Below are 117,374 nucleotides of genomic sequence, written 5' to 3' on the forward strand. Positions count from 1 at the left end.
TCCATGGAGCCCCGCACACCTCAACCATTCGAGTTGTGCTGAAGCTACGCGGTTAGAGCCCCTGCTATGTAAACCACCATCGAACTCCACCCAAACAGATTCCAGTCTTGGGTCTAGAGACAGCACAAGAGTGGGAATGAACATCAGGCCCATGTAGCATTCAGCTTCCAGCCAGAAGCTCTGGCTACCCGATCCCAGCTTGGCCTCCCCACAGGGTTCTCCAGATTTTGGGGGGCTACTGAAGTGGGCATCAGGCCCTGCATTTGAAGGGGAAGTGTTTTAATTTCCCAGTTTTTATTAAATTACAAAAAGGCAGAAAAATCAGAAAAGACAAAAACAAAGGGCCGCAGGCTAAGGGAAGGCAGGGGATACCCACCATGTGGGAGTTAAGGAAGCTTTCCACTCCCTGCAGCAGTTAGGTAGTCTTCGCTGCTGAGACCCAGCTCTCTGCCCATCCCGCTCCCTCACTGCACAAAGGAAGTTGACGTGGCCACACTGAAGGGCTGGGGTTGGGAAGGAAGTGAAAGGTGGCACCATCCGTACTGGCCCCCTGCTGGATAGAGCCCTCTCCTGACCTTGCCAGCCCTTCAGCATGGGCCCCCCATGCGCCCCCTGTGAAAAATTCCTTAAAAGCTAAAATTTGGGTGGAAAAACATCTGTAAAACCTAAATAAATAGTGCGTTTTTCAAAAGCTGAGAGGGGGTTTTTTTTGGGGGGGGGGAGCGCACGGGAGACCAGGGGAAGAAATCAGTAAACACATAACAAAGGGCCTTGTTATAAAGGTGGGTGGAACTAGGGCCCTCCCCATCAGCCAAACGAGTCACTCCCTGCCTTGGTTACCTCAGTGGCACACCGAACACTAAGCAATTGGCAAGCGGAAGAGAGGGAAGACCAGCTAATGGTCCAGTAGCTGCTGCCGAGTAGCCCAGAGACCAGATCCTACATGAACAGATTCGTTGAGGTACAGGGAGAAGGGCATGGAATGGACTGAGAGATTAGCTGATGGATTCAAGAGTTATGCAGTAGGTGCCCACTTTATCCAGATATCATGCAAAAGCTTTACATACTAACGTCTCCGTATTTACTAAGCTCATGCAGGTAGGTCTGGGTAAACATCTGTTAACGTGTCTAGTTTTATCTTCAGAAGCGTAGATCCATGTGACATTTCAAATACCATTTGGCCAACAGATGACGACAATTGGGAGGGGGTGGGTGGGTCTAAAAACTGTTAATTAAATGTAAAACCTAATTAACTTTCAGTGCAATCTCTTTACTGAACACCTGAGTTTGTTTGCAGCACCTCTGAGAGAACTGACCATTCTCATGCAGAGATGGCAACTTATATTACACCTGGCACTGGCTGTATGAATTCTATGCCTCACCTACTGCCCCAATGCATTGTGGGTAAGTAACCGTGGCAGGATCAGGCATGTAACTGACTCAGTGACTTGCTTTAACCCACGACTGTAATGGAACAGTGTTTTACCAAGCCAGGTCAGCAACAATGGGCGGGGCTTTTGCCTCAATTGGGTTAGTTGAGGGACAGAAACGAGGTCCTTTTGCCAAAGAAATGGTATCAATGGAATTTACTGTGATCGTTAACAGTATTACTTATACTTATTCAATACTAATACTAATACTTATTCAAGGAGACCTCTAGGGAGCTACACGTCATGTGTAAGTTAAGCATGTGCACAAGACTTTGCAAGATCTGAGTTTAAGACTGATTTGACCAGTGGATCCTTTACTGTTCAGAACAGAGCTGATTCAAACACCATCATAACATTAACAGCCCCTTTCTCTTACAGAACACCTTTTATTTGGCATTTGGATGAAATGTCTCTCACAGCATCTTGAGAAAAAAATTTAGTGCCAACCCCAAAGAAAAGAAAACATAAAAACAAAAGGTCACATGGACAGAATTATTACAGTATCAAATTTCATTTCTACATGGTATTTCATGGAATATCAAAATCTTTTATACACTGCCATGGTTACATTCAGTCACAAATCAACTACACAGGAAGAGTCTGCAAATGCAGCCTTGGCTGAAAGTATTTGTCAAGAGAAGGTAAAAAGCTGGGTCTCATTCTCTCTCTCTCTCGCAGTCTCCCAGGCATACAAAAGTCTGGCATTCAGATTACAATACAGCATGGTGATGAAAGTGCAGCATGTCTCTTCTAGAACCACCTCCAACACATTCTGCTCTGCAAGGTGCACAGTACTGAGGGGGAGGAAATCTTACGTTGTACCTCAGCAGCTGGTTGATCCAGAATATTGGTAAGGGAAGCAGATCTTTGTTGTTGAATTCATCGATCCAATATTTTATCCAGAGTGGAATCAATGTCAGAATCCAAATGCATGGGGCTGCTACTGATTCACCTTCACTATCTTCGCAAGCTGTAATTTAAGGGTCTAGCCTCCAATCATGCATAAGGGCTTTAGAGGGAAATTTTATATAAAACAAAAAAAGTTGGACAACTTTTCTTTCCTCCACCTACTTAATGGGAAAGCAGATTTTCCAGAGGAAAGATAAGCTATGCTTTGTACAGAAAAAATTAGTGCTTTGAAACGGAGATCCACCACTAAAGGGAAGAACTCAGTGTGCGTGCAGAAATTCATCTATTTAATAAAAAAACCCCTTACAGCTTTGGGTGGGGAAGGAGAGCAGTTTAAAGTTCATGAAGCAGATTTTTCCAGATGAAGACTGACAAAATTCAAGAGTGCCATACTGCAATCCTTATGCAGGAAAGCTCCCCTAGAACTGGGACTTCAATGAGAAGACTGGCCCTTGCTCAGGAACATGATTAGGCCTTCAGAAATAATGTTCAGCTCATTTCACACTTCTGTTCCATCATGAGAGGACGAAAGTCTAATTTTGAACCTCAAACTAGTCCAAGACTGAACATTATGCAAACAAACTAACAACTCTTGCCACACCTACGTGGCCATAGTTTTAACCGCTGGTACAGAATTAAAACCATTGAGCTTTCTGAAATTAGAATCTGCTATTAACCCACCCAGTAGAACACTCAACGCTGCAGTGAGAATACGTGTGCATGCAGAGTTGATAACGTTGATACAAGTGGATATCTAAACAGTTCTTGGAGGAACAGCAAAAACCTTAACAATATGGCACCACATTTTGTTGTGGGGGAGGGAGATCTGAGGCAGAGTATTTTGTACGAAGCCAAAATGGAGCACGTTAGCCAGCCCTAAATGGGACAGTCTTGGAACCTTGCAAAACTAACTGCAATGAACAATATTCCAACTGGAGGGAAGTGCACATTTTTCACTCACTTGCACTGCCAGGAATGATGAAGTAACAGGAATCTTTTCAACCCGCTCCCTCATGCTTGGAGAAAGGTTAACGATACACCACTATTATTTAACAGCAGCAGCCAGAAGAGCGTGGTGATAAGGAACCAATGCATAACATAAATGTGAATTCCAAAGAAATCATCAATTCATTGACATTAAGAGGAAGGGTTTCCTAGGCTGAGCACCAGTGTCTTTTGAATGGGTGTTCATAACAGGAGCTTCACAGCAGCCATCTTTCCACTGGCTGGGAAGTTCTGATAAGGAGTCAACTGCTTTCATAGAAACTAACTCTTCCCCAGTTGGTCCTGAAGTCTTGGTAGAAATGACATTTTCAGCGTCAAAGGATCTTTCTCCAAGATGGAGTATTATATATGAAAAATGCTACAGTGATATACTAAAAGGGAAATATGACCATTTTATTGCCAAATTAGATGCTCATGGAGAGGTAAACAAGATCTGTACTGAGTGAGCTGCTCTGTCCATGGCAGAGTTTTCCCGTTTACTGTTAATCTTAACAAAAAAAGGGAAAAGCTATAGCCTTTACTCCACCACTGAAGTGGGAATAGATCAGAAGCTTTGAAAAATATTACACTCAGACACCTGCAGAAAAAAGTCTGTATTTGGAATAATTGCAACCATGAGCCATCACGAAATTGAGTTGCAACAAAGCTTATTTTCATATAAATTTACCACTGAGAAACACGTGAAAGTAAAAACTGACTGAGTCTTGTGAGACATGTGAGGTAAGGTATCTGTTCACCTCAGCCAGGAAACGATTGGAAGAGACAAAAACAAGCCTAAAGGCCTTTCATTATTGCGCTAGGAAGCGATGCAGAATGAATACTCTACCTGGCTTTAAAGGAACGATAAGAAAAAAGTTTGCCGTTGGCCAGTGCTAGCAAAATCCTTTCTGGAACAGTTCGGAGTAGAGACTTTGTATCCTAGCCACGTGAACTATGATACTCTGTCCTATCGCATAGTGTTGCCAGCTTTATAGAAGCATTAACTTTGCAGCCTGGGAGACAAACTCATATCCCAGAGCTTAGCTTCACCTAGTTTGATGCAGCACAAAGGGTACCATCTACAGCATGTATTTATTAATCGCCACCCAGAAACACGCACACACACTCGTACATATAAAACTAAAGAAAAATCAGTACATACATACAATGTATAAAACGTATGAATGTGCTCCAAAAGTGCACAAAACCCGCTTTATTTTCATACTTCAGAAATGCTTGATATAGTCATAAGCTGTATGCATGGCTCTGACTTCTGCTATACCCTCCATGTTACTGGACCAGGACTCTAATTCAGAGGAGGAACTGGCAATGAATCCACTGGGTGGAGAACTGTGCCACTCATTTTAAAACAGATTACAAGTTAGACAGTGAATGGTAACAGGCCATGTTTACAAGATTCCCCAAGTGGAGCGGCTTTTCTAACGGTGTTTCCTAATGCACTCACACCTGCATTAGCAGCGCACGTGAGAGCTGTTTTATACACTCCAAGGTGTTTAAGATGGTTAGCAAGTGCCTGAATTTCGAGACACACTAAATACAAACTGGGTGATGAAAATCAGGGTTTTTGTGCGAACAGGTTGAACTATCAAGCCACTCCAAGTATAGTAGGGCAAATAGCAAGATCCCAAATAGAAAGTAGCAGCATTTACAATGGGAGGAGGGGGAGAAGTCAGCTATGCTGGGAAAGCACATTGTTGAGTTAGATCCCATTAATCAATCCTGTACGATTTTTCTGTCACTACCAAAATTAACCAAAACAGCACAATACCATTCCCATTTCTTCCTGTCCCTCTAGGCTTGCTACCTTTCATAAGGCAACAGGACAACACTCAAGAGAAGTGTTCAGTACAAATTCCTTATATGACTAACTTGATCTGCTCTGATTATGGGGGCTGCTACAGTAAATCAGGGAGAATCAGATGCAAGAAAGATGGGGTAGAAGAGAAAGGAAATCCCGTGTACATTAAAATCCCACTTCATTTTGAGAACACAAACTAAAAAGTATTCAGTATTCATAAAATCCAAGCCAACAGAATCCATCTTCGCCTAACCTGAAAGTTAAGTTTAGTGGGTGATTGACAAGAGCCTCATTTTGTAGTACACAAGTTAGTTTTGCTAATTCAAATGAAGCTAGATTTAAAGGAAAGGGATGATTTAACACAACGGAACAAATCTCAAATGACTGAAGTATCAGTTAGGGAGTAAATCCCTTCCCCAAAGCACTACCGAACATATACTGTGCCTCTAGTAAAGAGATGCCAGTATTATAGACACGTCCTTGTTTATGAATCAGAAGTTTACCTCTCAGTACAAGATTTGCAGCTACAGATAAATAAATACGTTGTAACTGCAAATCCCAGGTTTTTTTCGCTCAGTACCCATTTCCATAAAGAGCAGACGAAATCAAACGTTATGCAGATCCTTTTCATCCTCCAGTTTTTCATGAGCACAGCACTGAGCAAAGAGACAACAGATTATAAGGTGACTGCCCCTTCTCCTCTTTTCTTGTCAGTGTCCACTTCCTGGATCCCACGGTACTCAAATTCAAACAAGCTTTTTTCTGATGTCTATTTTTTTCATTTCTGCTCCGTGATTAAAAAAGACAAAAAAGCTACCCACGCTTTTTCCTCTTTAGAAGAAGTCAAAGAAAATTCTCTGCACCTTCTTTCCCATAGCCAGTGGAAAAAAGTACAGGTTCCACAATCCATATTTACAGGACAAACCAATTCGTGAATGAATGACAGCCAAAAACAAGAGGCACAGTCCTATACTAGAACATTAAAAGCAGGGTGCTCAAAATCGAAGTGGACCTTCCTTCTGAAGTTCACCCCATGGAGTAGTGTTTGCCCGTTCAGCTGTGTGCAAAACAGTTGCTCGTATTATTTCTGCCAGCAGTAAGCATTTTATTCCTTTATACAATGGTATTAAGAGAACAGTGACTCTGGCGACTTCCTGCAAGAGTTTCTGCCGGTGTGCTTTCGCTGAGGGGCTTGTCAGGAGGTACAAGGAAGGTGCTACTATCTGCAGAGTCTTCCAGTCCCACTGAAGAAGGGCCAACTGAGGGAGGATGAGATTCCTCTGTAAGCTGTGGTGATAAATCACTGTTTCCTAGTGATGGTTGACTGCTCTGCACTGTCTGGGAAAGAACACCATCTGCAAGGGAGAAAGGCAAGAAGCATCAGAAATCTCTGGTCTGTCAGTGTGCACTCTAGATGGTTATTCTATGAAGTTGCATTTAAGTTTGATGGTCATATGAGATGCTCCTCACACCTAGCCCCAGAAAGGCCAAACAAGTAACTGGCACACATTGTAGGGCTTAAATCTAGCTAGTCAGTCCAAATAGACAATATTTGGTATAAGCAATAACATGACAGGATTAGTCAACACGTATACTTTGGGTGTGCAGCACTTCAGGAACGAGCACTTCTTAAAAAAAGAATACGGGATCAGTTGCTTAAGCCACTTTAGAAATATAAATACCATTACTGTATTACTAACATACCATGCTATTAAAAATGAGAACATTTCAGTCTAATTTACTCTGCTAATTTTTGCTAGTCATCCAAGGACATTTGAAACAGACAAGTCAGTTTCATGTTTCTAGTCAGTTTTACTTGCAACATTCTCAAGCACCAAAAGTGCTGTAATGCTTTGGTTAGGAATTATTAGAGAGAAATGTTTAAATTTACTAACAGCTTTCACTGAAATTATTTTTGTTTTGAAGTTTCATAAAAACTTTGACAAATTTAGGTTTTGCAGAAACTAACAATTTGAGGTCAGTATCTCTTAAAGTATGAACCCTGAACTCCACCTTGCTCTTCCTTGATGCCAAATACTGGCTTTTATAACTTCAATGGCTCAGAAGTCAGGGTACAGAGACTGTTGCTGCATTTGAGTCTCCCCTATTTAAATAGTTTTGTTTGGATGTGTTCCTCATTTGTCTCTCATTAACATATGCACACTTCAAGAATTCCAGGATAGCAAGAGTACACTCAAAAGTGATAGTAACTGCATGCATATGTACAGCTCTCAGAGCATATTACTGATTTACATTTTAGTTACCTTTATAAAAATTCAACACCAAAACAAAATTAAAAAAACACATTTCTCAAAAAAATTATATACTGAAGACTCTTGTCTTTTTTTTTTAAACTTCGAAATACTCTAAGGTGTCCATCATCAAGAGTACTGAAGTGTTAGTGACCTATGGTTTGTTTTATAAAAATTCATGCTTCATCTCAGCTTAGGATGTAATACAACAATTAAATATCAACTTTTAGTTGACCATCTACACAACTAAAGGACTAAACCTTCAAGTAAACAAAAAACACAACCTTCATCAGGCAAAGGCCTGTAATGAATAGGTGAGCTGTGCACAGAAGGTGTGCTCTGTAAGGCATGAAGGAAACAAATTCCATCATCAAGAACCCTCCTGTTGTGATTGCTCTGCCAGCATACACCAAATTTACCTATCAAGAGATTGTTCACTCTCCCGCCTCCAGCTGCTGTAGGTTAGGTTTCCTCCATCATATTTCAGTCATAAAAAACTTTGAAGAGGTGAAGTCTAAGAGCTAAAAACAAGTTTGCAGCACTCATACAAATACTGATTTAGAGGCCCAGAGAATTTTAGTATTAGGAAGAGTAAAAATTATTATAGGGCAAGACTTGTATTAAAACATTTGCCACAAAAAGTGAAAGATTAGATTCTGAAATATATCATTGCTCTTCTATCATAGAATCCCTAAAATAGCTGTATGTTCCAGTTTAGTTTAGATTATCTTCCCTCTAAGCAGAGCAAAAAAGGACTGGAGTGTTCCTCGTAAAGATATTTGTTACCAAGCTCGTAAAATTATCAAAACTCCTGCCCACGTACCTGGAGTAGAACAAAGGATACTGTCTGGATTGATGGAAGCCTCATAGGGAGGAGGCGGGTCATCAGGATGCTGAATATCAGGATATTTGTAAGCTGTATAGGGTGGTGGGGGGTCATGGAAATGAAAGGCCCCACCTTCCCCATCATCTGAAAGATGCAGCGGAGTAAGGCCTGTTCCGAAACCATCTGGACCATAATCAAAACCAGGCATCCTGCGGCCCAGGTTAAAATGGTGCACTGTTTAAACGAATAAAGTATGAGAAAATGTGTGGCTTTATCCCATTTCCTTTCCCTCCGGACTAAGGCCCACCTCTGCGCCTTCTTCCATTCTGCCCCTTATTCACAGAATCTCTCCCAAAACCTACATAATGAAGCCATACTTTTGCCTCATTCAAATTCACCCTAAAAACCATACTGTTAGTGCCAGGCCTAAATGTCAGCCATCCAGAAGCATATATAAATCTTAGCAAATCACCACGAAACCTCTATCTATCCTTTCTCCCCCCACACCCACTCGTTTGTCCTCATCCTCACCCACGTCATATCTAAATTCTAGCCTTTAAAGCAGGGATCTATTTGTCTATTTGTTCTACAAGGTGCCCAAGCACACCTTTGGGCATGGTACAAATGTTACCACCATTAATATTCCCTCAACGAATGGACAAAGAGAAGAATGTTGGAACACTTGATCAGGGTACCATGTCAAATGACTACTTTAGTATACTTGCTCACATGATAATCAGGCACATTAACTAATGTTCCTACCCAGAAGCCTCCCAATCAGAGAGTGAGAAACAAGACTGGTGTCAGTACAAGATCTTTAGAAAGATCAGGCGTGCCCCACAGAATTAATTTTTTTTCAAATCATGACAATTAGAGCCAGTATACAGAAGTTTTTCAGACACAGCCATTCAGCAGGTCAGCTCAGAGCCAGACTCCCATTTCCATTTGTTCTCTTTACATGGTATAGACTTATAATTCTATTACTAAGGGCTTGTCTACACAGGGAATTCACGGGGAAGTTATGTGCAATAGCTAGGCTGTGAATGTAAGGCGCAAAAGCTATTCCACACTATCATCCCATGTGGACACTCGGATTCCACACTAAAACAGCCTGTGTGCAGCTTAGGTTAATCCACTTTGGAAGCATGCTTATATAACTGAGCTAAAACTGCAAAGTGGGTGAGGCAATACCCAACTTCTGTGGGTGAGAGCCAAGCTTACACGGAGCTGCTCTTCCGCTGGGAAGCGTACTCAGTGTCACAGCTAAATACAAGGTGGAACAGATTGTTTAGTATAAGTAGTTAACACACAAGGGACCACTCCAGGTGAAGGGGACAGCTATAATTAGCGTCTCTATTCAGTCCATGATTTTTAGTACCTGGCAAAGTTATGGATTTAAGCTCCCAGGCTTGTCCATTGATGAGTGAACGGGGGAGGATCCCAGTGCCCAGGCTGCAGCCTGAGCGCCTACACTCATTTTACGGCCCTGAAGCCTGAGTCCCACAAGCCCACATCAGCTGACACAGGCCACCTGTGGGCGTTTAATTGCAGTGCAGACATACCCTTTGAGTACATTTCCCAGACCTGAAGGGCTCTGTGTTAGCTCGAAAGCTGGTCTCTCTCACCAACAGAAGCATGTCCAATAAAAGATATTACCTCTCCCACACCTTGGGACCAACACAGCTACAACACAACTGGCTAGAACTGCAGTTACAGAATACTTACAATTTACTCCAATCAGAGACTCAATGCGCTCTCTGCGTCTCTGGCGCAGCCGGTGGACCATGAAGAGCAGCAGAGATAAGATAAGAAAGGAGGAGATGCAGCTTACTATCAGCCGCATTCCACTTGCCATCGAGTCAAATAAACTGTTGCCATCTGTTAGGTGAATTAAATTAAAAACAAAAACAAAAAAAAAAAACACATTACTACTTTGACCAAAAGTTATTTTTCTTGACGTTTTCTTTCAATACTGGGGAAGTATGAACCTAGAGTGAAGATTAATGACTAGGTTTTAAATTCATCTATATTTCATACATGCAGAAAATTGTATATTAAAAAGTTATTAGGAAATCCATCCTTTGTAACGAATCTGGATTCCCTTAACATTTGTTATCCGGCACAGTGGAACCAAGTGCTTAAGACTACAGATGAAAGTCTTGCATGACATGGAAAGGGGAAAAGCAGAAGTTAAAGAGCATTTCAGATACTCATCTTTGTTTGCACCAGAAAAAGTCAATCGATCTGTGCTCCAAGAGCGCAGAGGTCAGTCTTAGGGTTAAGGCAAAGACCTGGGAATTAGGAAATCTGGGTTCTATTCCCAGCTCTACCAGAGCCTTCATGTCTGATCTTAGACATGTCACAACTTTTTTGTATTTCAATTTATCCATCTGTATGAATGGGAATGTTTTACATATCACCTAGGGGTGATAATTATCATCAAACTCTGCATTTAGATACTGGTAATGCTTTTCATGTGTAGCTATTCGTGTAGCTGAAGTTACTTAACTTAGGTCGACCCCCCACCCCCAGTGTAAACCAGGGCCAAGAGACAGGACTGTCTGCACTGGATGAAGAGGACACAACTGTATATTACCTGCATATTGCTGTTAAATAAAAGCAGTGATTACACTGATCTCTGCAAACTTCTGTGCATAAGCTGTTGGAAGGGTTGAAACTTTATCCTGAGTATTTTGCTTCTCAAATGAACTTCGCTACAAATCTCCAGCACTTATGTCATGCACCAAGTTATTTTTTAAAATGAGCACAATTCTATCATTGACTTTGAAAACAAATCGTTTGATCCAAAGACTACTAGAACAGCCAGAGAACATGGGAACATAAGCAACTGCGCTAAGGAATACCATTTTATGATTACTAACTGGGCACTGTCTTCAGTGCTGCTGGCTGTCCCTTGGAAGGGCTGCTCTTTTACATTCCCCAGCTTCTTATGTTGCATTTTATGGATCGCTCACAACAGATTAATACATCCACATACAAAATATTCTGACTTGTGCTAAGATTCTATTAGAGATTTACCACAAGGAATTTTTGTAAAAGGTCTTTTACACTTTACTGTTTGATTCTAAGATCGAACTGCTTAACTTTAGATACTAAAATTAACACACAACACATTTCCTCTGCATACTGTACTCCTATTTGTATTCTGAGTTGGTGCTACTCTAGTAATAAAACTGTCAGATGAGGTTATAGCTGTGAAATATTTCAAATGGGTTTATTTTCAATGTGTGTTCATGAGGTTATGAATCCTACCTCTAGTGTTAATAAATTATAGAAACAAGCAGTGTGTACAATCGCACAGCTAACACACAATCAATCTTATTTTTAATTCTTAATAGAAGCCCACCCCGCACCATAGACTTTCATCAATACGTTCCCCCTCACACATTAACCAAATGTCTCCCACCCAGCTGTCCAACGACCTCTGCGAATATCCACAATCTCAAACTGGGCTCTCAACTCCCAGTGACAATATCTGCCTCCCACTTCAGAACCTTATGCATCCCAAGCCACCATTCCCAGCTTGCACTGCTCTTTAGCTGCTGCCTGATGTTTGAAATGTAGTAAAATTTACCTTCAAATAGTTTAAGTGCCATTTTACAGAGAGAGAGAGAGAGAGAGAGAGAGAGAGAGAGAGAGAGAGAGAGAATGAGAATTTCCGGAAAGGCAGTGGAAGTGGGGATGTAGGATGAGGCTCTTCCAAGTCTTTTCCTTCATTTTCTGTCAAATTCAGCAAGTGAGATATATCCTTTAGAAAATCTTGTATTTTGATCAAATAGCTTTACCAACCCTCCTCACTCACCACTGTAACCCAGAACTATCTTGGTTCCCTAAGCTTAACCACAAGCAGCAACTAAGCAACCACCCAAATAATTATAAATCACATGCAGGGTTTGCAAATGACTTACATTTTCAGTATTTTAGCGAAATTTATCAACAATAAATCTGGATATAAAACCTACCTCACCTGCCATCTGATTTTCCTTTCTGCTATTCTCCTAGTTTTCTGTGTTTAACAATGTAAATGAAACAGCACTCTCTCTACTTTTGCTGTAAGAGAATAGCTTTAACAAGCTTCCTCAGCCTCCCTCTCCTATTTATCTTCCTCTCCAGCATCCCCTTCTTTAGCTCGTACTGCCTCCTCCTAATGGCACACAACTAAAAGTTAAGTGGATTTATCATATTCTCATTTTCACTTTTAACCTCATTTGCTCAGTGTGAACACATGAGCACAACAGCCTTCCTCTTTTCACTGGCAATTCTGAGTTTGTGGTCATCCCCAGCTCACCCCTGCCCACAGCACAATATACTGCCTGCTTCCACTTCCATGTATTCTCTTTACATCTATCACAGCTGGGGCAAGTCTCAGCCCATTTCTGGTCACAGCCCTCTTTCAAAGTGCTCCTTGTCATGGTCCTGAAAGGTTTGCCGAGAACTTCTGCCTGCCTGGCCTGGCAAGGGACTTGACCATAAACCAAATCCTAGATAAAAGGATACTTTTATCAAGGTACAGAACATAGGTCGCTAGTGTGACATTTTATTCCCAAATTGTATATTTCACCAAATGCTGGCAGCTGAGTGAACAGCTTCCCGGAATTGGAGACAGCAACAGTATCCTGTGACTATGCATCAATTTGCAGTCACTACAGAGACTTCTACACACTCAGCTCTCTAATTCATAGAAATATTAAAAGAAACAAAATACACTGAAAGATACGGGTGGATCTGTCTGAACAGATGTCAGACAAATAAGTAACTTTGTCACACCCACAGAGAGCAAATAGAACCACATACATACTTCCCCTCAGCTGTGGTATTGTAAATGCAAGGCACTAAAGTAATTCTTCCTTAACAAGTCAAAATGGATCAAGTATCTTCTGAAGTGTTGTAGATGTGACTGCTCAGCAAATTCCTAGCACTGAAGTGTTCCCTCCCTTCCCAATTCCTTTAAAAAATAGTCTTGTGCACTATTACAGTTGCTGTTTACCCACTCGGATAGTAAGCGCTTATAATCTGCCAACTCAGCAGCAAGATGTATTTCCCCATGGTCTCTCTTTGGAGGACTACTAATCAACAGTAGGTAAATTAAACAGTTTTCTTTCTCCTGAGATGGGGGTTTTGGGAGGATATCCAGAAATATCTGACAAAGACAAACCTGCACTGATTAAAGAAAGCAACTTACTAGTTTAGTCATCTAATATCTGTAAAACCCCAGAGGGAAAAATTGACATGCTTCATGTGAAAATGTCAGTGCTTACCACCACCAGAGGAGACTTCACTATGGACTACGTTTTACAGCTGCTTAATGAATCTCTTCCCCAATAATTAAGTTACTTAATAAAATAAAACTAGCTTCTGAGACAAAAATACAACGCTATTTTTAAGATGGCTTCAGTTTCACTAGAGAACGAAGGTCTTAAAACAGGGAATACAGAGACGTAAAGTATACTCTTCAAAAATAGCATTCATGAAATAGTTAAAATCCACAGCATAAACAAGGATTAAAGAACCTTGCTGCAGTGTTATCTCAGGTCATCTCAATTCTGTCTGGTGGCTGATGCTGCATTAAAATAGTTTAAGATAAGAATTTGGTACTAGGGTACAAGCAAATCTTACCACTGCCGATAATAGTGGGAGGAAAGCCGTCATTCCCCCCCACCCCTTCCTAGTGCAAGTTTAAGCTTAACTTTCATACTGCATGTGACGGATAAAGCTGGAGGAAGCTAGCAGCTTTTAATCATGAACATGACTTACAGATCAGTCTTATGATAAGCATGGCTTCCGGACAGATTTGCAGCTGATAAGCACTTGCTTGGTTTCTATTGCCACACACTCAATAGAAAGGTTTGGGGGTATTTGGGTTTTTTCCCTCTTTTGGGAAGGAGGGGAGTGGGGGGCGGGGGGGGAGGAAGAATCTCCACGCATTCCGTACTGTAGAGCTTTCTGAAACACGACCACATCTTTTGTAACCTGAAAATATAATTAGGTTATTTTATTATGCAGAAAAATGCCAATCTTAAAAACAAATTAATTGTTTTTTTGAATAAGCCCCTTTTAAACGGACACCAAGACTTGAATTCACATCCCAACTTACAAGTAGTACAGTGCAGAATGAACTTCGATTTGTACGGCCCAAGAACAAAAAAACCCAGCTTTCAAATACCTGTTCAACTGATCAGTAATCATTCAATACACATGCAACGTACTGAAGCTCTTCTGCACAATTTGTAACTACTTCTTGCATTATACCTGCATATAAGTAGCCAGTACTTGGAATACTAAGCCATAAACTTCCAATAACTCCCTTGAGAAAACAGAATCAATAGATGCTTAAACAAATGCAAGCAAGAAAGCTTAGATCAATTTCTCCTGGATCATCCTGTAAAATCATAACTCACAGAACACAGTATTTATACCGACACAAAGTCTGCTGTAGCTTAATACCAAGTGAACAGTAGTCCTTCCTCCCCCTAAGCAAAAAAACCTCAAAACATTCTGGTATGAGTGCTCTAAGGCAAAGGTTTCTCTTGTGCCAGTTAGGTAATGTAGCAGAGAAGATTAATCCCTACCCCACTGAAGTTTATCAGTGAGAGAAAGGCACCTGCATCCAAACAATTCTAGAGGAGCAGGTCCCAGGTACCCCGGGTATATATTTCCTGTCTCATGCTTTTAGATGGCCAAAGCCCCTTAAAATAATTGAGGCATAAGGAACTGGCCAAGCTGGGTTAAACTTTGTAGCTCCACAGAGACTGCACCTTCTCATTTTGGCTGTAACCCTGGTTATAGAGAGTTGTGGATCTTAGCCAATCTGTATACCTATTTGCATAGTAGTTAATGCATGAGAGGCCGTGGGCACTGAAGCTTCAGTTAGACACTGTGCAAAAGTGCAATACCAGTCTGAAATCAGGAAGAAACTTATAGAAAATCTTTCTAAATGACTTTAAAATAAACCTACATTGTCAGTCTGCCAAGTCTTTGAGAACTCCAAATACTCTCAGTTACCTAAGAGAACTATTCCACTTAACGAAGACGAAACAAGTGGGGAATCTGACCTGACAAGCACCTTACATAGCAGGGGATGTCAAATTGCATAGAGTTCTCTCTCTCCACTTGCTGGTTTGAATGAAGTATATCCAAATGACTGGGCTGGTACAGAAGAATGAAAATAGTGAGGACATTTGCTTTTTTAAACAACAATCTAATAAAATCAGATTATTTTCACCAAATTCTGTTCCGTGACAAACAGCGCCATCTACTGGCTAGCACATGCTAAAAGACAGATGAGTACTAGTCCACTTCAAAGCTGTCCTTCTGTTTGAATTTTGACAAACAGTAGCCTCATGCTATTCTCAACGAAAACCAGGGGAAACTCTGAAAAATAAACTCAGATGGTCTCTACTTAAGATTACTGAAAAACACAAAACCAAGCTCAAAAGCTTTTGTTCACTGTCTGAACCAAAGTATACTGGAATTGCCATACCAGATCATACTCGTGGTCTGTCTGGTCCAACGTTCAAGGTCTAGAAGTGGCTAGTATTTAGATGCTTCAGAGGAAAGTGCAAGAATTTCTGTAATGGACAATTATGAAAACCTGTCCATAGGAAAAGGGTTTTTTTTTCCCCCCCTAATCTGCAGCAGTTGCTGGCCTGCGTGAAGGAAGAGTTTCTCTCTTTATAGTTTAGCAATTCCCTTTTATCTACTAGATGATGACATGCTCAGAGTTCTGGGCTGGAGATTATTATTCTTTATAGAACCTCTGCTGATCTACCCCCTCTAGATCAGTAGCTCAACCTTTCCAGACTACTGTACCTCTTTCAGGAGTCTGATTTGTCTTGAGTATCTCAAGTTTCACCTCACTTAAAAGTTATTTGCTTACAAAATCAGACATAAAAATACAAGTGTCATAACACAGTATTACAAAAAATTGCTTACTTTCCTCATTTTTAGTGCATTATAAAATAAATCAATTGGAATATTAATATTGAACTTACATTTTAGCATATAGAACAGTATAAACAAGTCATTGTCCGTATGAAATTTTAGTTTGTACCGACTTCGCTAGGGCTTTTTATGTAGCCTGTTGTAAAACTAGGCAAATATCTAAATGAGCTGACGTACGTACCCCGGGCAGAGAACCACTGAGCTAGATTTCTTATTTCAGTACTGAGTGAATTGGTTGAAAATTTAGAATTCACTGGTTTATAACTCTCAGAATCCTTGCAACACTTATGGCAAAGTGCCCTTCCATTGCTAGGTATTCTAGGTCACCTATTTCTGCTTCTAAGCTTCTTGCGTTGGTATACAGGCACATACAGGTTTATTTATCAGGTTTAAATTTACCTCATAGCACACATCATGGGTATTTCGCCCCTGAACTGTATCACTCATTTCAACCTGTCCCCACATTTCAGTAGTAATTTCTGTCCTATCGTCCACTACCATATACAGATACTCCTTTATGTTTGTATGGAGTTCTCGGTGTTCCTTACATTCTCAGTAGATATTACTGGGACCTGAATGCTCCTCAGACCCCGTGGGTCAGTTCCCTATCTTCCAGTTTAAAAACATCTAACGCTTGCCAATTTTCTGTGCTGTTTTCACTTTGATTCAGGGGGAACACATCCCTCATTGTTAGCTTTCCTCTACCCCAAAAGTTCATCAGTGCCGTATAAACAACCCCTCTTTACATCACTTAACACTGAGATCTTGAATTTCCTCACCTAGCTGGTCCTGTGCAGGGAATCAAAAGCATTTGAACCTACAGACTTTCCTAATCTGAATTAAGGTGCTAGGACTTCTCTTCTATTCCCCCAAGTCAATGGTAGTAATATGTACCATGATAGGCCCCTGCCCACCACGCACTAAAACTTTGTCTACATGTTTTGAGAGACTGACCACATATACATATGGCAGGCAAGGCACCAAATGATTTTCATTGTCACCACCTTCCTGGGTATAAATATTTCTAATACCAAGGACTTTCCACCATATGGTAAGAATGACACACGCCACTGACACCCCTTTCTATCCAGGAACACCAATCACCACCAAAAAGCCCTTGAAACAAATCAACTTAAGAACAAAAACAACAGAAGTACATGAACAACATTATACACCCAGGCACCAGAGAAAAGGAGACATACCCAAGACTCCACCATAACATTAACTATAACAACTCTGAACAGTCGTGTTATCCATCTGTGTATCCAATCCCTTTTTTGAAGCTTGCTATGTTTTTATGCTCAGTGACATCCTGGAGCAATGAGTTCCACAGCCTAATTATATGTTGTGTCCAAACCTTACAAGTTTTGAAGCTGCTGCCTTTCGATATCACTGAATATCCCCAAACTCTGGAGAGCTGATGAAAATAGAAAGAAAAGGCTCCCTATGAACTCATCTCCAGACTGAAATAATTGTCTCTACTGAGCTCCTTGTCTCTCTAATACCCTGGAACCAACACAGCTACAACCCTGCAAATGCACTGAGCATGAACATTCACAGTTACAAATACAATTAAGATACATTAAAATACACTCTGGGGATTAGCCACAGCAGTTAATATAAAGAACAGGCTCAAAACTGCATGAATGTTTTGCCCTCATTTATCCACAGAGAGCCAGCAGATACCGCCCGACACTCAGGAGGGAGGGAGCAGACAGACAGACGGGCCCCTACTCAGTAACACCAGCAGCAGGCTTTTAGACACTGTTGGACAGTCTAAGTTTTTGGGTTACGCCTCCAGACTGAAGCTATTCCTGTGGGGTAGAGTGAGGAGAAAGAAGTGCACTCTGCATCAGCAATGTCAGAGCAGATCACCAGAGGCACCTGGAAAGTGGAGAGGGAGCACTGTGTACCACAAGTTTAATAAAAGGCTACTTTCTACCAATACAGATTCAGATGCTTTTATTAATCCATTCCTGGCAAGATCACCTTAACATTAATGCTTCCATCAAGGAAATACCAACCACCACCAAGATGAAGAGACATATCTTGGTTCTCCTCAGTTTTCTGCGTGCCACCCTCCCAAGGCCCCTGCAAGTCTCCTCATCCCTTCCTTCATGCCAGAGTCCCACGCTGTCACCCCTCATGCTAGGATCTGTGCTCTCCACCCATCTCCAGATGCCCTCCTCCCCACTTCAGGTCCCTGCTTCCAATCCTCCCAGCCCCCCTGCATTTCCTTGAGGGTTCCGGATTTGCTGCCCACCAGCCACCAAGTCCACCCCTTTCATATCCCTGCTTCCCCTGAAGATCCCCACCACTACCACCTCCCTACTTCCTCCCTCCACCACCTGTACTCCCCAGTCCACCCAACAAGTCAAGCTACTGCCTCTGACCTGTACGTAGCAGGGGGCCACAGGAGACATTCCTCTGCCTACAGCACCAGGCAGAGTGGGAGCCTGCTTTTCCTGTAAGTCAGGCTTTTCCAGTGTTCCAAATTTGCACCAAAATAAGGAGATGTGCCCACTGATACCTAGAACTTTCCCTGGAATGTGGTAATTGATGGGAAATAATAGCATTCCAAAGTTATCATGTTACGGAGAAAGATGCCATCAAGTTGAGCATTAGATCTCACTTCACTCAGCCGAAAACATGCAGTTTAACACACTTACCTGGGTCTAAACACGTAAATTTGCAACACTCCTTTGGGTCTTTGCGATACTGCTGACAACCCTGGGGCCGTTCACACAGGGCTGCTACACACATCTCTGGTTCCCCATTGTGACAGGTACAGCTCAAACAGGGGTCATCCCCTTTTGGGGTGAAATAGTAGCCTTCATCAACAATGTTGTCTTTGATATCAACACAGGTCTGGCCTGGAACAGAACAGAAATGTGTATCAATACCTCACCAGAAGAGATCATATGTGCAGCTCTTCCTGCCAGAGTAACAGGCACCCAACTCAATCTGTTATGTAAAAGTGCTTAAAAAAAAGCAAAAGCTGGAAATGAAAACACAAGTACAAACTGGATTGTTTACATTAAAAGAACTGTGAAAAGCAATCCTCAAGGGTCATGGTAATGCCATGGACTGGCATGACAAAGCTGAAAGATTCTAGACATGCAAGGTTTTTTTATTTTTTGTTTTTTTAATAACTGAAGTAATCAAAGTGTGTTTTATTTAGTCTGTATTAATAGGATGTAGCTGTCAATCTTTTAGACATTTCTTATCTGAGGGTCATGAAAGAAACAGTAGGGCAAGTGGACTTCTGCTCCTGCCATCTCCTTGGACCCATAAATGCCACTGTTGGGCCTTTGACTTGGCCTGATTAAGACATCTTTCAGAATCAGTACAACAGAGAGAGGAAACCAGACAGTATTATGACCACCAGCTCTGGCTAAATTCTGACCACCTAGGATGTAAGTGTTCAAATCCTGCTATCATTCCTTCCCTTACGTATTGTTTTTCTTCCCCAACTTATCTCTCTCTCTCTCTCTCCTCTTTTCTGTCTCTCTCTTCCTGCCTTCTGTCTATTAACAGTCTGCTTAGCTGGACAAGGCAACTCCAGCCATTGAAACACTGTGCTTAGAACTAGTGACCAGAAAGGCAAGCTAAAAACAATGCCTTAAAACAGTCAGATGTTAGAAGTTGAGCAGGTCTCAGGAGTAGCAATGAAGACCATGTGCTGTGCTTGCAATTTCTCAGCAACAGCAGAAAGCACCAGAGACAGAAGTTATTTTTCTCCTTCCTTGCTGTGAGAGTTAATCTTACTTTGTTACAAAGGAAGCAGGATCAGACTTCAACAACAGCTCAAGATGTTCTAACTTTTCTCCCAAAAAGGGCCACTGATACCATCCATCTTCAATGCCCTCTGAAAAGACTGAAGCAGGGGTGTCCCTCTAAAAAGACGACTTTACACCGCTTGAGAGAGGAAATAAGGGTTGCTGTTAGAATGAAAGCCTTACTTCTTTACATTCAAATGCTTTCATCGCTTTTTCTACAACTGGCAACCAATGATGTTAATCCTCCACTTAAACAAGCAATTAATTCAGAGAACTTTTGCGGCTGTTTGTTTTTCATTGATGCAGGACAAGAGGCACGAAGGACAAAACAGACATCTACTCAGAGCTCTGCATATTTATAAGTCATCTGCACTAACGTTTTTATTCGATTATCCGCATTGTATTACAACTTACTCCTTTTGCAGAGGAACGAAGACTTCTCATAGCAGTTTTCAGCGTACCAGCTGTGTAAACCATGGTGCCGAAGGGTGGGTAAATGGAAACACTGAAGCTGGGCACAAAGAACATTTTCATTTTCAGACATAGCCGTACCAAAGATAGGATCCGGAGGCAAGAATACTTCTGAGGAACCTAGGGTGAGAATTTATTATTGGTGTGATCAGCCTGCAGGTTTAGGAAGCTTCAGACACTCTAGAGAGCTTTTCATTTACTCCATGCACAGCCAACTTCTAGTACAAGGCAACTATCCTTTAATTTTAGCAATGCTCCTTGAGGTGGAAGGGAGTTGGGAGGAACAGGAAGACAAAATTGCTGTATCCCAAGATAAAACGTGTTTGTGAAGAGGAAAGGCTGCTGTAGCTACATGTTTAAGGTGCCAAAATGTCATTTTATAGACTCTTGTAATCTTATTCTGAAGATGGACAGATCCTGATCCCACTGCAGCTGCTTTGCTCCAGCCCATCCTGCAATGCTGGTTTGGTTATCTGAGGATTCCATTATCATGGAAGAATCCCAAGTGAGAGATCTGACAGCTCTTAAGCTGCCCAGAATGTAGCTAGGGAAATGGCACTATTGTGGTTTCTTGGCCATGTTTGGGCTGATCCCTCAGTGCTGTAATGGCCCTCTAGAGTCACTGACCAGCATCTTTATTTCTCCCACTCCCCACAACTGTAATGGGCTCCAAGCCAGGCCTGAGGATCTAACTTTATGTTTTTCATGCTAATGTTGTCACAAGGTAATCTCATTTTCCCACATTTGTGTATTTCTTTGGACATGAGGGGCAGTTGTGGATTAGTGGATTGAGCACTTGGAGTAAGCATTCCTGAACTATTTCTCAACGCCACTGACTGCAAGAGACATCATGCACATAATTCAAGGTCTTTGTGCCTCACCTACCCTACCTGTACAATGGGGATTATGCTTACCCATCTATACTAATCCCTTTCAAAAACTATGAAAAAATTGCTGTGGGTGCAAACAGTTTAAATATTATACTAATTAGGGCTGTCAATTAATCGCAGTTAACTCACACGATTAACTCCAAATAATTAATCATGATTAATTGCAGTTTTAATAGCACTATTAAACAATAGAATACCAATTGAAATTTATTAAATATTTCGGATGTTTTTCCCCCCATTTTCATATGTATTGTATTCTGAGTTGTAACTGAAATCAAAGTGTATATTATTTTTGATTACAAATACTTGCACTGTAAAAATGAAAGAAATAGTATTTTTCAATTCACCTGATTGATACAAGTACTATAGTGTAATCTGTCGTGAAAGTGCAACTTTAAAATGTAGATTTGTGTGTTACATAACTGCACTCAAAAACAAAACAATGTAAAACTTCAGAGCCTACAAGTCCACTCAGTCCTACTTCTTGTTCAGCCAATCGCTAAGACAAACAAGTTTGTTTACATTTACAGAAGATAATGCTGCCCACTTATTTACAATGTCGTCAGAAAGTGAGAACAGGCATTTGCATGGCATTTTTGTAGCCAGTATTGCAAGGTATTTACGTGCCAGATATGCTAAACATTCGTATGCCCCTTCACGCTTCGGCTACCATTCCAGAGGACATGCTTCCATGCTGATGACTCTTGTTAAAAAAATGCTTTAATTTAATTTTGACTAAACTCCTTGGGGAGAGAATTGTATGTCCTCTGCTCTGTTTTACTCGCATTCTGCCATATATTTCATGTTATAGCCGTCTCGGATGATGACCCAACACATGCTATTCATTTTAAGAACACTTTCACTGCAGATTTGACAAAACGCAAAGAAGGTACCAATGTGAAATTTCTAAAGATAGGTCACTACAGCACTTGACCTAAGGTTTAAGAATCTGAAGTGCCTTCCAAAAATCTGAGAGGGAAGAGGTGTGCAGCATGCTTTCAGAAGTCTGAAAAGAGCAACACTGATGCGGAAACTAGAAAACCTAAACCACCAAGAAAACCAACCTTCTGCTGGTGGCATCCAACTCAGATAATGAAAATGAACATGTATCAGCCCACACTTCTTTGGATTTTTATCGAGCAGAACCCGCCATCAGCATGGACGCATATCCCCTGGACTGGTGTTTGAAGCATGAAGGGACACGAATTTTTAGCACATCTGGCGACGCCAGCTACAACAGTGCCATGCGAATGCACGCTCTCACTTTCAGGTGACATTGTAAACAAGAAGCAGGCAGCATTATCTCCTGCAAACGTAAAATCTTGTTTGTCCGAGCAATTGGCTAAACAAGACGACAGACTGAGGGGGCTTGCAGGTGCTAAAATTTTACTTTGTTTTATTTTTGAATGCAGTTTGTTTTTTGGTTTTTTTTTTTTATATAATTCTACACTTGTGAAGTTCAACTTTCATGATAAAGAGATTGCGCTATACTACTTGTATTAGGGGAATTGAAAAATACTTTTTTTTTTTTACAGTGCAAATACTTGTAATCAAAATAAATATAAAGTGAGCACTGTAAACTTTGTATTCTGTGTTGTAACTGAAATAAATATGCACCGGACCCTCGCTAGAACGCGGGATTTGGGATCCAGGCGCGGTACCGCGTTATAGCGGGGACCGCGTTAAAATGAATTGCAATTAAAGTAATTAAATTTGGGATCCATGGCCGCGACCGCATTATATGTGAATTCACGCTATATAGATGCGCATTCTAGCAAGGGTCCGATGTATTTGAAAAATGTAGAAAATGTCCAAAAATATTTAAATAAATGGTATTCCATTATTAACATTGTAATTAATCATGATTAATATTTTTTAATCGCTTGACAGCCCTAATACTAATATAAATCACCTTTGTCTGTTAAACTCAGATTTGCTATGAGCAATACTACATCACTAATCTGCTTATCCCTGGAGAGATTCAGTATAACAAATATAGAACACACTGATTAAATACGATTCATGACAATTCAAACAACATGAATGTTCCATATTGGCACTTCTCTAATTTATAAATTCTAACGACAAGTGAAAGTGATACAGATAATGTAGCTGGAGATTAGAGGCACCAAGTGTGTGTTTTGTAATAGAGTCAACGATTTCAAACTTAGGTGCCTAAAGTTAAGGCGTCTAAATTAATATTTAGACAACCAAGCATAAGTGGCCTGATATTCAAAGTTGAGGGGCACTTGGACCCTTCCATTGACTTCCAGGGTCAGCAGCTGTGAAAAAAATTAGACCAGTGCATATGGATTTAAGAGCCCAACATTAGGTACCCAGGCTTGAAAGTGTTGGTCTTAATGCCCTGACTCCCATACACCATATGGTTAAATGATAAAATGATCCTCTGATACAACAGCCTGCTGAAGTAGCGTTTGACCTGATGGGAATGATTTCTTTTATGAAACTCCTAAGAAGAGAGTCCGTCCACCAAACTATACAGAATTGTCATTGAGCAAAATTTTCAAAAGTAGCTGAAGGAGGACTTTTGAAAATGGGACTTAGGCACTTTTGAAACTTTTCCCCATAGTCTACTTTTAATAGACTATCTTAAAGCAAGGTTCTATGGCATCAAGAAAACATGAATTGATGCCACCATCTGACAAATGAAAAGTCAGAACTGTAACATTATTTTTTCATAATGTGTACCATTTAATAGTTAAAGTTATAACTGCTCTAAATAGTTTCACCAGCAGATGGTAGTGCAGTCAGCTTCCCAGTAAAGAGCAATGACATTTCCCTTCAAGAGAAATAGAGATCTGTATTTTTCCTGGGTGTTATAGGTTAACTGATCATTTATGGTACTTTTTGTCCACCAAGAGCCATGAATTTAATATAAAGAGTTTGCAATTTCCCGTCCCCTCCCCCCCGAAGAAATACTGCAGTGCTGCTCTATTCTTCTAAAGCAACTGTGAAAGTGGCACCTCCTGGCTCAACAGAAGTGCTCTATGAAAAGTTCAGATTTGCTCCCTTTTGTGGCAAAAAAAAGTTTAAGTACCTTGATTCTTGATGGCACTGTAAAGCCAAAGTTACTATGGAACAGTTGAGCTGGATGTTACTTGGGCAGGCTATTCGCCTGGTTTTAAGCTGAACTGTCCTGATTTTGTATGGTTTGTCCCCTGCCCAGTTCTATCATAAAACTAACTGGGTGTGGTTCTATAGGGTATCATGCACAGAGGATGCCATTTTGCAGAACGCACCACCTTACTTTCAAAAGGTGTGACGTCAAATGCATGGTCACATCAGAGGAAGTGAGGTGGCAAATTCTGTAAAAAGGCATCCTCAGTGTAGCATGCCCTTGCATGCACTGTGCAAGGTCATGCTGGCAGGGGGAGGGATAACTGAGGGGATGTTCTGTATACTGGGGATGCGTCAGTGGCTACCCCATTGCTACGACTTCTTGCACATCAACTTAACTGATGACCAAGTGCTGTTTGGTCAAATTCTGCTCTAAGTTACATTTATGTACAATCGGTTCACACACAATGGAGTTACCCAGGTATGAGGGCAGAATTTACCCTGCACATCCTCTATTGCCAAAAGTGATGCCTGAGAAGGAAATAAGACAGATTGCAGCACTGCACATCAGAAAGCTCGTTTTTCCCCCATGTCAAGGCACCAGTCCAGCAGAGCATTTAAGCACGTGCTTAATTCTACACAAACGAGTAGGCTCATTGACTTTAATGGAACTACTCATGCTGAAATGCTTTGCTGTACTGGGGCAGTGGACATATTTGATCTGAACATTACTGCAACAAACATCCAGGGTAGTTTAAAAAACAGAACCAAAAAGTCCTACATTCACTTTTCAGAGTACAGCTGTTTTTGAAAGTGAATCAGCTTGGCAGTCTTGCACTGGCAAAGCATTTCGTTCAGTTGGATGAACTAAGGGAGACAAACTATTTATAATCTAGACCAGTGCTACTCAAAGTGGTGGTCTACAGACCGGTGCCAGTCCACGAGCCATTGGCTGCCAGTCTACACGCACATTGGAAAAAAAAAGCCGGTCATCCACACCAGATGTCTAGATCAATGCTTCTCAAGCTAACACTGTACATCAGCATTTCAGAAGAGTTTTCTTTTACATTTTAAAAAAAAGTTTTAAGGACATTTACAGCTATTAGAGCTGTAAATTGACCACCTTGCAGAATGAAGCTTTCTGTTTGGGTATAAATAGTATAATGTAGGTGTAAGCTTCCTCCTACCCATGAGTCAATGTGCTTTATCTTTGTTCTGGAGAAGGTATAAATGAAATCAATCATATTTCAATCTCCATTTCAAACAAACAATTTGAAAATTAAACTAGAAGAAGAAGAAACAGGTGATAACTCTCCAAAACTCAGCGAAAACTATTTCAACGAACTCTGTATCAGAGGAACCAAATGGTATCTGCCATATGGAAAATTCTGGCCTGTACAAACTAGACCCACTTCAAAATACCAATGTGAGACAATTTTGTCACTCACTCTGGCACAGACACCTATTTCAATACCTACCTATTTGTGATACCTGTTAGTTTCCCACACCTCCATAAAAATTAAGTTGTAGATTACTTTTATGTAGCATTCACTTTGGTTACACTGCAGATTTAAAACTGAGATTGCTCAAAGCTTAATTGTGGAATTTCCTGGGCTAATAAGCTATTCAGTTGTTTACTTCTTTTTGTTAACACTGTGCCTGCTGCGAACAGCTTCTGATTAACATCTGAGCAATAAAAGAGGTAGAGACACTTTCACAGGTGTCTGGAGAATTGAGTGGCTCTTCCAAAAATGTGGCCAGATTACAAAACGAGAGATAAGGCGACCTTCGCATTTCAGTGTTCTTTACTCTTTTTACACTGAAACTACAAACTTATCTCATCACAGCTAAACCTACTTATTCTACAAAGTGGTTTCCCACAGACTATAATTTTTTTATGCAGATTCTGTAAATAAGATTAACTGCCAGTACATGGAACTACAAAATTCAGCCAAATTTAGTGCCCATCTTTCTCAAAGGAAACCCCCACATAGGATAGAAATCTTCCATTCTATTATATTTTGCAGTCATTTTGTACCAGGAAATTTCTAAAGCCTAAACTAAAAAGGTAGTTACCATAGGCATTCCATCTGATGTTGTGAAGCAGTTCTTCCTTTGAATTACTGCAGCTTCTCTCCCCCTTGAAAGAAACTATCTTTATAGATTACATTCATGCTTGAGGATAGCGGTTTTGAGTGTATGTTTAACTAGCTTTATTTTTAAGCAAGCTGCATGGAAGTCAGAAACTTACCTTTATAAGCCACCTCCCAGTGACCTTCTAGAGAACGATTTCGGTTGGTTATGACATACTGATATCCAACCCAGAACCTAGATAGTTAAAAAAAATAGGCATTTTTAAACTATTCCAAAAAGCAAGAGGGGAACAATACTACCATAAAAAGGAGAACAAGTAATACAGAACCTTACTACTAAATTTCCTATTTTTCCACTTTTAAATTGAGCTAAATTAAATTAAATTGACCTAAAATACGCATGTTCTTTAAATTATCTGTCAAATGCATTTCTTGTCTGATGCTGAATTAGAACAGGAAGTAGCAATAGTAACAAAAGAGTAATAGTACCGGTGACAGGACAGCACAGCAGAGACCTGATGAAAGACCATAGATAAAATAATGGTAATTCTATGTTTTGGGGAGTAGTCCTCTCTCAGATAGAACATCCTCCCTGCAAACTAAACTAGAGCAGATGTTCAGAGACTTCTCTCAGAATGGCCCTTTCACTCCTATCTCACGATAGCAATGCTGTCAGTATTATTGGTCTTTTACTGCCAATAAACTTGAACATTCAGTTTAAATGTTTACAGAAAACTAGAACTCTCCCAGTACTCCACTGAAAAACTTCAGCATAATGCACACCGCACTAAAATATTTCATTCTTGCTACAGTTGTTGTTTTCTGTTCAGCGATGCAAAGACATTGCGACTGGAAAAAAACATTTATTTGACTGCAAGCAATCATACGAAGTTTGCAGTTTATTCATTAATGCTGGTTAAAACAGAAAACTGATGACAATTGGCAGTGGCTTAGCAGTCAAAGCCAACAGTTATTTAATTTAAATCCATTTTTATCATTAAATTCTACGCAAACCGAACTACCCAATTTGCACAACGTTAGCAGTTACTTGTTAATTCATGTAGAAATAATTTTCATGCAATATGGAATGGTTATTTTTCCTTCTGACTCACCTACGTTGGTCCTTTCTTCCAAAGGCTTTCTCTTCTAGGTCCCACTCCTGTGCCAGGATGAACCTGAGCTCCTGATCTGTGGTGAAAGTGGCCAGGGATCCATTTACCCTCTGACATGTCTGCACAGCATCCCAGTAGTTCTCCCCATTTAAATACACCCTGTAACAACTGGCTGTGCCCTCATAGTGATGCCATCCTGTTGGGCACTTTCCTAGGAAACATGGAGAATAGAAGGGAAAAGCATCCCCCCAAATTAGGATCTTAACTTGAGACAACACATACCTACTAATTAAATAAGTTAGTATATATTATAAATATTTTCAGAACACTAAATACACACACACACACACACACACACACACACACACACACACACTAAAATCCATCCCACAACTATGAGATGACGTGCATTAAAGAGTATGGTGACGTTTCCGGATGAAAAAGTTTCTTGACAAAACTTGTCTTTCTGGGATTTCAAACATGGATTTACTTTTCACTAGCACTGTGGTAGCACTCAAAGGCCCTGATCAGGTTATAGGCTCTACCATGCAAGACACCAAACATAAAAGACAAGATCACACACTCCGTCACTGCCCTGAAGATCTTACAGTCCAATTTGAAACAAGCAGCAAGAAGCGTAACAAAGAGTAGGAAGAAAAAAGTGGGGAGCAGGAGGAAGAGAATGATATGATCATGCAGTTACACAAGTTAGCAACATGCACAACTTGATGCTTCCAAAGGTTTTTCCTTCTTTTATTACAACAATGTTAAGTAAATAGTATCCATGTTCCCCTATTGTCACTAAACACAGCCATTAGTAACCAATTACATTTCTTGTAGACTTCACAGCAGAAGTGAGTTTTTACCAAGGATGTGAAGAAGGTCTTATGGATTAGTTCAGGGAGGGCAATTTATAAGTAAGGTGAAGTGCAGAAGAAAGCATGGAAATGTTTGTGGAAGAAATGGACCAAGGGCATTAAAGGCTGGCACTACTGGAATGGATGAGCATCCAGTGGAGAGACTTAGAGAGAGACAGCACAATCGGAGTTAACAAGAAGAAAGATTATCTTAGCTGTTGCATTTGGTACGGACTGGAAGCAAGGCAACATTAATTCTGCAGCACTTGCCAGGACACAGTAACCTCACTCGTTATTTAACTCTTGCTGGAGAATTTATCTGGTCTCTGTTCATAACCAAAAGGACCTCAGAACTTTCTTTGGAATCACAGTGATCTCTATCATAAAGCAGTGAAATAATACAACTAATTACCATACCCAAGTTCTTTCTACACTTGCTAAAACTCAACAAAGTGGAATATTCATTTTTCACATGCTAGAGAATTATTAAGGCTTTTACGGCTTTAAAGTCCTTTTGTGATCTTCCAACCAATGTTTTTAGAATTACTTAATATCTTAAACAAATAAAAACCTGACTAATCTGTAATAGTTCATATGCTTTGAACGAAATAATAAATACAAGTTGCATGCAATCTCATATGACTGACCCAAATATGAAAATGAAGTAACCAGGATTTGAGGAATCAAATTTAGGGGAGTTCATTGAAACAGACATAGGTAGTATAGCATAACTGAATCCATGACCTGATAAATCAGGTTTAAATCTTCAAATCTCAGTACCCCTCTTCTGCCTGATTTAATTTTAATGAGTGCTTTCAGGGAAGAGAGGAAAAGTTTTATCCAGTGGGTTAACATAGTTACCACTTACTTCTTGAACTACAGCTCTTGGGCCTTTTTATAAAATAAGGTTTCCTTGATTAATTATCTCTGAAATGTAACTGCAAATAAGTGCTACCACAGTGGTGTGAGTTGTGTAAGAACAGACAGAATGGTCAGCCAACACACTGGATTACATGGCATATTAAGTTATAGCCACCAGAACTACTTCCATACCAACTTGTTATAAAAGAACTAAATAATTTCAAAGATCAACAATTTACCAAAACTAGTTAAGTCTATCAGTCCATAACAAAATTTTATAAATATATTTTAAAAACCTGTTTGCTTTTCTTTAGTCTTAGTGAAATGTTAATTTTAATTTTGGCTTGTGTTAGCTGTCTGCCTCTGTGACACAGCTTCTGTTTATAGCAATACTATAAAAAAATAAAGACCAATCAGAACAATGAAAGAATGGTTGAAAAATTTCACCACCACTTTCAACCCATCCCCTTAACCATTTATCAATGAGATTCCTCATTCTACAGAAAATGCATTCTGTGTAAAGTCACCACCACACGCCTTACAGACTAGTTCTCCTGCTGGGATCTAGATCTTCAACTCTACTTAACTGCTAGCCAGAAATTGCATTAACCCCCCAGAAAGCAGCATTTAAGAAGTTTAACACTAGTCATTTCAGCATAGGATAGGAGAGTTCTCTACTCTAGTCAAAAGGGATTTTATTTTAAATAGCATATTAAATGGCAAAGCAATATTTTTCTGCATCTTGTTTCCAATAAAGGAAGTCTTAAGCCTTATTTATTTGGATGTTCAGCTCCTATGTATCTGCTTTTAGTTCAGTCTCTGTCACAATAAGAATGCTAGGGATTAAAGACCTAGGCTAAAACAACCATGCAAAAAGTTTTATACAGTATTCCCATTTACCAAGACTGGGTCATTTTCTGACTGGCAAGTACCTCAGCCTAGTTATCATCAAGGTTAAGTGAAGAGCACCTGTGCCAAGGTTGGCATATATTCACGACAGCTGAGCAAGGACAGGTTATCAGCAAGTTTAGGTAACTGACTTCTGAGGTTTTGTTGTTTTTTTTTCTTTAGAGGGATAAGAGATGGCAAATTTCCAAATGCTTTATTTCCTAAGAACATTTTTCCTTGAAGTCTAACACTCATACTATCAGACAAACTGCTATTATAGTTCAGAGTTTTCTTAAGTTAAATTATTTCCCTAGGAACTCACTGTTGAAAATTTAAAGAATCAAACTTGAATCACTTAGGTCTAATTTTTATCCTGCTATTTTTCTAGAGCAATGCTCAAATAAGCAAGGTTTTATTCCCCACTTATAAATGTGAGCACCTGAACTTACCTTTAATGAGCCAGTTGGACTACTCATGTTCTTTACTCAAAGCACATGCATAAGTAACACTTTGTAACACTGGGGCATTGGTTTAAAAAGAATGCTTCTGTGCTGAAACTAGTCTCTCAAGGGAAATAAGACCAGATTTTCACACCTGCTGAAGGCCCGTACTTCTAACTGACAATGCAGCCCAGAAAAATTAAAGCCCATAATTTAACACACTTTTTTTTCCCCCACAAACCCACTATTATGAAGTACTATTCTATATTAATATATTAGCAACAATAAAACACAAGGACAAAGATGTATTTTAGGGTTCCATTCTCAGTCAACCATGTCACTAGAATTGCTTTAAAACAATTCATGATTACCATGTTATATATGCCAGTGTTACAAACAAGCTTATCAAAAGGGGGGGTATACAACTATTAAGATCTCTGGAATGTGTGCTCTTCAGGGCACTTTAGTTCAAGAAAAGCATGCAATTTAATGACAACTTTAAAAAAAGTTAAGAGTCCTTGGACATTTTACGGTCTAATAGCTCTGGAACCACTACTTTAAATATTTTTTTAAAATCCTGCATACTGAAGTATTAAGTCTTTGCCTTGAGAGGAGATGACCTAGGTTTGTGAACTAACTTCTAGGAATTTGAACCAGGTTCCCCAGTCTGCAACTTACTGCTAAACCGAACAGGTTGTGCCACATTGACAGTGTGAAAGCGGGTTGTCTCTCCCCCTCTTCCTCGATTGTGCCTGGAGTCCACATTTTCTTTCCCATGATAAGATCGTTGGTCCCCTGTCAAGCCTAAAGAGAAAAGAAACATACATGCAAGGCAGTTTTTCATTTAGCCAAAGGCTAACTCTTTCATGAATGTCTCTCCAGGTTTGAACTCAAGACAGACAAAATAAAAAAAATGACAATAGTAATTATGTACTTCAGTTGTACTGTAGTTACCTGTAAGAAGACACAGAAACTATACAGAAAATGCCAATATGAAACACCTACAACTGAAAAGAGCCAAACTTTTACATGAGTCTTGCTGATTCAGCTAAATATTTGTGACAGGATTTCAACAAATGCAGTTCTGCACAGACCTTGACATGCAGAGTTTTTTATCTATTCTTCTTTGCATACAACAGTCCACGCTCCAGCTGCTCAGTTTGTCAGTTACATGAGCGTGGTTATTAGAGAGCTTCCTCTGTTGCATACATTTTCAAAAGCTTTTTCAAAACTACTAGACAAAATTAAGACGGCTGTTGAAGAAATCGCCAAACAGGCTAACACTTTTCCACTTACTCCCAAGGCAGATGAAGGTCTAATTTCTTGAGATAAATATCAGCTCATACATTCTGTAATGAAAATGTTTCATACTTTTACAAAGCAGCACACTGCTGTCTGCGTGTCACTGGGGCTCAGCACTTTAAGAATGGGCATACAGGGAGATGTAGTTCCCAGGAGGAGCCAGGTGACTATCAGGACTACATAAGGAGGGTATCGCTCAGTTAGGGAGTCCAGGAGGTAGAAGCAAGACCTGGAAAATGGCCACCAGTCAAGGGAGCCATTGAGGCCTTTACCCAAGAGGGGCTGGAAGGGAAGTCTACAGGGAACAGGAGATGCCCACAGCTTAAAGTCTGTTCAGAAGATTTAACTGAGTCAAAATAAGCCATTCTTACCACAAAACTAGAGAGTATATATACATAGCCTTTTGAACTGGTTTAACCATATCAGCTTAAAAGTCAATTCAAGTTACACCAGTAAAACGTTCTCCTTTAGACAAGCCAATAGAAGGGTAAAGCAAGAGGCCTGAGGCAGTATACACAATACCACTGGCATGGACTGAAGGCCCAACGTTGGAACCAATTAGTGAGAGGCTTCAGTTGGGGGCTTCCAGACAAAGTGAGGAAGTCCTCACTTTAACCCTGCATTCATCAGGGTAAGGACTCTGTTAACTCGGTATGGGAAAAAGGACCACTAAAGTAAACCTATGGAGAGTGAAAAAAACACTTTGCCCTTCCCAGGCTCAATATTGTTGAAGTGTGCCCTGCTTCAAACAGGATAAACAGACTGAGGGCTGGGGATAGGCCAGGAAGCTATCGAGCCTGGGACTGAACTGGCCCTGTATCAACACAGCAAGAGAACTGAGCCTGCGAAGACAGACACTTAATTGGGATATTTTGATTTTGGGGATCCCCAGAAGAGGAGGAGGGACTATAGCCTTTCGGTACATGTCAGGTATGAATTAAGGCAGTAGCACAAAAGCCTACAGGCCTCAAGTCTGTAAGACAACAGCCATGGTGAATTAACAGAGGCCAAAGGCCTAAAAGTCTCTGCATGAGGAACTAATCAGGAGTGACCCTATGTCACAAAATAGAATGGTGTAATAAGCAAGTAAGCCTAAACAAAATACCAGCCTATGCTACTTTGGGATATTTTAAGATGTTGAACTTCTGCTGATGTTCAACCACAAGAATGCCATGGTAATCAATTGACATTATATGCTAATTTAGTTGAGGTAAATTAGTAGGTAGAATATTAGGAAAGGATACTCCAACACTGTTAGGGTGAGGAAGTTTAAATATAAATATGGAAATCTGAACACCCTCATGAATATGCATAACAGCCTTGCATCCTGTATAAAAGGGACTAACCTAGGCCCAAAACTGATGGGATCTTCCTGGCATGCCAGAGATAGGTGATCGAGTGGTCCTATCTCAACAGTTTTAGGTCCCCACAACAGGATGGTGAGAGTATGCATATAATACTAGTCATCTCAGTCTATTTTGCTGGTATGTTGTGTTTGGTGATAAAAAATAGATTTTTATCACAGTTCTATATTGCAGAATATTTTTCTGCAAACAGATGCAAGTCTCTAGATAATACACATACACCAAAAACAAACACTTCCTATAATTTTTTGCAAGAAAGATGGTCTCAAGGTAGTAGTCTCAGGAAATCAGGGTTCAAAACCCACGACAGCCTGAATCACATCAGGGCAATCACTTTCTCCTCTGTCTCAGTTCCCTATCTCTGAAAAAATGGGGATACTACTTCCTTTCTCCAACTCTTGAACTGTTTTGTCTATTTAGGTAAACTCTTTGGGACAGGTACTGTCTCTTACCGTGTGCTTACACAATGTAATAATTACATAATGTAATACTGTCTCTTACCGTGTGCTTACACAATGATGTCCTAATCCAAACCTGTTCATGATCAAGGTGACCTGGTGCTTGGCTAACTGGATTTTTCCTCACATGCTCAAGGTCTAATTGATAAACGTACATGGGGTCAGGAAAGAGTCTCCCCACACCCCCAGGTCAGATTGGCAGTGACTTTATGGGATTTTCGCCTTCGTCTGCAGTACGGAATTAGGTTAATCTGGATACATCTCAATTTCCTGCCATTGCAGGGGCCTTGGGCATTGGTACACTTTGGTCCCTCCTGTTTTTTTGCCTGTGACACACAGTCTAGTCTCCTGAGAGCTGTAATACCTTGGTCTAATTTAATTTGTTGGGTTTAGTGTGCAGGTGGTGTTTGTAACTTGTGATATAAAAGAGATAAGACTAGGTCATCTAGTGGTTCCTTCTGGCCTTAAAGTCTAAGAGGAACGAAGTAAACACCAGAAGTAAATTGTTCTATTAACTCATGATCATCAATTGCTAAACAATAAATTGGAGACTTCCAGATATGGAGATACTACTGTCTGAACAGAATTTCCTGTCTCTGGCTGAAACAAAGTTGAGAGGGTACAAAGTCTTTTGAGTACCACCTCCCTGCAATGAGAAAGAGCTGTCAATCCCATGAATATGTACTAGTGACAATGGTGTCCCTGCTTTGACAACTTGTCTTTGTGCTGTACCAATACGCCACAGGAAGATTGTCTATACTTTTTGGTTATTGATTCCTTCATAAAAACGTTAATGATTTTTGAATGTGGAGAAAAAAAGTGAATGACATTAAGAACAATTCTTAATATACCCAACCAGTGCCAAAATGTCAAACTACTGTACCACAATCTAGCCACTTGAGGGCTTCAGCAGGAAACAAGGCATTAAGTAGTATTAAAGCCCATGAAAAGCCCTAGGAAAGGGCATACCATTGTTTCTGCTAAAGTATATCTGTGCCACTCACTAAGATTAGAATGGAAAGCAATATCAGCAGCGGCTTTAATAGACTGAGACAATCGAGATCTACATTCCTCCAATGACAGCTAATAAAGCCAACAAGCAGCACTAGCAGGTACTAAACGCTGTGCCGGTCATTCTAAAAAAAAAAAAGAGAGAGACAGGTTCAAACAAAGGTTCATGAAGTGAGATTTCATTTCGCCCGAGAAACTCATTGCTCCCCACAACGCTAACAGTCTCCAGTTCATTTACAGATGGATAAAAACCATGAACGAAACTGGATTAGCCACAGGAAAACACAAGAATATGAACAAGTATTCACTCTAGCTGTATTCTAGACCAACCTGCTAGTGCCTGCTTAAGTTAAGGCTGTCTAATGCTTCCCATTATGAGAGCCTGTTTTCAGCTGCTGACAACTTGACCAAACTTTAGCCGTTCAGGATGGACTTTACCAAGCCAGGTGTCTGTCTCAGGCTGAACTGGTTGTGGAAAGCCCGAATAAAAAAACAGTTCAATTGTTTCCCCGCAAAGAGATTAATGAAAAATGTAGTTTTGCCCATGCTAAAAAATTCTTACTTTCGTTGAGCTGGGAAACTAAGTGCCTCCATGAAATTTGGCAGAAAGACCTTTGTCACAGATGTTGCGGCGATTTGGAAAATCTGCCTGTTCAACTTACGAAACTGCTGTATCAAAGAATGCCTCTTTCTGTTGTTAAGGAAAAGTTAGCATATGTGACTCCATTTTGGTTTGGGGTTTTGTGTGCGTGACCAATTAGGTATAATTCGTAACACTGTGTGCATCCACCATTGTTGACAAGACAAAACTTTAAGCACATTCCGCCCCTTTCCCCCAAGACCATGCTATTAGAACTCAATGACTAATTCAGTTGAAGCACCTTGGGACAATGGGTTAGCCGGAGGTAGGAGAAGCCACTTTCTGAAGCTGCAGGAAGCTGTTTGGAGAGTGGAAATTCCCAAACAAGACACAGACAGATGATAAAACACGGTTCACAGTTGTCAGGACAGGCTGCTTGAGAGACAGTGCCCTGAGAGTGTGCTTAGAAGCCCCAAGACAATGATGGTGCCTCGAATCTGGAGGCTTAAAAACCACACAGGATCCACCAGATGATCCCATCAAAGCACTCAAAGATGTGCCTTCTGTTGTTCCTGTGAAAACAATCCAACTTATAAGCCTTTGAAAAATCATAGCAGTTTGAACATGCTTAGTCTCTACTTGTTAGAGTTTGGCAGCTAAATCATTTAAAGATTATGCCTGTACCGAACATCCTCCAGCCCAGAATTGCATGCACTGAGCAGGACTTCCACTGCAATTGCTGTTGTCAGCTGCAGCGTGCTGGACATCCAAACAGAGCAAGGAGACTGTTTCCTGTGCTCTCAATGCTCCCCTGGCTGGTGCCTTGGCAGTGTAGAGGAGAGAATGCAACCCAACTAATGTAGAGGGGACAAGAGCCAGAATGGGAGGAGGGTCAAGGAGATGGGGTGGGAACACACGGAGATTGGATGAGGACATGCAGGGGGCCAGAATGAGGGACACAGGATTGTCACAAAACAGGCTGAAGAGTATACTGGTAGAAGAGTCTTTGCTCCCTAGACAACTCCCCTCCCACCAAAACAAATCCTGGAATGAAAACCAAGATTCCAGAGTAAACAATTCTCTGTCAGCAGATATCTGTGGAACCTCCTGCACATCTCCTGGAACCTCCTGGAACCTCAAAGCACATCTGTGGAACCTCCTGGAACCTCAAAGCACATCTCATCTCTTTCTAGTAGCTGATCCACATAGCAGTAAAAGATTAACCGAGAGGAGGACTCTCAGCTCAAGCGGCAGAGACCTGTGCTGTCTGTCTAAAACAGCGTTTCTTAAACTGGGGGACCCAACCCAAAAGGAGATTGGCAAGGCTATTATAGAGAGATTGTGAGATCACAAAAAAATATTGCAAGAGGGAGAAGAAGAGGGGGTATAGCGGCTCTGAAGGCAGCGCCACCACCGCCAGCAGCACAGAAGCAAGGGTGTGTATAGTAATTTGCTATCACTTGGGGGAGAGAAGAGGGGAACCTGAAATATTTTCAAAGGGCGGTCCCAGCAAAAAAAAAGTTTGAGAACCCCTGGTCTAAAAGGTTCCTATCCTACTGATAAACCAACCACATGGGGATCAGTATGGGTCCAAAAGAGGGGCTTTCTTTGTGTTTACATTTTTAGAAACCTCACGATTAACTTAAAATCTACATTAAAAGAATTTTAAGGCTGCAAAGTCAAACACGAGGAAGTTAAGGGATGCCAGAATTAAGGCTGCCAGCGCAACCTTAATTCAGCCCTTTGGATACATACATTACGACAGACTGTTTTCCACATGACCCCTACCTCATTCAGCCCAAAGAATGGACCTGGTCTGGGATGAATTATGGTTGTGTGTTAAGGATGCTATTGTCACAAAGAGCCCGACCTCATTTGTTGCAGATGTCAGTAGGTGTGTCATAAGGTAGGGTCGGCAGGAAAACAAAGGATGGTCTCACATTTGAATGCTGCCCTGGAAAATTGGACTTTATCCCTGACTGTGCCACAGAGTTTCTGTATGGTCCTAGGAAAACAACCTAAACCAAACATTTCACACGTGGTCACAAATTGTGTGTTCCTCATTTTCTAGGTGCCTGACATGAGATCCTCCTGGTGTCCAGTTTGCAGAAGTGCCGAACACCCCCAGCTGTAACTGAAGTCAGTGAGAGCTGTATTTTGAACATATTAAGTGCTATATAACACTAGGCACTCTGAAAAGACAACCTTTAGTCATCTCCAATTGGGCACCCAAAATTAGTGGGCACTTGACTTGAATCTGTGAACCTCCGTTTTCCAGCTGAAATGGGTATTGGATTATAACATCTCACAGGACTGTAGTGAAAATAAAAAACTAACTTTTGTGAAGCACTCCAATATTATAGTGACAAGTACTACAGAGCAGCCCTTGAGGAAATTACTAATATGTTCAGAGCAGGATTTGAACAGTGTGCAATAAAGTAGGCCTCAGACCACACACTGAACAATGAGGACGAAGCTATTTAATAGCTGCTCATTCTGCAAACGCCCTCCCCCTCTGATGCGCTGAATGAGACCGACTTCCTGGGGGGAAAAAAATAGTCGTCATGTAATTAACTAACTATCTCAGTGCATACATAAAAGGCAACCTACATTCTGGCATTTCCTAATTTGAGTGCTAGACTTTGTGACCTAAACATTCTTTTAATGTAGATTTCTGTATGAAATTTCCATAAAAGGTTGCTGGTTTCCATACATGAGCTGCTAATGAGCTCATCCACTGGGAAATGCAGGCGCTATTGTTGTTTTTAAAGCACACACACACACACACTCTACAGCTGTTTTGTCCCACAAAACAGTTTTAACTGCACAGAATAACCTACTGGATATTAAAGTTTCCAATTCTCATTTATAGTGGAGGTGTTAGGGGAACTAGATCCTCTCAAGATTAACTGCCTTTTGGGCCTAAAATGAAACCACCAATTTTTTTTTTAAAATACTTCCAGTTGTAAGTGGTCTTTTACCAGTTTTCTACTTTCATTGGGCAAAGGGCATTCATTAAGTTTAGCCCAGACATTATGCAAACAAATTCCTATTGGCTAACATTACTTAACAACATGGGACAACTAATTCAGGTCACATGTAGTACACGAGTATTTTAAGCTTCCATGAAAACGAAGTCAGAATAATAATTTCAAAAGGCTTGAGTTCACAGCAATCAGACTACTGCTACATGATTAAGTTTATAAAGATTTAATGCCGGCCAAGTCTTTGGCTGATTGTATCTAGGAGTTTTTGTGTGATGAGGGGTGGGTGGGAAGGAGTGCAGGACCACATAGTTCCTCCTATGGACTCACAAACGGTCATGTTACAAAAAGTAATTAAATGAGTGGATGTTGGATGAGACCAACACATCGTTTCCTCTCAAATATGTTGCTCCTAGATTACCAGGTTCAGCCCAGACACCTTGTTACGAGTTGGACTGCAAACCCAGGAATGAAACAAAAAAGTTCTGTCGGAGAGCATCTTGAAACATTGAGGTCTCCTGACTCAGGGCCCTTGGAAAATACCTTATTGTAGGGCAATTAGTTCAGAGCGAAGATGAAGTTATACAAAAGGGCTGTGTCTGATCACAAGAGTTTAATTGTAAGAAGCACATGGACTGCTAACTCTGCACTGCTTACTCCAGTGATAGGTGCTTTTGAAAGCAGAGAGACGGAGATGATTGTCGACTATACTTGCTTGAAACGACTGCTGTTGAGAAGATTAGGAAAAAAGAGTTAATGGTAAATTTAGGATATCCACTCCCTGTCTATGTAACATGATAAACAAAATAAAATCTGTTCATGAAGTATAAGAAGAATGAACTGAAGAGGTTCTGCACAATTCTGGCTGTTTATCTGTCCACTCCCATTATTCTCATTACTGAAAAAAGTTGATCCACACAGTTGAGCTCTTTTAGTGGCAAAGAAGAAATTGGGGAATCCAAGGAGGAGTAAGAAGAGTATCAAAGTTCTCATCTCCTATTGGTTCAATTACAGAGGGTGAGGGTGGAAAAGCACAAATACTGCTACCTCTGAATATGTATTGGCATTCTTAGATTCTTATCATTTACATCAAAGTTTAAACTGCAAGTAGCTAAAAGTAGAGACTAGTATTAAAAATTAAGAAATTACTACTTGAAAATCACCAAAGTGGTAAAGGCCTTAATAGATATGACCTTATTTACTAGAAATTTTACAGCAAATATTGTTTCAGCATCTATTACTCCTGATAAGGAACAAAAAAGAATGATTTCATGTGACTCCAAGACTACAGCAGAAAGGAGTTGTAAGCACGTGCTATGTAAATCCTCCCAATAATTTCTAGTATGCAGACAGAACCAGCAGCCAAAGGGCTTTATCCTATTAGAGCCATGGATAGAGGACACACACACATGCAAAGATTCCACTAATATTTATGCAAGAGTAGAGAAGAAAAGTAAGCATTTCTACATACCAGAGCTTAAAACTAAAGTTTGGAATTGAAAAGAATTCTATCTTAAAAATAAATCTGTATTTTAGGGAGGAAAGATGGAAGCAAAATGAGATGTTATGAGACAAAAAGGCTATTCAACTTAACATTGGCTTTTGAAAGACAAAATATCACAGCTCACTTATCCTGATTGGTTAATAGCCATTAACCATTTATTGATAAAATGGGTTTTGAAAAAAAGATTGGAACTGCTGCTAGCAAAAGGAAATCGTTCCTTGTGGGACAATAGCTAACCTCGGAACATACTGAATTTATTGGGAAAGTCCCATATCACGCACGATTCAACTCCTCTTGGGGTGAATGGGAGTTTTACTGCTGACATGAATAGAACCAGGCCCTAAAAGAAACAGGCAGGCAATATGATTTAGCTTATAATGGCCTTTCATTGACCTTTGGAAAGGGAAATACACCAAAGTCAGAGTGTGCATTCACAACGAGGCAAGAATCTCATCACCTCTCATTAATCTTTGTTGGTCACGTAATTTATACAGTAATTTTCAGCCTCTGGACTGCTATAGCAGTTCTGATTCATTAGTTCAAACAGAGAATGAACTCAAAAACTGCAATACTTCAGTGTAATTTGGGTCTCTCTAAAGACCCCGACTTAAAATCTAACCCATACTGTAATTTAATTCTAGTTGTCATTTCCAGATTTCAATTTCACTATCCCAAAAGAAAGTCTTGGGCATTTCCTCCCGTTTTTAAATTATCTTAAATTGTATTGGCCAGATTTCCAAGAGTGTTTGATCACAACTGAGGCCAAATATTTAGAGACCCATGCACAGCTGCTCCCACTTAGAATAATGGAGCTGATTGGTGATCAGCTCTTGAAAAATGACCCTATGCAAGTTTGAGGGCAAAAATGCCGATTTGACTGCTTCCTGGACTGACGTGTTCTGTTTATGAAAGTGAACAGCACAGCATAGGCAGCAACAGGGCAACCTCCCCTACACTGTTCAACAATGTACCTCCATCCAGCTTCTGTGTGGTACCTTTCTAAGGGCAAGAGACAAGTTTAGAATTCAACTGCAGATAAGGGTGTCAGTTTGATTCCATTGTAAAGGTAGTTTTTCCTGTCCCTTAAGCATTAAAACAGTCTAGCAACTCATTTCACATTTAGAACACATACACATGACTGCAAGAATGGAGGTGTAACCTAATCAAGGAAAAATTGCTTGTGATGTTAATCTATAAGCTGAAAAGCAAAGCTGAGTCAAGATTTATTATAAAGGAACATCTTCTACCAAATGTATTAGTGTCCTCCCATAGGGACATCCGTTTGAACCTGGAATTGCGAACCATCATTTTATAAAAAACAAACCTGAAGCATAACACTACCACACGAAGTAATAGTTCAGAGAACAGCATTCTTTTTGGTACTACTTACCTGGACAGTCAACTTCATCACTCTCGTCCTCACAGGTGGGCCATCCATCACACTGCCAGTTCAAAGGGATGCACTGGATGGTACCACTGCGACATGCAAACTGCCCTGGGGTACAGCGGAGCTCTACGGAAACACAAACAAAGGTTTTTTCCCCCTAAAGAGAAATATTCCATCCTGAATAAGGCTACATGGAAAACTAATTGCCCACCACTATGCACACTACAGACATTATTTTAGCAACCTGGCCCGTCAATAAGATCTCTAATTCATACTGTCTCCCTGTTTTAAAGGGGAAGATTAATAGGACTTTCTTTGCCCAGACTACCACTTGAGGAAGCACTTTATCAGATAGCTTTATAGCAAGAGCCTTATAGTGAAGCTGTCAACATTTTAAAGCCACATGTAAAATTTACAGGCCAGATCCTCAGCTGGCCCATGCAGGCATAGATAGCACCAATGAAATCAACTTAGCTCTCTAATTTAAACGAACTGAAGTTCTAACCCTACATTTTTAATTTCAGTATTCTCAGAGATCAGTACTTTTCTTCATTCTAGGAAGGACATGCAAACTGATTAAAGCAATTCCCCAACTTTCTGTACGTTGATTTATGAAAATATGCTGATATCAAAACAAAAGCATCACCTGAAATTGAGAGATTATTCCCCCCACCCACCCACCCAAGTGAGATCACAGAGTACATCCTTATTTCCATTCCTTACAGGTATTCCCAAATAGTTGGTGCTTTGAAAAACAGTTAAAAAAATTAAAACCCACAGATCCCAGTCTATCGGAATGTTTCCAATACCAAGTACAGATTAAGAGGGCCTTTCTAGTCGCTACCTATGAATGAATATTATCCTAAGGTTTGTTCAGTTTTTGCATTACCACTTTTGGGAATACTTATTTGGTTTTTAGAACCAGTGATGATTAATAAAGAGCTTATTATGGTAATTTTTTAAAAAAGCTAGTTATACCTACAGAGATACTACAAATTCTGAATTACTATTATCAAACCATATGTACAACAGGACCTATTCATTTACAATTGCCTATCTAATTTGCAGTTCTTTTGAACACATGGACTCATTGCGAACTAGCTTTCATATCCATGATTGTCTTATCTTCAAAATTTATTAAGATACACTGTGTGGAATTTCTACACAAGTACAGCCTTTAAATGAAACTAACTATATGGGCATATTTACACTATTTCATATCATGGTTTTGCTGCCCTTAAAAAAAATTATAGAAATTAAGACTTCCAAAGCTCTAACCATTCCCTTCTATCAACTACCACAGCATAAGAATTCTGCTGCTCTTTCCATTTTCCTTGAAATATTTTGCAAAGAGATCAATACAAATGACTCGGTCTAAAAGCTGAGTTTAGAGCTGTTCACCTGACTGCAAGATGTCATTAACCTCAGTGGACGCACCTTCATATCACCAGAAGTCCATCTGTCACTGCAATTCAAATCTCTTAAGGAAGGTGACTATATGCCCCTGAATCTCCTGTGTTATAAACAACTTAACCTTTCTGTTTTCCCATTAGTGAACTAGAGTTCTCTCCGTTTATCTAGGTTGGAGAACAGCTGCATTTCCATACTTTCACAATTTTAGGCACAAAACACCCCAAAAACCAAACAGAGTAAAAAACCCTATCTTAACTCTGAAAGATGTGGATTTACAAGGGCTTTTTATGTGACTTTAAGATACAAAATCCTCATTTTTTTAACCTTCAGTTAACATGTATTCTCAACCTGAGCTCCATCTTAATAAAGTTTGTTTTTAAATTAAATAAATTAAATAAGGTTTAATATTATTTTTGTTGTTTTCTTACTGAAATGTATACTGCCAAACTAAACACAAATCAAGGTAGACTTACTTTAGATACCTTGAGCATAAATTCTTACAACATACCAAAGTTTAATGGCTTCTTTATAAGCATCACTTTACCTTACAGAGCACAGGAAGGTTCACATTAGAGCTCGAAAATAAAAATAGGCATATCCTCTTCTTAACACACCACCTACGCAGAACGCACACTCAGGTCACAAAATAGCTAAGAACTCAGACAGACCTGCTAGACTACAACTGCCAACAACATATGGTACAACTAGGCAAGACACTTCTGACCCATTTACAGAATTTTATTCAGTGTGAACATCTCCAACAATCCAAAAACAATGCATGAACCACTTCCAACACCATAAGAAATAATGCAAATACTGAGAAAAGTGAGAATGAAAACTAAGTTTTTCAGAATATAACTATAGCAAGTACCAATTTGTCTCGAAAAAAGAGAGAGGAAAAAGGAGGAGCTGGGAGGAAAGGTGAAGTTTAGATAACCAGAAGGTTTTTGAGATTAAAAATCACAATGGCCACATTTGAAAAATCCAGTTCATATAAGCAGTAGGGCTGAAACTTCCAACTATTCCTATTAATATGTTTATGGTATTATGTCCACACTTCACTAAGTTACTAACATTTTATCATTATAGTGCTGATGTCAGAAATATCTTGTTGCCACTGCAAATGTGGCATTGCATTGGAGACTACGGTAATTTTGTGGATGGAAATGCTGCAGAAATTAAATTTTAAAAAATAAACCCTTTACATTCTAGCCAGCCACAAGTTTCTATCACTCTTAATCTGCACTTGTGGCAGAATTTAATTTGCACTTTATCACATCAGTTTTTTTATTTATAAAATAAATAGTTCTTGAGTAAATTTTGTTTGTTTAAATGCAAACCACACATACAGGTTGTAAATTAAGATATTCTACAGCATTGTAACAAGAGAAATCTCTATCTGACTTGCAGAATCAACAGAATAGGATTATAGGACACTGCATGGGACCAGTTGTAGAGGCAAAAACGGGTGCAATGACAGGAGTAGAAGGAGCAAAAGGGCAATACTAACAGCAAATACCCAAAACATTACTATTTTATGCACAAATAATCCTATACTCAAGAGGCCAAGATAAAAGGATATTGTCATTAGTGGCATTAAACTACTTAAGCAATGCTCAAGTAGTTTATGAGGTCAACAGAAACACTCAATGAATTACAGCCTTAAATGGATCATAAATACACTAAATAATTAGATTTATATAATGGTGCCTTGATTATTCATTTGCTCTATATTCTACACATTCAAGCAAGAAAGGTAAATGATTGCTAATTACATGCCATACCTATCTTCCCAGTGTCAGTACCTCCCTCATTAGACTATTTTTATCACAAATGTGTCTACATTTTAGAGGTCCAAGGGCATGGCTACACTTGCAGATGTAGAGCGCTTTGAGTTAAACCAGCCTTCAGAGAGCACAGTAGGGAAAGCGCTGCAATCTGTCCACACTGACAGCCTCAAGCACACAGGCATGGCCACATTTGCAGCGGCATTGGAAACGGTGCATTGTGGGCAGCTATCCCAGCATGCAAGTGACTGCAATGTGCTTTTCAAATGGGGGGTGGGATGGAGTGTGACACGGAGTGCGTTGTGTGTATGGGGGGGGAGAGTGGGTTTTTGGGGGGGCCGAGAGCATGTCAGCATGCTGTCTCATAAGTTCATACAGCAGCAGACCTCCTACCCTCCGCCCCTCTCTCTCTCACACACAGGATTCCACAGTAATGGTTGCTTTGTCTCGGAGCAGATAAGCAGCCGGCTGTCAGAAACGGAGCTTTCAAAGGGCATATCCACATTCCTGCAGTGATTCCAAAACAATGAGAAGAGTGGCCACTTGACTTAAGGGGATTATGGGACGTTTCGGAGGCTGATCAGAGCGCAGTAATGCAACACCTCGTCCACACTGACGCCCGAGCGTTTCAGCCAAGGCGCAACAAGCATTAATCTTCTCGCTGAGGTGGAGTACCAGCAGCGCTGTAGCCGTGGAGTCAGAGCACTCTAGGTGCCTTGCCAGGGTGGTCGGGGAGTGAGCTAGGGCGCCCGGAGCTGCTTTCATGCGCACTAACTCGCATGTGTAGCCAAGCCCTAAGTACAGAATTTTTTTTAAAGTAAGTTTAAAATAATCAGCTGAACGTATCAATGAATATTTTCTCCAAATGCCAAGCACACTACCAATGCCACATAACAAAATGCTTCCAACTGAAAAAGCAGGAACTGTAGTATGATTTGATTCCATACAAAGTAATTATATTAAAGGAACACAGACTACAAAGTGAAGCATTCAGTACTCAAGAAATGCCCAAAACAAGGTTCCTGTGCAGTCTTAGCTCTGAACCCTTGTTTTCCGACATTTCAGAAGTTTAATGATAAGATCACATTTTTTTCCCCACAGAACTGCTTGATTCACTATGCAGTTGGGACAATAGTGTCCAAATGAAAGCTTTGAAATATTTGTATCTTCCCTTTTTGATGCGTGCCCATGCTTAGCACATTACTGCACATAATCCATTCCTGCACTGACGGAATTCCATCCTCCAGAGGGGGTCTTAACTCCTTCACCTATGTGCCTTCAATCACCGTATAGAATGTGGCAAGATTCCATAAGAAGTTTCTTTACATTCATACTTCTGTTCAGGGTGGACATAACACTGATAAAAATACAATCAGTGAATGGTCAAAGAAGTGGATGTTTTTAAACCCTTACAATATTGACAAACCGCAACCAAATTTCCACTAAACCATTAGGAGATACATCTGTGACCTAGCAGTTAAAGCCATGCCAAATTCCAAGTTTCTGGTAAATACCATTGAAATGCCAGAGCAAGTGTTCAAAATAAAGGTACTAAATACTGTATATATAGTTTTTTAAATGGGAAAAAGGGCACTTCCTTCCACTAGGCATTCTCAAACATGCTAGGGTATCTTAATTCTATTTTTCTAAAGAAAATTTGTTTCTGGGCTGAAATCAAATGTGGCACTTCTGAACCCAAAAAGGGAGGAAAGAGTTACAAACATCTACAATCCTCTAGAATCAAAACGTTTGGACAATCTCAGCTCCACGCATCAATATGTACTGTTTACAGTATTATGAGACAGTTTTTCCAATTACACAACTTATTGGTAAAAAACTGGTATAGAATTAAAGAAAATACCTCCCAAAATTACAAGAGAATTTGTTTGCATTGCAACTTATGTTTCTGCACTTAGGTTGACTTAAAACTCTCTTCATTTTTACACGCACCCTTTCCAATTTACAGTGCTATATACTGTGTTCAAGAACATCAAACCAAGACTTAGACAGAATGCATTGGTTGCCCAGACTGAAATGTTTCCTTTCTAAGAAGGTACTGAGCCAATGGGAAACTGAACACTTGCTCCAAGGTTAGAATTTAAAAGCAAGGCATACATGCAAGGTGTAAGTACTAATCACTAGATTCAAATCAAGAATCCCATCTGACTGACAGCCTATTTCTAGGCCATAACAGCACGAAACTAAATAATGCTTCAGGGAATCTTAGTCCCTTGCTGCAAAGGCCAGAGCAATAATTCACAAGAAACGTAATATAATAAATGTCCCTTGCACCTCTGAAGAATAAATTAAGATTAGCAAAAAGAAGTACAACATCTTTTGACCACCCAGAGCTTTTGTAAAAGGTAATTATGCATCGCATGTATGGAACACATTGATTCAGCTACATTAGGTCATAGTAGGAGACTATGCATACATATCCTACATCATACAGGAGGTCCTTCTGAAGACATGGTAGCAGCTGTTACAACATGTGAATTGCTCCAGGTGTACCTATTTAATCATTGCACACTTTTAAAACCAGTTATTTTTATGTGATTTCTCAAAAAGTGATCCCTCTCATCCCTTATGTATGTGCATGCAATCCGATAATGATTACTAAGAATGGTGGGAGAAGGGACACTAGATATTTTACTTGTCTTCAAAAAACAAACGAAAAAAAACAAAAAACTGTGCTCACCCTGGGGAAATCAAATAAAGCAAGACTGAAACACTAGAAATACCAACTATCCAAGATACAGTATCAATAATGTGCATAATTATGGTAACTGGAAAAAATTCTTCTACTACTGCCCCCCATTCCTCTCAAATCTCCCTCCTTTACAGATCAAGATCGAGTGCTCAGTAAAACATAAAACTGATTAAAGAAGTTCGCTAGTTTTTAGAAGTAATACTTTCCACCATTCAAGTAGAAAAAAATTTATTTTGCATTTAATATCTTGTTGGAGAGGATATAAAAACAAAGTCTATATGTGAGAAAAGTGCTTTATCTCACGAAGCAAGTTCCATTGTTAGCTAAGAAGTAGGGAGAATTCATTCATCCAGTATAGACAGCATAGAAATACCCAGGTAGTCTGTCTTGTGTGCAGAAGGGGGAGATCCACAATTGGCATCTCTATATACCAAATCTAGCCCAATATTTTTACACATTTAAAAACCTCATCTTCCACAAACCTCCAGCCAAAGTGGACTAGATGGGACTTCTAGCTGAAGGAGTTTACCGTTCTCTCTCCTTTTGGGGCTACGCACTACTTTAGCAGTGCTGCTAGGCCATTAAACCCAGGAAGAGAGCTTACAAATTTTTGGAAGGAGATAAAAACAGGGTCAGGATGAATATGGGATGGATTTTTGTATGTAAGGCTTGCTGTTTTAGTTTGCTTTGGAAAGTTTTAGTTGTAAAAAAACTTAACCTAACAGACATCTTTGGGCTAAGTTTCAATCGTTTTCACATAAAATTTGGCATGTGCCAATTGTTGTGTGACCTCAGAAGCACAATTATTATTCCTGCAACATCCTTTTTCTTATAAGAGTCATCAAACACAATCACTGTACTATAATGTGAAATTTAGTAAGTAGCTAAAATTGTTTTGGATGGATTTCTGATGACATTTGTCCTCAAAAAGACAAAAACAGTGCTAGAAATAGCCCATGAAAACAGTTTTAACAGACATCTTTAGTTTGAATTTACTAATAGGACAGAAGGTTCATGAGTGTTTGGTTTTCCCTTAATTTTGAGGATGTGGAAATAGACTTGAAAACACATGAAGCACAAAATCACACCTACATAAAATACCCTCAGAACACTGAATGAAGGGACTGTATAAAGACAGTATTTTTTAAAACATCAAGCCTCAACAACCCTATTAAGTAGTGTATCTTTTTTACAAATGGGTAAACTAAAGAAAAGAAAGGCTATGTTGCCCAATGTTACTTATTAACTCTGTGGTCTTGGGGGAACCAGGGCACAGTACCTAGCCTTTCTGACTCACAAAAGACCTTCCCCCCCGCCTCTGCTTGAGCCAAAGGCGATCAGAAGACAGACTTACAAAAAGCAATGAAAAGGTAGTGGGAGACACACCTAAACCCCTCTGGACAAGGGTGACAGGATTAAGGAAACTCCCTTAGCCTCATTTGCAATCGAAGATGGGACAGGGAGGGCATGTCCATTAGAATACAGAATGGAGAACAGAGATTCCAAGGCAAGAACTGCACTGGACTATGGGACCAGAAAAGCAGTGCATGATGGGGAATCTCCGCTCCAGATGTTAATGAACTCATGCCTGCACACACCCAGCTCAGTAGTTATCAGATCCATTCTAGTAATAAATCCTTTATTGGTATCCAAGATACTGAAGCTGCCTAATTGCGTTGTGAGCTCCCTCGAAGGAACACTGCCCACAGCCAGGAATGAGTAGTTCCTATTGTCTAGCTTGAAAAAAAACAAAACACAACAACTTTGGTATACTCCCTTGAGACACCAGTTTACGCGCCAACAAATCTAGTGTTCTCACTTGAACCATTTTTCTTTCCCTACAAAAGTCCCTACCCAAGCTCAAGTAAGTGCTCTGATGCCTGGATCCAAAATCTGCAGTTCCATAGTACGACTTCATCTTCTCCTGACTGATCATGCTGGGGGCGCTGCCTGTCTCCAGCACTGCACTCAGCACTCAGCTACCACCACCATCTGGGACCCCTGATCGATTCAAGCTTCACGGAGTGGTGAGAACCCAGCTCTCTCTCTCTTTCTCTAGGTATAGCCTTCTGACCCAGACCTGTGAGATCGGTTACAACTGAGTTTTCTAAACCTGACTTTATAATCAAATTTAAGTTAGATTTAATATTATAACTGTGTGTTTGTTTGGCTCCCCTTGTATGGTTATTACCTGGCAATAAATAACTTTCATGATTAAGCTGGTTGCTTCTCTCTCCCCCTCCTTCATCACCCCCCCCCCCCCTCGAAGGTGTTTTTTGGCTTCCCCATTCACTCTGCAGCAACGCTCCTCGTACCTAAGTTAAAGATCTCTGCAGAGCCCAAAAATCCTATGGGGTTTGCTCATCAAGTGGGTTACTACCAGAACAATTGTAACGCGAAAGTGGGGATAGGGACGTGCTGAACCTGGGGCACGAGGGCGGCAGCGTGGAAGTGCTGCTTGACCCAGCCTGCTGAGTCCAGGGGCATAGAAGGGGGGCAGACTGAAAGTGCTGCTCGACCCAGCCTGCATAGGAGGGGTCAGCTTGGGAGTGCGATTAATCCAGTCCTCTCAGACGCGCTGGGTTAATGTGTGTGTGTTGGTCTGATTCCGGAGCTGGCAGAACCCAGCCCTGGGGAACCTAGGTCCTGCAGGATAGCTCCACTGGGAGGGAACTTGCAGAAGGGAGAAGTAGAGCTCGGTATGAGAACACAAGTGACACAAGCAGTACGCTGATAGAATTACAGAAACAACCTCCAACGCAATAAATGATCAGAGGGGTAGCCGTGTTCGTCTGGATCTGTAAAAGCGGCAGAGTCCTGTGGCACCTTATAGCCTAACAGACGTATTGAAGCATAAGCTTTTGTGGGTGAATACCCACTTCATTGGGTAAAAGCCTATTCTCCAATACGTCTGTCAGTCTATAAGGTGCCACAGGACTCTTTGCCCCTAATAAATGAGCATACTCCAAGATAATGGACAAATCTGGTAACACCAAGGTCAGAGTTCAAGTCAGCAACGGCTGGAAACAGAACCAATGAGTCCTGGCTACCAGTTCCATACTCACTACAAAGCCACATTTCCTCCTTATCAATCACCACTATGGCTTTTCAATTCATCAGCATACTTCTAAATAGAACAAACTCTGTCCTTTAGACAATATCAATGTTCCTCAGGTGTGGTAGTACATTTTCTGGAATGGCAACAGTTTATCAATAGCTGTGAGATGACCAATGGGGTAAGTATGAGGGGTGAGGTAGACAGGAAGTGGAAAAAATGAATTTGGAATATTGATTTAGTTTTCAAGTCAGTTATAAAAGGAAAACATGGAACCCAATATTAAACTTCAAAAGCCTAATGAGTCCAAAAAGAGACAGCCTGTTGAGTCAATGTATTAAGTAATATAATCTGTCCAAATGAGACACTCACCTGAAAGAAGTCTTGCCAGAGTTAGTCGTGAACCTGTAATTTGAAATTTAAAAGAAAACTTACAAAACAGTTGGAAACGTAATTGAACACACACCAGAAATAAAAGGATAACACTGTCAGTTAGTTTAAACAATATAATTTACACAAGATGGTAGGAAATTTTTATCTCCCTCAACCAAGTACTACTTTTCAAGTCAACGACGCACAGTAGAAAATTTAGGATCCAGTTTATGTAATCCAATCACCAGCATCTCATTTCTCAAACTCTAGGTCTTTATGTGAGAGGAAAGAACTTGTAGCAGGAACTGGGTCACAGTTCCACATTAGCAAGTTCTTGGAATTCATGGACAATAAAAAGATCATTTTGTTTAATCCAAAACGTGGTACAGTTTCACAAATTTCATACAGTAAATTAATACCTTTCCTCAGTTACAAATACAGTATTTTGGGCCGCAAGAGGCCTTTTGTATCATCTGATTTGAGCCTTCTGCACTTTGTAGGACATTTTCCCCACATTATTCTTACTAGACGGAAGCCTGAACATTAAAAGGTCACGTCCTTAATCACAATTCTCAAGAACACACATTCTGGTTAGCTCAATCAGTTACTTGTATTTTCCAGTTTAGTTCATATGTATTTTAAGTTGTTTGAATGGCAGGAGCACTATCTGCTCTTTAGTGAATAAGTACTTAACTCCAGATCATCTTCCCCCTTCCATTGTACAGGTGCTGTGGGGAACTGCTAGAAAAGAATGTTTGCTTGGAGATAGCTTTATTTGGGGAAAAGGTAGGTAATCACACCCATGGCTCATAGGACTTGTTTGCCAGCCAGTCAAGGGAGTGTATACTTTCTAATATTACATTATTTTACTAATTATAAACACTATCTCTGGCAGAAGAGATATGAGACTACGAGCTCTACTAGTTCTAAAAATCTTGGACATGGTGATCAGAAAAAATCTGTTCAATTCATTAACTACGGATTATACTTCCTCTGCTTAAAAAAAATCACTTTTAAATACAAAACATTTTGATAAACCTACTTTTTTTTAAAATGTAGCTAGCACATTTAAGGTAGATTTTAAAAAACAATTCTGATATGATGTTTGTGTGCATTTTTTATTGAATTCCAATTTCTATTCGAGTGCAGGTGGTTGACACAAATCATGAGTAAAAAAATTAATCTAGTAAAGAAATGTGTCATTCACCATCTTCTAACATTAGAAAAACAAGCTATATAATTGCTGAAATAAGTGTGTATATATAGTATATCCTCTTGGTTAGCAAGAGGTACCAAATTTAGTGTGAAGGCTTTTTTGGGGGAGGGAGGCAATTATTTTAATGATTACCAACCATGAGAATCAACCTTTCATTATGAAAATACTTAAGTATACTCCATTTCAAAAATGCACTAGTAATCAATAAGCAGAATTGTCTTGCAGCCTTCTGGTAATTTCCTTTTAAAGAATGATACACCATATACCCGAGTGCTATAAAGTCTTAGATCAACATACACACACACTTTTAGATCTTTTTTTAATTGTTTCCAGTAGGAAGGGGTCATTCACAACAGACAGGCAGAGAATGAAGAAACTTTTGGGACCAGACTCTCAGCTCTGCCTCTTAAATTTGGAGGAACTATTTGCACCTTTGGGACAAATTAAACACTAGCTCTCCACTAACCTGGTCCCCTCAAGGTTACTCTGGACCCTATGTTGGTACCATCAGCCCCGAGCATGACAAACAGGGATCATTTGGGCACAGGGACATTAATTTTTCCCCAATTTCTGACAGTGTTTTCCACAAAAGCGGTTTGTTGCAAACACCTCTGAAAGACAGCCAGAGAAAGTGGAGAGCTATAGATTACTCAGAGGGCACCAAAACATACTATTTTACTGACTGATTGCAGTATGTTCAGAATTGACATATGTAGAAGATATATGCACTGTAGGATAGCCATTTTTTCCCCTAACCACTCAATTCTATTCTAAGAGTCAATCCAGTGCACTTCAGATGCAGCCAAACTTGTTCCTATAACCAGCTATAACTGATGGTACTTAGTCATTTTTGCTAGGTAAAGAATAACTCCAACAGAAGCATAGGGACTCCACAGCAGAATACAATAACTAGTCAGAAAAGAGCAATAACCACGGGCCACATCAGGAAGGAGAGGGGGGTTGGATGGGGCAGGGGTTCCATGGGCGGTCAGGGGACAGGGAGAAGGGGTGGTTGGATGGTGCAGGGGTCCCAGGGGGCAAGTCAGGAATGAGAGGAGGGGTTCGATGGGGCAGCAGGGAGCAGTGGATGGGGGGGGGGGGCCTGGCCACGCCTGGCTGCTTGGGGAGACACAGCCTCCCCTAACCAGCCCTCCATACAATTTTGGAAACCCGATGTGGCCCTCAGGCCAAAAAGTTTTCCCACCCCGGTACAGATCTTTGCAAATTTGTCTCTGAAGAAATGGAAAATTTAATTCCAAAATATTAGGTGAATAGCATGTGTGTAAAAATCAGAGATTAAGGAAATACGGAGTACATTCAAATGAGACATGATTTACAAAATTCCATCAAGTGAACTACCAAAGCAGTCCAAGCTAACTCTTAGTAATCATACAATATTAAACACTTTCAGAGTTTATTAGGAACATTGGTGAGCAAACCCATTTGCTTCCTCAAGGGAAGAGATGTTTCTAGTCTGCAGGGGAAAAAAAAAAAAAAAAAAAAGACAGGAGAAAATTAAAAAGCCTTTAGCAAATATTGGAGCACATGTTTAGACTTAAAGCATGTGAGAAGCCCAAATAAATTCAACAGGACTACTCAAGAGTTTAAGGTTAGGCCCTAAATCAGGGCATGAGCTAGCCCAGAAGTCTAATGACAAGTGAAATCACGGATTTCAAACCTACTCTATGGAATCATCAGTAGTTTAAACCACTAAAACTATTCCCAACTTCCAAAGCCAAAAGGACATTCTAATACTGAACAGGTGTAAATTGTAAGAATACCTCATACAAAATCCCGAACAGTATTAAACCTACATCTAAAACAGTGGTTTTCAACCTGTGGTCTGCAGATCCCTGGGGTTCCACTGACTGTGTCTAAGATTTCCAAAGGGGTCCGCACCTCCATTCAACTGTCAGTAGCATGCAGAAACTTTTCCCTGGTTTGCTCAGGGATTTAAGCTATCAATTTCTTTAAAGCAGAGGTTCTCAAATTGTGGTCCGCAGAAAAGCTCCATTCAGGTGGCCTGCAGATAGTTCCCTCTAAGATGCATGCCTGGGTGGCCACACACAAGAGAATGAAGGGCCATCCACCTAATTAGTGGAGCCAAGCAGGCTCTGGCTGCCAGGAAGAGATGGCCCTCCTTCCCAACCTCAGCTCTGTGGAGGGGAGGGACTCCCTTCCTTCCCAGCCCCAGCTTATGGGCTGCTGCAGCAGGGGAGTGCACATCCATCGCATTAGAAAGGTAAGACTACTGATATTAAAATATGAGTTGTGTGCTTTTATTTGTAGAACAAAAAAAGTTAATTAAGGGTTTTTTTATATAGCGCTTTTATCCAAAGCGCTTTACAGTAGTTAGCTAATGGTACAAACATTTGGAAAGATCGTTAAGCGATCCGCCAAGACCCTCAGCAATTTTCAAGTAGTCCATGAAAAAAAAAAAAAAAGTTTGTATGTTGGCCAAACTGGACAGTCTCTATGTAAAAGAATAAAGGGACACAAATTAGATGTCAAGAATTATATCATTCAAAAACCAGTCAGAGAACACTTCAATCTCTTTGGTCACGCGATTACAGACCAAAAAACTGGCAATTCAACAAAAAAAACCTTCAAAAACAGACTCCAATGAGAGACTGCTGAATTGGAATTAATTTGCAAACTGGATACAATTAACTTAGGCTAGAATAAAGACTGGGAGTGGATGTGTCATTACACAAAGTAAAACTATTTCCCCATGTTTATTTCCCCTCCTACTGTTCTGGTAAACTGCTGGAAATAGCCCACCTTGATTATCACTACAAAAGGTCCCCCCCATCCCCGCCCCCGCACAGCTCTCCTGCTGGTAAAAAGAAAAAGAGTACTTGTGGCACCTTAGAGACTAACCAATTTATTTGAGCATAAGCTTTCGTGAGTCACAGCTCACTTCATCAGATGCACAAAGTTGAAAACACAGTGAGGATATTTTTATACACACAGACCATGAAAAAATGGGTGTTTATCACTACAAAAGGTTCTCTCTCCCCTCACCCCACTCTCCTGCTGGTAATAGCTTATCTAAAGTGATCACTCTCCTTACAATGTGTATGATAATCACGGTGGGCCATTTCCAGCACAAATCCAGGGTATAACAAGGACGTCTGAGGAACAGTGGGGGGAGGAGGGGAAAAGGAAAGGAATAAACAAGGGGAAATAGGTTACTTTTTATAATGACTCAGCCACTCCCAGTCTCTATTCAAGCCTAAATTAATTGTATCCAATTTGCAAATTAATTCCAATTCAGCAGTCTCTCGTTGGAGTCTGTTTCGGAAGTTTTTCTGTTGTAATATTGCAACTTTCATGTCTGTAATCGCGTGACCAGAGAGATTGAAGTGTTCTCCGACTGGTTTATGAATGTTATAATTCTTGACATCTGATTTGTGTCCATTTATTCTTTTACGTAGAGACTGTCCAGTTTGACCAATGTACATGGCAAAGGGGCATTGCTGGCACATGATGGCATATATCACATTGGTAGATGTGCAGGTGAACGAGCCTCTGACAGTGTGGCCGATGTGATTAGGCCCTGTGATGGTGTCCCCTGAACAGATATGTGGGCACAGTTGGCAACAGGCTTTGTTGCGAGGATAGGTTCCTGGGTTAGTGGTTCTGTTGTGTGGTATGTGGTTGCTGGTGAGTATTTGCTTCAGGTTGGGGGGCTGTCTGTAGGCAAGGACTGGCCTGTCTCCCAAGATTTGTGAGAGTGATGGGTCGTCCTTCAGGATAGGTTGTGGATCCTTGATAATGCGTTGGAGGGGTTTTAGTTGGGGGCTGAAGGTGACGGCTAGTGGCGTTTTGTTATTTTCTTTGTTAGGCCTGTCCTGTAGTAGGTGACTTCTGGGTACTCTTCTAGCTCTGTCAATTTGTTTCTTCACTTCCGCAGGTGGGTATTGTAGTTGTAAGAATGCTTGATAGAGATCTTGTAGGTGTTTGTCTCTGTCTGAGGGGTTGGAGCAAATGCGGTTGTATCGTAAACCTTGGCTGTAGACAATGGATCGTGTGGTGTGGTCAGGGTGAAAGCTGGAGGCATGTAGGTAGGAATAGCGGTCAGTAGGTTTCCGGTATAGGGTATAAAAACATCCTCACTGTATTTTCCACTTTGTGCATCCGATGAAGTGAGCTGTGGCTCACGAAAGCTTATGCTCAAATAAATTTGTTAGTCTCTAAGGTGCCACAAGTACTCCTTTTCTTTTTGCGAATACAGACTAACACGGCTGTTACTCTGAAACCTGCTGGTAATAGCTCACCCTTTCCTGATCACTCTTGTTACAGTCTGTATGGTAACACCCATTGTTTCATATTCTCTGTGTATATAAAATCTCCCCACCATATTTTCCACTGTATGCATCCCATGAAGTGAACTGTATCTCATGAAAGTTTATGTTCTAATAAATTTGTTAGTCTCTAAAGTGCCACAAGTCCTCCTTTTCTTTTTACGGATACAGACTAACACGGCTACTACTCTGAAACCATTCACAGGGAAGGAAGACTTAAGAGAGACTATGGGAAAGGACAGAATTATGGAGACATAATTGCTCTTAAAGCAACCAGAAGGTTCTGAATATGGGAAAAAAAGAGCTGCCTCCTTTAGGCAGATGCAAATTAAAACACCTATTATCCAGAGACTGACAAGCGTGTAAGCCCCCTCAGCCGGATCAAAGTGGCAGCACAGAAATCCTAGTATCCTACTCTTTTCCAGATACTAGCAGAGGCAGGGGGCAATGCTTCTGACTGAGTCACGGGGTATGCCTACACTGCAATCCCAGGTGCGAATGCAGCAGCTGTAGACATATTCGAGCTAGATTTGATCTAGTTAGCTTCAACAACAATAGCAGTGAAACCACAGCAGCATGGAGTAACTGCTTGAGTACAATCTCAGGGTCCTAAGTTGGCTTGTCTTTAAGTATTGCTGCAGCAGCACCCCTACCTTTGTCGTCTATACATTTCCAGCAAGATTTTCCAACCTCCTATATTACAGAGTACATTTTTGTTCTGCTACTGTATTTAGTGACGAAGCAGCACCTTTGAAATATAGCCCAAATAATTCTTCAAGACCTGCCCAACTAATCAGATAAACTCATAACCTAAATATCACAGAGCAAACGCAGTTTACAATTCTAAATGACAGTGGTAAGGAAAACTCATAAGATCTCCTTAGGTAAGTTGTTCACAGTACAAAAATAACTGCCTGTAACTTAGTTGTGCTAATACCTATCCTAGACTAGGAAAAAAATGATGTACTGTTAGGTAATATTGCAACCAACACGTTCTAAAAGTCCTTACACTCAACCAGCTAAACAGGTGTTAGCAACAGTGCAATTTATCTACATTAGACTATTAGACCATCTTAGCTAGAACATGTTATCAAACACACATTTTACTCTAGTCTAGACAGGGCATATTCATTTTAGATAAGAAATCCAAACCTAAAATCTTTTTCTTCTAGAATGCACTGTCAATCTTATACATGTGTATAGATGCTAAACACAAATGATTAAAGAACTATACCGACTCAATGCCAACAGAGGCTCATCCTAGCCATCTGCCTAACACCATTCTCAAAACCCTCCAGTCCCTTAAAAAGTCCGCAAGAACAGCAGTGTCTCACACTAAGCCCTGGAAGTCATCACATCCAGGTTCTGGTAGAACAAGGAGAAGAGCTGAGTTCCAGGGTCAAGCATCCCTTACTATGAACACCCACCTATATAGCTCCTTCCAATTTAAACCAAACTCTAACTCATGCACCTCATATGACTGCAACTGTGGTGTCACTCAAGGTGCAAGGTAGTCTTTACTGGTATGTCTACACTGCAATCAGAGGATGTGACTACAGATCACCTAGACATACCCAAGCTAGCATTTTAAGATGATTAGCTCTGGTACTAGTAGCAGTGAAGCTGCAGTCGCCCTGACTTCAGTGAAGGCTGTACAAGCCTGCCCAGAAGGCTTGGTAATTACTCAAGCTACCATGGCTTCTTAGATACCAGTAGTCCGGCATGTTCCATACAAGCCGCAATCACTTTATGGACATACCCTAAGGTGGGTGAAACCCAAAACGTTCAGGGCTTCAAAATTCAAAAAGAACACCTTAAACTCCATCCAAAAACCACAGTGTCAGCCAGTACAGAACATGGAATCGATGTGCATTCCAAGAGAAACATCACTTAACGTAGATACATTTTTCAGTAGCTTCACTTCCCAAATTATCTTAACGTGTAGAGCAATGTAGAATGCATAGAGTAGTCCTATCTCATGGATATAAAGGCATGGTTGACCATGGCAAGCAGGTAGCGCACATGAGAGTAGACGACAACTCAGGAGAAGAGAGACAGTGATCCATTATAGAAAAGAAAAAAAGCAGTGGACTGAAATCAGGAAGCCAAGACACAGATGTGAGAGATGTAGTAAGTACAGTCAAATAGCATTTGATGAATAAATTTTTACTAATTCCATCAGTATTGACTGAATATTTGATTAGACACACTTTGCAATGGTCAACCATCTCTACAAATGGTCAACTACGAAGGGATGAATGCCAGTAAAATTAACTGAACATATTCATTGATTTTGTTTTTCTATATGACCAAGCCTAGCAGTTAGTCAATTTAAAAAAAAAACTATTAATTAGGCAATGGATTAATGTTTCATTTAAGTACCATAAACAATAAACACGACAACTGTGACTTGAATGGAACGGAGGGCGTCACAGTGACCAGAGTAAAAAACCCTGTGCTAATAGGCATCAAGTCCTGTATGATGTCTTGTTCTACAATATCTAGCTCATTTTCTCAAAAGTTCCATATGATTCACAAATATCATTAAAATGCTGTTACCTGATAGAGGGTTAGCAGACTGATTTTTTAGTTAAGAGACAATAGGTTAAAACGTCACCCGGAAAGTCTCCGGAAATCGCTGGCTTGGAAGATAACAGAGCGTACCATTTCTAGGCTGCAGGTTAAACTTCAGCCCAGGTTTTTAGCAACACAGTTATAATCCAGTAATTATTCCAACAGACAAAATTAGTCGGGGGCTTAGTCCACTTCCCAGTGAATAAGTGTCCATGTTAAAAAACCTACCACCACAGTTGGTTCTCTTGTAGACCATCTCAGAGGACAAAGCATGGTTAGCACTGAATCTCAACAAACCTCACCAGCAGAGGTGATCTTTCTAGATTAGGAGAGAAGCACACTGGCAAAGCAGTTGTGTTGCGTTATGTCTGCCACTCCACACACTCTGCTTCTTCAGAGGATAGGATATTTCCTTCTCTGGGGCGGTCAATCTTGCACCTTTCATGAACACTCAATTCACTTTATAAACACTAATTTTCAGTCACTTATTTAGTCCACACTATACCAGGCACTGAGCTATTTCTATATTCTGTATACCATAATGAGAAGATGATAAATGAAGTAGACAATTTTCTATTGGATAAGCATAACCATATACAATATAAACAGAAGTTTTAATACAATTAATAAACTTGGTAGAAAATGTCAGCTATAATCATCTCTCAGGATAACGACAAACTTCTTTGATTAAGTTACAACAAACTGGCTAATTAATATTAGAAAGAGAGCTCAGAAGTTAAGAGTCATTACTCATGAAAACAGATTCTAGAGCTAGTTACAACTCTTGCATTACAAATAAAGATCAAAACCAAGAAAAGGACAAGGTTAATTCCAGAGAATCGATTTGCTAATTCAAGTCTTAACGCTATATATTTTTCCATACACTGAGTGGGGACCTAGCTATGGGTTTATCCATCTTTCATATCAAACTTAGCTAGTAAGATTCCTTGAATTGGGGTTTACCCTTGCACCCCGACTACTGGGAAAGAAAAGAATTTTCATAACCCTCTTTCAGACTGTCACCTTCTTACCTCCTACCTTCTCCATTTACTTTTACTCTGCTTCCCTCAGTCTGTTTTGTATGTCCATGTTGTTAACCAATGATGTTCTCTTTGGGTTCCTCTCCCATTTTTGAAAGGATTGATGAGAGACTATTCTCTTTTTGTGATCTTCCTTTCTTGTTCTGCTTGCTATCAGCAGCCAAGTGAAACTGACCAGTGCTTGCAAATTTTACTTTGCTGCTCTTGCTGAGACACCAGAGCAGAGGAATGAAAGATATAAGTAGTATGTCAGTTTCATAGCTACTTTTGCACTGAACCTGATTAACAATTCTTGTATTTTTCTTTTCCATTTTGTCCCTTTGCTACACTGGCAGGAGCAGCAAACTAAAATTTGCAACTGGATCAGTTTCACTTGCCAGCTACACAAGCAGCAGTACATGATCTGACTGATTTCTTACCCCTTATACACATCACACCAAAAAGAGGCAGATCCAAAAAAAACAAACAAACAAACAAACAAACAAGGAAGAGTTATAGGAGAAAACCAAAGGAAAAGCTGGTGCCAAAAAGTGACTTGAAAGGCAAGTACAGAACAGACTGGAAGAGGGAGAAGCAGAAGAAAAAGATGAGGGAGACTAGGGAAATATGGAGTAGGCCCACCTCCATCAGCATGAAAAGCTAACAAGGAGATAGAGAAGAGGGAACAAAGAAACTCTCCCACGCAGAGCCTGAAGAGCTCCAAAGTTAAAAACTAAATAGCCAAGGCTGATACAAAAGACAGGCCACCCCTCAGTGTGCAGCGGCAGAGCTGGCTTTTTTGCAGCCTCATTTTCATTGATTTTCCATCAGGAATGATCCCCCAACCTCTACCCCAATTTTGCATGTCCTCATTTGGTCATTAAATACCACCTTCTGACTAACAGATATTTGGGGATTTTTCAAGCTCTGCTTTCCCATCAGTGTCATACTATGCATTTAGTTAATGCCTTTCTCCAAAGAGCTCAAAATCACTCGACAGGGCAGAATGAGTATTATTTCTCTTAGCTTCCTCATCTATAAACTGAGTCACAGGGAGGGTAAGCAACTTTCCCAAGGTCATAGTGAATCAGTAGCAAAATGAGGAACGAGTACCCGTGTCTTGACACCTTGTCTCCTATTCAACCTTTAGGCCTGGGTTCTCAAACTTCTTTTTTTTGCTGATTCCCCTTTGAAAATATTTTAGGCTGTGACAACACTGCCACCCCCCGACCCCCATAGCAAATTACTGTACACACTCACAGGAGCACACTCATGATATTGCCACCCTTAGGGCTTGACTGCACTACAGGGGTAAGTTGACCTAAATTATGCTACTCCAGCTAAATGAACAACATAGCTGGAGTCAACGTAGTGTAGGTTGACTTAACCCGGTGTCTTCACTGAGCTGGGTTGACAGGAGACGCTCTCCAGTCGACTTCCCTTATTCTTCTTGGAGAGCTGGAGTACCAGGGCTGACCGAAGAGCACTCTGCCATTGATTTAGCAGGTCTTCACTAGACCTGCTAAATCAATGCCTCCTGCATTGATTGCAGTAGAATTGATCTCCCCCTAGCAAAGTCCAGCCCTTACTTCTGCCCTGGTGCTGGTGGCGGCACTGCCTTCAGGGCTGGGTGGCCGGAGAGCAGCAGCTGCTGTACCATAGACAACTCATGCCTCCTCAAATGAGGGCACAACCAGGAAAGACACATGACTTCTCAGGTGGCTCAAGCCAGCAGCTCCCAGTCACTGCTAAGGATGTAAGAGTTTAACCTGTTAACCAATAAGCTTGATGCTTATCAGTTTCTGTTAACTGTTAAACTCCATCCAGGGTCCCTCCCAGCTGTCGGCCCCGTGCCCCTGGGGCTCTGCTGCTGCCTGGCATCCCTGTGCACCCAAAATCCCAGCTACTGCCCCGTGCCAGAGCTCTGCTGCCACCCGGGATCCCTCCAGGCTGCTGGCGTCCGTGCCAGTTGTCGGGATCCACACCTGGGGTGCCGGCAGCCAGGCCCCCAGGCCTGCGCCCCGTCCTGGGACCCTGAGCCTGCCAGGATGTGGGGCGGGGATCCCCATGCTGCAGCACCCCCCACCCTTAGTTCCCTGGTAAATGTTTAATTGTGTAACCAATAGAACTTTAATCGGTTACATGGTTACTGTTTTTACACGTTATTTACATCACCAGTTGCTGCTCTGTGCAGCGCAGCAGTTGCCTTGGAGAGCCCAGTGGCGTCCCACTCCCTCCTCCCCATCTGCCAGAGACAGGGGCCAAGCAGGCTGGAAACGTGCTGGTGGAGAGGGGGGCCTCTGGGTTGCTCAGCCCCTGTCCCCAGCAGCTGGCTGGAGGCAGGGTGGACCACCGCCCCAACTGGGCTCTCTCAGGCAGCTGCTTCACCGCACAGAGCAGCGACCCAGAGCGGCCAGCGTAAGAAGCAACTGATCCCGCCCCCTCCTTCCCTCCATGGCCAGAGACAGGGGCTGAGTGTGCCGGGGACAAGTGCAGGGGGAGGAGGACAGAGCACTTCTCCCTCCCCCACAAGCAGGCCAATCTCGGGGGGAGGCACTTGACCCTGCATAGCCCCCCACGCATCATCTCTGTGCTGTACCTCCCTCCCTCCAGCAATATTTTTTGTGATCTCATGACCCTCCTAAAATAGCCTTGCAACCCCCTTTGGAGACGGGACCCCCAGTTTGAGAAATGCTGCTTTTGGCAACGAGGCCTCCCTAAAACAAACAGTAAAACAAAGGAAGAATCCTTCTCCGGGCAGATTTTGTGATTGGCTAGTATCTGAAGAACATATTTAATTCTACTGGAAAAGAAAGGGTAAAAACCATTCAGCCAAAAAAGGGCATTTTTCTACACAGATTCAATAAACAAAAGTGAGTGATCATTCATAAACAATTTTAACATGCCTTGCAACTAGCTTTCTTCATCTAGGAAAGTGATCAATTCTGTATTTTATGTCTATGACATTTTAGCGTTAGTACATTAAATACAAAAATGTCAAATTATAAAAGTGATGTTAAGACCTACAAAACTGTACTGTGACATGGGAGAGGAAGACAATTAAACGTTTGGTGATTTAAATGCATGTCATGTGTCAGCATATGCATAGGGCAAACCACAGCAGAACATTCACCCACCTGCAGTAACCTTGCATCAAAGCACATCAAAATTTTAATCTCACAGCTAACCATAAGATTGAAATCAAGTTTTAATTAAATTATTTGCAGTGGAAAGTCTTGTAACTAATGCTAATTAGCTCAGGCACACAAGATTTTAACATTATTAAATTATTTCCTCTAGAAAGTCCACTCACTCTTACTTCTTGTTCAGGCAATCGCTAAGACAAACATGTTTGTTTACATTTATGGGAGATAATGCTGCCCGCTCTTATTTACATCACCTGAAAGTGAGAACAGGCATCCGCATGGTACTGTTGTAGCTGGCGCTGCAAGGTATTTACATACAAGATACGCTAAACATTCATATGCCCCTTCATGCTTCAACTTGTAGGCTCTAAAGTTTTACATTGTTCTATTTTTGAGTGCAGTCATGTAAAAAATAAATTCTACATTCATAACTTGTACTTCCAAGATAAAGAAATTGCACTACAGTACTTGAATGAGGTGAATTCAAAAATATTATTTCTTATCTTTTTATAGTGCAAATATTTGTAATCAAAAAGAATATAGTGAGCACCGTACACTTTGTATTATGTTGACATTCAAATCAATATATTTGAAAATGCAGACAAATGTCCAAAAATATTCATAATAAATTTAAATTTGTATTCTATTACTGTCTAACAGAGCGATTAAAACTGCGATTAATTGCGACTATTTTTTTAATCGTTTGACCGCCCTAATAAATGGACTATTCTGATATTTCATACTTCAAAGTCCACATCCTCAGCTTTTAAAAATATACAGTCAATAATGCAAAAACTGTCCAGAGCAAAAAAGCGATGCCCCTTGAATACTTAATCAGTGTCTTACACCTAATATTTTAGAATTTTTAAAATGTATTCTCATGATCAAAAAATAGAATCTCACTTTTTAAATGTACAACAAAATAACTGAGCGTCTCAAAGACCAGTTAGGTGCCCAACTCCCATGGAATTTTATGGTAGTTAGGCACCCAACTGCGTTTTGCCTTCGAAAACCTCCCAAGTGTCTAAGGATAGGCCAAATGTCTAGTGCTTTAGGAGTGCCTGATGAAGGCATGGGTGACCACAATAGCCTAAAAACGAATACATTTATAACAACCCTAGGAAGAAAGTAGAAGAAAAAAAATCAACCATGCTAATTGGCTTTGCTCTCAGTACTAATTTGCTAAAAACAAAACACACCAGTTACAAGATGTAGATCCATTCAAACTATTTTCTGTGAGGTTGCTCTAAAAAGATTATGCACTTGTGAGGGCTTGGAGAAAATAAGGAAAGTTTTAGTCTTTATTTTTAAAATATAGTGTAACAACAACAGGGGTACAAGGCAAGTCTAGAATTAACATGATAGCATACGGAGCTGCTTGATTAGAATGGACTGAGTTATGCAAGCAGCACCTTCAGCCCAAGGCAGGAAGTCTCAGATTGTCTGTAACCGCCCTTTTGGTTATTTGAGAACAGCCTTACATTAGCTGCAGCCATCCTTCCTAAATCAATAGTCCTCAGTGTTCCAAAACCTTTCCAGGACTGCCACCCCACCCCAATATAGGTGGGTCTAGCCCAGAACATGCATCTCCTAGCCTGTTATTGACTTCCAATAAAAGCACTGTGCCTCCAACACCTTTGATTGTAAGGCAATATGAAGTGAACTTTGTACACACTTTTCACTGCAGTGAGCAAGTCTTTTCCAGTCTGCATCTCTGGACTTATCAGATCCAATACAAGTGGGATACAGCAAGATTATTTCATTTACACAACTACAGTTTTAGCTTTATTTGTGGCTGGTAATTTGAAGACATTAAGTGTAAAGAAAACAACACTGGCAAAAAGTTCTTGTACATACTGATAGGCTTTGAAATTGTGGGCTTTTCTGAGAAAAAGACGTGGGAGTCACCATGGACAGCTCAATGAAGATTTCTGCCTACACAGCATTAGCATTCAAAGTAAATAGGATGCTTGGGTATATTCACAATCGGATTAAGAAATTCCACAAACAACAAATGGCACATTCTGTCTGGAATACTGTATCTGATTTTGATTACTTCAAAACAACAAATCAGAGTCTAGAGAGGGGGAAATGTATATGGTTATAGGTATAGGACAGGGGCGGGCAAACTTTTTGGCCTGAGGGCCGCATCAGGTTTCAGAAATTGTATGGAGGGCTGGTTAGGGGAGGCTGTGCCCCCTCCATCCGCCCCCCCCCGTGCTTCTTGCCCCCTGACACCCCCCTGGAACTCCTGCCCAATCCAACCCACACCCTCACCCCGTTCCCTGACGGCCGCCCCAGAACCTCTGCCCCATCCACACACACCCCAACTCCCTGTCCCCGATCGCCCCCCAGAACCCCTGCCCCTGACTGCCCCCCACCGCCCCATTCAAACTGCCCCCCATTCCCCACCCTCTGACTGCCCTGACCCCATCCACACTCCTGCCCACCACCCCAAACTCCCCTGCCCTCCATCCAACCCCCCCTGCTCCCTGCCCTCTTACCATGCAGCACAGAGCACCAGTGGCTGGCAGCGATACAGCCGTGCCGCCCAGAGCATTGTGCCAGTGTAGTGCAGTAAATTGCTCTCCTTAACTGCTACCATTCTCACGCGGAGCAGTTTAATACACGACACCAGAAGCGTGGCATGCTGAGGCTGCGGGGGAGGGGGGAACAGCGGGGGCGGGGGCTTGCCTCCCGGGTCAGGAGCTCAGGGGCCGGGCAAGAGGGTCCTGCAGACCGTAGTTTGCCCACCTCTGCTATAGGAGAACCTTTGTGTTATCACCTTCAAAAGGTAGGTTTATTTGACCTGAAGAGGAGACAAGGGGAGTTAAGGTTTGTCTACACGGGGGATGTTTTCACTAGTGTAGCTACACCAGCACAAACTCCCTGAAGTAGACATACTGCATCAATTTGTCTGAAAGTTGAAGTTATGATCCAAACAAGCAAAACCAAGAAGATTCAAAATTAGGACTACAACTTTACCCTTTTTATCTCAGTTCAAAAATGGCCAACCACCTTCAAGAATGAACTTAATGCTAAACAGTAGGGTCCTGGCTCAACCTATGCCTTGCTACAGCTCCTCTCTAGTGTCAATATTTGCTGAGAGAGGAGAGAGCTCTGCCATGACACCCATGAATAAGAATACAAATGGATAGTACTTTTAGATAAACAGCAGCTACAAGAAGTGAACAGTAATGACCTTTCAAATGTCTATATTTTGGCTAACATTTTAATGAGTCACTTCTTAGCGTATGCGTAACGTGCCTCAGGTGGCACATGACCAGGACTTGTCACTGAATTTGGTCCACTGGTTGGATCATTAGCTTCCCCAGCTGACCAAATTCCATTTAAAAAAGCCACTGACCTCATTTTTAATACAACCACTACCCAAACAGAACTGGGAAACCAGGGAATGGGGATTGAGGGGTCAAGGAAGAGAGAATCCTTTAAGTGATCAAATGGAATTTAGGGACTCTGGTAGGAAAAGAAAGCATGGAAACTTTGAATCACACTGAAGTAGCGCATGGAGATCTTTCAACACTAACAGTTACATATTTGCTACTGAAGTTTTCCAAGGTTATAAATTATTAACTCCCAATCCACATAATGCCAATCTCATCAAGAAGACCCACCAACATAAACTGAGTGACTGAAGTTTCCCCTTGTTCAATCACAGCCAACATCATTTACTAAAAAGTTAGCAGTGAAGACTGCTGTATAATCCACATGCACAATTTAACACAACAAGGGTTCTTCCATCAAGAACTTGAATTTCAGGTCAGCTTCAAGGCCCCAAGATGGAGGTAAAATGAACTTTTCTCAATTCTTGGCCACATTAGCAACCCACATACAATAAAAACTAATTTTGACCCAGATGTATTCCTCTAAAACAACCTCAACAATGTTCAGTTTTCTATAAAAGCGTGCTTCGTCTTATTAGACAGTAGATGATTTTCAGCTAGAACAAAATTCTTGCTCATTAAAACAAAACTTCCCAATACATCTTCCTACATCTACATGCAAAGCCCAAATTCTTGTGACAAAACAAATGCAATATACAAACTGATCTGTTACTACCCAACTGGGGCTTTTTAATCATCTGTACCTGTAACTACAGTACGTACAAAATGTTCAGACAACCGAGAATACTATCAACTTGAAAAATCACTTAAATAGTCTCCGAAATATTTGCTACAACAACCAATCACTTTGTAAAATAACACAATCCAACTCCCAGCTGCTAATGAAGGTCCACTACAACATGAAGTTGTGTATGGGATAAGGGAACGAGGGGAGCAAACCGCTCCTGAATGCAGTGAGGGGGCAGAAGCAGGCCAGCTACACAGTCCCCCTTCCTGGAAACGGTAGCAGAAACACAATTTACGAGCGCGACCTGCAAACAAACGTTGAGCAGCAGAGTCCTCACCTAGAAGACGACACATGAACCATCCCCGTGTGCAATGCTACTCCTCCCCGCCTCCCCCCAAGCAGACCATTACAAGGACCACCCCCCCCCCCCATGCATCCACTGAGAAGGAGAAGCGTGACCCCCCCCCCAAACCCGCTCTGGAGGCAGGGCCAGCCCACCCCACTGCACAGCCCGCCCCCCTGCCCTCCAACCGCCTGAGCCCCTCCCTGGCCCTCTTCTTCCACTGGTGGCCCTATTGCATCACCATGATCCTCCCGGCGCCTTGCTCCCTGCCCCAATTACGGGCCGCTCACGCGCACCTTTCCCCTCGCCCCGCGCCTGGGTCCCCCCGCGGGCCCCGCCCCCCGCCGGGCCCCTCGCGGCCCCCGTACCTGGCCGCAGCGGCTCGGTGATGCTCAGCACCAGGAGGAAGAGGAGGAGGAAGGTGCCGCTGTCCGCTTTGGGCACCATTTATCCTCCGTTCATCCTCCCCCAGCGCAGCACCATAAACCCGGGGGAAGGAGGCGGGAGGAGGAGGAGGAGGAGCCGCCGCCGCCGCCGGGCCGCTCGGGCCCCCGTCCGCACCGAGCCCGCCCCCGCTGGAAGCCGGCGGCTCCCGCTGTGGCTGCGGCGGCTCGGCCTGGCGCCCCGGCCGGGAGGAGGCAGGAGGCTGGCTGGCGGGGGCGGCCGGAAGGTCAGGAACAGGCTCCGTGCGCCGCGGGCCGCTCGCCTGGCTCTAGCTCCGCTCAAGATGGCGGCGGCGGCACCCCCCCCCCCACAACAAAGACCGACAGCCAATCAGCGCCGGGGGGCGGGGCTTCCGGGTGGGGATCGGCCGATGCGCCGCCTGCGTAAGGTGAGGCGAGCGGCTCTGGGCGCGTGGGTGGCGGCGTTGACCAGCGTGAGGGGGACCCAGGGGTTAAAAGCGGGGGCGGGTGGGGGGGGCTGTAGGACTCTCTGTCTTCACCACAGCTCCAGCCATTGCTACCCCTGGTGGCATTGCAACAGGGGGAAGCTTAGGGGAAAGAAGTCTGCTGTGGACACAACCTAGGAAACTGACCAGGAGCTGACGCTAGTGTTCAGCCGGGGGGGGGGGCTCTGTCAATTAATACTGCAAACAGGGAGAGGACTGGGGAATAGAGGGGACAGCACCATTTGCAGTATCAGTCCAGATGCATGATTGAGACTTGCGTCCATCGAATGCCTGTATATTATTACCTATATCCTGGCTCCCTTCATCACATTAAGAATCCAAGATTGAGGGCTTGGCTACCCTTGCGAGTGACAGTGCGATAAAGGAGCCCCGGGCGCACGAGCTCACTCCCCGTCCGCCCTGGCAAGGCACCAAGAGCGCTCTGACTCCACGGCTACAGCGCTGCTGGTACTCCACCTCGGCGAGAAGATTAACGCTTGTTGCGCCTTGGCTGAAACGCCCGGGCGTCAGTGTGGACGAGGTGTTGCATTACTGCGCTCTGGTCAGCCTCCGGAAACGTCCCATAATCCCCTTAAGTCAAGTGGCCACTCTTCTCATTGTTTTGGAATCGCTGCAGGAATGCGGCTATGCCCTTTGAAAGCTCCATTTCTGACAACCGGCTGCTTATCTGCTCCGAGACAAAGCAACCATTACTGGGGAATCCTGTGTGTGAGAGAGAGGGGGAGGGAGTCTGCTGCTGTATAAACTTATGAGACAGCATGCTGACATGCTCTCAGCCCCCCCCCCCAAAAACCCACTCTCTCTCTCCCCCAACATATACACAACACACTCCCTGTCACACTCCACCCCACCCCATTTGTAAAGCACGTTGCAGTCACTTGCATGCTGGGATAGCTGCCCACAATGCACCGCTTCCAAGGCCGCTGCAAGTGCCGCAAATGTCGCCACGCCAGTGCACTTGAAGCTGTCAGTGTGGACAGACTGCAGTGCTTTCCCTATTGTGCTCTCTGAAGGCTGGTTTAACTCAAAGCGCTCTACATCTACAAGTGTAGCTATGCCCTCAATCTACACTGAGTGCAAATCTTTGATTGGCTATCACCAGTACTAGAGCCAACCTTGTCCTCCCCCTTATATTTTAAATGAATGGTCTTTGAAGTGGTGCGCAGACCCCGCCCCCCAAACATCTCAGATGGGATGCTTTGTACACAACAGTATTTAAAAATTAAAAGGACAATGAAATGCAGCTGTGTCAGTCCCAGGATATTAGTGAGATAGCACCTCATCTCTCTCAGGACAATGAAAGTCGCTCTAAAACTAAAAATCTGCTAATAAGACTTGTAGCTAGTAGCTATCTGATTTAAAATCAGCTGGGGAGTATGTAGTTTCTTTTTCACTATGATTTTTAATATAGGTTCTATTAGATCAGTGACTTAGTGAAGTAAGCTTTGAGGTGGTAAACAATCATTTCATAGTTAGTCCCTCAGTAACCCTTCTGTAGGTCCAAATCCAGCCCAAGTACATCGGAGTGCTGGGGAACTCCCTGGGCCCAAAAGAGGGACGTAGTCTTCTCCATCAGCCATGGAGAAGGACTCATTATTATTATTATTTGTATTGTGGTATCACCTAGTAGTCCCAATCAGGTCCCCTTTGTGCTAGGCACTATCCAAACACAACACTAAGAGCTTACAGTCTAGCTCATCTCTCTATCTAGGCATTTATGTCATGCTCATCACCATGGTATCTGAGTGCCTAGCTTTGTTACTATGTCATAGTACAAGTCATGAATGCCTAGAAAGATCTGTTGTGGTACTGGTAGCAGCAGATCCTCCAGACTAGCGCTCCAGTCTTGCCCCTCAGGCAGCCAACCCCAATTTCCGCCTGTGCAGCAGCATGCAGGCAATTCCTGCTGAGGTGCTATCTACGGAAGGCATTTACACTCTCTGCAAGGTCTCCCCTGCACAATGGTTCCAGTATCCACCAAAGAGTTAAAGTTGCTGCAATACAGCGTGCTGCAGTTTACTGATCAAATATCCCCTGAATTACCTTTGTATGTAAACACTGACAATCACAAATTGCACTGAAGACACAGAGCACAGTCAGCTGTTCAGAAGCCCCCAGTGCTGGAAGAATACACATCTGAAAGCAAGGTCCCACCTTGTATGGCTTTTTTCATGCAAAAGATTGTATTTTTAAAAAATAATTGAATTCAATGAAATGTTAACTCCAGATAGGGGCCAGCTTGTGATACCATCACTCACAGTGAACACTACTTTACACTACAAGCCATCTGTAGTCCTTATGAAATAAACAGTGAATCACTTTGAGTAAGGGAATCACAGTCTGTCCCCATGTTAGTGATGATGAAAGGTACAAACCTGACAATCATCAAGATTTAAGTTCTTTCTAGAGAATAGAAAAGTACAGGCAGCAGCAGCAGTTCAACCTTCCTCGCCAATAATCTCAAGCCAGACTTGGAAGTAGAGAGGCCGAGGAATAGGGCACCAGGCCAGGAGTCAAGAGATCTGGTTTTTATTCTCCACTCTACCAATGACTTACCATGTGACTTTGGGCAAGTAAGCATTACCCCTCTGGGCCTCAGTTTCTCAGTCAGCAAAATGGAAACAAGAATTCCCACTTTTGTAAAGGGCTGGTTTCATGACACAATGTACATGCTAAATATTGTTATGGAAAAGGTTGGTGCTAAGGCATTGGACTAAGGTGCACCCAGATAGCGCAAGCAGGGGTCTGGTCATGGTAGGGCAATGAAGTGTTCCAGGACGGTTAGAGCAGAACACAGTTTTCCGAGGTGGATCAACAGAGATGGAAGCAGCTGTTCCTGGCTAGTGATGACTGACCTGAGGTTTGAGGAGTTTCCTGTCCAGTCTTTATGATCACTTATGAATATGTTGTAAATAAATCAATCACAGGAAAGATACCTGACTCCACAATCCAAATTTCTCTCTCAGTGGAAACTGACTTGCTGCTACGCCCTGAAATTGACTATCACTTGGCCAATTGGCAACAATATTATTACTGTCTAACCTCTCTAAGGTATTCCTAGGGAGACCATCACCATGCTGTCTGAGCTACAATATGGGAGTGAATGACTCCATGTTCTCACATGCCTCTGCTTATACTGCCAACTCCCCAAGATAATTTTTCAGCATCGCAGAAATCATGCTAATAATTATTACTGCAATCAAGTATCCAACACTGCCACGTAATGCATTAGTTTCACAGTATGTGTAGACTCAATCATTACAAAAAGCATTACATTTTAGAGCAAAATCATATAAATCAGTTTGTTTTGTCATACCTGCGGTGACAGTTCATCCCAGGTGTCAAAGCCCATCCAGGAGGGAGAAAAGAGGAAAATATACAGGAAACTAATTATGCAATTCAGAGCATCTTGGAAATTAGTAAAGCTGGTAAGGAAGGAGGCTGGAATGCCTGGTTGCAGCCATACTTCCTGCAGTATCACAAATTGCAAACCTATAAAGCTGGGAGAGGAGAGTGAGTTTTAGTTTCAGCAGGTTATTATGAATTAATTCTTTCCATTAAGATGTGTGCACATTATAAATGAGTAACCATGTGATCCTGATATAGAGAAGCAGTAACCACCTAATATTTAAGCAGAAGCTAGTTTCCCTTTTAAGCCTAATTATTCAAACTGACCCCCCACTCTGCCAAAATAAACCATTGTCTTGAAACTTTGCATGCCATGTCTCAGCCCTGCTTTGGGTTTCTCTAAGATGTTGGGGGTGGAGATTAGAAAAGGCATTTTAAAATTATAATATCTAAAAATTGACTTCAAAGTTCACTACCTGGCAGCCTGATGCTTGGGGGTTTTAAAGATGTGGCATATTTGTAAGGAAAGTAATAGCGGTTTGCAGAATAGCACAGTCCATCCACGCAAACCCACTTTCAGCCTTAACTCCTTTCTAACGAAGCTTTCTGTGTTTGTTCTCTTTCTTCACTCCATCCTACTCCTTTGGTTTGTTACTGTCACTCCTTGCATCACATCTGTAATCAGACTGCATGCTCCTTGAGGCAGGAACCCAGTCTTTGCCTTTGTTTCGCAAGATGCCTCATGCTACGGGTGCTGTCTAAAAAAAGAAAAATAACTATGCTTTTTATACAGCACCTTCCAGAACCCACACTAAGGTCATTCCTGAGCTCTGTTTCTTAACAGTTTAAATGCCTGAGGGCTTGTGTGACCTGTGGGGGATTAGTCTGTTAATAATTTGTTTAGAGTTAAGGGCCAGTGAATACAGGACTGTCTCTTTGGTTCATAAGAGCAGGTGAAATCCTGGCCCCACTGAAGTCAATAGAAGTTTTGCCATTGATTTTGATGGGGCCAGAATTTCACCTTATGTGTATACTGTTCCAATATATTTGTATACATCTATTGGAACAGAACAGCATCTTTTTATTCACCCTCTGACTCATTAAGCCTAGTTTATAAGCAATATGGGAGAGACTGATCTCAAATAGTGAACTGCTCTTAATAACATGCTACAATTTGGCAGGTAGATATAAAGTGATCAGGGAGGTTACTCCTTTTCCCAGAGTAGCTTCTGTCACCTAAGTAAGTAGAAGTCAGTAGTAACATAAACAAGTGCAAATCACTCCATTGGTAAAAGGCTGGTTTCTGCTGGCAGGAGCTGGCCATAGCCCAACCCAAGAGACTGTTTTGCCCCCAACTGCCATTCTCAGAAACGTCTAAAACTCCAGGTTTGGCCAGCCTTTTCCAGTGCTTGGCAGCCCTTTAGGAGAAAGCGCTACCCTTAGAGATCACCCCCATTAGGTATCACTACTGAGCAAAGTATGGTTAACCCTTCCCCGGCAGTTGGACAGGCTTCCCCTTCTGCTTTCCCAAGCAGCAAGAGAGCAAATCAGTGACGTTAATGTATATCTTTATCTTGGAAGCATATAATGCTATCTATAAAGCACACGATAGCATAAAGATATAGATACATTCCTAACTGCCATGTAGGAATGTTACACATGGGTGCTGTACAGCCCAAAGAGAAATTTGCAAGGTGTCTTCATGGCTTGGCTGCACACAGATGCATGTTGCATTAATCAGTTATCAGGAGACTTAACTGCTTCCAAATTCAATTTGGAGGGAGCTGGAAGTCAGAGCGTTAAGTTGCTCTGATCCACTCTATGAAGCTGGGAGCTTGAAGTCACACAAAGGATCTGCTTGCTTTCTGGGAGGTCAGAGGAATTAATAAGAAAAAACTGGTTAGTTAATCTTGAGCTCAACCTCTCCTACCTGAGACAGCTCTAGCTGAGGTGTGTAATGAAAAGAAATGCAAAGGAAGTCTCCAGCCTGATCTAAATCTCTGTGAAAGATTAATACAAGGTATTCTCCCGTCTGTCATAATTAGAGGTGGTCAGAAACCAGAATTTCCACTCTGCGGGAAATTGACGTTTAAAACAAAATTCATTCAGAACCGGAATAAAAAGACAACATTTTGAAATTTCCCATGAAACAAATTTTTGGACAAAATTCTGTTTTGGATCAATTGAAAAGTTTTTCTTTGGTAAAGTTGAAAGTGTTGTCTCTGTTTTGACCTTGTTTATTTTCCATTCTATGCATCCGATGAAGTGAGCTGTAGTTCACAAAAGCTTATGCTCTAATAAATTTGTGAGTCTCTAAGGTGCCACAAGTACTCCTGTTCTTTTTATTTTATATTGTAATTTGTAATATACATTTCAAAACAAAAAGTCATTTCAAAGCAAAATGTTCTCATTATGGAACATTTCGACCTTATCAAAATGCTTCATTTCCATTTTTTTTTCCAAAACTAAATGTTGTTGAAATTGCCACCTTCCCTCAGGCTGTTTTGAAGTTTGACAAATCAACATTTTCCTACAGAAAAACGCTTGTGTCCAGAAATTTCCCACCAGCTCTAGTTACAAAGTGTGAATAGTTCTGCCCTTGCTTTTATAAAACATTCATTTTCTTGTATTATATATCTGTAGTGTGGTTATATCAGACATAAGAAAAAGGCCTAGGCTCTCACTTTGTCTGTGCTGCTTTTAAGTCCTAAGGAACAGTGATCATGGGAGGAGTGAAGCATTTTAATGTGACCATCTTTGAGGCCATCACTTTAACTTCAGAGAGGGATTATGGCGACAACCCTGAGCACGGAACATTAAACAGGGTTAATTTGATGGCAGGCTAATTATAGTTCACGCTTTTTTCTGTGCCAAGCAAAGTATTGTGTAAGATCATAGTCCAGCGTATATCAGAGGCAGTTGATAGCGTTCTCAGAAAAGAGCAAGCAGGTTTTCGGAAAGGGCGTGGATGCACAGACCAGTTCTTCACTCTACGAAAGGTAATAGAACAGTGCTTAGAATGGCAATGGTAATTCTACATAAATTTCATAGACTTTGAGAAAGCTTTTGATAGTATTTACAGGACCGGCCTATGGCGCTTTCTGCGGGCATATGGAATTCCTTTCCGTATAATCAACGTCATCAAAAGCTTCTATTTCAGCTTTACATGCAGTGTTGATCACAGGGAGCTCAGTTTTGAAGTTAAAACAGGAATACATCGGGGTATGTCATGTCTGCAATCCTCTTCAACATTGCCATTGACTGGGTAATGTGGTGTACAAGAGAAGACATGCTAAGAGGCATTAAATGGACTCTCTTCTCATCCCTTGAAGACCTGGACTTCGCAGATGATGTCGCTCTCCTATCACATATCCAACACCATATACAAGAAAAACAACTCAACTCAACGCATCCAGCCAGCAAACTGGACTGAAAATCAACCACAATAAGACCGATATCATGATCTTTAATATTGCCTCACCATCACCACGGATAGAGGATTATGTTCTCACCAATATAGAAACATTCACATACTTGGACAGCACCATCAGCCAAGACAGTGGAAGAAGCCAGGACATCCAGAACAAAATCAATAAAGCCAGGAACAGCTTCAGGAACTTAAATACAGTCTGGAAATCATCAAAATACAACACCAAAACCAAAATCAAGATTTATCAGAGCTGCGAACTTTCAACACTACTTTATAGTTCAGAATGCTGGGGAATGAGAAAGTATGACATGTCCAAACTGTCTTCATTCCATACAACCTGCCTCAGAAAAATCCTCTGTATCTTTTGACCCAGAACAATCTCAAACCAAGATCTATTGACACGGTGCAACCAAGAGAATCTGAGCACCGTCATTGCCAGGAGGCGTTGGAGATGGATCGGTCATGTGCTTCGGATGGAAACTGATTCCATCACCAGAGTAGCAATAAGATGGACACCTGAAGACATGTGAAAATGAGACCACCCGAAAACAGCATGGTGAAGAGCTGTGGAAGCTGAGCTGAAAAACCTGGGGCACAGCTGGGGAACCATTGAAAGACTTGCCAGAAACAGACAGGAGTGGAGAAGCTTCAACGCTGCCCTAAACGCCAGAGGCGTAATAGGAACGTGATGGTGATGATGATGAATTATAGTTCACCTCTAAAAGTAAGACACCGCTTCCTTTTGATAGCTGGCTTTTGGGTCTGCTGCTGGGATTTTTAGGGCTCCACATGGACATGTTTACAAGACTTGTATCCATAGTACATCTTGAAACACATCTTGTTGCAAATTCTGTAGGCCAGCTCTGAGGAATAGCTAACCTCTTTAGGAACAAAAAAAGAAAAGGAGTACTTGTGGCACCTTAGAGACTAACGAATTTATTTGAGCATGAGCTTTCGTGAGCTACAGCTCACTTCATCAGATGCATACCGTGGAAACTGGCAGTGGGTCTGGATTTTTAGCCATGACCTGAAGGTATGGAGTTCAGGGTTTACGGCACCAGACTGGAAGTCAAAAGATCTGGGTTCTTTTCTGCTCTCTGCTTCTTGACTTTGGACCTCAGTTTCTCAATCAGACAAATGGGACAATACCACCTGCCTTTGTAAAGGGCTAGTTTCATGGTTTCTGCCCCCAACACGTACTGGTCTCACAACCACCTAAACTCCCTGAAGTTTCCCCCCCAGTGTTCTGGGTTTGGCCAACTTTTTCCAGTGCTGGGCACCCCTAGCCACACATAGCTGTTGTCTGTCACAAATACCTGTGATGGAGTTCCCAATATACATACTGAAGTTTTATTGCTTATGTGATTGGATCATGAACAGCAAGGAATGAGCATTGCCTTATCTTTCCCCTTACATAACCTCTCCTTCTTATGTACAAACCTGGCATCAGTACAGCTATCCACCCAAAGGATAGTACTTCAGACCAAATTAAAGGATGGGGAGAGCGTTAGGCTAGAAAATTCAAGTGTGTTGAGGCTGCAATAGAGGCACAGAGTAGCAGGCTCAGAAGCAGGGATAAATAATACCTAAGTACTAGGCTGAGCAAATAAGTGGAATGAAGCGATTTTAGTTTCAAAACCAAACAGGAGATCTTTTTAAACCAACCTCTTTCCCCTTGTAAGATAGAACAATCCTCTATAAAGGGGTTCCAGAACACGAGGTGATGTCTTTTTTCGTTGATGTATGAAATTTTATCATCCCTGTGATTGGCTTTCGCTTTATAATGCCACTGAATTATACAGTCAGTCACCACTCATGACAGCTTTGCTTTATGACCTCACCTGCTGACATCATCTATTAAACAATGCCAAGCGGTTTCAGATCAGTAACCTCCAAAGGACTCAGGCACCAGAGTCAACCATCATGCAGTGCAAAGGAATACACTGCTAGCTTATGTACAGATGAGTTGTAGGTTTCACCTTCCGAGGCACTTGTTGCTTCTGGCACCATGGATGATGCTGCAGTCCTTAAGAGGAAAGGTTACATCATGGGGAGCAATTTAGGAGAGAGCTCTTTTGCCAAAGTGAAATGCGCCTACTCTGAGCGCCTGAAATTCCACGTGGCAGTGAAGATTACGGACAGGAAAAACGTTCCTCCTGAGTTCTTGGAAAAATTTCTCCCCAGGGAATTGGAGATATTGGCAACAGTGAGCCACTGTTCTATCATCAAGATCTATGAGATCTTTGAGACGTCTGGCAAAGTCTACATAGTCATGGAGCTCGGTGTTCGAGGAGACTTACTGGAGTTCATCAAGAGAAACAGAGGTCTGCCTGAAGAAGTAGCTCGCAAGATGTTTCGCCAGCTGTCTTGCGCCGTCAAGTACTGCCACGATTTGGACGTGGTCCACAGGGACCTGAAATGTGACAACATCCTCCTGGATAAAGACATGAACATCAAACTGTCTGACTTCGGCTTTTCCAAACGGTGCTTCCAGGATGAGAATGGGAAAGTGATCCTCAGTCAGACCTTCTGTGGTTCTGCTGCTTATGCTGCTCCTGAAGTGATAGAAGGCATTCCTTATCAGCCCAAAGTTTATGACATATGGAGTCTGGGTGTCATTCTGTATGTGATGGTCAGTGGATACATGCCATACGATGACTCCAACGTGAAGAGAATGCTCCGCTTTCAGAAGGAACACCGAGTGATCTTCCCTGAGTCTTTGACACATGAATGCAAAGATCTTATTTTCCGTATGCTGCAGCCCGATGTGTCTCACCGGCTACGAATCGAAGATGTTTTGAACCATGCTTGGGTGCAGGGGAAGCGCCAGAAGCCACACACCATGCTTGAATAATCAATCAATAAACCACGAAGCACAAACAAAGGGGAAGGCATATCTGTTTCGAGAGGCTGTCACACCGCAGAGTGCTGTAACTGCTGCTGTGATCCATGGTTTCCTTTGCTCAATGTGCCCGGTCATTCTCCTGGTGAGATTTCTATCCACTTTCATATTTGGAAACAAATTCAGTTGCAGCCAGCTGCTGTGTGGAAGCTGTTATTTCCTTTATTTGCCTTGCTGCTGAGGTCAACATGAATGACAACTTCTCAAGGCACACAGATTTTTAGCAGTAGCTGGGGTTACCTGTTCTCCCTCCAGTGAGCCAGACAGCAATTTTAGCCTCTGCCCATCCCACTGTTATCTGATTTATTCAGGGTGTCATAAACATGCATTGGTGCTTTACTGGCAGAGGCTCTGTGCTGCCCCAAAGAGCTGCTTACAAGTTAAGGTTGACACAGTATGATGAGAGATGTGGGCACACCAGGAAAGTAGGAAGGAGCCTCCCATAGTGACCCCCCCAGGACTATTGCGGGACAGCACGTGTCAGCAGGAGAGAGGGCTTGGTTAGTGATTCCAGGGGCAGTCATGGTAGAAAGGCCGGGAAGCTCCTCAGAGTAGCTCTTTGCCTTTCTCAGCCTCCAAATAGTGTTTCTTCCTGCTTCTCCTCCTAATCATCCTCAAACAGAACCCTCTGCCAATCAGAGAGGGGCTCAGGATCTGAACCCAGGGCGGGGGGAATTTGTTCCTTTGTTGCTGGTATCTACTAATGAAGAAGGTAATTTGTAGTCAGCCTGACCAGAAGTCATGGGAGCTGCTGGCTTCTAAGTCCCTGTTCTCACTCCAACTTTGAACTAAGTTTGTGATCACTTAGTGCCAGGGTTGATGTCACAGTTCAGAGCTACTGCACCTGGTTTTCCCCTCCATGGTCCTTCTTCTCAGCCATCACCTCTCTGGGCAGAGACCCATGTCTCTCTCCCACATGACCAGAGTTCATCCAGGCTTCAGAGTTCACTGCCTACACTGCAATACTCCCAGCAAGCCAGAGTGCCTAAACAGGCCAGCATCTGCTCTTTGCTCTCTCTCTTCAGAGCCTATACACAGCGTAATTGCCCACAGTTATAAGTTACCATACAGCTCTTTCTAAGCAAGCACATTTATTCATTACAGAGAAAACATACTAAAACAATAAAAGAACCTACACGCATGCTAATAAGCTTACCAGAGGTCACCCCCCCACACTCCAGCAGGGGCTCTGGTAGGAGTCAGTCCTTCAAATCACTCACACCAAGAGATTTTTCTGTAGTTACAAGTTCATAGCAGCTTTCCACCCGCCCCGAAGCTCAGTTTTTCCTTTAGACAGCTTGGGCCTTTGATCTTGAGACTCCGGGAACTGCTAATCAGTAGACAATGGTCCTCTCCTCAGAGCGTAGCTTCAAAAGGCTCAATTTTGTCATAACTGGAGGTGAAAATTTGCATTCACCTCCCCCTAGATACTCCCTAGGAAAAACCACTTGACACTGTTTGTCCAAAAGTCACATTGTGCCACAATAATACATACACCATTCATTTACTGAAATAGATCCAAAGATATGTAAAATTTAATTCAATAAGGTTTTTTAAGGATTTTGCAGGAACTTGCCGTATCTGTCACAGCTGGCTCTACACAGGTTTTGTATCACGCCCAGTATGGTGAAAGCTGTTAGTAGCTATGCCAGCTAGGAGTGTTTTGCCCCTGCCGGTGCCGAAGCTGACATCAGTGTCTTCTTGGAACCAGTTCAGTACAGGATGTTTAGTTTTGTTGCAGTATGGACAGAATCCCCCAATCAGGTTTGTGTTGTAAATTTGGTCAGTGTTCCTTCATTCCCAGCTGTATGAAATGGGACATCCCACAGTGCATTGCTGCACATGGTGCTGATTCCGTTGGGTTTGTGTCCTACAGGCGTTCTCTCCCCTGCTGAGGCACTATGGGATAGCTGTCCCGATTTTCCTAGAGTGCACTATTAAAAATACTACTAGGCAGCACGGAAGGTGAGGAAAGACACACAAACTCAGCTGTGATGGCAGGAAAGCTACCATTTGACACAATATGCACCACACAAGTTGTAACTGGTCAAGGGGGTTGTACCACTCACCTGTTACAAAATCATGGGGAAGAGATGTACAGACCGGAGTTATATAGCTTTCCATCGGTCTCATTCCCTTCCTCATGAGGCATGGTTTGCTCAGGACTCTGCCTCCGGCTGATAGGTTGCAACCTTTGAATATCATGGTGTATTGGGAGGCAGAAAGGTCCCCTGGCTGTTGGGCAGGGACTCAGGAGACCTAGGTTCTATTCCCATCACTGCCACCTATTCATTGTGTGGCCTTGGGAGAATTTCAAGACCAGTTGCCCTCCTTTGTAACCCACAGAGGGATCCAGGCATGAAAAAGGCCACAAAAGGGAATAAGGAATAAAAAAAGTGACTTCTCTTTTACGGAACAAGAGGTTTGTATTAATCATATATAAATAAAACCAGCATCTCGCTACCAAGCTATACAGCATGCATTACAGTAAACCAAGGAAAGAGAAAGGGCCAAATCCTGAGCAATGGGACTCTGGGTGTAGGTAAAGCCAGCAAGATTTGGCCCTAAGTGACTATTAATCAGTGATGTAAATGCTGTGCCTTGGGAGCTCAGTACATTAAGGGTATGTCTACACTGCACACGAAGTCTGATTCAGGTTTGAGCCCAAGTCCCGCTTCCATCTATACACAGATCAGTCTGACTCAGTCCAGCAAGCACTCAGGACCTGGGTCCTAGGACCCTGCTAGGGGGGTTGGGTCAGAGTCCGAGGCCCACTGTGACTCAGGTCTAAACCCTGTCATTTTGCAGTGTGAACACAGTGGCCCAAAGCCCACCCCCTAGTCAGAAAGTCTGTGTAGCGCAGCAAGACCCAGGTCCAGCAATTGTAAGCCCAGGCTTATAGTGAAGTGTGGACACTTAAGCCTGGAAACACTGAGTCCACAAGCCCAGGATCCACAGACCCACATTTACAATGCAGTGAGGTATTCCTTAAGGGGGCACTTAGACTGCCGCCAGAACTGGAGCCACAACATCAGAGGGGAGTCAACCAAGAGGGTGATACCCATGGAGAACAAAGTGGAGAAGAAGACCCAAAAGGCAGCCACTGCTAGAAAAGCAGGGAAAGAGGCGGCTGCTCCGGGGAGGAGGGAGGAATGTGTCAATTTCTTTGTAACTTGCTCACTTTTAATAAACAGCGTGAAAGAAAAGCAATCATCACTCTCTGTTGACAATATGCATTTTTTTCTCCTGATATTTTGGCAAAGAGCCATGATGGCAAAGAGCTCCTGTGCAGCTGGACAGAAGACAGAGTAGGGCAGACGCTTGCAGAGGGACAGGATAAAGGCCTGAAGAAGCCATTGATTTACTTTCAGATTTTAAAAAATGTTCTTTTCTGAACCTAGTGAAGCAACACGACTGAACCACCAAATATTAGTAAACAGCATTTTGCTGGGAATGCGTTCCTGGAAGATATCTTGAGTATATGGGTCATGTATCAATGTGCAGCTTGTGTCAACAGTAGAGGCGGGAGGAGTCTAGTCTGGCTATATCCTTCCCAAGGCATTCTTTGTCAATACTTCACACTTGGCGCAATCTGGTCCATTGCAAAGACAAACTGATTCTGCTGAAATATTTTTACAAGGCCCAGTGATATGTCACCTCTGGCAGGGATGATTTAGCAAAGTCCACCTGAAGCAAGAAAATCATCCCCACTTCCCTGTAATCTAGTGATGGATTTTTTTAACATGAGCCTCCCTGCAGTGTGCTGCTGCTAAAATATTTATCTTCGTTAATGACAATGGTCTCAAAAGCCCTGGCTTTGACATTTTACCTTAGTGCACAAGGGTTTGTGCTGTCTAATAAATACACGCCATAGACTTTGTGTGCACCGTGCATTCAGTGGACTCTGCATTCCCCCCAAGTCACTGTAGTTTAAGATCAAGTCACTCATTGCTGGCCCCATTTAGTGTCTGATGTAATTCTTAGGGGGCTGGAGCTCCAAGATAGTTTCAAACATTTATGATAAGCTACGTTAGTTGGCCGGTTTAATATAATGCCGGATTCTGCATCCACAACCAAGCCACGTATTGCAGACGGGGCTTTTACCCATTCATAAAACTGGGTGTACTGTCACTAGTGTAAAGATTTCATTATTCCAGCGTGCCAGAAAATGATCATCTTTCCAATTATTTTATATCAGAATCCAAATACATATTTTAGCAATGTCAGAATTAAGATAAAATACATGCATTAAGCTTATGAAACAAGCAGCAAATGTTGTGCAGACATTGTATACACACTCTGTAGCTAGCTAACAATGCCCAGAAAAACTGTCAGTCAGTGCAAGCATTTAATTTAAATATTGGCCTCTCTAAGTTTTACAAGTTCTTGGCCTCCCTTTTCAGCTGTTACTGTTTTGTAGTTCTTGCCCAATTGTGCGTTGTTTTCACCGTTTATACATTTTAGGCTGGTCTTGCTGTGTAATGTATGAAACGTTCGTAAGTGAATGATCAAAGTCTTCCTTGAACTATGATGTAAATGACTGTAAAGTATTCGTGTGTGCTTGACTCATGATATCAAAGCAAATGTGACACGTCTCTGTGGTAAAGTATTGCATGCGGGTGTGCATGTGTAAGATACTTTAGATAGATAATTAATTTTTTTAGCATACACCTTTTCCTGTGTAGGCCTAGACAAGCAAACTTTTTGGCCCGAGGGCCACATTGGGGTTGCAAAACTGTATGGAGGGCCAGGTAGGAAAGGCTGTGCCTCCCCAAACAGCCTGCCCCCCGCCCCCTATCCGCCCCCTCCCACTTCCTGCCCCCTAAACTGTCCCCCTCAGAACCCCTGACCCATCCAACCCCCCTCCCCCCTCCGCTCCTTGTCCCCTGACCGCCCCCCCAGAATCCCCTGCCCCTAACCGCCCCCCGGGACCTCACCCCCTATCCAATCCCCCCCTTCTCCCTGTCCGCTGACCCCTATCCACACCCCACCCCCTGACAGGCCCCCTGGGACTCCCACGCCTATCCAACCATACCCCGCTCCCTTACCATGCTGCTCACAGCAGCAAGAGCTCGCAGCCCCGCCACCAAGCCGGAGCCAACCCCATCACCACGCTGCCCGGCAGGAGCAGCAGGCCACAGGGGGCCCTGTGAAGCTAATTTGCTCAGGCTCCGGCTTCAACCCTGGGTGGCGGGGCTTGGAACCCCAGGCTTCAGCCCCGTGCAGTGGGGCTTCAGCTTTCTGCCCCTGGGCCACAGCAAGTCTAATGCCAGCCTTGCTTGGCAGACCCCCTGAAACCTGCTCGGGGGCCCCCAGTGGGCCCCAGACCCCTAGTTGAGATCCACTGGTCTCGAAGGCAAGATCCAAGGAAGGCTAGGGAGAATAGTAAACCATCCCCTAAACTGATCAAGGAGAGTCAACCAGTGTACATGAACAAAAATGAATCACTTGACTAGAAAAGAGGTGTGGGGGGAAGCAGGGGAAGAGAGCGAGAGAAGCAGAGCTCAAACTAGGGGACACATAGGAGCCAGATGTGGAGTGAGAACAGGAAAGTTCAGCTCAGAAGGCCAAACAGGGACATGGCTGATCTCATGCTATAAGATTCATTGATCTCTACATAACCTGTACAATTTGCCTCCCCAGCAAGGTTGAGTGTAACCTTCGACACGGACATGGCTTTGCAATTTACATTTATTTACTCCCTCTCCATTCTTCCTGTTGAACTAACATACTGTATTTAAGCTAAATCAGAGTTGGTGAGGGTTTGGGGAGTTATTGCTGCCATCTATTCCGAGGGGAAGTAAATGATCCTTCAGCCTATAGAGGAGGAGACCAGAATTGGGCATCTAGATCTAATTCCAGCTTGGAGTCTCAGTCAAGGGGTCCTTTCCTAGAAACTAATGTTAGCAAATCTGGCTGCAGTCAGACCAGAGCATGTCCAAAGTCCAATGACTGTGGATCAGAGTTTGAAATGAAAAGGTAACAGACCCCGGAAAGGTCTTTAAAATACCAAGAAAAAAGTGTTTAAAAATGACCCGCTCTCAAAAATCAACTGATCAATTTCCTTTGCAAACTTTCACAGAAAAATTCAGCCATCCTGTGGAATTAATTACAAAATATTTCAAACCACATCTTCCTTTCTGAGCTAAGTAATCAGAGGAGTGAAAAATCAAGCTTTTAATGGAGCCATGTTTCAACCTAAATCCTGTTTACAATCTAAATTATGAAACCTTTCTCAAGCAACTCTATAATGGTGCTTTGCACTTTTATAGCATAGTCCCTAATATCAGAGGATCTCAACCCTCATGACAAACATCATAGTAGTTTGGCCTCAACAACCTCCTCATACAGGAAAGTACTGTCATCTCCAACAAGGAAGGATGGTCCAGTGGCTAAAGCGCTAGCCTTGGACACAGGAACCTGGGCTGACGAACTTCTTGTGTGACTTTGTGCACGTCACTAAGGAAAAGGCTTGTGCAAGTCACACAGAGGCTATCTATAAAATAGGGATAACAGCACTTCCCTACCTCACAAGGGTGTTTGTGAGTGGGGAAAATACATGAAAAGATTGGGAGGCACCCAGTTATGATGGTCCCAGGTGATGGGGGCCATAGTAGATGGATTTCTACATAGATTTTACAGAGGAGGAAAATGAGGCAGGGAGAGATTAATGAATTTGCTCAAAGTCACAAAAAAAGTCTAGAGTTAGAGCAATGCCTCTCACTCCTGCACTTCCACCACAAGAATTATAAACCGGGGCCTGACACATGAGGCTACAACACTGTTTTTACAAGACCTGGATTCAAATACCGGTAAGATTCCATGTTCCATCCATGACCGTTGCTCAAGTCGGGACTGCATCACCTGGTCTGGATGTTTACACAGAGCAGCCGTAAACATTAGAAATAATTCTCTTGGACTTCCCATTTTTACTGGCAATATTGATCACATTCCATGCAAAGAAGCTTTATCCAGTCCCACATCTCATCCTGGATCTCCTGTCACTATCAAAACGCGGACATGGCCAAATCTGAATGCCTTATTTTTCCTTCCAAATACACAGCTTTCCCTTCATTCTCTGTCATGGATAACACCACCCCCTTCTCCTCTTGTCCACTCAGGCTCATAACATAAGGACCCTCTTTGATTTTTCCCTCTCCTTTGCCCCATATGTCTATACTGTATCCAAATCTTGCCTCTTCTTCCTCCATAAAATATCAAGGATTCAACCTTTTTCTGTGTCTCCATACAGCTAAAAATCTCTTCCAGGCCTCCTTATCTCCCTTCCCTGTCCAGCTAGTTTTGTGGGAAATAAGTCATATTTTATACATTCAGTCACCACCAATATCAGCTCTGCTTTATGACGTCATATGCCCACATCACATATGAAACAATGCTAACGGTTCTACATCATCCAACTAAAGAGAACTAGGGTATCTCAGATGACCACCATGGAATGTACAAGAACAAGCTGTTAGCGTGTGTGATGCACGGTCAATTTCAGTTTAGAAATCACTTGTTGCCTCTGGCACCATGGATGATGCTGCAATCCTTAAAAAGAGAGGCTATGTCTTGGGAATCAATCTGGGAGAAGGGTCATACGCTAAAGTGAAATCTGCCTACTCTGATAGACTGAAATTCAACGTGGCTGTGAAGATAATCAACAAGAAAAAAGCTCCTCATGACTTCCTGGAAAGATTTCTCCCCAGGGAAATAGAGATTCTGGCCAAAGTGAATCACCGTGCAATTGTCAAGACCTTTGAGATTTTTGAGACATCTGATGGCAAAGTCTACATCGTGATGGAGCTTGGCGTACAAGGAGACTTACTGGAGTTCATCAAGAGCAGAGGGGCCATCTCTGAGGATGTAGCTCGCAAGATGTTTCACCAGCTGTCTTCTGCCATCAAGTACTGCCATGATTTGGATGTAGTCCACAGGGATTTGAAATGTGAGAACCTCCTTCTAGACAAAGACTTTAATATCAAACTGTCAGACTTTGGCTTTTCCAGACGACTGACTCGAGATGAAAATGGCAAAGTTATTCTCAGTAAAACCTTCTGTGGTTCTGCTGCGTATGCAGCCCCTGAAGTGTTACAGGGCATTCCCTATGAGCCTAAGATTTATGACATATGGAGTCTGGGTGTCATTCTGTTTATAATGGTCTGCGGATCAATGCCTTACGACGACTCAAACATTGGAAAAATGCTAAAGATTCAGAAAGAACACAGAGTGCACTTTTCCAACTCCAAAAGCTTGACACTTGAGTGCAAAGATCTTATTTACCGCATGCTGCAGCCAGACGTGGCTCGGAGGTTGCACATAGAGGAAGTTTTTAATCACAAGTGGCTGCAGACTCCAAAACCCAGAGTTCCTTTGGCAACTTCATTTGTAAAAGAGGGAGAGTGTTCTCAGAAGCTCAGAGAGTTGAAGTCAGAGCACAGACAGGAAATAGAACGCTTGGGGGAATCTAAGGCAGATCGACCAGATTACAAAACTGAGTTTAAAGCAGTGCCCAGATTGGAAGCAGTAGCGGAAGCAGAGGATGCCATTCCCGAGGAAGAGCAAGCAGAAGTTAATGATCTTACAGATCACATGCAAAAAATAGGTATCAAAAATGGTGATGATTAAAGGATAGCCAAGTATTTTATCTAGCCCCCAAAAGACTAATTGACAAGACTATGAAGTGAGGAGTATGAAAAGGGACCAAAGCAGAAAGATGTAAAAAACAATTTTATGAATTCTTTTAGATCTCTATATTGGTAGCAACATAGCTGAACAATCCATCAATAAATCACTTACATTCATAATAAAAGTGTAAATGTAACCAAAGGAGTATTTTTTTCTCCTAGTCAGATCTGGCTGCAGAATGGTGTAGACACTGCCACAATGCCTGGCTTCTTTTGCTACATGTCTCCTGTCACTGTGAAGCTGTTATGAGATCTGTCATCATTTTGATGTTTGGGAACTCACTGAGTTGTAGCCAGCCTCTGACAGCCTGTTTCCTAAAAGAGTGGAATAAAAAGCTATTGTCTCCTTCCATTAATCGTATCTTTGAGCTGGTTCTCAGTGCCAATTCCTTAAGTCATCTGAAAATGCATAGTTGGACTTGGAAAGACCTCATGCTTCTAAGCAGGTCAGCATGGCCAGTTCTGCCCACACGGGTGAATTCAGGCTTGACAAGACCTAGGTCCACCAAAACGCTATGGGGCTGCAACTGTGTTTATGTGGCTTCTATGCAGGCAGGAGCTTAAAGGTACATTTTGACACACACTTGCATATTGTGGGGTTTCATTTTTGATGGGGTCCATCAAATCAGCTCTGTTGTTTCGTTCACAGGGGGTTGGAGGTAAAACACCCCCTGCGTGCTCTGATGGAGGCTTGGCTTTGCAAAGACAAACTTCCATCTGAATAGCCACTCCCTCCCAAGCTCTGGAATGGCACCTTGAGGGCACCTCTTTTCTCCCACCTCTTTCTGTACTGTGGGCTCCCCTCCTGCAGTTTGCACCATGGTGAAATGTAGGGGAAAAAAACCAAGATTGAATTCTGCAATTTACAAGACAATTGCACGGGAGTTTCCCTTTGGGCTGAAGAATCAAAGGTTGCCTTTGGTCAAGATGGACAACAGCACAAGTAGCTGCAGCCTCCATACCCCAACTCTGCCTATACCGACAGCCCTGATTGTTGCACCAGGTCTACAGAACCAGCCAAGAGATTTTTATTGATTGATTTTTGCATCATTCCCATGTTCATTTGGTCCTGAACGTCGGCCTCCTAGTTGGAATTACTCTGCCATGTTTCCTAGTTCTGTGCAAAGCTGTTCCCATGTAAGGCTTGTCCCATTTAGCTTGCATGTAAGGATGCAGCAAGTCTTGCTTCAGACAGGATCTCACACTAGCCTAATTATTTTAATGTAATGCCACCTGAGGGGTTTCCTGGTAAAGTGGGTTAATGCTCTAGTCTCATCTCTGGGGACCCAGATGCCCAGCCTGATTAAGGCAAGTGTAAAGAAGTCGGATGGATTTACTGTAGGTTTTACTATCCACCCCACCAAAGCATTCATACAAGGTCTTCTAGTACTAGTTCCCCTTTAAACATTTCAGCTGGAAGTACTGCATGCTGTGGACGTGGTTTTGTAGACATTGGAACTAGAGTTCCAAGCACGTATTAAAAAGGGCTGACGGAGGCCCAGAGGGATGTCTCTGAGAAAAGCAACGCAGGTGAAACCAGGATAACATACTGCACTAGATCACTGCCTCTCTTTCATAAGAATGAAGAACTCCCCCAAGCCATTAAAAAGAGAGAGTGGTGAGGAGGAGATGGAAGGCAAGTTAGAGCCACTGATGCCATTCCAATGTCCAGAAAGGCACGTTAGAGATGGCAGCGATGTGCGTTCAGACTCCAGCACATACGCCCATTACTGCTCTGTCTCTCTTTATCCTCTATGGATCTTAGACGTTTTTTCTATTCTTGACAAACTACTGAGGACTATGCCAGGGTTAGCCAGGACCTGCACTCAGCTTGGACTTTTGGTTCTTAAGTACTGTCATCCCTCATGCTGGCAACTTCTCCCTCTCACAAAAGCAGCTTACGCTGTGCCAAAAACAATTATGCTAAGTATCAGATCCTCTCCAGCATTCCTTTGACTTCCCCAGAGATCGACCTGATTGCAACCTACATATTAACGTAGCACTTACATAGCACTTTACATCTTCTGAGAGCTTGTACAGGTGTTAATTCATTTGCACAACATCCCTGTGCAGCAGCCAAGCAAAATCACCCCCACTTTGCAGGTGGGTCAGCTTAGGCATGGATACCTGAAGGTAATCACCCTGGGTCACACAGCAAGTCACTGGCAGAGGTGAGATTAGAAATCAGGTTTGCCTGGCTCCTAATCCCAAATACAAGACACTAGCTCAAAATGCCTTTAGCTCCAGGGGCAGCCCACCACAGAACTAGTCTATTGAACAGATTTCTCTCTGGTTACCGAACCTGGCTCTGTAGAAATGTTGGCACAGTTGGGGAACAGCATTCTGTTCCTCTCTGACTCCCTTGTCATGTGTGATATTGACAACCACACCTTTGTATTAATGTAGATCTTATCTGGTCTATCCTGCAGTGAGCTGCTTCAGGCCTCTGTATCCACTGGCTCTTTGCTCATCTTCGCTGGAACATGTTTTACATCTACACACAGCCCCTTGGCAGTCATTATTCAGGGAGTTGCTAATGGCCCTAGCTTAGTCAATGACTCCCAGCCCCTATTTCAGTTCCTCTGCAGAGACTAAGGTTTAGAAGATGAATGATTACTTTGAGATGAACACAGAGAAAACAGAACCATTGCTGATCATCCCTTCCCAGCACCGCTGGTCACTGTCGTCTCCTAAGAGATCTAAACTGTGTAATATTGGAGGCACCTGGGAGGCCATATTGATCAGGCAGTAAAGAAATGAAGGTTCATTACCTGTAACTGGAGTTCTTTGAGATGGTCTTTGTGCATTCACACACCTGGGAGGCGCTGGCGGGTCCACTTCAGACAGTGGAACCTTTTCATAGCAGTGGCCATTGGAATGCTCACATGACCCTCCCCTCTGCATTCCTGAACGTTCGGAGGGTGAAGCTATAAAGGCGGGGTAGGGGTGGAGTCCTCTGATGCATCAATTCCTTCCACCACCTCCTCCAAGTCAAGTTCTATGAGGACTTAAAGGAAGAGATGAAGATGGGCTGGAAGTGTGACTATGCAGAGTCTAGCTCCAAGAAGTCCAGATACAGGTAAGGCCAGGTCTACGCTACGGCTCCATATTGGTAGAACTGTGTCACTCAGGGGTGAGAAAAGTCCACACTGCTGAATGACGTAGTTGTACCCACCCCCCCGACAGTGCTATGTCTCCAACATAGCTACCGCCTCTTGGGGAGGAGGATTAGCTATGGGGGTAGGAGAAGCTCTCCTGTTGGCGTAGGAGCATCTACACTAAAGTGCTACAGTGGCACTGTGCACAAAGAGAAGCCTAAGTAACCTTCATTTCTTCAAGTATCTGCTGCATATTCCCACTCCTGGGGTAGTTTGGCAAAAGGTACCCCATAAATGGAAAGTGAGATTCAGAGTTCTACTGACTAGGAATTGAGGTAGTGCTCTACCAAACTGAGCAGCTGATGTAGATTCTAGCTGTAGGGAGTAGTGCTTTGTAAATGTATGTACAGAGCTCCAAGCAACAACCCTACAGATTTCCGCAATAGCAATACATCTAAACCATGCTATGGTGAAGGTAGCCATTGCTCTGATAGAGTGTGACCTAACGCCTATGCAGGGTGGAGAAGATGCTAGTTTACACTTTCCTCTGTGCACTAACTGACACTAGACAACATCTGTGAAGCGACAGCATGACCTTTATGTCTGCATGTGAAATAAAGAGACTAGAAAACTTACAAAATCCTTGACTTCTGTTTAAATCTGTTTGTCCAGTTTTAGAAATGTTATTCCATGAGATAAAATGAACAAGGACATGCTTATAATGTTGCTTCTAAAATACATTCTATTTGCTGGAGAATAAAAACGCTCTCTTAACAGCCAAAGAACACAGCTTTGACTCACCTGTGTGAGCATGAAATCTAAGGGGAAATACTGGCAGCTTTATCGCTTGGTTAACGTGAAAACCACATACCACTTTGGGGAGGAATCTAGGGTTAGGGTACATCACCATCTTATCCTTGTGAAAGATGGTGAATGGAAGCTCAGCCATGAAGGCACAGAGGTTACTCAGGCCCCTGGCAATTTGCCACTGTAATTCCAAGCGCTACCAGTGAAAACACCGTTCTACTGATTGAATCCGTCTTCTTTCTCTCCCTATCAGAAAGTCTGGAGGGTGATTGTCCTCCTCTGGATCTTTGGACAGCTACTGCCACAACCAGAGAGCTAAGGTAAGGTGCATGTGAATGAATGAAAACCCTTTGTAGGATAAATGATATCATGTGTCAGTATTTTTTGATGTAGCCTGACATGATGGAAGAGTAGACCACACTGCTTTCACAGGATGCAGTAGTCCACGGAAGGGTAATCTTATTCTTGATGGAAGAACCAGAATGGAAGGTTTCTTGCAGAGTGATCAGTGTCATCACCCTACAGTTCTAGAACTTATGGACAGAAAAACATCCTCAGAAGGAGAGGAAGCCAAAGCAACCCCAACATTTGCAACTGGGGGAAGATTCAGCATCAAGTTCTGGCTCCAACTCTTGATATTCTTCCTGAGCTGCAGGCTACTCGTCTTCTTCTGACGGAGCATGACGGACTAGGATTGGAGAATGCTCCCTGAAAGCAAGTGACATTGACAGAACTGGGAATCTTGAAACTTTTCTGGACCCCTAGTAGGGCAGGGGTTCCTACACTGATGAGAACGTGGATTATTTCTGTAGTGCCTACGTGAAAGCTAATAGGGCCATCCAGGCCAGGGAAGTACCTGCCAATCATGACAGTTTGTTGAACTGTTGGCTGCATGACTGGTGTGAAGCTGAAGGGTCTGGTTTTGTGGAACATTGGACCCTATTCAAGTGGAAGAGGGATCTGTATGAACAGGACAACCTGCATCTCACACTTAGTGGGGGATAATCTTGGTTGGAGGCTAGCTGGAGCAGCCAGGAGGACATTAAACTAGCAACACACAGGGAGGGAGCTAAGAAGGCAAATGTAGTACAAACTCAAATGCAGCTTGTCACAAAAAAATTGAACCTATGTGGCACAGAATGTGGAAAGAAGAAAATTTTCTATTGCTTATATAGCAATGCTAGGAGGTCTGGGGGCCAAGCAAGAGGAATTGGAATTCTCAGGGATGAAGAGAAAATTGATCTATTTTGACTTTCTTGAAACCTGGTTGGATAATTCACATGATTGGAATATTAAAATTAGTGGTTAAAAGCTGCCTAGGAAGAGTAGGGGGTAAGAGAGATGTACACTCTACATTAGAGACTTCATCACCTGTTTAGAGCTGTTGATAACTCAGAATTACAGGATCTTGAATGCTAACAAAGCCCAGGAGATAGTACTAGTGGGAGTCCATCATAGATCATTGAATCAAACTAGAGAATAGGATGTGAGACTCCTTAAGTACCTGTCTGCACTGTGTGAAGAGAAAAATTGTGTTATGGGGGTTGTCAATTTGGGAGACACAGGCTGGAGGGCTACTTAAGGCAGAAGTGAAACATCATATATAATTTTAAAACACAAAAGGTATTGTGCCCAACATGAGGTAACTGTTTTGGACCTCTTTATGACTGAGCAAGATGAATTAATCACTAAAAGAAGTTGTTGGTTGCCTAGGAATGAGTGATCCTAACCTGATTCCATTCAATACAGGCACACACAGGACAGTCCCAACCAGTAATAAATATACTTGGTGCTTCAAAATGAACAATTCCCAGATATGAGCAAAATTATGAGCAGAACTGATTGGGAGAAAAAAATTGGACTGAAAAACATGAATGAAAATGAACATAAGAACAGTCATACGGGGTCAGACCAAAGGTTCATCTAAGCCCAGTATCCTGTCTTCTGACAGTGGCTAATACCAGGTCCCCCAAAGGAAATGAACAGAACAGGTAATCATCAAGTGAGCCATACCCGGCCACCCATTCCCACCTTCTGGCAAACATAGGCTAGGGACACCATCCTTGTCCATCCTGGCTAATAGCCATTGATGGACCTATCCTCCATCAACTTATCAAGTTCTTTTTTGAACCCTGTTAGTGTCTTGGCCTTCACAACATCCTCTTGCAAGGAGTTCCACTGTGCGTTGTGTGAAAAAATACTTCCTTTTATTTGTTTTAAACCTGCTGCCTATTAATTTCATTTGGTGACCCCTAGTTCTTGTGTTATGAGGAGTAAACAACACTTCCTTATTTACTTTCTCTACACCAATCATGAGTTCATAGATCTCAATCATATCTCCCCCTTAGTCATCTCTTTTCCAAGCTGAAAAGTCCCAGTCTTATTAATATCTCTTCATATGGCAGCCGTTCTATACCCCTAATAATTTTTGTTGCCTTTTTCTGAACTTTTTCCAATTCCAATACATCTTTTGAAATGGGGCGACCACCTCTGCACTCAGTATTCAAGATGCGGGCATACGATGGTTCTATACGGAGGCAATATGATATTTTCTGTCTTATTTATCCCTTTCCTAATGATTCCCAACATGGTCAGCTTTTTTGACAGCTGCTGCACGTTGCATAGGTGTTTTCAGAGAACTATCCACAATGACTCCAAGATCTCTCTCTAGTGATAACCGTTAAGTTAGACCCCATCATTTGATATGTATAGTTGGGATGATGTTTTCTAATGTGCATTACTTTGCATTTATCAACATTGAATTTAATCTGCCATTTTGTTGCCCAATCACCAGTTTTGTGAGATTCCCTTGTAGCTCTTCGCAGTCTGCTTTGAACTTAACTATCTTGAGTAGTTTTGTGTCCTCTGCAAATTTTGCCACCTCATTGTTTACCCCTTTTTCCAGATCATTTATGAAGATGTTGAATAGAACTGGTCACAGTACAGAGCCCTGGGGGACACCACTATTTACCTTTCTCTAGTCTGAAAACTGACCCTTTATTCCTGCTTTGTTTCCTATCTTTTAACCAGTTACTGATCCATGAGAGGACCTTCCCTCTATGACAGCTTAATGGGGAGTTCTTTAAGTAGGGTTTATTAGATGGCCAAAAAGCCACAATCAAGAAATAGGACAACTTTAGCTAAAATCACATCTTGGTTCAGTGGCAAAGTAAAAGCAGCAATTAGAAATAAAAAAGCAACCTATAACAAATGGAAAAAAGGAGAAATAGCCATCCATATAAATTAGAAGTTATGAAGTGTAGAAAATTGGTATGGGAAGCTAAAGATATCAGAGAAAAATCTATGGCTGGTGGGGCTAGAGACAGTAAGGCATTCTTTAAGTTATTAGGAAATAAATAAATCCTAGAAAAGGTATAGGCCCGTTACTAGGTGGAAATGGTAAAATTATTAGTAATGATGCAGAAATGTTCACTAAATATTTCTGTTCTATATTTGGAAAGAAGCAGGATGATGGGCTTGTACCACGTAAGGATGACGAGGTGCTTTCCAGTCTATTAGTAACCGAGGATGTTAAACATCATCTACTATGGATAAACACTTTGAAATCAGCCTGCTTGGATAATTTACACTTAAGAGTCCTATAAGAGTTGGCTGAAGAGATCTCTGTCCCACTGACAATTTTTAATAAATCTTGAAATAGTTGGGGAAATTCTAGCAGACAGGAAGACTGCTAATGTGCCAATATGCAACAAGGGCAAGCAGATGACCTAGTTAGACTGACACGAATCCCTGGCAAGAGTGGGAAGCTGCTATAGGATTCAACTGATGAAGAACTAAATAACAGGAATATATTGAATTCCAGTCCACATGGTTTTATGGAATAATAGGTCTTGTCAAACAAACCTGAGTTCATTCTTTCAGAAGATTATAAGTTTAGTTGATACAGGCAATGGTGTAAATGTAATAGACTTGGGCTTTAATAAGGCATTTGACTTAGTACCACACAGCATTCTGATTTAAAAAATAGCACTAAACAATGAGCACACATTAAGGGGACTAAAAAACACCTGACAGGGCTTTAATGGGGAATCATCAACGGATGGAGGGAGTTCTGAGTGGGATCCAGCAGAGGTCCAATGTTATTCAACATTTTCATTAATGATCTGGAAGTCAATACAAAATCACTGCTGATCAGATTTTCAGCTGACACAAAGATTGGTGCAATGGCAAATAAAGATGAGGATAGGACAATCATACAGAGAGAGCTGGGAACCTTCCCACAAACTGCATTTTAATACAGCCAAATGCAAAGTTACGCATCCAGGAACAAGGAATGAAGGCCATACCCACAGAACAGAGGACTGTATCTTGGAAAGCAGTGACTCTGAAGAAGATTTAAGGGACACAGTGGACAAGCAACTCAGCATGAACTCCCAGGAGAATACTGTGGCAAAAAGGGCTAGTGCAATCGTTGGACATATAAACGGGAGTAGTGAGTAGGAAGGTGATTTTTCCTCTGTATATGGCATTGGTAAGACTGATACTGGAATACTGCACTTAATGCTCGTGTCCATATTTTTTAAAGGATTTGGAAAAATTGGGGAGGGTGCAGAAAAGAGCCACAAAAATTAGCTGAGGGTTGGAAAAAATGCCATACAGTGAGATACTTAAGAGCTCATTCTGTTTAGCTCAGTAAAAAGGAGATTAAGAGGTGATTTGATTTCAGATAATAAGTATGTTCACATGAAGAACACACCAGATACTAAAAGGTTCTGCGATCTAGCAGAGAAAGGCATAACAAAAACCAATGGCCAGAAGCTGAAGCCAGACAAATTCAAATTAGAAATAAAGCACAAATGTTTAACCGTGAGGGAAATTAAGCACTGGTATGAACTACCAAAGGGAGAGGTAGAGCCTTAATTTCTTGAGGTCTTCAAATGAAGACTGGATGCCTTCTGGAAGATATGCTTTAGCCATAGAAAAGTTGTTAGGTTCAATATAAAGTTGAACTGGGTGAGATGCAATGGCCTCTGATTTTATGGTTCCGGCTGGCCTTAAAATCGAGGAATCTCTGAATTGTTAAACAGTTAATTCAAGAACATGACACCAACAGGTACTCATCATGGACCTTTCTAGTGATCTGAAGATATGTAATATTAACCGTAAATAATATTTATAATCTTCACCTTTAATGTCAGATTCACCAATATCCTCTGGCTGCTTTCTACCACTCTGGAGCAATACAAAGTAACCAGTGTGTACTGGGCAGGTTAAACTGGGTTTACAGTTGCTCTGCATCTCCAGAGGAGCCCAAAGCTCCTCTGGAGCCCCAAGCAGTTGGAGTGTAGTGGGGAGTATGGCTTGTACTTTGTTTGAGCTATCCAGAATATTTTTTTCCACATTTCATTCATATATTATACATTGCATGTATATTTCCAAGATATGAAACTGGAATTTGACTCTCTAGATCACAGACACCTTCAAACAATAGAACTATATCGTGCACATTAGCTGTACAGAAAAGTTTGTGGTTAGTTGAATTGTCTTTTATATCATAGTGGTTCCAGTAAAGAGCATCATGAGCTGCCCCATCTATAGAATGACAAATTAGACATAACACTTATTAATAACTTAGCTCACTTACAACTTAAGTTCTTCAAATATAGCCTATGAGGTTTCAATACTTTTTAATGAGATGGACATTTTAAGAGTATGTTACTCTGTTAAGATTGTCCAGGACAAAGAATGATAAAAGTACTACAGTTCTTAAACAACCCATTTTAAAATTCATTTTCATTCAAACAATTTAAAGGATTTACTTGTAAATTCTCAGAAAACTTATTCTGTCCACAAAGCATAAGTGCTGTAATTTTGAGGCTGTATTCTTCTTACATAAACTGGCTGAATCCCTGCTTTAAGGGCAAAACTCAACTTTCAGTATGGAACCACAACCAGTGGCTCCATGTAAACACATATAAGTGTGTATGTTGTATGAGACATATATAGGGCTTCTGATTTTTAGTTTTAACTGAAAAACCACCCCCAATATAAAACAAAAAGCAGTGTTTATCCCAAAGAACACCAGAAATTGTTACTTGTACCCAAGGGCTTGTCTACATGGAGCAGTAGAAGGGACTTCTAGAGTGTGATCTCTAAAACACGCTAACATGCTGCATCTTACTTGGTCCATGTAGACCCTACTTGTATGCACTAGGGGTTCCCTAGTGCACTTTAACTTAGTGCAGTTTGAAACAGTACTACAGTCATTAGTATATTACTGTAATAAGTAAGGAATAAAATCTACATTATTCATTACAATGTATACAAAGAGAATGCTCCAATTTTTGGACAAAACTCAAATTGCTAAAAATAACCTCCCCAAAGTGAAATTAATAACCCCCCCCCAAAAAAACAGAAGCCCCAGATAAAAGGGTGTGGAAGCATGTACACACAATTTAGCTTCTAGGGGAAAGTTTTCTTTTGGAATTTAAACATTCTGCTGCGGTGCTGGACACTCAAGACACAATCCGATTGAGCTCTGACATATATGCCAGACAGTGCCATTAATGCATCTAGTTCGGATTGTCCTACGGGAGTAAAATGCAAAAAACAAACAAACAAACAAGGCCATTGTTAAATTAGAGTAGATTATTAAAACTGAACATTTAAAAGCAGTGGTAGGAAGCAAAGTAAAGATTGGTTTGATGTATTAAATTTGAAAAGCCCAAAGCTTCAAGCCTTTGAATAATTACAATTTCTCCTGACTGTGCTCTACTTATTTCAGAAGAGGTTTTAAGAGTATTTTCTGAACCGGTGATTTTCCTTAGTTTTTATGCTACAGCAAATAGAATGTATTTTAGAAGCAACATTATAACCATATCCTTGTTCATTTTATCTCATGGAACAACATTTCTAAAACTGGACAAAAACAGATTTAAAAGAGAAAGCTGTTCCCTAGAGTTGTGTGTGTTTGCTGTTCTGCAGACTCCCTTTGTGTTCATTTTACTTTCATAAGACACACACAAAAAAAAGTATCCTATAACTGAAACCAATCAGTTCTCTTAGCCAAGCTATGATCAAAATACAAAATGGAGTAGCAGGCTAAGAAGCATACATAAGTATCAAAGCACAGGAATCAAATACTTTCCATAGCCAAAGAATGGAAAAAACACTTCAATTATTTCTCTTCTCCTCTTGTGAGAGTGAATGGAATAATCATTTTACCAGGATGTTACAGTACAAAAACAAGGTGACAGTGCTTGTGGATGATGTGCTGGAATGTTGCTTTGGTTTTTGGCTTCCAGTTGCTTTTCAGTAGGTCTGACAAAGGCATTTAAATTCACTAACCCCTAGTAACAGCAGCTCTGATTTGTGACATCATAGCCCCACATCATACATTAAACAATGCTGAAGATTCTACAACATCTAACTCAAGAGAAGCAGGGCATCTCAGATGGCCACCATGGAATATATAACAACAGGCTTCTGGCATACGTGATGCACAGTCAACTTCAACTTATGAATCACTTGTTGCCTCTGGCACCATGGATGATGTTGCAGTCCTTAAAAAGAGAGGCTACATCATGGGGGGAAATTTGGGAGAAGGGTCTTATGCTAAAGTGAAATCTGCCTACTCCGATCGACTGAAATTTGATGTAGCAGTAAAGATCATAGACCGGAAAAAAGCTCCTCATGACTTCCTGGAAAGATTTCTCCCCAGAGAAATAGAGATTTTAGCAAAAGTGAATCACTGCTCCGTGGTCAAAACCTATGAGATTTTTGAGACCTCTGATGGCAAAGTCTACATTGTGATGGAGCTGGGTACAAAAGGAGACTTACTGGAGTTCATCAAGAGCAAAGGGGCTTTGACTGAAGATGTAGCTCGCAAGATGTTTCGCCAGCTGTCTTCTGCCATCAAGTACTGCCACGATTTGGATATTGTCCACAGGGATTTGAAATGTGAGAACCTCCTTCTAGACAAAGACTTTAATATCAAACTGTCAGACTTTGGCTTTTCCAGACGACTGACTCGAGATGAAAATGGCAAAGTTATTCTCAGTAAAACCTTCTGTGGTTCTGCTGCGTATGCAGCCCCTGAAGTGTTACAAGGCATTCCCTATCAGCCTAAGATTTATGACATATGGAGTCTGGGTGTCATTTTGTATATAATGGTCTGTGGATCAATGCCATATGACGACTCAAACATTAGAAAAATGCTAAAGATTCAGAAAGAACACAGAGTGCACTTTCCCAGGTCTAAAAACTTGACAGTTGAATGCAAAGATCTTATTTACCGCATGCTGCAGCCAGACGTGGCTCGGAGGTTGCACATAGATGAGATTTTAAATCATATTTGGATGCATACTCCAAAATCCAGAGTTCCTTCAGCAACTTCATTTGTAAAAGAGGGAGAGTGTTCTCGGAATCTTGGCAAGTTAAAGTCAGAGCACAAACAGGAAATAGAACCCCCGGAGGAATCTCAGCCAGATAGACCAGATTACAAAACTGAGTTTAAAGCAGTACCCAGATTGGAGGCAGTACCGGAAGCAGAGGATGCCGTTCCCGAAGAAGAGCAAGAGGAAGTTAATGACCTTACAGATGAAATGCAAAGAACAGGGATCAAAAATAGTGATGACTAAAGAATAGCCACCTGCAAGAGTCGTTTGCATGGCATCAGCACAACTAATGAATAAGACGATGAAATTAGTTTTGAAAAACAAGAGCCCGGAACAGGAGAAAGTAAAGTCCATTCATAACAAGCAATTATTTTATAGCAATTCTATTAAATTTTCTTCTTAGTAACCATGTTGCTGAATTGAAGGGTTAAATAAGGAGGTAGATTTTCCAAGCCATCTAATAGATTTGTATGCCCAATTCACATCAGGCCTATGGAGTACTTTTTCCATAGCTGCCTCACGGTTGAATGCTGAAATGCTGCGGTGAGTTAAGGTTTCTTTTGCGCAATGTTTCATCACAGTCTCATGCCCCTTTCACATTTGGGCATTAACACAGTGGCAGCTAGCCCTCTCCCAGCCTGTTCTGTTACATGCATAGGGAAAAAGGGTCACGGTTTCCTTTCATAGTCCAGTGCCGCAGTGTTGCTGGAGTTACTGGGTGGGCCAATTTCTCACCTCACTAAGATTTACTAGCGATTCAATGCAGCAGCATCACAACAGCAGGCTTGGCTTTTTTTTTTTTCCCCCTCTTCATTTTCTGATGCAGAGAAATGGATTTTGCTAAACCATGTCACAGTGTAAATGGAGCGCTGATATGCAATTGATTACAAGTGCTGATCTGCTTACCTGTAGGGAAAAGGCAAACTGCACTACTAAGACCCCTAGATTTGTCATATTCTAATAACAGGGAACTATTATGGTTTAAAAATGCAGCGAAGGGGACGCCCTCCCTTACAAACCGTAGCTGGGCCTGGAAACGTGCCTTCTGTTAGAAGTAACACCTGAGATTACTGGAACTCAGGATTTGCCTCACTTCACTTTTACTTTGTAAATTTGACAGCACTGTGTCTAGCTAATCAAGGTCTCCTGTTGTTTGTGAGAGACTCTGAGGCAGGTACTGGATTAATTCACGGAAGAAATGGAGCATTTTGAAATGTGATTGTAAAGCCATAAAGTGGCTGGAGGGACTCAGGGGCAGCTGTACAGTTTGAAACTACTTTGGATTCTTTTTTTCAAGCTGCCCAACCTTCAAGTGACCATGTCCCACTGAACTGTCCCATTTTATAAACAACTTTCCAGTGTCACATTAACAATTTAGGAATAACCAGCGGTGACGTTCTTGTCAACCTGAGCAGGGAGGGAGATCCGGAACAGTGTTAGCTTTTTCCTGGGCATTGCATGGGGAAAATCAGGTTCTGGTTAGCACCACCCCTGTAGGGTCAACTGCCCAGTCCTCTTTCCCCTGAAGGAGGGATTGCAAGTAGCCCCAGTTAGTTTTACAAAAGTCACGCTTGACATGGTGGTCACTGCCCTACTAGAAAAGGGCCATACCACCCACTCCCACTGGAACAGCTTTAAAACCACACCAATAACTCAAGCAGTAGTTTGGTTTTTAAACAGTACTTTTTGTACATTCTGTAAATAATTCCCTACAGTTATACACCAATCCCTGCCTGGGGGATGCTATTACAAACATTCAGCATCTTTGAGAAAAGCACAGCAATTGGTTACAATACCTGAGTGAGCTAAATCTTTACTACAGTTTAGAAGCAGGGATGAGGGAAGAGGGAAGTACCAGATCCCTGCTCGCCCTCAGCAGCTACAAAAGTGATTGGGAGAGGGGCATAGCAGCGAGGTCCAGGACTCACTCCCCCCGACCCCTTTGCTGAGAAGGCCAGCTCCTCTCCCACAGCACAGACCCTGCCTGGTAAGAAGGGGGAGAGTCCTGGCAATTACTATGAGCCGCATTCCATGGGCAGCGGTTATAGGCTCTATCGATTGTCTCCACCATCGGCTGCTAGGTGTTCAATCACCTTTAGCTGCTGGAAGGGAGGAGTTTCCTCTTTTCCCTTTGCTGCAGCCTCCTGGTTGCTGCGAGCCACCGGGGGAGGTGTGTCTCCACTACTCCATATCCCTCCTCCAGGCTGCTGAAGGAGCCAGGGAAAAGCGAGGGATGAGAAGAGGGGCAGCTAGGGAACTTTCTAGGTCTAACTTTCCCACCAATCACTCCAGCTCCTACTCACAGCCTTCCCAAACCACCGCCACCAGGGTGTTCTGAACAGCAGCAGCTGTGAAACTGACCCCAGTCTGAATTTCACTCTGCTGCTGCAGGGCAGAGTGAGGGGCAGCACTGGCACCATCTGCAGAGGGAGGAAGGTGATGCATTGTTTACATTTGCCAAGCTCTCTTCACAACAGCTCAACAGAAATATTTAGTAAGTGAAAGCTCATGTCTGCCAAAATGAACGGTTTGTGCCCCACCCCCTCACCAGAAAATGCTTCCATTCATTAAAGCAGATTTTTCTAACCTTGAATTGTAACATTAATAAAAATAATGTTCTGTAGGTTTTAGAAACATCTCCCACCCCTACTTTCACGCTCTCCACAAGTGAGCCGTGTGAATGCATTTGCTCAGCACTTGTTGCCATCGTGGTTATCCTCTGTCAGCCTAACTCTTTTGCTGCCAAGCAGAGCGAGGCAGAAAATGCAGCTTGCTGAAGTGAATGATGGGGGATCAGAGACTTTCAAGCTTGTACAGAAAGTTCTACTTTTAAAGAGAGAGACAGAGAGAGATTGGCCATTAAAAAATAATAATAATAACAACAGAATTTTATACCTTGGAAAAACCAACTGATCTCACCAATTCAAATACAGCCTGAGCCAATGGCCACTGAAGTAAATGAGAAGCTGGCCATTGAAGTCAGTGGAAACTGGATCAGGACCATATGGAGCTGTGTTCTGGCTCTCTAAACCACATCAGATGGTCAAGGTGACAGCTCTATTTGCAATGATTATATTTGACACACACACAAAAAGCCAGTGATGCATTCCTTGTAACCAGAGGCAGTGAGGAGCACTTTCCTAGTGCACAAGAAACTACACAAAGGCTGCTGACCTTCCACTTTGACCCCCCCTATTTTTTTAAAAAAAAAGAATAAAGCCTCACTTGAAAGGTGAGGCCACAGCAACAGTAAATTTCACTGTCCCAGGCTGACCTCTCCCCCCAAATGACTGCATTCAATGTCAGAGCACTGTAAAATGCAGGTGTCCTTCAGACCAAACACTGACGACTTGTTTTTTCTGCTCAGATTCTAAGATTTCCAAAGTTCTTTATGACATCTACAACTCGCTGGGTATTTCAGATGTGCACTCCCATAAATAGCTCCTGCTGTACTTCACTGCAGGGCAAAAATACTTGCCACATTTCTGGACTCTACCCAGGAGGGCAGACGAATAGAAAATGTGTGCACTGACGGCTGCTCCTCTGTGTCCTCAAAGGACTAATGCTCACCAATGGGCCTGTTGGACACTAAAGAGTGCAGTTTAAATAGATGGAAAGTTAAAGAGAGGCTTTCTGGTATTTTGGCTCTTTCTATGCAGAATTGGGATTGGAAGAGGAAAGAATACGGAGACTTGCCTACATCTCTTCTTTACTCAGCGGAACAGCATTTTTCAGTGGAACACACAGCCAAAAGCAAGGAAGTTTCACACCTTGGTTCAGGCCTTAATACAAAGGCTTGCTATTTTATAAATAGACATCTGTACAGAAAGAGAGGCACTCAAATGCAGTCAGCAGGGTCACGCTTTTTAAAAAAAACAAGGAGAATTACAAAAAAATATCCCAAACATTTCTGGCTATTTTCCAAAAGTCCAAGCCCTTTTTTGCTATTTCTGGAAACGACCTTGTCCCCTACCGATTCTGTGTAACATGTCCACGTGGTATGAAGAGAACTTATACCACACTGGTAAATAGTCTGCTTCCAAAACGCATGTTGCAGGCTGCTCCACTCTTGTTCTAGTAATGGCATGTCAAGTGCGGGAACTATGCACTACTCGAGGGCAGAAATGGTCCCAAATCCAGCAACTGCTAGATGACATTCTAGCAGCTTTAAGCAAATGCCCCTTGCTCCTGGCAGCGCATACTGCTCTCAACTTGCACACAGCCCTGCTGGTGAAGGTTGTATTCAGAAGAAATCAGATGCCTTTCGTCTTTTAGGGAGCTGCAGCAGGTTGTCTGTGATTGAAGCGGGATCTTGTGTTACTGGCATCTCAGAGACAGTCCTAGGAGGTGGGGTGCTAGTGGGGGTGCGAGACCCTCCTGCTGGGGTCTTATATCCAGGGGTTCCTGGGTGTGCTGGAGAAGGGGTATAACTGGCTCGCAGGGCTTTGTCAGTGTATTTGCTCGCCGTCCTGTTTACTAGTCGTTGCAATGCTGGTGACATAGCTGGACTCAGTCCTTTTGGAGTGAGGCTGCAATAGAAGCAGAATAGTTTTAAAAGAGCAAAAGCTGTGTATCAGAGAGCACACAGATCACTGAACAGACGCAGCACCTCCCAGGCCCTGCGAACTCTGACTCGCACGCTCCCTTCTCCTTCCACTCCTGCATTACTTGAATCATTCAGAGCACAGCTCAGGACAGATCCTGGCCATTCTGCTCTTCTGGCAGCAATGCCTGAACTCTCCTCCCACTTGTGTGGTTAAACCTCAGCCCTGCTGTCTCTCTCTCTGATTAATGGCAGGAGCCCCCCCGAATGCGAGCAATGCTCCCTTGCCTTCTCTTTGGGTCCATTGAATCCTCTCCGTCCCTACCCCAAACAACCAAGTCCTGGAACGTCTCTGCCTTTTGTGATCATTTGGGGCACTTACCCTCCTGGAGCAAGAGCAGTTTGGCCTGGGAGGAGAGTTCCCAAAGTACATGCCTCTCTACCGTACTGCCAACAGCCTTCTCCTAGAAACTGGGCTTGTTCACATCTAAAGTCTCCTCCCAGTTTGAGTGTATCCATTCTTGCTTCTCAAAGCCCCTCCTTCTCCTGATCCTTGTACTCCTTCTCCTCACCCAAATGCCTTTCCTCTATGCATGCTGATTTAACTCTTACTAGACAGCACTTGCTATTCTCCCCCACTGCCAGGGACAGTTTAATATGGAGACGTCTCACTTGGCCAAGTTTTCCGTGACTCTTCTTAACGCTTCCTGTTTCTTCGCTCGGTTTTTAGCAGCCGCCTCATTGGCCATCTTGAGTCCTAACCGCTCTCTGCGCCCAGGCTCCAGGATCTGTAAATACACCAAACCAGGTAAGTCTCCAGGCTGCTAACCAAGCCCATTCATAGCTGGAGTCCAACCCGTAAGGATCTACATTAAGGATGGGAGGGGAAGAGAACCCACTCTTAGCTTTGCTGCTATCTGGACAGCCAGAGGCAGTTGAAGATACAGCAGAATCTCCAAGCTGAAGATCTGTGTAACAAAAATGGTAAAACAGTAACTGCCTCCTTGGCTGAGCTGAACTCTGGCATTTCCTCCAGTTGTCTTCCCTGAACAAAATGTATCACCTCTGTTTTACCTGGGTCAGCCTTCAGCCACTCAGCTCTCATCCAAGCCCCAATCATTGCTAAGCTCTGGGAAAAACCAACCAACTGCTGACAAAATGGTCTGGCAAATGGTCTGGCAGGTCTGACAAAATGGAGATAGAAGAATTCCACTGCTGCTATCCTCAGGAATCACACCCAAAAGGTGCTCACTGTTCTCCAGGTAGGGAATGGGAGACGTCCTGCATCTGAGGTGAGATGCAATTAGTAGAGCCAAGCCACCTCCCCAAACCTCACTGGACTCAGATGTCTCAGCTGGTGGTGATGGGCCAACAGGGCCAAGCTGGAAGGAAGCCACCCAGCAGGGAAAGTTTGATTTAAGACTCCCTAATCTACTTATATATCAAATCCCAAAAATGAGACACCCTCCTCTTCTCCAGACTCTTGGAGAACCCCAGAATATTCAACCTCAGGATGCCTGGGATGGACCAGGAGCCCTCATGGCCAGAGCATTTTATCCAGCTAAACTCTACCCATAGGACCTAGATAGCCAGTACCACAGCCAAGTCATAACCCCTACAATAATAAATGTTAGTCTATTAGTGACTGCTCCCCTGCCCCACCACCCCAGTCCATCCCCCAAAAGATCTGAGTGCTGAAATCTGACATGGAATACCTTAAAGGCCGGCCCAGGTGTCCTGTCCACATACGGCGTTTCTGACCCATCTACTCGCAATGGGGTGCTCTCTATCTCACCCCACGTCATAAGAGGAGAGTCGTTCACACCTAGCAACAAGTTAAGAAGAGTCAGTCTGGGATGCAAGACATTTGTAGAGACTGCAACACCCAGAATGTGTGTGCTCTGCCCTAACACAGGGGCGGTCTTCTCCCCACAACGGTTAACAGAACCTGGTTATGAAACAGCATAAATCACTGGTCAGCCAATGGAACAGCCATCACTACAGAGACAATCACACTCACTGTAGGGAAGATACATCATCCCTTTACCAATATCTAGAGCTGCAGGACAATTTCCCAGAGCCTGATCTAGTAGCTGGCTTATCAGGATAAACCATGGGATCTTCCCCCTAACTGATTTCTGTCTTAGAGAATATTTATACCATGGAAAGGAACTGCACTGAGCATGCCAGCTGCAGGCTTTGCCAGGTGCTGGAAAGGACACAAGGATCCCCAGTCTTCAATACGAATGACTAAAAATAAATGGTCACAGGAAGGTCAGCATAAAATCAGTTAGCCCCCAATAAAAACAGAGCCCATTAGATTCTTATGAAGTACCAGAGAGGTCATCGTATAGACTACACAATACAGATCTATTCAAAGGGAGGGAGAGAAAGCCGTAGGGCTGAGGGAGATTGGGAGTGGTGATAATGGATTGTAAAATGAACAGGAGCTTGCAATGCACTAGGGAGCACAGAGAATCTGTTTGGATCAGAATGGCACAGAACCCCAGCGTGCTGTTAATGGATCTATCCTAGTACAGGGGCTGCCCTTTGGATAAGTTGGAACGCTGAACTGTTGAATCATTACCATTGTGAACTGGCCTCAACCATTGACCCACTGGCTCCTAACAGTCCCTTTCTCCCCGTCAGTCTCACAGATTTCCTTGGTTTCTGACACCCTGCGCTGCATGAAAAGAGAGGAGCCCAAACTCAAGCAATATCTACAACCCTGCATTGTACAGGAGGTCAGACTAGATGATCATAATGGTCCCTTCTGACCTAAATATCTATGAATCTATGAATCAAGCACCAAGGGCAAAAAACAAAGGCAGATTCCGACAGAATGAAACATACTGAATTCCTCAAAGCCTGTGCTGAGGCTGTATTACCTGCCTAGAGAACTTCCTATCAGCCTCCACTAAAGCTGCCAAATCCCTCCCAAGGAGCTATCCAGGGTGGCAAACCACACCATTAATCCAGACCACCCACAACCTGCATCAGAGCCGGGCACCAAGTGCTGCGAAGAGCTATCTTACTTTGCTGAAAAGATCCCACACGTTCAGGAAGGCTTCTCAACCAGCATGGATCCACTCTACCTGCACCCATCAACCCACCTGCATTCCCAGAGTTCAGGGCACTCACTCACCAAGAGGTTGTGGACACCCTAAAAGTGTCCCGACACAAGACTTGTGAATCTGACTCACACCGCTCCAGGCGTGTTTGTGACCCTCTTTCACAACAGTGCCGCTCCCAACCAAAACAGCCAGAATCTGCTCTTCCAGTCCTACCAACACCAAAGAAACTCACTCTGGATACTTCAGTCCTAGTTATCTTTCAGCCCATGTCAAACCTCCCATTCCTGAGCAAGTTTACAAAGAAGCTAGCAAGAGGCCAACTACCAGCTCATCTAACTGAGGCCAACGTTCTAGACCCGGCACAATCTGTATTCACACCAGGATACAAAACTGAAACTGCTTTAGTTGCACTGCTGGATGATCTCCTGCTGCCAGTGGCTAGAGGGCAGACAGACTCCATTCTCATCCTCCTGAGCTTCTCTGCAGTTTTCAACACTGTTGACCATGAGATGCTATGATCTTACCTGAGAGGGGTGGCAGGAGTCCAGGGTAACGTGCTAAAGTGGTTTCAGTCCTTCCTGGAGGAATGCACCCAAAGAGTAGTGACGGGAAACTGCACCTCCACTACTACCCCTCACTTGTGGGTTCTACAAGGATCAATTCTCTCTCCAGACCTTCTCAATATCTACATGCAGCCACTAGGTGAACTGCTCAACAGACATGGACTCAAGTGCCACTAACATGCAGATGACACACAGCTCTCCCTGTCCTTCACATCATATGTCCACATCACTAGCACCACGATGGCCCAGTGCTTGGCTGAGATCAGCTCACGGACGAAGAACAGCTGACAGAACCCAAACAAAACACAGGTGATGCTGGTGGGCAGAGAAAGGTATTTTGAGGAGTTGGCAGCCATGGTGCAATCTCCTTTGATTGATGCACAATTGGTCACGTCAGTCCATAGTCTAGGAGGACTTGGATTCCTCACTGACGCTGAACTCTCACATAGCAACAGCTGGGAGTAATGCTTTCTATCATCTCCAGTTGGCTAGGACACTCTGTACCATCCTGGCAGATGAAGACCCGCCCTCAGTTATTCATGTCTTCATCACTGCTCGACAGGAGTACAGCAACACGATACTCCTGGGCATGAAACCGAAACTCCCGTTAGGACAAAACACCGCAGCACATCTCCTCAGCAGCACAGCTGCTGCGAGCACATCACACCTGTCCTCCGCTCTCTACACTGGCTTCCCATGGCATGGGTCCAGGTTATCTAAAAGACCAGAGCCTTCTCCCGGGGTGGCCCAAGACTGTGGAATGAATTCCCTCCAGAGCCGAGGACTATCACAAACCTCCCCACTTTCCACTTCAAGTGCAAGGCCCATTTCTTTGATGTGCCTTCACCAATATAAACACGTAGCAACCAGTAAATGTATTTAACAATTAACAACTGGAAAACAAAACGAGACAAAACAAAAAGCGCACCCAAAACATGACACTCCCCCACACGCTTCTCCCTCTGGGGAAGAGGAGGGCAGAATAAACACCACGTGACAGATGTGCTTAATGCACTACTGGAAGGCACTCAGCTACTTCAGTGATGAGTACTGTATAAAACTATCTATATAGAATAGAACTGCTGGGGGGAGGGGTAAATGTTTGTGAAATGCTTTGAGATCCTTGGATATAGGCACTAGAGAGACAATCACCACCAGAAAGTTACAAGTGCCATGCTCCCCTCAGAGTTCCCATAAGCCTTTCCTAGGATGATCTAGTCCATTCAACCCGAGTCCAGCGAAGCAGCATACACGTCTCAGAGCCTCCTGAGCCCAGCATCGTTTCTATCTTTGGACTGAGACTTGACAGAGCATTAAATTGGCATATTCTCTACCCCAGAGACCCATTGGCTCAGCAGACATACAGAGTCGAAGTCAAAGCTGCCCGATTAAAGAAGCATTGACTCCTAGGGTGGAGTGTTCATCAAAAGGTCAGTGGAACAGGACAGCATTGCAAACTACTTCGCTTTTACGTCAGAGCAAAAAAAAGTCTCTTCTTACCAGGGGCAGGAGAAGGGGTGGCCACAAATCCATATCCATTCACTTTTGGAGACTCCTGAGGGATCAGCTCCTTCCCATCTGGCCCTACTTTGCCCTGTTTGTACTAGAACAGAAAAGCTGGCATCAATCGGGTGCACTTGGAGAAAGCAGACAATTAGGCACATTTGCCACGTTCAGTTCTCATAACTCATGCACCTCTCCCAATGAGGGGTATTTCGGTCACAAGCATGTCCTGTCTGTAAACGAACCTGGGCATTGAGGGCTGCTGCCTGCTGGAGCTGGGATTTGCTCACAGCTTGGCTGAATGGATCTCTCAGAAAGCGGGTGTTTCTATGGACAACTTCTCGAGGCTTCTTAAACACATCATCCTCATCGGGCACACCTGGAACGGCAAGCCAAGACATCAAGGAAAGGGCTGAGGGCCCACTAACAGGGGGCAGGCTGACCTAAAGCCCCCAAACAAACAATCTCAGGGATCAGTACACAGTTCTGCAAGACACAATGTACAGATGCAATTATATTTTGCCATTTCCACCCATTTAAAATAAAGTTCACATTAATGCAGTTAGGTGTCTAACCTACCACCTGAAAAACAAGGACAAAATCAAGGCTACATTAGAAAACCAGGAAACACATAAGAGTTCCCACATTTCACATGAAGGTTATTTACCATGCATTCATAGCTAAAAACGGCATCGAGGCCCAGTCTGGGTTTGTTAAAGGATCCCATTGCCTTTTAGACGGCAGCCAAGGGACCAGCAAAGCCCACATATACAGAGCTGAGTAGGACGGTAGGAGGAAAGAGGGGAACTGAAAGTGCTCATTAACAAGACAAACCCAATAGGAAGGAGCTAGGACTCCTGAAAACAAACAGCCACTGCAATGTGGGTAATGAGCGACAGGATGACAAATGGCAGCGGGGTCGAAACAACGCAGGAATGACATGGGAAAGAATGAAACTGAGCATATCCCTGCCTTGCAGAAGGAAAAGCTGCAAAGTGCAATCTTACCACAGTGACAGCAAGTCAGGCACCTGAACAAGTGCTGGGGAAAGCAAAACAGAAATGCAGGCGCTTTGTGACATCCACCCACCTGAACCAGTGCATGTTTCCAAATCTGCTGATGCCTCTTAAGGGGCCAGTTTGCTTTACCTGCTGGGTAATACATCAGGGAATTCTGAGCCTTGTACTCCCAGGTCTCCACGCCAGCTTTCCCGCTCTCCAGCGCCTGCTGCTCTGCTGAGGGAAGTGCCAGATTCTCAAGTCGTCGCTGGAATCAAATTTAAAACAAAGCCTGAATTGCAGATTCTCATTTCAGACTGAAAATAAGCTTGATAATTCATCTGCTTGATGCTCTGCTTTTCATCTTTTACATCTTGTGTCTTTCAGAGAAGAGCAGTTCAGAGACTGGATTTATCTGAAGAGACCAGAGACAACGGCTATAAAATAAGATACCAAGTTTAAAGGAAGAGGTGCAAATATTAGCCCTGGAATGGCTTCTTGCATTTCTCTCTCTCTCTTCTGTGCCCCAGGCTGACTCAATCACTGTGTTTTGAGACTGCTACTCTGGTGTTGGCCTTTTAACTTTGGTATCAGATCTTTTGAGTGGACAGGATGTATACGGGGCTAAAAAAAAAGTGCACATTATTTGTTACAGAATCTTTGTAAACTTAAGTTCACAAAGCTCTTTGAGATTAAATGCTGAGTGGTCCTCTAGAAATACTGACAGCAGAGCTCCCCGCACCAGTAACAGCTTCCCCTTCCCCAAGTCCCATAAAACTTTATTAACTAGACAAGATACTTTTTCAGTGTTTCTGGTCATATTTAACACACTTCATATTAGCAACACAGAGGATTCTGAATGCCAATAATTGAAAAAGATCAAGAATCTGTCTGCCAAAGAATAAAGCATTGACAGATGAATACGAAGAGCTGTTCAACAGCTCGCTAAGGTTGTTGCCAAGAATTCTAATACTTGTGCTTAGACAGTGCTTCATATTTTCAAAGCTCTGTATAACGTATATCCTCAGCACCCCTGGGGTATGTCAGTATTATCCCCATGCTCTAGATAGGAACAACAGCAGCACAAAGGTTTAGTGAGTTGTCAAATGCTACAGCAAATTGGGGCAGAGCCAGGATTAAACTCCAGAGTTCCTAGCTCTGTATGCTAGATCTCACTGCCTCATGCACACACAACTCAAAACCAAGCAGTCAGTGTTTTGTCCTTGATGCATCAGTACGATTAATTCAACAGTCACATATCTAGAGACAAGGAACAATCACAGTGGGTTCTAGTGGGACTCAACAATAGAATGGAACTTAATATTCTCTCTTCTCCCTGCCAAAGGCAAGAGAGAAACTATAAACCATCTTTCTCCCTCATTTGGTTAAACAGACGACAGCACTTGTCCACAGTACTATGTTAGAAAAGCTCAGCTATTCAGGAGCCATTTCCCCACCTGGGCAAACTCCTCTTCTGCTTCATACAGCCAAGAATGCCTGGCCTTTTCCTTCTCTTTGGCCACTTCCATGATCTGCTCAAATGAAGCATTATCCTCACTAGTGTGTTTTGTTAAGAAGCTGTCCAGGCTGGGAAGAGTGTCCTTACTCTGTTCTTTCTCCACTTCTCCTAGAGAGATGAGGGAATAAGTCTGAGGAAGAGGCTCACACTCCCCTTTCTGTAATGAGCAATGCCTGGTTATTAATCCCCCATGCAAGTATTTTCCCCCACTGGTCCACTCTTAACTTGAGCACTGGTGAGGAATCTGTATCCAAAATGAAAGTACATATGACGTACAGAGTAGTAGTATTGACTTGACTTATTGAAGGATCAGTGACCCTTTCCCACACCCATCCCCTTCAGGATCATTCATTTATTCACATTAAAGGACAATTCAGAAGTAGTTTGCCGCCAGATGACACGTCCGTGTTCATACTGTTCTGTACATGAATAGCTGTGTTCCTGCCACCTTGCCCAGGCAGAAACCCTTTTCTTGGGAAGCAATGAAGTTCTCACGTCAGAGATGGTTATTGATCCAGGCAGGCCCACATCCCACCCAACCTGTGATGGAGTTTCACTTAGCACAGATATTAGAAGGCGCCACTTTAGTGGAAGGTTAACACCCGATAACATGCACAGCAATATTTCCCCTCCTGCTGGAGAACCCAAATAAAGAAGATAGCCCCTTCCCTACCTTCCTCCGCAGCTTTGATCCCAACCTTGGGCTTGTTCAACAAGGAAGAGGCGCCTGGGTGCACTTCGGGTGTTTCAAACGTGGCTGGAGTAACATCTGTGCCAGAGAAATAAATCCCAGCATGTGTTACAAAAATGGGGAGCAGATCATCATCATGTTACCCCTAGTGGATAAGCAAAAAGCTGCAACCTCTTCGGGGGACCTGTCTGCCAGCTCTCATTAGTCTCAGATGACCTACAAATTGTGGTTAAGAGGGAGGAATTCTTTAACTAGAGTTAGGGAAGGGTTTAAAACAACATCTGTGTAAATCAGTTCCAACCACTGATGAAGTTTCAGCTCAACTAGATAACTGGTCCTACTCCTGCTGGGCACCAATGGCAAGATTCCCCATTGATTTCAGTGGGGGGGCGGGGAGGGGCGGAGATTGCATTCTAAGCATTCTTTATTTTATCTGAAACAATGACAGATAAAAGCAGGCAATGATTTGTGTTCCATGGTAGCCCTCACTCGGGGCAATGCCAGTTGCAAATGGCAACACCAATACCACAGGCAGGAAACCCATTCAATGGTACATGTCCTTCACCGCAAGGTCCCAACAGTGCAGTAGCTGCCCCTTTGCGAGCCAACACCCCAACTCCATAGCAAGAAGTCAACCAGAGGCTGAGTTTTACTGTGGGAAAGCCTGTAAATTACCCAGCATGAGAGTTACATGCCAACATGGGAAACAGCACCTAAAACCAGGCTGAAGGAGGGAAGATTAACCCAAAAGGAGAAAAATAAAAACCACACACACACCCCAGAAGCCCTGTAAATGGCATGCTCCCTTAACTGAAATGACTGGGAAACACACAAATTTTGTACAATGGATCTAAAATAAATAAATAAGTTGCACATGTATTCTGACCAGCACATATTTCTTGCCTACAAGCATCTTCACAGCAGCTTACAGTGTGACTTGGCGTATGCTGGCATACTTTTTCACTGCACATCCCTCTCTTCATTGCATGCCGCTTCCTTGATCTCTTAGTGATGCTAAACAAGTTCTTATCTTAAAATGCTTTTAAATGTTTTAAAGCTTATACTAGGCTTATTTTTAAATCAATTCCTGGAACAGAAGCAGGTATCTAACAGTTCAGTGGAGGCCTATGACATGAACCTCTGATAATCAGGGCATCTGTTGCCACTGGAGTATGTTAATTAAAAGGATACGCCATTGTATTAAATAAAGCTTCATAGCCGGATTCAGAAGAGGGCTTGACATAACAAGACTATCCAGAGTTATAACAGTAAGAATTAAAGAGACAGCCAAGAGTTTCCAAACAGACATAGCACCTCATGTTTCAGAGCATAAGGTGACCTCTAACAAATGGGAGTTAAGAAGCAGTTTCCCCAATGGGCTGGTTATTTTATAACCGCCCCTCTGCATGGTTTCTTGTACCCTTCCTCTAAAGCAGCTGATACCAGTCACTGCCAATACATCATTGTGTCATCCAGGCTGGTAACTCCTGTGCAATCAGTACTTTTCCATAATTAGATCAGAAGGCAGCTACCATGTTGGATTCTGTGCCTTAAGTAAGTTGGGTTCCCAGTCACTTAACAACACTACAATTTACACCTTGCTAGCATAAAACAATCCATTAAAGTGACAAAAAGACAGTAGTGCTTCATATCTTTTACTTTATGACACACATCCACACTAATAGCCTGACCACGAAATCAGCCACCCAAGTGCCAGCCCTTACATGGTGCAGGTGTCTCCCTGGACCATTTCCCCAGTGAGGAGCCAAATTTGATAGCTATTTGTCTCATTTTCTCTAAGTCACCACTTTCTTCAGCCTCCAAGTATTCCTTCTGAGCACGTAACTTCTCAACATCAGGAAAGAAATCCCTCTGAATAATTTTCTCCAAACTCTATAGTTAAAAGAAAAGAAAAAAAAAAGAGAACAAACAATTCTGAGCATATCTGGCAAGCAAGAAAAAACAAGATCAGTTTGGGGAAGATTCCTTGGAAGGGGATAAGGATTTAGGGTTCCATGAAAGGCCATGACTACAGTGCATACGAAAACTGAAGTCCTATTTATCCACAAGAGGTACCACAGATGCACAAACAATACCAGTGCTGGCTTCCCCGACACTGCCCCAGCAGCAGGCTCAACTATGATCTAGAGCAGTGGTTCCCAAACTTTATTTGATGAGTCCCCCTTTGGAGATTCACGTTCCATGCATGCTCGCCTCTTTCTAAGGGGGACCAGGGGACATGGGGGCCTGTACTCACCTTGCAGCAGTTGCGCGGTCTCAGCTCCCAAGACCCGGCTTCCTCCCTGTCTCGCTCCCACCCACAGGGGAAGCAAGTGGGCTGCACTGAAGAGGCGGGGTCAGGAGTAGAGCAGAAGGCTGCACTCCTTTAGTACTGTCCCTCCTGACCCCAGCTGTCCAGAAGGGGAAGTGGACAGGGCACTGTGTCCTGGGGCCACAGTCAGGAGGTGGCTCTGTCCCACAAGAGTCAATACTTATTAAGTGCAGCCTTCAGCTCCCCACTGTCCTCCCCAGCAGAGGAGGGTATCTGCCAGGCGATAGCTAAAGCAGTGGGCATGTGAGACAAGCAGGGAGTCTGGTCCTAGCATTTGAGACCACTTGCACAGACCCCTCTCCACCTCCCCTACCGGACTGAACCCCTCCTGACTCCAGCCCTACAGTGCAGCCCCATCAGTTCCTCATGCCCCCCTGATAACCTCATCGCACACGCATGGGGGATATACACCCCAGTTGGGGAATCTCTAGATGGATCACCTCTAAGAGCGAGAGAGATTAATCACCATTACACTTCAATCCTTGGCATCTTTGCTGAGACTGCTTAAGGGCGCCAATTAGCATTAAACGTGAGTAGACATCAGGAAATGGATGGAACCCAACTCATTTAAAATAGGCCACTAAAGATCTGTCAGAGTGTAGAGACTTTGGGTATGTCTATGCTGCAATCGAACGCATATCACAACTTGCGTAGACATACACACACCAGCTTTCATCTGCTAGCATGGCTAAAAATAGCAGTAAAGATACAGTGGCAGGGTTTGGCCTGGCTGTGCAAGCCCACCCAGAGCCTCAGGTATGTACTTGCCTAGCTAGCCTGAGCCAGGGTCCGTGCCATCACGTCTCCACTGCTATTTTTAGCTGTACTAGCTAAACTAAAGCTAGTGGTGTACGCCAGGCTGCATTCACACCTACCCTTTGTTACATCTTATCTGGCCCCGGCTAGCAGGATAACAACCCAAGATAAAAAGGTCCACATACCGTTAACAATCCAACCTGACCCATTTAGCCCCCTCTGGCAGATTTTTCTGCCCTTTTGAAAACGTCATGACATATAGCACCTATAATTTTGAAGGATCCCAAAATACTCTGTGAAAAACATTTATAAACATAGACCGTATAGGTGTCATATTATACAGTGCTGAAACGCAGCCAGCTCTGGAGCAAAACCCAGCAACTGCAGAGCAGTGCACAGAAACGTTACACACCAATCTTGGACAGGAAACAAAGACGACTCTTATGGCCACTATAATTAAAAAGATTGGGAAAATGTATCTTCCCCTTCATTTTTCCTCTGTGTTTACTGTGTATTAGGCAGCACCTTGTACACAGTCAGTTTCACCCTTCCCTGTGTGCTCAGTGCTTTCTCCAGCTGGTCGGCTGGGTTCTCCACCCAGGAGCAGGGTTGGTAACAGTTTTGAACACAGAACAGCAGGACTGTGAAGCCACCCACGTTGGCACGGGTGGTCGGGGTGGCTGGAGTGTCTGAAACCACTTTCCCCCCTTGTTCTAATGAGCTGGGCAATGCTGAGTTGTCCGGGCCCCTTTTGGGAAGGGGCACAAAGCCTGACTCCCCGAGGCGGCGGTTCGAGCCGCAGTGGGGGGCCCGATCCGGGGGGGGGGGGAATATCGCTCGCTATGTCAACCCCCCCACCCTTCACGAATGGCACAAGTTGGGGGTTGCCTCGCGAGCAAAAGGAGACAGGACCCAACTCACACTGAACCTCTGACCCAAGTGCCCGGCCACTCCCCCACCACCTACCTACCCACCCTCAGAGAGGCCTGGCCTCCCTCCCCAACCCCGCACAAGACAGGCCAGGCCTGGCCTCCCTCCCCAACCTTCCCCAACCTACCCCATCCCCCGCCCCCTCCCTCCAACAGCACCACCCCCCCTCCCCAGGCCGCCGCCGCCCCCGACAGCACCCCCCCCCCCAGGCCGCCCCCGACAGCACCGCCCCCCCCTCCCCAGGCCGCCCCCAGACAGCTCCGGCCCCCACCGCCCCCAGGCCCGGCCCACCCTCCCCTCAGGCGGCCCGGCCCGATCACCTCGATGTAGCTCTCCTCGTCCAGGATCCTCTTACGGCGCTTGGGGGGCTCCTGGGCCGCTTCCCGCAGCACAGCCACGGCGGCCCCGTCGGCCTGCAGGGGCACCAGCGCCAGGGGCGAGGCGGCGGCGGCGGGAGCCCTCGGCTCCTCCATCGCGCCAGGCCGGGGATCGCTGTCAGCCAGGGCAGGGGGCGTCCGCAGCTTCTCGGGGCAGGAACGGACAGGGCCAGAATCGGGGCGGGGGGGCTTGGCCCTTCCCAGCCACCGTCGCAACGCGCTGCTTGTTGGGACTTGTAGTTTTCTTGTCGCGCGCACGTCCCGCTTCCAGGCCGGGGCAGCGCCTGGAAAGCCTAGAGCGGCGGGCGAAAGAGAAACCACAGAGAGCGGCTGGAGCGTCGCAACGGGAGAGCGCGCCCCCTGCCGACAAGGATGAGGAAGGGGCGGCCTAGAACGCATGCGCGGCAGGGAGCTCGGGGCTGACTTTCCCTCGGTTTGATAGCAGCTAAGATTTCCAAAGGGGCCCGCCCGCGCCTCCTTGGGAGATGTTTCACTTGAGCCTGGGCTCTGGTTCACACGGACGAATGGGAGGGAGGGAGGTTTTATTTAAAGGCCTCCGCAGTCACCTTTTACGATTCAGACAATGGCAGACTGATGTCACACTAAAGCACAAGGCTGAATACAGTGATGCTTTTGCCTAATTTGCAGAGTTGACTTATTGATTCTATAGATACTCTGCAGCTGGCCTGCAAATATTAATCCTATCATTTCTGAAAACTAAAAAGCAATCTACAGGACTGAATGGAACACAGACACCAGAGTTTCCTGCCAGAAACACGCAATTGAAAGTAAAAATTACATGGCAGTATGTTAACTTATGTACGATCTTTGTAAGTCACAGATGGCAGGAGCTACTGCTTGTAAGTACTGAACTGAGGCTAAATACCCAGGCAGGGCAGAATTCAATTTGTATTTTTTTTTTGTAATTTTGATGGAGAATATCAATGTTATTTTTAAATATGTTCTCTATTTTTATCCATTTAAATTTTCACAGTTAGCTTAAAACCATAATTTTGTGTATTTTATTTGGATCTATTTACATTTTTGCAGTTGCAGGAAGTCTGGAGGGTCAAACGATCATTATTTATTGACAGTAGACACTGAGATATACAAAGTTAAAACTTTACAACCGTTAAAACACAAATTGTCCAGATCACATGTCAAAATATACAAAGTAAATATTCTTAAATTAAACTTAAGTTCTCAAGCAGCATTTTCATTCACTTTACCCATCAGTAAATTTTGATTATTATCAATGGAAATATTTTTTCAGT

At 42.7% G+C, this 117,374-nt stretch overlaps 5 protein-coding genes across 8 annotated transcripts; 3 read left to right on the top strand and 2 right to left on the bottom strand.

Annotated features, from left to right (window-relative positions):
• Positions 1-1,796: 1,796 nt before the first annotated feature.
• DGCR2 (DiGeorge syndrome critical region gene 2) lies at positions 1,797-68,008 on the bottom strand. 4 transcript variants are annotated; one of them, XM_077834828.1, is made up of 11 exons: positions 67,644-68,008; positions 50,579-50,611; positions 41,245-41,367; positions 31,330-31,455; positions 27,606-27,816; positions 26,652-26,728; positions 20,376-20,552; positions 18,852-19,055; positions 9,946-10,098; positions 8,218-8,454; positions 1,797-6,497 (listed from the first exon to the last, which is right to left on the bottom strand). In XM_077834828.1, exons 1-11 carry the CDS (start codon positions 67,720-67,722, stop codon positions 6,256-6,258), a joined length of 1,662 nt encoding a protein of 553 aa, XP_077690954.1. In that variant the 5' UTR covers positions 67,723-68,008; the 3' UTR covers positions 1,797-6,255. The 4 variants fall into 4 exon arrangements, with proteins under 4 accessions (XP_077690954.1, XP_077690953.1, XP_077690956.1 ...); XM_077834827.1 differs by having other exon boundaries at positions 27,606-27,823; positions 31,328-31,455; XM_077834830.1 differs by lacking the exon at positions 50,579-50,611.
• Positions 68,009-76,971: 8,963 nt separating this feature from the next.
• On the top strand, positions 76,972-77,817 carry LOC144275703 (testis-specific serine/threonine-protein kinase 1-like). Its single transcript, XM_077835188.1, has one exon. It carries the CDS (start codon positions 76,972-76,974, stop codon positions 77,815-77,817), a length of 846 nt encoding a protein of 281 aa, XP_077691314.1.
• A 7,581-nt stretch (positions 77,818-85,398) lies between these two features.
• Positions 85,399-86,493, top strand: LOC144275706 (testis-specific serine/threonine-protein kinase 2-like). The gene has a single exon (XM_077835190.1). The coding sequence runs from the start codon at positions 85,399-85,401 to the stop codon at positions 86,491-86,493; it is 1,095 nt and encodes a 364-aa protein (XP_077691316.1).
• An 11,469-nt stretch (positions 86,494-97,962) lies between these two features.
• Positions 97,963-99,057, top strand: LOC144275686 (testis-specific serine/threonine-protein kinase 2-like). The gene has a single exon (XM_077835154.1). It carries the CDS (start codon positions 97,963-97,965, stop codon positions 99,055-99,057), a length of 1,095 nt encoding a protein of 364 aa, XP_077691280.1.
• A 3,540-nt stretch (positions 99,058-102,597) lies between these two features.
• On the bottom strand, positions 102,598-116,280 carry ESS2 (ess-2 spliceosome associated protein). The gene is made up of 10 exons (XM_077834955.1): positions 116,044-116,280; positions 113,430-113,598; positions 111,688-111,783; positions 110,953-111,122; positions 109,646-109,763; positions 108,743-108,876; positions 108,495-108,597; positions 105,073-105,182; positions 104,030-104,145; positions 102,598-103,343 (listed from the first exon to the last, which is right to left on the bottom strand). The coding sequence occupies exons 1-10, from the start codon at positions 116,194-116,196 to the stop codon at positions 103,058-103,060; spliced, it is 1,455 nt and encodes a 484-aa protein (XP_077691081.1). The 5' UTR covers positions 116,197-116,280; the 3' UTR covers positions 102,598-103,057.
• Between the last annotated feature and the right edge of the window lie 1,094 nt (positions 116,281-117,374).

The sequence above is a fragment of the Eretmochelys imbricata genome, chromosome 15, assembly GCF_965152235.1.
Source record: "Eretmochelys imbricata isolate rEreImb1 chromosome 15, rEreImb1.hap1, whole genome shotgun sequence".
Lineage (NCBI taxonomy): Eukaryota > Metazoa > Chordata > Testudines > Cheloniidae > Eretmochelys > Eretmochelys imbricata.

Bases quoted from the DNA above. Each gene is read 5' to 3' on its own strand.
- LOC144275706 (XM_077835190.1), top strand. From the start codon at position 85,399: ATGGATGATGCTGCAATCCTTAAAAAGAGAGGCTATGTCTTGGGAATC.
- ESS2 (XM_077834955.1), bottom strand. From the start codon at position 116,196: ATGGAGGAGCCGAGGGCTCCCGCCGCCGCCGCCTCGCCCCTGGCGCTG. The intron at 111,123-111,687 runs GTAGGGAAGGGG...TCATCTCTCTAG, and splicing joins GATCAAAGCTGCGGAGGAAG to GAGAAGTGGAGAAAGAACAG. The intron at 108,598-108,742 runs GTTCGTTTACAG...TTTCTGTTCTAG, and splicing joins CAGCAGCCCTCAATGCCCAG to TACAAACAGGGCAAAGTAGG.
- LOC144275703 (XM_077835188.1), top strand. From the start codon at position 76,972: ATGGATGATGCTGCAGTCCTTAAGAGGAAAGGTTACATCATGGGGAGC.
- DGCR2 (XM_077834827.1), bottom strand. From the start codon at position 67,722: ATGGTGCCCAAAGCGGACAGCGGCACCTTCCTCCTCCTCTTCCTCCTG. The intron at 20,553-26,651 runs GTAAGTTTCTGA...TTCTCACCCTAG, and splicing joins CTGGGAGGTGGCTTATAAAG to GTTCCTCAGAAGTATTCTTG. The intron at 19,056-20,375 runs GTAAGTTGTAAT...GTTCTGTTCCAG, and splicing joins TTCGTTCCTCTGCAAAAGGA to GCCAGACCTGTGTTGATATC.
- LOC144275686 (XM_077835154.1), top strand. From the start codon at position 97,963: ATGGATGATGTTGCAGTCCTTAAAAAGAGAGGCTACATCATGGGGGGA.